The sequence below is a fragment of the Phoca vitulina genome, unplaced genomic scaffold (genome assembly GCF_004348235.1).
Source record: "Phoca vitulina isolate PV1807 unplaced genomic scaffold, GSC_HSeal_1.0 scaffold4, whole genome shotgun sequence".
NCBI lineage: Eukaryota > Metazoa > Chordata > Mammalia > Carnivora > Phocidae > Phoca > Phoca vitulina.
This window is the reverse complement of record NW_022589707.1, coordinates 10,532,580-10,676,758: the sequence shown is the minus strand read 5'-3', so window position 1 is coordinate 10,676,758 and position 144,179 is coordinate 10,532,580. Positions and strand designations below refer to the sequence as shown.

General features: G+C 39.9%; 2 protein-coding genes across 2 annotated transcripts; both read right to left on the bottom strand.

The window, feature by feature from the left end:
* Positions 1-54,033: 54,033 nt before the first annotated feature.
* Positions 54,034-54,757, bottom strand: LUZP6 (leucine zipper protein 6). Its single transcript, XM_032401504.1, is given in 2 exon segments — positions 54,034-54,579; positions 54,581-54,757. Coding segments are annotated over 2 exon segments (306 nt in total). The 5' UTR covers positions 54,743-54,757; the 3' UTR covers positions 54,034-54,435.
* Positions 54,038-110,607, bottom strand: MTPN (myotrophin). Its single transcript, XM_032401503.1, has 4 exons — positions 110,229-110,607; positions 77,013-77,126; positions 75,968-76,051; positions 54,038-57,219 (listed from the first exon to the last, which is right to left on the bottom strand). Exons 1-4 carry the CDS (start codon positions 110,298-110,300, stop codon positions 57,133-57,135), a joined length of 357 nt encoding a protein of 118 aa, XP_032257394.1. The 5' UTR covers positions 110,301-110,607; the 3' UTR covers positions 54,038-57,132.
* Between the last annotated feature and the right edge of the window lie 33,572 nt (positions 110,608-144,179).

Sequence of the window (144,179 nt, the reverse complement as noted above, 5' to 3'; positions counted from 1 at the left end):
GAAGAGGATATGAAAGACCAGTCCTAATGTGGTCAGCAATTACAGGTTTTGGGAACTGGTGGGAGGGAAGAATGAAGTTCTTTGGGCTTATTCAGACTCAGAATCCACAGGCTCAAAAGCCCTGAGAAAACTCTCTTGATTTTGTTTCAGAGGAGTGTGTTGATGTCCAGGATCGACAATGAAACTTTCTGATGTCTTACACACCTTTATCTCTGCTGAATGGTAAGGATGATTGGGACTGTAAGTTGATGTCATGTATGACCAAATGTGGAGCCACCGCTCCTTCAACTGTAGGAGATAAAATTATAAGAACTGAAATTATTATTTTGGTGGCAACTCAAGGCCGGGGAAGAGTGAAAAGAAATAGAAAACGAAGCTTAAGAAATCCTCTCAGGGATGCCTGGTGACTCAGTCGGTTAAGCGTCTGCCTTCAGCTCTGGTCATGGTCTCCGGGTCCTGGGATTGAGCCCCACGTCGGGCTACTTGCTCAACAGGGAGTCTGCTTCTCCCTCTACTCCTCCCCTCTGCTTGTGGTCTCTCTCTCTCACTCTCTTGCTCTCAAATAAATAAATAAAATCTTAAAAAAAATATGGCCAAATGAAGACCATTAGAAAATGACACAATGGTGTTCCTGTTGAGGCCATGCATAGACAAAGTTTACTTTTACCAGAAAGAGTAGGAATAGTTTGTCCCTGTTTTAAGCAGGCACTCCTGCTTGGCATTTCCTAAAAACAAAAAACAAAAAACAAAAAACAAAACCAAACAAACCCAGGGACAAACTACTATGCTTACATGACAAGCTGGTCTTGTTAACACTGGTTTTTAAAATGGCGCTTCAACTGAGGATGGTCACTTGAAATTGTCCCCAGTGATTTTTGCGAGGCTATGTTGGACTAGTTAGAGGGCCACTGGGAAGCCATTTGGAAGGTGTGTGAAAACAAAAATTAATTTCTAAAGAGAAATTTTGCTGTTTCTTCCGACCTCCCTGGCTTAAACTTGTCACACTGAAGAAACAGGTGGGATGGGTCCTTGGCATGGTGGCCCTGAATGTGTGTATGTGATCTGCACACAATTTTCTCTCAACGGAATCAAAATCTTCAGTCTGAACAAAGTGAAATGTGTCCTCATGATTTTTTTTTAAAAGCATCACCACCCACAAGGGCAATTCCTTACAGGTAGTGGAAATAAAGGAAGGACACAGATTTCCTCTATAAGGCTCAGAGCTTTTGATTGCAATCCAGTGAAAATCTCCAGTGCTAATTATTGCCTGGATTTATTCAGCCGCGAAGCTTCTGACGTCTGCTGGCTTGAGTGTGAGGTACTCCATTTTAATGTTGCAAAACCTCCTAAATACCCACAAAGGCAACTGTTTATCTCAATCTTCACTTAAAACACCTGCTTACTGATACTTGATTATGTGTTTTGAGGCTTGTGATTGAGCGGCTAACACCTGGCTGATTAGGCTGATTGATCATGTTTTGAAATGCAGTTTTACTATTTAGCGCGCACTTCCATGCTGGAAAACATTAAGTGGATTGGTTGTCCCAAAGCTCTTATTGTTGTTTTTAAAAAATAACCATTACAGAATAATAGCTTGTTTTCATTGAAAGGGAAATGAACTTGACAATTCTTACTCGATGATGCAGTATTGTTCGTTAAGACCGTGGGTTTCAAAGTGTGGTACAAGGAGAACCTCTCTCGCACTCCTACCCTAGACCCACTGAATCAGAGTCTCCGGGGGTGGGGCCTGTGGATTGACATTTTGAACTAAGAAATATTACTTTGAGAGAAGGCAACTTTCCTTTGGATCCTGAAGGACAATGGGTAGCTTTTCTGGGTAGAAACTTGCGGTTCCTGTCTGTGAAGGCAGTCTGCATGGAGAGTCCAGAGGTTTGGGTTATTCTGTGGGACAGCATGGGACATGAGTGAGTGCTCACATCATGCCTGTGCGTGGGGCTGAGAGGTCAGGGACGTGTGCAGCCAAGGCCACTGTGGGGGCCTGCTTTCCCCCTCATTTTACGAATGAGACCATTGAGACCCTGGAAGGTGACCGAAGGTCATGAAAGATTTGAAGCTAGGGGCACCTGGGTGGCTGAGTCGGTTAAGCGTCTGCCTTCTGCTCAGGTCATGATCAGGGTCCTGGGATTGGGCTGCGATGAGCTCCCTGCTCAGTGGGGAACCTGCTTCTCTCTCTCCCTCTGCCCCTCCCCCTGCTCTCTCTCTCTCTCTCAAATAAAATCTTAAACTAAATAAATCTTAAACTAAAACTAGAACCCATGTTTTAGTCCCTACTTGTCCTTGCTCCCAGGTCATCAAAGTAAGAACTCTTGGAGAAGCCAGGCCCCTCCAGGCCTCCTCCCCAGCCTCCCCCCTACACAGGGCCCAGGAGGCTGACCTGCTTGGACTGCAGCCTGCTTGGTTCCCTGCTCCCTGGTGTCTGGCTGGACTTGGCCATCGGGAAGCACTGGCCGGAGACAGGGAGAAGAAGCCCATTGGGCTGGACACCGTGGTCAGCTCACCTTAGGGACCACGTGGATGTGGGAGGGGAACAGCGTGACCAACCATTGTAGTTTCCCTGGACACGGACTTCCTAGGCCAGGACCAGGAGGGTCCAGGCAGACTGCAGGGGAGGCGTCCCTTTAGAATGTGACTGAAAAAAAAAAAACTCAAGGGAGCTCAGGACAGTGGTTAAGACCCATCGAAGTGTAGTTGCTATTGCTGTTTTAAAAATAGCCACACACTTTATTATTTATTTGATTAGAAAATTGAGAGGGTGGGGGAAGGGTGAAATAGGTGATGGGGATTAAGAGTACATTTATCACGATGAGCACCGAGTGATGTACAGAATTGTTGAATCACTATGTTGTACGTCTGTGGCTAATGCTATGTTAATTATATTGGAAGTAAAATTAAAAAATAATTTTAAAAAATGAGATCATCCATGATATAAAATTAAAACATGTTGTAGGGTAAGTCTTTCTCCACTCTTGGCCTCTCTCCATTCTCTTCTTCAGAGGCAAACTGTGCCCAGTTTCTTTGCGTATCCTTCCAAAGGTGTTTTATACTCATTTAAGTGTATAAATACATTATTTAAAGCATCCAAATGGTAGCATCCAGTGCTCCTCCCCTTTTTTTCAGTTAACGGCATATTTCTGATCATTCAACAGGTAATAAAAAGCTGCCCTATTCTTTTTAGTGGTTGTATAGTATTCCTATACCTGGATCTGTTGTTGTTTATACATTTAGCAAGCCACCTGTTAATAGACTTTGAGTTTGTTTCTAATCCAGTGTCATTATTCATTCAAACAGTGTTGCAATGCAAATCCTTGAGCATCTGGTCATAGAGAATGTGCCCTTAAAACCCTGGGAGTCACTGTCAAACACTTCCATACAGGCTGTGCGGATTTATGCTTCTATCAACAGGACTGAAAAGTGCCCGGGTCCCCACAGCACCGCCAAAAGCACACCCTCCATTTCAGCTACGGTCAAGGCGTGGTTAAGCAAATCCTAATTTTTGTCAAGGAGTGGTTAAGCAAATCCTAATTTTTGTTGGTAAAGCAGATCTCCCATTTTTCCTTCCTAAATGGTCTCTTCCCAGCGATCTCGGCAAAACTCTCCTCTAGCCAGAGCCATTTCCTGTCTTCTTCGCTGCTTTTGCTGGGTCAGCTTGTTAGCTTTAATTGTCTTCCAAATCATCTCCAGCTGTGTCATTCTTCTGGACCTGCCGAGTTACGGGAAATGCTGTCAAAACCAAGGGTGTGTCTGCAGGGATAGACCAAGGTCTGTGCAACCAGTAGCCAAAGTTGGCAACTGGAGAATAATCAGCATTTTTTTTTTTTTTTGGTGTGAAAATAGGTCAGATCCACAAAGGCATTGAGGCGCTGGAGGCGTCATGCCAGGGCAACCATACCAGAACTCAGACTCTACCCTTTTAACATCCAGAACTTCTTACGAACGCAAAGGACATCTATCTCTGTGAGCAGTTTGATTTCCTGATCCCAGTATTCCCCTTCCCTACCTCCCTTCTCCAGATATTTTGTATATGTGGAGACATAGATGTAGAAGTAGATCTCTTCAGGTCTCCTCCAGCGAGGGGTGTGTTGGAGTCCACTTGTACCAGTGTTTGAAGGCTGATTAGGTTCTTAGGAATTTAGGGAGCTGGTTGTTAACTATAACGATTATTGAGAATTATATAAATTTAAAAATCACATCTTTACTAAAAACAAAGGTAATAAATATTCAAAACACGTCACTGTCTAATTATTACAGTACATTTTATTTATGTCTTTGAGTTTTTTACATCAATCGTATCTGTATCGTGGAAATACTACGTAACGGTGAGCTACTGGCCATCTCTTCTCAACTCAGTGGTTCGTGACAGCGTTTGGTTGCTTGACGTTGATCGTGATGGGAGTATTTACACCAAGGAAATGGTCAAATGCTATAAATCCGTGCTTGATTTATTATATTCTAGACTTAAAGTAAAGGAGAAAATATTAATAATGCACATTAGACTTAAAAGTCTGTCATGACCAGAGCTGAAGGGGAGAGAGGAATTAGTTCAATGAACGTAATTTGTACAAAAGTGAGTGTATCGGTGGATCTCATCCTATTTAATAACAATACATTTATTGGGAAGAGACTTAGCAGACTGATATGCAATTCTATTTGTCAAATCATGGTGGAATTATGACCATAATTTGACCACGAATACAAGGGTTCAGCAAAAATTAACTGTGGAATCTTCAGTTGGGTCTTTTATTACAATCTAGAAATTGTGTATTGTAAATGCATGTTATATCAGCAAAATCTATAGTATCCTTATACATGCATTCACCCATTTGTCCTTTTTTTTCCTTTTGGAGAGTTGGTTGTTAAGTATTTACCTGTACACACCATCTCCAGCTTCAGAATTCTGTGATTATACTAGATTTTATGCTGTTATCTCAAAAGAAATCATGCCATTTTCCTTGGTCCACATTCTGTACAGAGAGCCTAAGAGATGATGAAGATGCCATTTGCCTCCTTTCTTGAGGAGTAAAGCTGGGGCCTGGGGAGTCTGTACGTACCTGGAGTTCCGTGTGTCAGTGATGACTAAGTTGAGGATTAGGCCTAGTGCTGAGGAGGTGGCTGGCCTGGAGCCAGGCCTCTTCTGCTGAACCTTCTTTCTGTGCAATGGCCATAAGATTTTGGTATTTTCCAGACTCAGGAATTGGCAACCCTCCTGAATTAGCAAGCCAAGTCCTCATTTATTCACTCTAAGGTAGGCGGTGCCAGGAATACATTCTAACTTCTGAAAGTTCTCTTAATCCAGGTTCTGGCCAAAGTCACTACAGAGAAGAATTCTTTTATTAAGATAAAACCCACTGAAACATAAGATCAAAAAATATGAAATTTCTTTAAACTTTTGACATGAACTAAATATTTGTGATTTTGTTCCTCATCTGAGGGAGGTTTTCATCTTGCCCTATGTGACTTGAGCAGTGGGGGCACATTCCTTGCACCAGTGCCCTGGGCTTCAGGGCCCCTGAGAAGCTGTGGGTTGCTGAGGGTGTTCCTAGCATGTGTCAGGGATTGGCGGGTGTTGGCCTGTGATACTTGTTTTACTTGGCGTACCACCCGGAACTCATCAAGGTAAACAAGAGATACTACTTCTGTTTATATAATAGTAAAGAGGTTTATTGACCAGAAATTAGATAGGCCAAAAATCCTTTAGGGAAGGTTCTAGAACTAGGTTTGGAAAGCAGGCATGAATAAGAGACAAGTCATCAACGAGGACCACAACCCCAATCACATTCCAGACTACAGCTGGGGAGAAGCTCCTATGGAGACACATTCACCCAAGATCCTGCTTTTGCCATCCCTGAGCACTGGGCATGTCCACTTATGTCACCTCTGCCGCTGGCCCAGGGCACTGGTCATTCCTGCCCCTGGAAGTGCCAAGCTGCTGTCATGGCCACTGCCACACTGCCGGAAGGATGCTCTGCCTCTTTTGCATGTTGTACTAAGGCAAGACTCAAAGTCCAGCCTTTTGCCTTTGCTGAGCTGCAAGGGAGCCTAGGAAAAAAACTATTTGGCTCTGCTTTCTACAGAGAAGCACAAGGGGGTATGCTATAAACAAGGGAGGATACTCATTGCTGAGTAACCAAAAAAGAAAAATGTTCACGACACTTGGGTGCGTGCTCTGCAGATGTATATGCTCTCACGTGTCACCTGGGATGTGCCTAGGTACATGGGAACTTTCTGGTCAGCTTTGGCTTCATGGGACCACTACTTATTGTACCTCCTCTACTCTAAGCGGGATGCTCTTGGACCCCTTTCTCTTCTGCAGGCTTCGGGATGAGTCTGGAAGAGATGCTGGATCCGTGTTGTTTCCGTTGCATGCTCTCTCGGCTGTCCTCAGGACAGCACCCCAGGCTCCTCCAGGGTGCTTTGGGTCATGATGCTTCTCCTGCCCCATGGCTCAGATCTCTCCCTACTCAGCCCGTAGTTGGTCTGCAGTCCCATGAAGCAAAAGGGTATAAGACACAAGGAGCTGGAGCCTTACTCACGCTTCCCGGGGTCTCCACTGCCCCAGCACGAGTCCTCCCAAAACTCTGGCCCATGTTGTCTGGTGTATCACAAGGGCTCGATCCCTTGTTTTGGGTTTCATTTGGAAAAGTGCTTAGTCATTGCTTTTGGTTAGATAACTATCAAAATAACCTATTATATTTGTTTGGCACTAGAGAGTTTTCAAACACTTCCACAATGAGGAACTCATTTTATTGTGTTGGCCTCCTCTGAAATAGCCCAGGCCATTTTTATCCCCACCATGGAGTCAAGCCACTGAGGCCCAAAGGGCCTGAGGTCACACAGCTGCTATGGGGCAGGGTTGGCCTTGGCCCTAGCTTCCCTTACCCTTCACCTGGTGCTCCATGGACTGTTGTGCAGCTTCTTGACATGTGTTGCTATGAAGAAGAATTCACCCAAGATCCAGCATCACTGTGGACAGTTGTGCCTCCTGTGGAGTTTGTAGAACCCTGTCTGAGCTCTGTCCCGGCCGCCAGGCCAGGCTGTGTGAGCCAGGCTCCCTCTAAGGATGGGAGGTGCTCTCACCCAGAACAGTCTTTGCTGGCAGCCTCACTCTGTGCTGCTCTCGTCTTTCCTAGCCCCTGCTCTCTCAGAGGCAAGGCAGAAGCAGCTGTGGTCACAGTCCCCTAAGAGGAGGCCAGTGGGTGGAATTCCCAACAATTCCAGCTCTGAGGTTTGGAAGACAAACGACTTGGGTTTCGGTCGAATGGGAGTGTCAAGTTATTCCAGCCTGATGAGATTACAGCTCAGAGGATCACGAGGAATCGATTCTTCCAGAAGAGGAAAACCAGCTGGCACAGGAGCTCCGCAGGGCCTTCTGCTAAAGGTAATGTGGGGTCACAGGCTGACAGGTTCCAGGTGATGACAGGATTAGGGCAAGAGGGAACTGGCGTGTGAATAAACCCAAATTATAGTCCGTGATGAGCCCAGGGAGCATCAGGAAGGTTGACAGACGAAAACATGACTTTGATGATCCAGAGGCACCAGCTTATGGGTCCCTTCTCTTTCTCCAGACACAACAGAGAGAGGCTGGAGTCTAAATGGAAATGCAGAAGTCTTGGATGTCAAGGGAAAGCAATGGAAAGATACGGGGCCCAGGGAGAGGCAGGGGAGGAGAGGGAGGCACTTTCCTGGGTCACAGAATTTAATGGGGGAGCCCCAGATCTCAGAAATCAAGGCAAGCAATGTTTCAAGGCAATATTTGCAAAAATCATAATTCAAAAATAATCTGTAGTGAACAGGATACCGACCTGGATACCGGCCATATGGAGCCATATTGGAGCCTCAGGCAAAAGGAAAAATCAGTAGTACTGATCCCATCTTTATTTAAAATGTTTGCATTTTGTTCATCATGAAGTTTTTTCCATTTTTTCCCATTTTTTATTGTGGTAAAGTATGTATAACACAAAAGTTATCATTTTAACTATTTTCAAGTGCACCGTTGAGAGGCATTAAGAGTGTTCACACTGACATCCATCACCACCACCCATTCCCAGAAGTCCTTTCCTCTTTCCCAACTGAAAGTCTGTCCCCAAGAAACACTAACTCTCCATCCACCCCTCCCCCAGCCCCTGGCAACTGTCATTCTACTGTGTGTTTCTATGAATTTGACTGCTCTCGGCATCTCCTGTAAGTGGAATCAATCAGACGGTATTTGTCTTTTTGCGACTGGCCTATTTCACTTAGCGGAATGTCCTTAAGATCCATCCATGTTTTTTTGCTTGTTTGTTTTGTTTCGTTTTTTAGAGAAAGAAAGAGAGAAAGTGTGTGAGTGGGGACAGGAGAGGAGCAGAGGTAGAGGGAGAGAGAGAATCTTATGCAGGCTCCACACTCAGCAAGCCTGACTTCAGGACTTGATCTCACAACACTGAGATCATGACCTGAGCCAAAACTAAGAGTTGGACGCTTAACCAACTGAGACACCGAGGTGCCCCTAGGTCCATCTATGTTGTAGCATGTGTCAGAATTTCCTTCTTTTTAAAGGCTGAATAATTTTCCATTGTAGGTATACAACACATCTTGCTTATTCATTCATCCATCGATGGATATTTGGGTTGTTTCCGCTTCCTGGCTAATGTGAATAAGGCTGTGATGGATGTGGGGATTCAAGTCTCTCTTTCAATTCTTTTTGGGTACATCCCCAGAAGTGGAATTGCTGGATCATGTGGTAATTCTATATTTAATTTTTTGAGGAAGCTTCCAACTGTTTTCTACAGCAGCTTTTGCATTAATTTTTTAAAAAATATTGCATTTGAATATTATTTACCTGAAGTCCTGAACTTTTCAGGACTTGTTGCAACCTCGTCCCAGCCCTGGAACACAATCCCTGATGCCCAGTGCTTCATACATGGCACCAAATGGAGCCACGGAGCTCTTTGCCAGAACCATGGAAGGTCCGCTTTGCTGGCCCGTTATTTATGTTTTGCCCTTATTTGGGAAGATGATACTTTGGGTTGTTTTTCCAGTGTGAGTCCAGGTAACACAGACCTACCTGTTGCCTTGTGTTACTGGTGTAGATCAGTGAAGGAGCCATCAGGATTGGGGTGCAATCTGTGACCAAGATACGGTTCTGATGGGATGCTCATGGTTCTGAGCAGGAAGTGTATCTGCTGGCACTCTTGATCCTAAATTTAATTAGCAGCACTTACTTCTACATCGTCCCCTTGGTTTTCTTACTTTTCAAGTGAGTTTTTCTTCCATCAAAGGAGCCAACAAGATTTTGATCACTTTCTGCCATCTTTATTTTTTGTTTTGTTTTTATACTTGGTAAAAAGAAGAGCAGCCTCTGCTCTGGAATCAAACAGGACCTGCATTTTGACACAACACCCTTGGGCAGTCTGAGCACATTCTGGAATTATAGAAACAGGCTCATCTGAGACACAAATCAGTTCTATTTGTTGTACCCGAGAGGAAAGCGCAAGTGTTCACTGATGCCCATGGTGGTCACCCTCTGGGAGCAGAAGGTGCCTTTGAAGACGGATGCATTTGGGAGACCCCAGACAGGTGCTCACCATTCACTTCTTGGGATTTCTCCCCAACAGGGCAATTCACTTTTTGGCTTTTTAGGTTATTTTTTAAAATTTTTTTTTTTTTAAGATTTTATTTATTTGCGAGAGAGAGAATGAGAGACAGAGAACATGAGAGGGAGGAGGGTCAGAGGGAGAAGCAGACTCCCTGCCGAGCAGGGAGCCCGATGTGGGACTCGATCCTGGGACTCCAGGATCATGACCTGAGCCGAAGGCAGTCGCTTAACCAACTGAGCCACCCAGGCGCCCCGGCTTTTTAGGTTAAATATGGGGTTCCTGAGTAGTGATTTCCACCCCCATTTTGGAAGGTTTCTTTTCTCACCTTGAAGCTCTATGTTCTGTGAAGGTTGGTGAATGGTCTCCTTTGTTCTAATGCTCATCCTCAGGCATGGGAGCTATCTCCTTGTCTCACACCCAGGGACTTTCTGTTCTTTTCTTACTTGGAGACTGAGTAGGGAATGGATATGGGAACGTAGAAAGACATTATACCATTGACTGATGGTGGATGAGCCACTTAATATCTTTGTGCCTCAGTTCAGTGGTTCAACATCAACATTAACATGTGACTTCTCGCCGCCTTTGTGTCTGTCGGGAAGAGACCTTTGATGTGAGGAGAGATGTTGATTAAACATAAGGGTGTGTTGCTGGTTGGCTACATGCATTAATTCTACAAATAATTATGGGAGTCCTGCTAAAGCACCTGGCACCATTCTAGGAACACAAAAGGTATAGGAGATTGCTAAAACATGGTTGGGGTACAGTTTGGGGCACAGACAAGTAAAAGGATTTGATAAGGGTATATGTTTAGTGTAGTGCCTAGTATAATAGCTCAACAAGTGGTAGTCCTTGTTTCTGTGGGCACTGTCCTGGGTCTTGGCAAACAAAGATGAAGAAGCTGTAATTCTTTCCCTTAACTGGATATTCTAGAGGGTGCTATAGACATGTGTGGGTTAGAAGCTAGGATGTTCATCTGCCTCAGTTACTCCTCACAAAATCCTTCCACAGGTTAGGAAACAAAGGCTTATGGCAGCCCTATGATATCTTTCAGACATGCAAATAGTAAAAGAAAAAAAAAGCCAAAATTCAAACCCAGGGAATGCTGATGCCAAAGCCTGAGCTGTTTTGTCTTGAGGAGATGTTGGTCAGTGTTTGTCAAATGAATATTCATTTGTGATATGTGCATGAAAATGCCCAGACAGGCAGTGCTGGAGACACAAGAGGGGCTGAAAAGATTTTAAAAGAATACCTGCATTTTTTTTCCTCCTGCAATGTGTACATATAAAGGAAAAAGGGAGGAAAGAGCAACCAAAGCCCATCCTCTGTGAATCAATAGCAGAAAAAGATGCAGACTCCATCAAAGACTCCAAATTTTGCAGAGCATGAAATTACCAGATGATGATCTCAGAATTGACAGCTGAAAACTGTTTCCTTCTGTTGGGATGATTTGGGTCTATTGTCCTTGCTTTTGCCCTATATCCTACAGGCTAATAACCTTTTCTTTTTTGTTCTCGAATCAGGGAACAGATTTGGGTGAGTGACAGGGAAGCAGAGGTGGGCAGACAGCTGAGAGGAAGATGGAGCTGGTGGTTACTTTGCTTTCTTAGGACTATTTGATGAAAGCTTTGTACCCTCTGGCTGTCAGGTCTGTCCAGAATCTCATCAAATATGCTAGCATATTCTGAAGTGAGTTTTTCTTTCCCAAACAGAAAATTGCATTTTTTAAAAAAATATAAAAGTAATACATATTCATTGAGGTACATCGAAAAGTATAGAAGGGATTGACCATCACTTGCTATCCCATTACCATCTGATACACACATATACACATACCCACACATCTTATATTAGAAAAAAGGGATCCTACTGGTGATAGACACATCTTGGGTACATGCAGGGTCATTTTTCTTACTCTGGGGCCATCTTAATAATCAGGGTTTCATTATTTGATAAACCAAAGCTGCTTGGCTTTGGTGTAGACATTGGATCCAACCTAGACTAATCTACACCAACTCAAAAAATGTTCTTTGGAATTTTTTTTTTTCTACTGAGATCCATGAAACTATGCTGGTTTCAGCCCTTTCCTCATTCTTAGTTGTTTTATTCTTTAATCCCATGAAATTTTCCAACATGTGAAGCCATGCCCTCCCTCCCTCCCTTTCTTTTTCTCCTTCTGTCTCTCCTAGTCCAGCCAGAAGCAATTCTTCTTTACATCCTGAAGAAACTTAGTAAATACAGTATTTGCTGCTTTCCAGCCTTGTCTACTTAATGATGTGTTTTGGGCATTTTCCCAGGTCAATAAATAGAGTCACAGATGCATGTATAATGGCTGCATAATATTCCAGTGAATGGACATACCACAATTTATATAACTAAAGGGAAACCGTTTTCAGCTGTCAATTCTGAATCTGGTGTCTGGTAATTAAAAGTTACTTTTTTTTTGGCTTTTATAGGGAATCCTGCAGCAAACATTACTATATGTATCTGTTTGTGTTTGTTGTATTTTCTTCTACTTCTTAAAATCTTATCCTGGCATTCTTTTTCTAGTTCCTTGAGTTGAATTTTTTCTTTTCAATCTTTTTCTTTATTTTTAATTTTGAAGACTTTGTTTAAAGCTCTAAATTGCTAACTACAATCTAAACTGCACCCAGAAATTTAAATACGCATCAGTTTCATTGTGGTTCAGGTCAAAATATTTTGCAGTTTCATTGATGATTATCTCTTTAATCTGAGCATGATTTAAGAGTACATTTTAAGTTTCAAACATATGAGCTGTTGTTTGTTAAATCTTTATCACAGGGCTTAAAAGAAATCTCAGCACATTTAAGAATATTGAGATCATAAAGAATGTGCTTTCTAATCCAGTGTAATTAAGCTAAAAATCACCACCACCACCAACAAAAGACTCAAAATCCTTTATATTTGGAAATTTAGTAATACTCTCATAAATAACTTATGCATCAAAAAAAAGTCACAATAAAAATGTTAAGATATTTTGAACTGAATCATAATGAAACTATGGCAGATGAAAACTTGTGGATGCAGTTTCAGTCTTGCTTAAGGGGAAACTTACAGCACATTTACATGCACATATTTAAAAAGAAGGCTGAAAATCAATAAGCTAAGTACCCATTTCAAGAAGGTAGAAGCAGCAGTGGTGGCAACAAATCAAATATAAATATTCACTAAAGATGCCAGTAGGGTCACCTTCAGTGGAGATTCATGTCTCTTTTCTCTGTCTTCGTATCTAGAGTTTTATGATTTTTGAAGATGCTTCCATTTGGCCTCTCAGGCTTTTAGTCCAGGATCAAGTTTCGTGATGGTATTTTGGGGTTCCTGCTCCATGGAAATGCTGGGAAGATACAGATCAGTATCTTAACTCCTGATCAGGACGCTCCTCTCAGGTCCACAGCCTACTTCTCAGCTGGTTTCCATGAGGCAAAAAATGCTCATCTTCCCTCTCCCCCTGTCGCCTCCCAATGGCGGCCTCCAATAGTCAATCTGAGGCTAATTCCCTTGTTATAGACTGAAAGTTGGTGCTCCTTTCCAAATTCCTGTGTTGAAGTTTAACCCCAACCATGGCTGTATTTGGAGATGGGGCCTCTAAGGAAGGAGGTTAAATGAGGTGGTGAGGGTGGGGCCCTTATATGAAGGGACAGGGGAGAACTCCCTCCCTCCTTACCTCCTTCTGTGTACGTATGTGCGTGCACACTTGTGCATAGAGGAAAGGCTATATGAGGACATCCTGAGAAGGTGAGCATCCATAAGTCAAGAAGAGACCTCTCTCCAGAAACTGAAGCCATTGGACCTTGATGTGGGACCTCCAGCATCTAGAACTGTAAGAAAATAAGTGTCTGTTGTTCAGGCCACCTGGTCTATGGTATTGTGTTATGGAAGCCCGAGGAGACTAACACACCTTCCTTCAGGGTGACCAAACCATTGTTGCCCCTGCCTGCTCTGGGGCTCAGTAGCCTGTATCCTGTCTCTAGTCCTGATCACTTTGCTTTGCAGCTGCTCCACAGGGATGTTTATTTTATTTTTGAGTCCAACTATGACTTTTAGCATTTCTTTCTTTTTTTTTTTTTTTAACATATTTTACCTACTGTGGGGTGAGCTAGGGAGTACATCAAATGTGTGCACACTGTTTAAGATCTTTTGTGATTTCTAGTAAGGAAGAATCACATGGAGACAGATGTGCTGTTTAATTTTGCCCTAGAAATTAGAGATTCAGTGGCCTTACTGAATTGCTTTTTTTTTTTTTTCTTGTGAGCAGAGCATTTGGAATCAACTGGCTACTACTTCATAGTTACTAATTATTCCAAGATCCACTATGAATCAGTACTTAAGCAGATCATCCTGGGGGAGGCCGTCAGCCACTCCTTTGCCTTTCTTCATCCCCCATCTACAGATCATGGCATCTCTTCAACCACAGTTCACTCCAGCTCCTAGTGTTTCTCTTTCCACATTACCACCAACTCCCAGCGTGACCCTCCCAGGCAGAAATGGCAAAGTTGCATCTTTTTTATGGACCTAAATGAGATTCAGGTTGGGAAACTAAGCTACAGTGATGTATTGTTGGTGAATGTGAATGTCTGTTGACGTAACATCACTGCTTTTGAAGTGAGAGATGATAGTACTGATGGCGCCCACATAAAGCAGATGTACCTGGACGCGATACGTACAGAACTGTGGGTCTCCTCCCTCTGCTCACCCACTGGTGGCTTCTTAGCAGAGGCAAACTGTTACAGCCTCCACAGCCATTTGTGATTCTGCCTCATGGGCTGAAATCAGAACTGGGGCCTCCTATGACCTCGAACTTCGTTCTTTCTCAGTGTTACAGGATCACATAGTTGTGTCTGTTTCCAGCATGTAGCATTCAAGTTCGACAACCAAGAATCAAGTGGGACACATGGTTTCAGATGCACTTCTCTTGAGTTCCAGGGGGCTGTGTAGGCAGGTAGAAATATGATGGACTTTGTGTGGCCCAGATCTTAGTCATCCATCCACGAGCCATGTGACCTTGGGCAAGGTCTGCGAGCTTAACCTCTGTGACTTCACCTGTAATGTGGACATTGTAATGCGTACTCCACAAGGTTGGCGTGGGTGTGTTAAATATAGGTGAAACCCCCACCCTGTGTCTGAAGGTATTCAAGAGATACTCCTTTCTTCCCTCCCTCCCTCCCTGACTCTGCAGTGATTGGTTGCCAGCTCTCTGCAGTCATCCCACCCCCCTGCACTCTGTTCCTAGGTGTTGGTATAAAATGGGAATCCAGCTTTTGATGACTCAGATGTTCTTTTATTTCCATAACACTCTGACCATGATATCACAGCTGTTCTTTGGGTGGTTTGTTGGGTTTGTCCCGTGACCCCCACCCCTGCCACAATCACTTCTTGGCTAAAGAGCCATGCGGTCATTTATGAATATATTGATTAGGAGAAAACTAGAGTTCATTATAAAAAGCCTTAAAAGGAAAGTGGGGTGGACTAGAACCTTCCAGAGGAGGGTGAAGAACTTGAAATTGCTGAGCACAGCGATGGGAATGATCCCTTCCCCATGTGAGAAGGCTGACTGACAGAATTTTTGTTCTTAGAGAATTCGCTGGAAGGAAAGGGGGAAGAGCAGGCTTGCTGTCTGGAAGGAAAGGGGGAAGAGCAGGCTTGCTGTTTTCGGCAATTCTAAACCCTGGAAAAACTATAAAACAGTTGGACTTGGTCCTTGACACAATCCCACCTCCTCTTTTTGCGTCCTCTCTCCCCTACCCTTCATTCAGCCGCTGTGACACCCCTCCGCCCCAGGCCTGGCTTCCTCAGTTCTCATAAATTTACCTCTTCTTCCCTCAAATTGAGTATTCTCTTGGTGCCTGATTGTCAGACTTCCCACAGAGGAAATAGATCTGAGGAATCAATTCATAATATGTTTCTCTCTACAGAGTTCTTTGCAAACTCTTCCCGAGATGTTTGCATTTTAGAAGCATTGCTTTTTAGGGGAATGATATATTTAGTTGGGCTATCCTATGCAAATTGTAAGAAAAAAATAAGGGTATGATGTGACTTCCCCAAGAAAGCTGGGTTAATGTGAACACAAAATGAAGCATGAGGATGCGTATATATTCCAATGTGACTCCATGGGCATCAGATTTCTCTTGGAGTTTTCACATATAGTTTTGGACTCCTAGCTTGAAGAAACACATGGACATAATGGGACACATTTGGATTAGTAAGGAGTAAAGAGGAGGTTCAGCAAGGCCTGGAGAGCTTTCCTCTACTCTCATGAGGGATGTCTTCTAGGAAGGGGGTAGATTTGTTCAACATCATATTGCCAAGGGTGAAACTAGGACCACTGGGTGAAACGTACATGGAGGTTTTGTTTTGTTTTGTTATAAAGTAAGCTCTACACCCAATGTAGGGCTTGAACTCATGACCCCAAGATCAAAAGTCACATGCTCTACCGACTGAGCCAGCCAGGCACCCCAAGATGGCTGTTCTTTGAATCAGAACTGCCCAAAGATGCAGTGGGCTGTCAGAAGGATGGCTGTCAAGGGGATTCCAGTCCAAATGATCAAGGCTATCCATAAGTGAAATCCCAGAGGGCAGCCTGTGGGTGGAGTAAATTTTTGGAGTAGGGACAGATACCTTCCCAGGGTTTTATATCATCTTCCCTAGGCAAGTGAAGGCTGAGCCTTAAAGATGGCTGGTGTTATCTAGATGAGAGGAAGGAAGGGACCACGGGACCAAGGCTTTTCTTTCTTGCATTCACATAACCACCCAGCTGCGGGAAATGGACATTTCGTTTATTTGCTGTTGTGGCAGGCTCCTGAATGCTTATGAGTATGAATCATTTTTATTTTATCGCTGTAGACTGAGTCCCCAGCAAGATAAGGAGGCATCTTGCCAGATCTAGATATGCTCTTTAGATGATAGAATAAATTTAAAAATCTTGAGGATCAAATTAATTTTACTTTTGACCCCAGACAATCTTTCTCTTCCAAAGAAAACTAATCTGAAAGATTTATATAAGATATTCAAGGTTCTTTGGATCTTATGCAAGCCTGACCCAATCTTACTCCGGTGAGTTTTTTGGTATAGTGGAGCTTTGAGAATTAAATTTTCTATGAACTAGCAAGAAATGAGAGAAAGCAGTACTTGACATGTGCTTGAGACTCTCATACAGTCCAGAAACTTAAAGACCAGTGCAGTTTTATGGGCAATAACTCATAAGCTCTGTGTATCCAATTGTGTTCTTTTCCTATTCCTCTCTTATCAGAATCCTTTCTTTCAAGGGTCAAAATTAGTATTTAATAAATCATTATTTACCAGAATGCTATACAAAGCTTTTAAAAATGCTTATGACTCAGACAATAGAGCAGTCAATCACATAAAATCAAATATGTGGATGCTAAGTCACAATTTAAAATTCCCATTTGACTTGTCTGCTCTCCTTAAACCCTGCAAATAATACTGACAATATTGAAAATTAAGTATCTTTTATGAGTAACAAATTCCTTCCTAATGAAAAATTTTTATGGTGGTTTACCAATGGAAATTGCAAATACATAAGGATAAAACAATAGATTCATGAAACCAATAACCATTAAAATAAAAACTCTAAGCAAACCAGGAATAGAAAGAAACTTCTTAAGCCTAACACAAACCTATAATCAACAAAAAACCTATAGCTAACATCATACTTATGAAAGACTGAATGCTTTCTCCTTAAGATAAGGAACCAGGCAAGAATACCTGCTGTCACCATTCCTATTCAACAATGTACTGGAGGTTCTAGGTGGTACAATAAGGCAAGTAAAAGAAATAAAAGGCATGCAGATTAGATGAAGTAAAACTGTCTTTATACCCAGACAACATGATCTTCTATGTAGGAAACCTGAAGCATCTACAAAATAAAGCTCCTAGAACTAATATCTTGTATTTGCAGGATACAAGACCAATGTATAAATTCTATTTCTATACACTAGCAGTTAGACATTGAAATGAAAATTACCACTGCCAATAGCCTCAAAAATATGAAATATTGAGGAGCAAATTTGACAAAACACATGAAAGGCCTGTACACTGAAAACTACAAAACGTAGCTGTGAGAAACTAAAGAACCCCTAAGTAAATGGAGAGAGAGGTCATGTTCATGAATTAGAAGAACTGATATGTTAAGATATCAGTTCTCCTGAAATTGATCTATAGATCAAAGCAAACCTAATTAAAATCCTAGCGGAACTTTTTGTGTATGTGTGTGTGTGTAGAAATTGACAAGCCAATTCAAAACTTACAAGGGTATTCAAAGAACATTGACTAGGCCAAACAACTTTTACAAAGAAGGACAAAGTGGGAGGACTTAAACTGCTTGACTTCAAGATTAAAAAGTATAATCATAAAGACAGTATGGTATTGGCATAAAAATAGACCTAAGCAACACAATCAGAAGTCCAGAAATAGACCTCCACGTATATATCAATTGCTCTTCAATAAAGGTGCCAGGGCAATTCAACTGGGAAAGGAGAATCTTTGCAACAAACAGTACTGGGAAAACTAGAGGGCCAGATGTAAAAAACCAAAACCAAACCATCAAAAAGCACCTTAACCCTTGCCTCACATAACCTACAAAAAGTAACTTGACATGCATCAGAAACCCACATAGGAGAAGTGAAACTATGAAGTTTCCAGCAGAAGACGTATGAGAAGATCTTAGCAACCTTAAATTTGACAAGGATTCTAAAATAGGACACAAATTAAAAAACGAATTAATTGGACATACTCAAGAAATATTTTTTAAAGCCATTGCTATGACAGTGAAAAGGCTGGGTCATATACAGGGAGATATTTGCAAAACATACAAACTTGCTGCTCTGTAGACATTTATCAAATCAATAAATTTAAAATGTGGCTCCAGCAGTTGCACTACTGGCTATTTACCCAAAGAATACAAAAACACTGGTTTGAAGGGGTATATGCACCCCTATGTTTAAACCAGCATTATTTACAATAGCTAAATTATGGAAGCAGCCCAAGTGTCCATCAACTGATGAATGGATAAAGTGATATACATACACACAATGGAATACTCAGCCATAAAAAAAGAATGAAATCTTGCCATTTGTGATGACGTGGACCGAACTAGAGAGTTTAATGCTAAGTGAAGTAAGTCAGTCAGAGAAAGACAAATACCATATGATTTCACTCATGTGGAATTTAAGGAACAAAACAAATGAGCAAAGCAGAAAAAAATAGGAAGACAAACCAAGAAACAGACTCTTAACTACAGAGAACAAACTGATGGTTACCAGAGGGGAGGTAGGTGGCGGATGGGTGAAACAGGTGATGGGGATTAAGGAGGGCACTTGCTGTGATGAGCACCCAGTGAGGTAGGGAAGTGTTGAATCACTATATTGGACACATGAAACTAATATTACACTGTATGTTAACTAACTGGAATTAAAATAAAAACTTCAAGAAGTAATTTAAAGGGTGGTACAGAGAATTTTAGTTATTTTTTTTATTATGTTATACAATGTGAAAGTATATTTCTAAAGCTTAAATAGAATCAAAATTGTTGGAAAAATTAAAAATAAATAATTTTTTAATTTTAAAATAAATAAAATAAAAAAATAAAATTTTTTTCTTAAAAAATGTGGCAGTTCCTACTTGTTGGAGCAAGACCTTTTCCCCAAGCTAATGAAGAGGCTTCTCCCAATCTCTGTGACTTCCTCTCTTGCTTAAGATCACATTTTGTGAGTCACATACTCCAGAAAGTTTTGGAATAAGGCTCAAAAATCCAGGCTGAGGCAAACTTGTCAATGGGAAAATCTGTCTTTAGCTTCTCCTCTTTTATTTTTTTCTGTTCTTTCCACAGAACTTTATTCATCTAATGCGAGAGTCAGCAAGTGTTTTTTTGTAAAGGTCCAGGTAGTAAATATTTTAGGCTTTCCGGGCAATCGGTTCCCTTTCGAAACTACTCACCTGGCTGTTGTAGTGTCAAAGCAGCCAGGGACACCATGGAAACACATGGGCATGGCTGTGTTCCAATAAAACTTTATTTACAGGAACAAGCATTGGGCTGAATTTGGCTTCCGGGCGATAGCTTGCGGACTCCTGCTCTAGGGTTGAATCTATTAGGCAGCATTCATTGAAGTTGAAGCTACACTTTAGCCTTTAGATAATGGCACTGATAATAAAAGCCATCTGGGTTTCTGAAGAAACTGCTTGAGCCATGTTTTGAATCATACATGAAAGTACACGATCCAGAAGGTTGGAAAGGCATGCCGGGACTGACCACACTGACGCTCATGACGTGTCTATGGCACCCCGAGGCTCACAACTCTTGTAGTGTTGTTTACTGGAGATGTGCACAGTAAGCCCTGTTTCTGTGAAGTGTTATAGGTAGAAACTGGATCGTATTTGGTGGCAGAGTAAGTGGGAGGGGAAAACAAAGTGGGTGGCAAGTATGGCCCATGCGTCAGGGGTCCCTAAGTTCTTCCATGTTCAGTAGTATGTTAGAAGCATTCCCAGACTTGGCGGGTAATTGTACTCATTGCTAAGATTTACTACACTAATGCAATAAGGGCGTACATCTAATCATAAGGGGAAAAGACACAGGCAGAGTCTGGAGGAATCTATATGCAGACTTCCTTATGCTCTATTCCTCCCATGAGGGGTTGCAAAATGCTCACTCCTTTCCATGTGTGATGTTTCTGCCTAGGGAATTCTATTTGAGACTCAGGGCTCAAGGTTTTTCTTGGGGGCTGGTCATGTAGGCACCGATTGCATGTAGCTAGGACCAAAATTTCAGGCTCCCAGAAGGAAAGCAGGTGTTTAGCATAAACCATGTTGTTTGTACGAGTGGTCCAGGCACTGTAAACCTCCCTTATCATTCAGGGAACCTTCTGAGTGTCTGGTTCCCAGATGCCAACCATGCAAGCAGACTTTTCTAAGGGTAGCAATCTCAGACCTGGTATGTTAACTCTTTTCTACACATACCCCTACTCTGAGACATCCAAACAAGGGAAAAGGCATGATAGGGCAGGACATAAAGGCAAGGGCGATTTTGGGTCTTGTATGAATATTAAGTCTTCATGATACTACAGTATATGGGCCCCTGTGGGATGATGTGATGTGCGCCACACTCTGCCTCCCTCACATCATGAGTCGTCTTGGTTCTTATTTACGTCTGTTCATGCTGGTGCAAAACAGCCTCCTCCCAGGCCTCCCTGCCTCCATCCCACTTGTGACAGTATGTTTATGCACAGGCTGCCAGTTCATGACCTTGGCTCCCATTTCTTTTTTTTTTTTATGCTGCTGCTTGTGTTAAAAAAAATCTAAACTGTCTTATCGCCTATTTTATTGAGAAAGTTGAGGCCATTCACTTAATCTCATGTACTTACCTTGCTCCACCTTTCCCTTCTTCTCTCTTGCCTCAGAGAATAAAGTAGCCCTCTCCCTGCTGAAGGCTGATGCCACAGCCTGTGTCCTGGATCCCATCTCCAGGGGCTTGCCCATCACTTCTCTCTCTCCTCCTGTGTTCAACCTCCCGCTTCTTACCCTTAGCACACAAACACATTGTCTCTCCCATCATTAAAAAATGTTCAACAGAACCTTCCTGTGACCTCCTAGCTGCTGCTCTTTCTCCTTCCATTCTCATTCAAACTTCTTGAAAGACTTACTTTTAATCATCTCCCCACCTCCCGTTCCTTCTTCATTATACTGCAATTTGACTTCCACCTACACAGTTCTATTGAATGGAAGGCGCCTATGAACACCTAATTGCAAATCCAGTGGGCACTTTCTTCTATTCATTATCTTCTCTGACCTGTCTGCTACATCTAACACCATTAATCACTCCTGCTTCCTGGGAAATTCCCCTTGGCTTTCATGACACAGAAAAATGCCCTGGTTCTCCTCATCTCTGTCCCACGTGGGCTCCTCTTTCTTCACCCACCATCTGACTGTTGGTGTACCCCAAGATTTTGCCTATTGTGTATTCATTGTCTTATTCTATGTGTTCTCTCTGAGCAGCACTATCTGGATACCAGTCACTCCACAGTTTCTATCTTCAGTGCGGACATCTGTCCCAAGCTCCAGACTCATATATTCATCTCCATCTGGATGTTCCGGAAGAACCTCCAGTTGATCACATCCATAACTGAATTCATCATTTTCTACTTCTGGGTTTCTCCATCTCATTGAGTTGCACTGCCAGTCACTAGATGTGGAAGATAGAAGTCTTCAAATCATCTTTATTTCTTCCTTCATTCACATGTTCCATCTCTCTTCAATCGCCAAGTCCTTTTGATTCTACTTCCTAAATATTCCTCAAGCTATTATCTCTCGAACTCTTTTACTAACACCTTAGTGAAGGCTTCCTTGATTCTTGCTGGATGACTCCAAAAGCTTCCTAATAGGTATCCCTGGCACCCATCTTACCTCCCACAAACCCATTCACTCAACACAATATTCAGAGAGCACCTACCATATGCACTGATCTGGGGGGTGGGGGAGATAGTGGTAAGGAGAATAGTCATGTCCTTTGCTGTCACTAAGCTTATACTATGGTAATACGTGAGTGTGTGTGTGTTTTAATCTACATTAAATAATTCCAGATACCAGTAAGTGCGCCATAGACAAGATAATAGGATTGAAGCTAACTGATGGAGTGGATTAAATTTGGATATTCAAAGTAGGCCTCTTTGAGTAGGTGACATTTGAGCAGAGACCTGATGAAGAAGAGCATCTGGGGTGGGGAGAACAGCATGTAGAAGGGCTCTGAGTGGGTGCATGTTTGGAGGATATCAGCTGAGGGAAGAATAGTCCGGGGTGAGGTAGGATTGTGTTAAGCCTTACAGGCCATGGGACGGGTTTGGGAATCTCGAGTCTGACAGGAAGCCATTGGAGGACTTTCACTGGCAGGTGACATGGTCTGGTGTACCTCCAGAGCAGAGTGCTCTGGTTGCTGCATGGAAAATAGGTTGCAGGAGGCACACCTGGAAGTAGTTAGGAGGTGATTGTATTATTCCAGATGAGAAAAGGTGATGTCTGGCCGAAGGGGGCAGCAGTGGAGATGGAAAGAAGCAGATGGAATTGGAATATCATCTGGATGTGGAATCCCTAAGACTTGAAAGAATCAGGATGTCTTCTTCATCCTCCATCAGTGGCTCCAGAGTGATTTTCTAAACACAGCTCAAGCCATATTGCTTCCACTGTTCAAGAACCCTCCGGGGTTCCTCACTGGTGATCAATTCTAAACAACTGTAGCCACAGATGCAAGGCCATCCCTGGCTTGTTTCTGTTTTTCTCACCAGAAGACTTCTCTACCTGTTAGATGCCTCTTGGTTCCGCCCCAGCATGTGGGCATGTGGTGTCTCTATCACAGTGCTATGATGTATTGAAATCGCCTGTGTATGTGGGCTCCTAAGATGCAAAGGCTTTGTCTTATTGATCATTCTATTTCCATTGTCTAGTTGCCATGCCAGTGGAAATTTGGGCCTTGGACCAGCAGCAGAAGCATCACCTGGGAGGTTGTTTGAATTTGCATTTTAACAGCAAGGTCCCCCCGGGGACTCCTATGCACCTGACAGTTTTGAGAAGCTGGCTTGGGTCCTGTGGACAGTAGGCTCTCATTGACTGTCGAACAGGACCAGCAACCTGGTCCAGACTCCTCGGAGCTCAACAGTGATCTCCTTTTGTCAAAATAGACCAAAGTCACAAAGTCAGCTTCATGGAGATGGATTAAACCCTACTGGATGTTATGGATGCACTGAACGTGTCTGTCCCTGTCTGGCTGGTGACATCTGCTTCCAGTAACACAGGACCAGTGGTTACATTTACTTCCAGCCTAGGAGCCAGGGTATCGGCAATTTCAGACTGAATTGATTCAGAAGCACTCTTCTTATAGAGTACTCTAATTTTTTGTAAAGTCACCCATATAACCTAACACCTAACTTTTTTCCTTTGAATAGGTAGTCCTCTAATTAAGTGTCGAGAACAAACTTCTAAGTACCAAAGGCAGATACTCTGTGTCCACACATGGACTGCTAGCAACGAATGCACAAGTGCTAATTAGCTCATTAACACTTCACTGTTCTCCTTTGAGATGCTCTCAGTTATTTTTCAGCCGAAATAAACCCATCAGGTCAGAAGTTCCCAGTTTTGCCTTGTCTTTTTATGAACGCCCACGAGTTCAGGGGCTGCGGCTCTCCTGCCCAAACCACAAAGTGGGAATAATGGCCCGTTCAACTTCCCGGCTTCTCAGGTCCTCAGGCTGATGAAGATCCGGGGCTCTCACAGGCAGGAATTCTGACATGCTGCCCAGGTGCTGACACTCTGGTCACTCTGCGTCCCAGGCATGGGTGGTCCTCAGCAGAGCTGGAGGGTGGCTGTGCCAGGGACAGGGACCGTGTCTCCTCAGCACCGCTAGGAGCTCACGGAATTCCGTGGTGCTTTGACCTCACGGGTGTCTCTTTGGTGGTAGCTCTTCAGACCCCAGCAACCTTAACTAGCCTTCCAAGAGACTGAATGTGTTGTGGCCAAATTCATATGTTGAAATCCTAACTCTCACTGTGGTGGTATTTGGAGGCAGGGCCTTTGGGAGCTGATGAGGCCATGAGGGTGCAGCCCTCGTGAATGAGATTGGTGCCCAGAGAGTTCTCTTGCCGCCTTTTCGCCGTGTGAAGAGACGATGGGAAGTCAGCAGTCTGCAACTTGGGGGAGAGTCTTCACCAGAACCCAAATGGGCTGGCCCCCTGATCTCAGATTTCCAACGTCCAGAACTTCAGGAAAGAAATGGTTGTTGTTTATAAGTCACTCAGTCCAGCAGCCCTACCGACTATGACCATCCCCTGGGGGCAGATACTTCACCTGCTCAGAATCACTCTCACCCCCTGCCTGAAATTGCAAGTGAAGCGGGAAGTGGCTCTTTTCCATAAAACGCTTGGGAAATGCTTGGCCCACCTGCTTCTCAGGTTGAGGAAGGTCATGGTGAAAATCATATGCTTCATTTCCAAGGTGTGAAAATTTGCTCCCAGAACGATGGGGTGAAAGCAAGTCTTGGTTTGCTCTTATTATAGCATCTGGGTGGGACTTTCCAAAGAACAGTGATGGGGACACAGGGATCTGGGTCTTGTCCTTTGTCTGGAACCTGGCAGCGTGACACTCTTGTCACTTGGCCACAGTATTTTCACCAGGTGACCTCTAGCATCCCTTCTCATGCCAACATTTTAGGACTCTCTGTCTCTATCTTTCCTGGTCTTTTCTGGGGAGAATAAAAAAAAATGAAATAGCTCAAGTTCTGACCCTTTCTGAATGTCTATAAAATCCCAGGGATTCAATAATGAGCAATGGTGTGCTGGTCAATGTTTAACAACTGGCACTGATTTGTAGTATTTGTTAATTTCTGTGGTATACATCATCTCATCAGGACTGATTTCCAGCCTTTGAGCGGTGTCCACCTGCTCACAAAATTCTTGAAAATGTAACAGTCAGCTCTCATGAGCTGCTATGAGCTGGCTCCGCACCCTTGTGAATAAGCCTCCTTGTCCATTATTCTGAGAGAAGCAGGACTTACACGGTCAGGGGCAGACATGCTCACTCATTTTCCTGGCTTCTTGCCTGGCTATTGGGAAAAGTCAGTGTGGACATGAGACAATTGTAGAAGATTGGCAGTGAAATGTGTGGTCAAACACCGAGAATAGGAATGCTTCCTGTTTATCAGGATGTCTGACAACTCTCCCAGGGCCTTCTGCCAGAAAGTCATCATCCTCTTATGCTTGTCGAAGGGCACACAATGACACGCAGAAATTGGATTGCCAATAAGAATTGTTCCAAGTAGAGAGATGGAGTCTTTTCCCATGTGCCAGGTGGAAGGAAGTTCGGGAGTGAGGTGGGGTTCTATAGGCTGATCAGTGGAGTCTCTCCAGTTTCGTCTTATGCTCATTAACTGAAATCAGCTTTTAATTCTGGGCTGGCATCTCTTTCCTACAGGTATGCATTCATCCCTTGTTGCTATTTCTGAGGGCTAGTACTCTAATTTTTCTGCCTTTGTTAAAAAAAAAGTCTTGTTCCCGGGATATGCTCCGAGAGGGACTCCTATTTTAGTCTTAGTTAACTCTAATAGAAAGAACAATGGAGGTCAAGTATTCCATTTTGTAGCAGCCGGTGAGTTATACTCAGAACAATCTTGCCCCCTGGCCATAGAGTGTGTGCTGTTTAACTGTAAGAACTTGAAGTACAAAGGGTGTTTTGTACATATTCTGCCTCCTCAAGGGGACATCGGTGTCAGGTAGGGTCCAGTCCTCAGTGAAGCACCAATAGACCCAGAGTTTAGCAGACCTGTAATGTCAAGAGGGAGCTGTTTTAGATGCCAAGCACTAACTGTTTTGGTGAAGACTGGGCAGAAAGTCTGGTATAATACATTGCCTGTAGTTCTTTGACCCTTTTGCAGAACAGCATGGAGCAGCCATTAAAGTTCATGGTCACTGGAAACTAAGCAGGTGAATTATAGGTCTATATCAAAGAGTCAAGAAACAGGAACACTTACCCAAATGTAAGAAAACCTTCACATAACCCTCAACCATCCATCTCATATCTGAGTGTTACTGGGCTCAAGGGAGATATGGCAAGACTAGGTAAACTGGCTCAGTGAGTCCCAACCTATTAATGGGCAGACATATACACTCCTCAAGTAGAAACAATCATTCTATCGTTTCTGGAGTATGGATGAGGACTCCAGGAATAATCTGTGCAGGAAAGACAGCACATTAATGACCCTTTGCACGAAAGAGGGGGATGAAAATTAGGTAGTGTGTGAAGAAGTGTTTTAATGAGAAGGGGAATCTACAAAATGGTGCCCATGTTAGGATTATAATTATTGGAAATATTTATAAGGATAAACTTTGGAAAGGGATACAGAGAAATGAAAATTAAGGTAGGCTGGAAGGATTACAACTGAATATTTTACAAATTTTCCTGACTTTTGTAATGTTTAAATATATTAAATGTTTTTAAAATTTATTTATTTATTTGAGAGAGAGAGAGAATGAGTGGGGGAAGGGGCAGAGGCAGAAGGAGAAGCAGACTCCTCACTGAGCAAGGAGCCTGCCGTGGGGCTCCATCCCAGGACCCCAAGATCATGACCTGAGCTAAAGGCAGATGCTTAACCAACCAAGCCACCCAGGTGCCCCATGTTGTTTGAATATATTTAAATCTTTTGTGCAAAGGGTTTTCCATCTTCAAAGAGAACCAAAGGAGCTGGAATTTCCCTGGAGAAATTGAAATCAGATATAAGGAAGAATTTCTTTGTGGGATGATCAGTCCCTGGGAGGTACTTAGAGCAGAGCTGAGAAATCACCTTCAAGAATGGTTCCCTGTTTAACCAGGTGGAGAGTGGTGGTGGCCCCTGGAGTTGGGGGACAAACTGGATTGCTTCTGCAGGCTTCTTCCACATAGAGATGGTGGACCTGAGACACAGCACTCACCGAGATGCAAATGTGACACAGTGAATTGTTGGCAGAGCTGTGAACAGGAAAATTTAGGAGGTAGGACAAGAGCAATTTTGATGACTGCTTCAGATCTCCTCAAGACGCACTCCCCCCATTCCTGTCACTGCCCTAGGTCCTACCAGCAGCTGTAGCAGTTAGGAAGCAAATAAATTAATTTCTTCCCAGGGGTCAGGCTAGCAGGAGAACTTTGCAGGGGCTCTTGCAGTCATAAACATCTTAACCTAAAGGAACACCTTCTGGGTGTGGAGAAGGACCATTAGGGAAGCTTCCTAGAGTGGAGAAAGGTTTTCTTGCCGCCATGTACCCCCCACCCTTCCTTGGGCCATTCTTCTGCTCCAAGTTCAGAGCTCTCCAATGGAAACTCCTTTTTTCCAGTTAGGTAAGTTGTTTTGTTGTTGTTGTTCTGGAACTTGGATAGTGCCGTGGGCATATCTGGTTAGAAAGATGTTACTTTCCTGAGATATAAAGTCCTTCTAGAGAGAAAGGGCTCTTCTCTTCCACAAGGCACATTTGTGTAGCAGGAAGTTCACACCGAGCTTAGGATATGGACAGGCTCTATTTGAAGCTGGACCTCATGACTTGCAAGCTCTCTGAGCCTTGTTTTCTCATTTGCAAAATGAGGATATCAATACCTATCTCATAGGTTATGGGGATGAAGGGCACCAATAAGGTGCCTGGCACTTGATAGGTCCCCATTAAACATAAGTTTCATTTAAAATTTTAGGAGTCAACAGAGATTAAATACATATCTGGTGCTCCTGCATTGCTTCCTGTACCCAATCATGACTCATGGCACTGTTGACCAACACACAGAAGGTGTCAAACAACAGACCTCACTAGCTCTGAAAAGCTGGACATGTTTTGCTGACTGGCACTCCTCACTGTGACACTTTGGTTTGGCCACAGATGTCACCAAAGATTATTTCAAGATAACTGGGGGCCTCCTACCCCAGAGCCACTGTGAAATCCTGTGAATATATCTGCTCCTGACTTCAGTCAGTCTCCACTGGGGCCTGCTGTTGGCTCTCAGTGCCAGCACACCCTTGGGATGAGATGGCTATTCTAGACTCTGATGGCTGTTCTAGACTCACTGGCCCTTGCTTGCTGGGGAATGAGGACTGGCAGCAGCAATGCTGCTCACCCAGCCTGGTGGTGGGGCAGAGCACGGAGGCTGCTGAGTAGGAAAGGCTACGTTACTGGAGTTGAAGCTCAGCTGGATCTTCTCCTTGTTGGGTGGGGAAGGTCAAAAGAGTCTATCAAAGCAGAATACCCAAGGGCAGCCCAGAGGGTTGGCTACCCTGGATTGATGTAAGACCCCAAAGACTCAGTTACATCTTTCAGGAATAGTGGTTAAGAGCATAGGCTTTGACACCAGATGGACTCCAGCTTAATGTGTGGCCATTTTGTCGATAGGTGACCTTGATCAAGCGACTCAACCTTCCTCTATAAGCCTGGTGCCTCCTGTGTAAAAGGGAATAATAAGAATAAGATTTGCTTCCCTAAGTGATTGGGGGGATTAGGAGGAAGTCAAGCATGCAGCCTAGTGTGTGGCACAGTGTAGCAAGCTCTCCATCAAGGTTTTTGGTTCCCATTAGAACCAGAGACCAAGCTGTTTGTGTCTATATCAATAATTGCTTGATATACTCCCATCTTCCTGACCAAATTGTGGCCACTGTCTACTTCAATGTTGAATTTAAAATGTCCATCTTCTAGAGAGTGGGTGCTCCTCAAACCTGGAAGAATGCATAGCTGTGGGGCCAACCACAGGGTGGCCCAGCCCTCCCTTGCCCCCCATGATTCTGCATGCAAACACAAGCTCACATTCACAGGGTGCAGGGAGCAGGAAAATTCACTCATTCAGCTAATGATTACAGAGTGCCTACTATGCGCCGGGCTCCATTCTACTTCTGGGGAGAAAAACAGATAAAAATCTCTATCTTCCTGGAGGTAACCACATTCTAATGTGAAAACAGATAATAAACAAATGAAATAAGAAAGATCTATAGCATATTTAACAGTGGCGAATGCTAGGGGGAAAGGAAGAAAGCACAGAAGGGGAATATGAATATGCAGTGTTGGAGGAGGGCACTGGGCATTGTAGATGGGGTAATGTATTAGTTTGCTCAGGCTGTTGTAATAAAGTACCACAGACTGGGAAGCTTAAATAGCAGAAATTTATTTCCTCACAATTCTGGAGGCTAGAAGTCTGAGGTCAGGGTGTTGGCAGAGGGGTTTTCTCTGAGGTCTCTCTCCTTGCTTGTAGATGGGGCCCTTCTCCCTGTGTCTTCTCATGGTCTTCCCTCTGGGCCAATCTCCTCCTCTTCTAGGCACACCAGTCCTATTGGAGTAGAGCCTACCCGAATGACCTCATTTAAACTTAATTACCTCTTTAAAGACCCTATCTCCAAATACAGTCACATTCTGAGCTCCTGGGGGTTAGTTAGGACTTCAGCATATGAATTTGTTGGGGTGAGGGTGGGGTGGTGGGGGCACAATTCAGCCCATAATAGGTGGCAAGGAAAAGCCTTACTGATGTGTCACTTTTGAATAAAGGCTTGAAGGAGGTGAAGGAGCCAGCATGTGACTATCTGGGGAAAGAGTGTTCCCGGCCAAGGGGACAGCAGGTGCAAAGGCCCTGAGGTAGAAACATACCTGGTTTATTTCACAAACAGTGAGGAAGCCAATGTGGCTGGAGCCAAGTGAAAAGGAGGAGGGGGGAGGAGAAGAAGTCATAGAGGTAAGAGGGCAGATTGTATGGGATTGTCATGGTGAAGATTTGTCTTCTCCTTCTAGGGGGATGGAAGCCACAGGAGTGATGTGGTCTGTCTTACAGGAGAACTCTGACCACTGCACTGAAATAGACTGGGGTTAGGGCAGGAGCAGAGGCCACTGCTATAACCACGGGGACCAGAGTGAGAGCAGTGTGGGTGGTAAGAAGTGGTCACACTCTGGACATATTTTGGAGGTAGAATTCACAAGATGGTGGAGAGAGTGTGAGAGCAAAAAAACCCTCAAAGCTAACTGCAGGGTTAGCAAATGGAACCAAGGGGTGGCCATTTATGGAGATGGGAAGACCGGAGGGGAGACGGTTCTTTGGGGGAACACGAGGAACTCAATTTGGGATATGCTGTGTTTGAGATGCCTATAAAAATTCTAAATGGAAGTATCGAGTAAGCATGGGAATATGCAAGTCTGGATGTCAGGTGAGAAGTTCTGGTATGCAGATATGAATGTGGGAGCCATCGGCATATAGATTTTATTTGAACCATGAGCCTGGACAATATGACAAGGGAGAGAGGGTAAATGGAAAAAGTGAGAGACTGTCTAAGGAGGAACTCTGGGCTTCTCCAACATTTACAGAAAAAAATCCAGATGAAAGGGGGCACTAGGGGTCACACTCCTCATGGGCCTGCAAAGTATCATCTTGAGCTGAGGTGGTTATTGTTATTAGTCAGGCCAGGAGTAATGTTTTGGTTTCTTGTTGACTTAATATAGCTACAACTGCTAGAACTTCTGCTTGGTCACTGACTACTCGACCTTGCTCCTACTTGTCTCATGGCTGGAATGGGTCATGGACAGTAGACCGTGCTGGCCACACAGAGTCTTGGAGTCTGAGACCTGGCTTGGCCTTGCCAGAGAGTGTGCTAAGCACACTTAGCCTACGTAGTTATGAAGCTGCCCATCTCAGTCAGGGACCAGCAAGTCTTTATGTCTCTGGAGACCAGCCTCAGTGGTTGTGTTAACACAGAGGAAAACCACAAACGTTGCCTGAGGCCTGGAGAAGACCATGAAGCTGCCATTCACACATAGCCCAACCCTGAGGGGGTGGGGTGGGCGGGGTGGGGGGAGACTGCCTGCAGAGGCCACTCTGTTGTGAAATGGCAAATTAAGATGATTTAAGTAAACTTGGAGATGCAGGTGGGGGGTTGGTTAAAGCAAGACCTGGTTTGAGCTCACAGATGAGACCTGCCCTTTTGCAGGAAGGCCCCCTTTGGTTTCTGAGCTTTGAAGAGCAGAGACAGACAGGTTTTTAAAACCAAAACAGGGTTTAGTCTTCTTGTCTGATCTTAGCCGTTGATCGTGATGGGGTCTCAAGGCCCTTCATGCTTTTCTCTACGGAGACACAGGCTACCTTCTCAGCTCTGAGACTTGCCAGCGAGTGGGACATGGCCTCTGTGTGTCCTTGCAGTGCAGTATTTCCAAGATGAGATGCTGGTGGAATGGTTGGGGGTGTGGGGGTGTAGGAGGTGCACCGAGGTAGCATTATAGAAGGTTGACTCATACGTTTCAAATCTCCTTCAATCCTTTTGATTACATCAAAAGACCTATCAGGCGGTGTAGGTCTTTAACAATCCTCTTACCCTTGCTAATCTTCCTTTCTCAAGCAGAGAAGGGCATGAGGCTGAGCCCTCGGAAACCAATGGGAACCAGTCAGAACTTGAAATCATTGCTTTGATTGAATTTATTTCCATATTTACTTTTTATTCATCACAAGTGATAGCCGGTTTTCCATAACAAATTCCATAAATTTTTAAGTAAAAAAAAAATGACACCATTTAAGAAAAAAAATAATAATAAAAAAATAGTAGAAGTCGTTGTGGTTAAGGCAAAAGTCATGAAGATAGTACGTGAATTTTTGAAGTTTGGGGAAAATGCTGCCACAGTGAAATCTCATGTCTGGGTGTGTGGACTACAAGTGCACTTAATGATAGAGATTTCTAGGTCAGAAATCTTTGTTCCTAAGCATTTTGAAGACATTACTCCATTGTCTTCTGGCTTCCCAAGTGCTGGAAAGAAGTCAGAAGTCACCTTGACTTTAGACCCTTTATGCATGATTTTGTTTTTCTCTCTCTGGAAGCTTCTAGGGTCTTCTGTTAGTCCTCAGAGCTCCGAAGTTCCATGATGATGTATGTTGGCATGGGCCAGTTTTCATCCTGTGTGCTGGACACATGGTGGGCCTTTTCTTATGTGTATTAGCTCTGGGATATTTCCTTCTTTTTTTTTTTTTTAATTGAGATATATTTGACATACCACATTGTGTAAGTTTAAGGTGTACAACAGATTGATTTGATACATTTATATTGCAGTATGATTGCCATTGTAATGTTAGTGAACATCTCTGTGATGTCACATAATGATCACTTCTTCCACTGGGAACAATTAAGATCTAATCTCATAGCAAATTCAGTGATTATAATACAGTTGTGTTGTCTATAATCACTGTACTGTGTACTAGGTCTCCAGGACTTAATTATTTATTAGTTGCTGGTTTGTACCCTTGAACATCGCTCCCATTCTCCCACCCCTCAGTCCCTGGGAACCACCATTTTACTCTGCTTTTACAATTGGTTTGTTTGGTTTTTTGTTTTTTAAAGATTCCACATATAAGTGATACCATGCAGTATTTGTCTTTCTCTAACTTACCTCACTTAGCATAATGTCCTCAAGGCTCATCCACGTTGTCCCACATGGCAGCATTTCCTTCTCTCAAGGCTGAGTAGTGTTCCACTGTGTATATGTACCACCTCTTCTTTAGCCAATCGTCCGTTGACAGACACATAGGTGGTTTCCATATCTTGGCTGCTGTGAATAGCGCTGTGGTGGGCATGGGAGCCCATATGTCTCTCGGTCCCCTGTTTTCATCTCCTTTGGAGATAGACCCAGCAGCAGGATTGCTGGACAGTATGGTAGTTCTAGTTTTGATTTTAGAGGAGATTCCATGCTTTTCTCCATAGTGGCTGAATCAGTTTTCAATCCCACCAATAGTGTGCAAGGACTTGGGGAACTCATTCCTGAGTATAATAATAATTTTGTTATTTTCTCTTATGTTATTATTATTTTATCATTATTTTTGCTTTACAATTTTATTATTTTCTGTTTTCTCTCTCATCTATAGAGCTTTTATTAGTTCAGGCGCTAGCTGTCCTCTTCAGGTGCCTCTCTATTCCTCCTCTTTGTCTTCATTTCTGTTTCCTGAGTGATTTCTGATTCCCTCAATTCTTTTTTTTTCCTCAACTCTTAACACATGTATTTATTGAGATTTTTATTTCTAGATCTCAGACATTTATTTACAAAGAACTTTTCTGGTTCTCTGAAAGTTTTATTTTTAAAGCATACTCTTCTTATTTTCTAGATGCTGTATCTCCTTTTCATCTTTCTTAGGATACACATTATTTTTTTGTTTTGTTTTGTTTTGCATTGTTTTCTTCTCTCTGTATAGTCTTTGTTTCCTCTAAGTTGAAAAACAAACATTTTTTTTCCTGTTCGTGTTCTGTCTTTCATCCTAAATGCTTGTCCTCTAATAGTTGGGGGATCCCTGGTTTGTCACTTTATGATGACAAGGAATTAAAAAGTGATGAGAATAGAGAATACCCAAAAGAATTGAGGAGAGGGACTCAGATACTTGCGCTGTCAGTATTCACAGCAGCATTATTCATAGTGGCCCAAAATGTGGAAACGACCTCAGTGTCTGTCAGCAGAAGTGTGGATAAACAAAATGACATCTAAACATACAAGGGAATATTAGCCAGCTATAAAAGGAGTGAAATTCTGATAACATGCTACCATGTGATTGAATCTTGAAAGTATTATACTAAGTGACATGAGCCAAACACAAAAGAACTAATATTGCATGATTCCACTTACCTGAAATATCTAGAGTAGGGCCAATTCATGGAGACAGAAAGTTGAATGGAGGTTACCAGGGGCTGGAGGGAGGTGGACTGGGAGTTATTGCTTAATGGGTACAGAGTTTCTGTTTGGGGTGATGAAAAGTTGTGGAACTAGATGGTGGTGGTGCTTGCACAACATGGTGAATGTACTTAATGCCACTGAACTGTGAAATTAAAAATGGTCGAGATGGCATGTTTTATGAGACACGTATTTTACCACAATAGGGAAAAAAGTGATTGGCAGCCTTGAGCCCATTGGTAGGGCTTATGGACTGTGAGCGTCCCTGTAAGGAGTCTGGCTGGGCCAGATCCTGGGGGACCCTGGATTTCAGAATCCTGAGATCCCGCAGTGAAGTCTCTCTGAAGGTCTTACCTGAAGCATACAAACCTGGCTGCCAGTTTGACAGTAAGTCAGGGAAGAAGGTTGGGAGGGGAGATTGTCGCTATTCAGGATAAGTTCCCACTGAGTCTGCTCTTTTTATTAGGATGGTTAAAAACTTCAGCCATGGGGCACCTGGATGCTCAGTGGGTTGGGCCTACGACTCTTGATCTTGGCTCAGGTCTTGACCTCAGGGTCGTGGATTTGAGTCTTGTGTTGGGCTCTGTGCTAGGTGTGCAGCCTACTTAAAACAAAACAAAACAAAACAAAACAAAACAAAACAAAACAAAACAACAAGATTCAGCCATGTCTGGTGTGCGCTGGACCAGAGACCCCTACCTTACTCTCCAGCAAATGCACAGAGGGGCTGTCATTGGGTTTTGCTGAGGGAAGGCACCCTGAGGTCTAAGTGCTTCCTACACTCATTTCCAGCCAGTCTTCCTATTTTCAGACCTTTCACCATCCTTGCTTCCAGAGCTTCCTGGTTCCTAAAATGGCCAAATCTTTTGGGAGTCCTGAAGGGAAAAAATAGGCTGCCTCTCAGTTTTCTTCACTACAGCTTAGAATTAGATTTTGTGGATTTATATCTTTTTTTTTTTAAAATCTGTTGTTTTAATGAGACTTAATTTCTTTAACCCATGGCTTATTTATGAGCACATTAATTTAAAACAAATTTCAAGTATCTTCTTTTTTTTTTTTAAAGATTTTATTTATTTATTTGTCGGCAGGGGGGAGCAGCAGACAGAGGGAGAAGCAGGCTCCCCGCTGAACTCAGAGTCGGATCTGGGGCTGGATCTCACGACGCTGAGATCATGACCTGAGCCAAAATCAAGAGTCAGATGCTTAACTGGCTGAGCCACCCATGTGCCCCAGAGCCCTAGATATTTTAGAGAACTTTTTTTTTAACTGAAGTATAATTAACATACAGTATTATATTATTTTCACGTGTATAGTATAATGATTGAACAATTATATACATTTCTCGGTGCTCATCACATTAAGTGTACTCTTGATCCCCTTTGTCTATTGTGATCTACTAGATATTCAACTTTTGTTGTGTTGACCCTTGTGTAATTGACTCTTTGAAGTAGGCAAGATGGGATTATTATCCCCATATTATCGGCAGGTAAGCAGGGGCCCAGGGAATTGTAAAGACTTGCCTGAAGTCCCGCAGTAAGGCTAGAGCAGAATTAAGGAATGGGAAGGGAAGTGGAGCCCGCTGGTTTAGAGCATGGACTCCAGTCCGGATGCTTGGCTTGTGTCTAAGCCTCTTCTTTAATAGCCATCTGCAAACTTGTACTAGCTCCTACCTACTAGGGTTGTTGTTGGGAGCTTTACATACATGGCATGTGGTAAACACCCGATGACAGCTGATCACTATTATTATTATTATTATTTCTATTTTTATCTTTTATCCAGGGTTCACAGTGCATCTTGTAGAGAGGAGTCAACTATGTTAAAGAGTACATCTTTAGAAACCTTTGTAGCTACACCTCGGCCCAGCAATTTATATTCTATTCTGGCCACTGTGCATAGGAGAGCTTATGGCCAGAAAGACCACAATCTAAGTATAGAAAAGCTTTCTGGATGTAATCCACAGGAGGCATCGAAGTCGATTCAGCAAACTCTTTCTGGTGAGCCTACTATGTGTTAGCACTCCATTCTTATCTAAGAGTTATGTTCTATCTTCTGGGCTTACTGATGTCTTAAACAAGGTAGGTACTCAGAAAAAAAAAAAAAAAAAGCCTTTGCAAAATGAATGAGAACAAAAATGCTTAGAACCACAAAGCTGAAAGATGGCCGGGAGAGTGGGAGGGGGGTGAGGGGTTGGCCATCCACTTTATTGTGGATAGTCCTAAATAAAAGGAATTATCTGGGTTGTGCAGGCTGTCAGGTGCTAATCCCTACAATAATCAGCCTCGGGGCTCTCAGAGCCACAGAATCAACTAGCTGGGAGGGTGAGCAGCCAGTGGTCGTCGTCCACTGGGCTGTTTGTGTGGAAACAGAGTCCTCTCTTTCTCTTTTGTGGACACACACAGCTGACAGTCTTAAAATAAAGGTTCATGATCGGTCTCTGAGCTGGACACCTGGAAGTAGGCCAGCCCCCATCTCTCTTATTGCAGATTCCATGTTCCACATCTGCCTCCATGAAACCGGCTTTTAAAAATCTGTCTTTCACTTTGGATCTTCCTGTTTCCTGCTCTCTGTCACTTCTGGGAGGGTGGTGGGGAAATTGTGCAGTTATCTGCGTTGTCTCCCCAACCCTTCCCCCCACAAAAAAGAGAAGACGCTCGAGGGTCTATTCTCTACTCCAACCACATTGCGAGGGGTGTGATTTGAAGGGACATTTAAAAAAAACTTTTTATTTTGAAATAATTTTAGAGTAAAGTTGTAAAAACAGCACAGAGCATTTCAGTGTACCCTTCACCCAGCTGCCGTAATGTTAACATTTTATATCACCATTGCACAATGATCAAAACCAAGAAATTAACGTTGATACAATAATAGTAACTAAACTGGAGACTTTATTCAGATTTAATCCATTTCCCCATTCATGTCCTTTTTCTGTCACAGGATTCAATCCCAGATCCCATGTTGCATTGAATTGTCATGTCTCTTAATATCCTTCAACCTATGAGAGTTCGTTCGTCTGTCTTTCATGACCTTGACACTTTTGAAGAGTACTTACAAGTGGATTCATGGATGATTTGGGTTTGTCTAATGTATTTTCATGATTAGATTGTGGTTCTCAAGGTTCTCAAGTGCTATGAATTGTTCTCCCTTCCTAATTCATATGCTGAAACCCTAAACCCCAATGTACTTGGAGATAGGGCCTTTAAAGAGGTAGTTAAGTTTAAATGAGGTCCTAGGTGTGGGGTCCTGATCTGATATCAGGGATACAGGATATCAGTAGTTCTTATTACTGGTGCTTTTTCCTCTGTCATTCAGTTAAGGTATGTCTGAAGGGATTAAATGTAAAGTTATTGTGTTTCCTTTTACAATTAATACATATCTTGGGAAAGGTGCTTTTAGATCATATATAAATACTCCACTTTTCCTCAAACTCTCGACCACTAATTTTAGCAGCCATTGGTGGATTGTTTTTCCCACAGGAATTGTTATTGTGGAGTTCTAATGGTGATTTTATATTTCCTTCTTTCCTTCTACGCTTATTAAATTTTATTTTTGTAAGGACGAGCTATGCCTTATTGCTAAGTGTACTTATTTGTTCAATTATTTTTAAATGTCAGAATAGACTCATGCATGTTTACTTTATTCTATGGATTGCAGTTAAATATTATTTTTTTTATTGCTCAACTTCTTCCAGCTTTGGTCATTGGGAACTCTTTGGTTGGCTTCTATGCTCCTTCAGGAAGCCCTCATCCTTTGTGAGTACTTCCTTACTTTCTGGCATCACAAGATGCCCCAGGATCACCTAGTGTTTTTCTTGCCCAGACCTGGAATCAACTACTTCTTCAAGGAGCCCTGTTTCCTTTTGTTGGAGAATGGTATTTAGAAACCAAGATCTGGGTGGTGGGTGTGCTTGTTACTACTGGGGTGCCAATAATAAAGGGACATTTTTCCTTCCATAGTTTTCTCTGCTCCCATTTGCCATAGTGCCTGGAGTTTTGAGACTTCTAGAAAACTGCATGATTGAAAATAAGTCATCCTGCTACACTTCAGCTACCTTAGAGAGAGACAGTTGGGCCTGGAAGGTTGTTCAGTGCTCAGTTAAAATGCAAACATTTCTGGATTGTAAGACGATTTGATGATGTAACATGAACCTTGATCAAAGCAGACTCCTTGTGAAGGAGGCCCAGGACTAGCCCATGGCTGAGGACAGCCATGACACCTCTGACAGGGAGGGAAATTGAAGAGAAGGTGGGTGTTCACCTACAGCTGTTACAGCTCACTCCGACACATCCCCAAGTCCAGATCTATCCTGCATTTCACATTTTTACATTTCCTAGACAGGGAGTGGGACTCCTTCACTCTGTTTTAGGAATGTACACAGTATTTTGAGTATTTGGGGTCACAAAGTTGCTGAGAACTGGCAAAAATACCTACGGAATAAGTTCAATAACTCATTTCAAGCCACCATAAGCCTAGATATCCACTTTCTAAATGTGTTCCCTCGCAAAATTCTGTCCCTTATTTGCCCTCCTCATATAATTCTGATTCTTTAATTGATCTTGTCTCCTTTCTTCACTCAAAAGTACATTTGATCAATGATAAGCTTTTCTGATAATCTACACTTCCTTTGTTCTTAGTGTTAGCATGGTATAGTTTTCTCCATCCATTTATTTTTAATCTATGTGGGTCTTTATAGTTAAAGTGGATTTCATGAAGACAACATATAGTTGGATCTTGTTTTTTGATCTACTCGGACAATCTCTGCCCTTTAATCAATGCATTTGGACTACTGACATTCAAAGTGATCACTGATATATCTGGGTTAATACCTAACATATTCATTACGGTTTTCTGTTCTTTGTTATTATTTTTGTCTTCCACTCTTTTCTGCTTTGTGTAGTTTTAAATGAGCATTTTATATGACCCCAGTTTCTCTCCTTTCTTAGCATATCAGTTATACTTTCTCTTTTTGAACTTTTTAGTGGTTGCCCTAGAGTTTATAATATACATTTACAACTAATCCAAATCCACTTTCAAATAGCACTATGCCAATTCATGGGTAGTATGAGCAACTTATGATAACAAAATAACCCTAATTGTTTCCTCCTATCATTGCTATCATACATAAGCATACACAAATAAATACAAGATACATACATAAGTATAAAAAGACATACGCATATAAGATATACATAACTTACATACATAAGTATACCTAATTGAATATATTGTTGCTATTATTATGAACAAACTTATCTGTTGGATCAATTAAGAATAAAACAGTGAAAGTTATTATTTTGCCTTCACTTATTCCTTCTTTAATGCTCTTTTCCTTATGTAGATCCAAGTTTCCGACCTATATTATTTTCCTTCTTCCTAAAGAATTTCTTTCAACATTTCTTGCAAGGCAGATCTACTGGCAACAAATTCCCTCAATTTTTTTTTTTTTTAAGATTTTATTTATTTATTTGAGAGAGAGAGAGAGAACGAGCAATGGGGAGGGGCAGAGGGAGAGGGAGAGGGAAGCAGACTCCCTGCTGAGCAGGATACCTGACACGGGGCTTGATCCCAAGACCCAGAGATCATGACCTGAGCCAAGGCAGACGCTTAATCGACTGAACCACCCAGGCGCCCCAACAAATTCCCTCAATTTTTGTTTGTTTGAGAGATTCTATTTCTCCTTCAGTTTTGAAGGATAATTTCTTGGGGTACAGAATTCTAGTTTGGTGTTTTTTTTTTTCTCTCTCAATATTTTAAATATCTCACTTCACTCTCTTCTTGCTTGCATGGTTTCTGAGAAGAAATCAGATGTTATTCTTATCTTTGTTCCTTTGTAGGTAAGGTGTTTCTTTTCCTCTGGCCTTTTTCCAAAATTTTTCTTTATGGTTCATTTCCTGTAATTTAAAAATGATATGCCCAGCTGTACTTTTTTGGTGGCATTTATCCCATGTGATCTCTGAGTTTCCTGGATCTGCGGCTTGGTATTTAATATTAATTTGGGAAAATAGTCATTGTTTCAAATATTTCTTCTCTTCCTCTTTTTCTTCTTCTGATATCCATATTATGCATATATTATACCTTTTGCAGTTGTTCCGTAGACTTGGATATTCTGCTTCCCCCACCCGCCCTGGTCTTTGTTCTGCTTTTTATGGTCTTTGAGGATTATACTGATATATCCTCTAGATCAGAGATTCTTTCCTCAGCCACATCCAATCTGCTAATGAACCCATCAAAGCCATTCTTCATTTCTGTTACAGTGTTTTTTAAGCTAGCATTTTTTTTTTTCCGTTCTTAGGATATTCATCTCTCTATTTACATTGCCCATTGATTCCTGCATGCTGTCTACTTTATCCCTTAGAGCCCTTAGCATATATTTTTAAAAAGATTTATTTATTTATTAGAGAGCACGTGCCTGTGTGCGAGTGGGGCGGGGCGCAGAGGTAGAGAGAGAGAGAGAGAGAGAAGCAGACTCCCTGCTGAGCATGAAGCCTGACTTGGGGCTCAATCCTACAACCCTGAGATCATGACCTGAGCTGAAATTAAGAGTCGGATGCTTAACCGACTGAGCCACCCAGGTGCCCCTAGAGCCCTTAGCATATTAGTCATAGTTGTTTAAATTCTCAACTGATAATTCCAACATCCCTGTCTGGTTCTGGTTCTGATGTTGGCTCTCTTTAAATTGTGTTTTTACCTTTTGGTGTGCCTTGTAATTTTCTCTTGATAGCTGGACATAATGTATCAGGTAAGAGGGACTGCTATAAATAGGTCTTTGGTAATGTGTTGGTGAGGTGTGGGGAGGGGGGTGTGTTGTATAGTTTCAGGCTTTTAGTGAGTCTGCCTTGCCACTGTGAGCTTCACAGGTGTTTTAGTTTTTTCTCTTCCCTTAGGTGGGACGAGATGGCTAGAGCCAGCTGGAGTTGGGTATTTCCCTACCCCAGGTCAATTAGGCTCTGAAATTCCCCACCAGCTTAGCCTCTGGTTAACTGGTTTCAGCTGAGGGCAGGCCTTGTTGAGAACAGCATGCTCTGGTGTATTGAAAAATGATTCCTCCCCCCTACCCTTGTTGGAAGCTCGAGGGAGTTTTTCCTCACTTACTTACTGTGGGAATCTGGTCGAGCTCCTAGAGGTAAATCTCCCAGTATTTGGGGGGTTTCCCATGATTGGATTCCTCCTGGAGTTTTTAACTCTCAGATTTGTCCACACTGAGCCCCCAGCAGTTTGTCCATTACCGTTCAGGGTTTCCTGCCCCACACGGGTTCCCACGGAGGTTCCTGCTCTGGTAAGTCATGACTCTCTGTGTCCGTCTGTCTTCTCCAGGCTCGGCGGCAGTGGTTTGCCCCGTGTCCTCATGTCTCTAACCAATCCGAGAATTGTTGGTTTTTTAGTCTGTTCAGCTTTTTCCTTGTTGCCGGGACAGAGTGGGGACTCCCAAGCTCCTTTCATGTGGAACTGGAAACTGAACGCCCCCTTCTTTCTTTGGCTTCTAATTACCTTCCGAGTTTGGACCCTACCCCTTCCACCCCCCCACCACTATGACTCTCATCCCCATCCAGACCTTTTAAACATCCAGCGGATGGCCAGGGGCTTTGTATTTTGAGGGACAACATCTAGGCCACGGGAATAACTATCAGAGAGGTTAATTCAAATGTTTTGGGAAATGTGGGTAGAAGAGGTGAGGTGGGGGGTGGAAAGGGGCAATGACAGGCGGTGTCAGAACAACAGTAACCTTCCTCTGGGCTCGGCCCTGGCCAGAATCACCCGCTGGCCCCTGCAGGCTCTCTGGGTCTGGTGTTTTGGGGATCTGAGCTGACGGCTTCTCCATTGCCAAGCCTTGGGCTCTTTGAAAAGCCCGGAGCACGGCTCTGTGACCTGCAGACTTATGACAGCATTAGTCTGTCTCTGTCGGAAGGAGTTGGCACCTTGGATTATCAGGTATCTCTGTAAATAGGAGAAGACAGGAGCACTAGGCATTTGTGGCAAATCACGTCTTGGAAAACTGTCAGGATTCTCAGCATTGACAACATCCTGGGGAAAGGAGACCAGCCAGCGATCATTTATTTATGCTTTCAAAGGGCTCTGGAAACATAGGTAACAATGGGCTGGGAGAAGAAGCCCTGTCATGTATTAATAAATAGTAAGCCTGATAATTGGGAGGAAGGCTGCCCTCCCTGATGGGTCATGGGGACTAATAAGGCTTCCTGGGGCTCCAGGCTGGGGCTCTTTTAATGACCTATTAGTGAGGTTACCAGAGAGAGAGAGAGAATGGCATTTCCTTCCCTCTCCAGCCACTTTTGTCTGAAGAACTTCAAGGTATTTCATTAGTGAGTCCTTTAAAAGAAGGCGGATGCTGTTCTACCTGGGATGGACCCGGAATAGATCTACCTGAGGCTTGATCTTTAAAATGGATTAAGTAAAAAAAATTCTTGAAAGTCTATGAAATGTCAGACACTGGGCTAGGCACTGGGGACACAAAAAGCAAAACAGTGGTCCCTGGCTTGTAGCTTACGGCCTGCCCAATATCCCAGGTCAAGGATAAAGCATGTGCCAAGGTGACTAGATCAGTTAATCTACCAGTCCTTCTAGAGTATTTGTGTGCTCAGGGGAGATTCAAAAGAAAATAAGTCCTTGCCCATTTCTCAAGGGGCTATGGACTGGTAGGGAAGGCAGAAATAAACACACTTGGTGGAGGGAAAGGATATTTTAGTGGAAACAGGGGTAGCAAGACTTTGAAGATGGGAGTGGTCGGCATAGGTTGTAGTTCAGAGAAGTCAGGAAGAAATGGTGGGAGGTACATTTTTAAAGGGAGGATGGGCTGGGCAGGTGCAGGCCTCAGGAGCCTGGCCAAAGAACAGAACTAGAAATAATGAGGGAACAGGAAGCCATGAAGGGAAGGTTTTTAGAAGGGAAGGAGGGTTGTGTTCGTTTCCCAGGGCTAACAGAGTACCACACACTAGATCCCTTAATGGACATTTATTGTCTCAGGGGTCTGGAGATAGAGGTCAGAAATCAAGGTATCTGTGGGGCCACGAGCTCTCTGAGACTCTCGGTAGAACCCTCCTTGCCTCTTCTGAGCTTCAGGTGGTGGCCATCTGTCCTTGGCGCTCTGTGGCTTGGTGCTGTGTCACTCCAATCTCTGTCCTCACAGTCTCTAAGGACACCAGCTGTATTACATCAAGGGCCCATTTTTACTCCAGTATGACCTCATCTGAACTAATTGCATCTGCAATCCTATTTCCAAAGAAAGTCACAATCTGAGGTACTGGGGGTTAGGACTTCAAGATCTCTTTTCTGGGACATGATTCAACTCGTAACAGGGGGCAGTAGTGTGAATGGAGGGTCCAGCTTGGCCACGGAGGGTTTTTCAATAGAAGAAATGACAGTAGGAGAGGATGAAACCGTGTGTAATCCAGCCAGTTGGGTTTCAAATCTCCATGATTAAAAGAATGATGTTGTGGCATATGTTCAGTTAATTGATTATAATACACTTTATATTTGGAAGGAAAGAAATGTTTTCTTTGTGGATGTGGGTGGGCAGTGAAGCTGGTGAGTTTAGTTTTGGATGCAGAAGGTAGTTGGAGAGAAGGACCCAGAGTTCGAATGAAGTTTCAGGACAGGTGTGGATTTGGCAGTCATTCCCCGGGGCTGGGTGGTGGGGGTCCTGGTGCCCTGGGCTTAACTGCCTGTACCCCTGACCTGGCTTTTGTTCTTGTTTTGATGTTGAGCATCTGTGTTAGAAACTCTTCTGGTTGTATGCAACTCCTTTGGTAACAAATGAACCCCAGGTGCCTTGTGTTGATGGTGTGGTGGGCTTTTTGGAATGATTCCTCAAATAGGAGATAAATGTGGCTTAGGAGTCAGGATGCAGAAGGACTATATCAGGTTGGGCTAAAACTCTTATTTCCACGGTATTCTTGTTCATGCTTCCATACTCCTGGAAGCCTCACTGTTGGGACTGGAAACAGGATGTTTTCAGATCTCCTAAAACCCGGCACAACTGCTTTCTCAGAATATTGTCTTTAAACACCTTGAATCATTTCATGACCCTTTTGTATTGCAAAATTGGTGTTGTATCTGTGCTCTCCATGCTTTTCTTCTTGCCTGATCACCCATCGATGTTTTTGACTTCATTGGTCATTGGTTTAAATCTGGCTCACCATGCTGCTACATTAGTTGGGGGAGGCTTGGGTGGTCTTAACTGAATCTTATTAGACCGATTAAGCATTGGGGGAGGAAGCAGAGTGAGCAATGAGGACCTTTTAATTCAATTTTCATTGGACGGATTTACTTATGGATACAAGGGACTAGGTGATTGGTGTCAGAAGTGTTTCTGGATCCTGGGAAACAATTTCAGCTCAGCCAAATGTGAGCACAAGAAACCTGGACAAGTTCATGTAGAGTACAAGTTTATCTGAAGGCTCAGGACTGCTGTCTTTCACTGAGTGCAGGCAAGAACATAACGCAATGCGAAAGAAGGAAGTGCTACTCTGCAGTGGTCAGGTTGGGTTCAACCTCATGCAGCCCATCAACCTATATTTGGAACCTGCTTCCCCACCTTCCCCTTTGACATAATTAGCCCACAGGCTTATGAAAGCATCTATTTCTTCTTAGCAAAGAGAGGACAACTTCAAAGAGAGGGACGCCAAAAGTAGAGATGCAAGTTTTGGCAGAAAAGATTGTCAAGTTGATTCATGACATGACACAACTCTAACATAATTCTTTCTTAACATATGTCAGGAAGCACAAGGCAATCTTTAACCCAAATAAATAATGGTGGCAAGAGAAAAAAAAAATAGATCCTTTCCCTTTGTTCAACACTCCATAATTTAGCAAGCATATTAAATCATGTATTTGACACTCAGGAGTGAGTATCTCAAGAAGTGGGATTTACTCAAATGAAAGTTCTGGGCTAGAGGTATTAGATTTAATCAGGAAGATGCCCTTTAAAGACTTATCCTTTGCATAGTCTGAAATGAGCGAGTTTAAACGTTTAAAAGATAATCCACCGGGTCACACAACCAAAACATTTGTGTTGGGTCTGGTTATCCTCAGAGAAGGATTCCTGTATTTCCCTCTGCACCATGAAACCACAGTGATACCTCTGAGCGAACGGTTCATTTGCTTGGGGCAACTGGGTGCCTGATGTCCAGGTTTCAATTGGGGTTTTTATTATTATCATTATGAAAAGAATTGCTAATAACGAAACGGAACAAGATTTAAACTCCTAACTACTGAATGGAGATGATCTATAGGATTATGTAATGGCATACTCAGGAAAAAAAGAGGGAGTAAGAAAAAGATGAAAAGCAAATCTCCAGTGCTTCTCTGCTTAGTGTGAGGAGTAGATATTAGAAACCCATCCTCCTTGGGGTGATAAAGCCTAGGGACCATGTTCCTATTTTGGGGGAAGCATTAGCTCCCTACAGAGAAAGCTGGGCTTCTGTCTCCTGTGTGGTCCCATTAGGATGATCTAGAGCGCTCTGGGGAGGCGGGGGGGAGTTGCTGCTGGCTCTAGTTTAGTGAATGTTCCTAGTGCAGAGATGGCATTGGAGCATCGCTCCCCCGTCCCTGCAGGGTCATTAGCGGGGACCAGGCGAGTCCCCTGGAGCGCCTGCTCAGCACCTACTCTGGTCTCCATGGTGCTGGTCCCCGCTTCCGCCCCCGTGTCTTAGCCTGCCTCAGCGTCACACAAGACCATAGAGTGAAAAGTGGAAAAAGTCTAACCACGTGGAGCTTTGCTGACCTGAAGCTAAAACACTTCATTCAAATGCACCAACACCGGGAGGGGCACAGACCTGAGCAAGACACAGGTGCTTGTCCCCCAGGAGCAAGGAGGCCCCCCCCCCCCTCCCCCCCCCCCCCCCCCCATGGGCTCTCAGCCAGCTTGCTTCTTTCCTTCCAGCACACATCAGGACATGTCATGATTTTATTAGGGGTAGACCTTGTGTTCTTGTTACTGTTGTTTTGTTTTTCTACCCCCCCCCCCCCAGCCCCGGGCTGTAAGCCATAGCTGGGCAGGAGTCCTGTCCGTAGGGTTCACGGCTGCGTCTGCAGGGCCCACAATGGTGCCGGGCACCTTTAGGCTGGAAATACGTGTTGACGGAATGAATGAGCTCACAGTTTGGAGAACTATCCTTACTACCTCCCTTCCTAAAATGCATTCTGAGCTGAAATGGCCCCACGTCTGTAGTGGACGTTTTTGGTCTCCTTTGTTAGTTACGTCCCACGTGACCTTGTCCCTCCTGCTCCTGACCTGCAGCTTTCTCCTCCCTTCTTGTGTCTGCATCAGAGGCATTTTTAGCTTCTAGAGTTCTCAGAGGCAGTGCATGGAGGCTGGCATGGGTCTCAAGAGGGCTGCTTTGACAGGATTCCCCAGGTCTGGGTTGAGAGCGTGCTTGCAAGAAGTGAAAGTCTGAAGTGTGAGAGGCTCCTGCCCCGGGTGCAGGCGTCAGCAGCCCCCTCTGCCCCCCCCCTCTGGCCGGCAATGAGGGCCCTCCTGGCTTTCAGCTGGGGCAGCAAGCCGGCGCCGGCTCACCCTGCAGTTTGCGTGGGAATCTCCGGTGAGGGTCTTAGCCCCTGTGGCTCCCCTTTGTTCTGCACTGCCCTGTTTTTCCAGCTCCCCCCTCCCCCCGCACACGGCTTGAACCACAGCTTGCTTTGCCTTGCAGCCCCTGATTTGGCACAGGTATCTGGCTCCTACCATAAATGCCCCCGCTAGCCTTCGACTCCTCCCGGAGGCACAAAGAAACCCCTGCAGGGCTGTGAGAGATTCCTCTTCTGTCTAGGAAGACAGAAGGGGATAAGGGTTCTGTAGAAACAGGGGAGTTTATTATTTACAGCACCTAACCTTTCCTAACCAGAAAGGCCAAGATTTTTGCCTTTTAATCTATTCTCCTTCCTTTCAAGGGGTTGAAAGAAAAGGCAATCCTGGGTCCTTAATGGTATTTGGTATTTCCTGCGTGTGGTAGGTGTATGATCACTTTCCCTTTGATATTCAGACATATTTTCTCATCCCCAGGTGAGGCCACTGGTCCTGATGCCCTTCAGCTAGGGTGTCGTGGCCGGTATCTGTTCTGCATAAAAAAAAAAAACAGCACCCAGAACCTAGTGGCTTAAAACCACCACTGTTCACAGTTTTGCAGTTTGGACTGGGTTTAGCTGGTGGTGTTTTGCTGGTCTCACCTGGTGTCACTCATATGCCTGGAAGTGGGCAGCCCAAGATGGCCTCCGTCACATGTGTGGCGGTTAGCTGGAGCTGTAGGGTGGGATACATCTGTTCTCCACGTGGCCCCTCCTGAAGAGTAATCTTTCTCATGCTGAGATCCAAACCCCAATGAGGAGGTACCTGTTTAAGCTTCTGTTGTTTCACATTTGTCCCATTCGGCCCCAGCAAGTCACATGGCCAAGCTCAAGAGTTCGTGTGTAGAGGGGTTACACTAGGGCACCCATACTGGGAGGCGTGAGTCACTGGGGATGGTTACTGTAACAGTCTCCCCACAGCTGTAAAGAGGTGCATTACTTATGGGCTTGACTTTTCAGTTGCTTCAACGAACACATTACATTCTCTCATGACTCTGTTAATCACGCTATAACTAGGTCCTGGCCAAACCTGGAGGGTGTTTCTCAATCTAGCTCGTCTAAACCTCTATAACAGGAGTTGGCGGACATTTTCAGCGAAGGACCATAGAGTAAATATTTTAGGCTTTGTCAGCTGTATACGCTCTACAACTGCTTGTTCTGCCAACGGAGTGTGGGAGCAGCCATATATGTAAGTGAGTAGGTATGGCTGCGTTCCAATAAAACTTTATTTACAAAAACAGGTGGTGGGCCAGGTTTGGCCTACGGACTGTAGGTTGCTGATTCTTGTTCTGTATCCTAATCTTTTAAACTGCCAAAAAAAAAAAAAAAAAAGTGTATGTTACACTCAAATATTGCTGCTTCTCAAACTTGAAAATTAAATGTCATCTTTGTAGAATTTGATTTCACCATGAAAAGTCATTGATCAGTGCATGTTACATAATATTTTCTACCTGATTGTTTAAAATCCTAAATCCATAAAATGTTTTCTAAGTATCTTTTTAAGAACTTGGTAAAAGCTGTGTTAATAGACTAAAATATCATGAATTGGTTCAGTGAAAGTTGGAGAGGCAAAATAATAAGGTATAGAGAGCAAACTTCAGTCAGGCTGCCTGAGTTGAAGCCCCGGTTCTAACAGTCACTGGCTGTGTGACCATAGTCAAGTTACTTAACTTCTCTGAGCTTTAGTTTTCTCTTCTGAAAATAGGGATAATGATAGTCCTACTTCATAGGGTTATTATGAAGATTAAACATAGCAGTCCACAAAAATACCTAGAATTGTGCCCAGATCATAGTAAATGCTCAGTTAAAATGGTAAAACATCAAAATATCCTGAAACCCTAACTCCCTTAAATGGTAATTTTTTGATAAGCATAGGTATAGGACAGTTTCCAGGTTCATAGTGTTGTGGTATGGTTAAAAGAACTTGTTAGACCTAAAACTCAGTAAGTCCCTGGATACAAAAATCAGTTGCATTTCTATACACTTGTTAACAACTCTCCAAAGAGAAAATTAAAACAAATCCATTTACAATAGTATCCAAAGGAATATGATACTTAACCAAGGAGGTGACAGAGTTGTCTACTGAAAATTATAAAAAATTGACAGAAGAAATAACACAAATGGAAGGACCTCTCATGTTCATGGATTAGAAGAATTGATATTGGTAAAACGGGGACCATGCTTCCCAAAGCAGTACATAGACTCAATGCAATCCTTAACAAAATCCCAATGATCTTTTTGTAGAAATAGGAAAACACTGCTAAAATTGACTTGGAGCCACCAAAGACCCTGGACAGCCAAACAGTTTTGAGTAAGAAAAAGCGGGAGGTATCACACTCCCTGATTTTAAGAGAGATTGCAAAGCTATAGCAATCAGCAATACGGTATTGGCATAATATTATATAGACCAATGGAGCAGAATAGAGAGCCAGTGTATTAAACCCTCACATACACAGTCAATTAATATTTGACAAAGGAGCCAAGAACACTCAATGGGAAAAAGTCTCTTTGTTAAAGGGTATTGGGAAAGTGGGATATCCACATGAAAAATAATGAAATTGGACCCTTATTGAAAAATCAATTCAAAATGGATTAAAGACTTAAATGTAAATCCTGAAACAATAAAACTCCTAGACAAAAACAGGGAAAAGCTTCTGATATTGGGCTGGACAATGATTTCATTGATATGACACCAAAAGCCCAGGCAACATAAGCAAAAATGAAGCGGGATTACATCAAACTAAAGAGCTTCTGCGCAGCAAGGGAAGTTGTCAACAAAATGAAAAGGCAACATATGGAATGGGAGAAAATATGTGCAGACCATTTATCTGATAAGGAGTTATTATAACAAACTCCTATAACTCAATAGAAATCAAACCAAGTAACTCAATTTAAAAAATGAGACCTTTTCTTTCCAAAAGACCTTGCTTTCCAAGAAGACCTACAAATGGCCAACAGGAATATGAAACTGTTCCATATCACTAATCCTCCGGGAAATGCAAATCTGAACCACAATGAATTATTGCCTCCTATATGTTAGGTTGGCTATTATCAAAAAAACAATGGACAGGTGTTGGCAAGGAAGTGGAAAAAAAGGGAGCTTTTGTTGTCCAAATTGTTGGTGGGCATGTAAATGAGTGTGGCTACTATGGAAAACAATGTGGAGGTTTCTCAAAATACTAAAACTAGAATTAACATCTAATCAAGCCGTAGAGAGCAAGATGGAGTCACTCATGTCAAGCAGTGATTCATGTCAAGCAGTGACGTAAGCAGCCAAGGGCGTAGCAGCCAAGACCAGTTATCACCGAAACCTGCACAGGCTGATGACACTCAGAGCTGGTAAAAGCATCCAAGCCAAGAGAGCCTAGAAGAACCGAGAGCTGGTAATCAGGAGAACCAGAAGAGTCCTGCGAAGGCCCAAGACTGATTAAACTCCTTTAAGAAAGGATGACTTTTGCAGCAAATATAACATATTGTCAAACTCTCGACGTGGACTCTTCCACGACTGACCGCACTGAAAAGGCAGCTGCCAAGTTAAGGCTCTGCCCAATAGATCTTGACCATGATAAAGATCCTCCACTGCTTAGACAGAATTAGCAGTCAGCGCTGAGAGTTGACCTGGACTGGACCGAGTCCCCATCTCAGCTGCCTGCTCACAGATGGACTTTGAGTTTGCTGTGTTAACTTCTTAGGCCTCCCTGTATCTTCTTTGTTGTTGACTTTGTATTGTACTTTGTGTGACAGGTATGAAGCCAAGTTATAGGTCATTGAGTTTGGAATCCTGAACCTGTTTGACAATTATAGTTAACCTTGCTTTATGATTGAATAAAGCTGACATTGTGGAAAGACACCACTGATGTACGCCTTTATGGTGTGCTTGAGACACCGGCAATCCTATTTCTGGGTGTATATCCAAAGGAGTTGAAATCTAGATCTTAAAGAGATCTGATCTGCATTCCCATGTTCCCTGCAGCGTTATTCACAGGAGCCGAGATAGGAAACATCCTAAATGTCGATACACAAACGGATAAAGAACCTGTGGTTATAGACCTATGAGGTCCTATTATTCAGCCTTGGAAAAGGAAATTGTGCCATTTGCAACATCAATAGACCTTGAGAGCATCATGCTAAGTGAACTAAGCCAGACAAAGGTCAAATACTGCATGGTCCCACTTATATGTGGAATCTAAAATAGACTGCCAAGTAGAGAGCAGAAGGATGGCAGGTGCCCAGGGCCAGGGGGAGGGGACAACAATTCGGTCATGTGAAGTACGTTCTGGAGACCTACTGTTGAGAAAGACCGCACGAGCGCCACCCAGTCTCCTCCGCAGATCAGGGCAGTGTTCTGTGGTTGGTTTTGGATATCTGGGGGAAAACACCTTTTATTTTCACTTACTTTGAAGGAGCTTGGGCACTCAGATCAGAACTAAATTTTACCGTTCGGGACCTATTGACTGTGAGCAAGTTCTTTAACATTTCTTAGTCTCCCTTTTTAAAAACAATGATTGTGAAGATTGGATAAGGTCATGTGGTTAAAAAGTCCTCTGCACAATGCCTAGCTCCTAACTTGCATGCAGTAAATGTTAATTAAAAAATTTAGTGGTAAAAGTAGCATAGATCTGGGGCGCCTGGGTGGCTCAGTCGGTTAAGTGTCTGCTTTCGGCTCAGGTCATGGTCCCAGGACTCCTGGGATCGAGCCCTGCATCGGGCTCCCTGCTCTGCGGGAAGCCTGCTTCTCCCTCACCCACTCCCCCTGCTTGTGTTCCTTCTCTATGTGTCTCTCTCTGCCAAATAAATAAATAAAATCTTAAAAAAAAAAAAAAGTGGCATAGATCTGAGTACTTGCAAGCCTATTGAAAGTATTCAGATCTGACTAGCAAATCCCATGCAGTGGCCACAGAGACACTTGGTAGCCAGCCACGGGGGATGTGCATGAACACACGGAACAGTATTAGAGGCCAGGCAGGGACCTACAGATAACGTTTAATACATTGTCAGATTTGTTACTAAAAGCTTAGGAAAGTATCGCTGCTTTTACAAAAAAGATTCTAGTTATCTAGTATTATCCTCAAAACCAGCACCCAGGGATCAGGAATTGTCTATGCGTTCTTTTCCTTTGTGTAATAAGATGCTGTGACTGTGGATGTTGCCAGACGTGTGACCCATCATTCTATCCAAACTGTAAATAAGACTATCCTTGCTGCGGCAGCTGCTGAATGCATAGAAGTTGCTAGGGTGGCCAGACAGTCCTTTGTTTGGCTATTGATAGCTGTGCTTTGGTATATGCCACAGTGGCTCAGTGACCTGCATTTGACCCCATGGTCAGCATTCCTCAGTGCATCGTTGTGGTTGTGACTGTGATCTTTGTCTTTACTTCACTGACTGGGGTTTGTGGTCCCACTAGTACTTAAAACGCTACGGGGCCAACATTTGGGTACCGTGACACTTAGGTGTAGCCCCACGGTCCTAACAGCGATTCTTCAGTCACGATTTACTGAAAACAAAGCTTATCTCCTATTTGACTGTGTAATGATTTGATGTGAGTAGTTCAGAACGAATACAGTGAATGTCTACCAAGTGGCAGGTGCTATAAAAGCTGCTGATAAATTTTATTCTCAATCAGTTAATTATTATTTCAGTGAAATAGCCTTGAAGAAAAATGTCCTATGGCTGATGAGTGATGATGGGGCTAGTATTTGGGCAGGGTAGTTGACCCTACACAGACCATGGTAGGTGACAGGCAGGTGGCTGTTTCCGATCTAGTGGTGCCCGCACCACAGAGAAGGATCCATATTCACAGCAGTAACGACAGCACAGGGCACTGGGGTTGAGAAAGCAGAACTGGCCTCCGAGTGTGGCTGTCTCCTGCTGTAGGATTGCGCGGCAGAAACCAGCAGGGACCCGGCTAAGTGACTGGAGCAATTGCAGTGATCTGCAATGTGCCAAGCACAAGACAAGGAGACTCATGACCTATCTTCCCAAATTCCTTGCATGCCTCCTCACCCCTCTGGGGGATTCAAGGAAAGGACTTGGGGAGGGCTCAAGCAATTCGCCCATGGGGACTCTAACCCTGGGCTCCTGTGGAAATACTACCCACAGCAGTTGACAGGACGTCCTGCAGGGGAAAAAACCCTAGTAACAAAGGGTCCTTCTCATCAGCGTTTTATCTTTGGAGCCGTTGTGACATCTTACCTTCGCTTCTTTTGCCCAGAGTATAACTTTGAGGCTCATCTTAAGATTTTCTTGGGCGTCCATTTTTGCTGTGTCTGCTGTGTTAAAGGCTTCCATTTACTTCATCTCTAGGAAGCCACCCTCGATGACTTCCCATTTACAGGTTTTTAGACTCTTTGTCTTTATGGTTGCTCACAGTGGTCCTCAAACTCAAGTGTGTATCAGAATGCCCTGGAGGGTTTGTTACGACATGGACTGATGGGCTCAGCCCATGCTTGGATTTGGTTGGCCCGGACTGGGCACCTCAATCAAGTCCCCAGGTGGTGGTGATGTGGCTAGGCCAGGGACATTTTGAGAATCCCTGGTCTCATAGAAGGAAAAAAAAAAAATGCAGTAACAATCTGATCTACTGTGTTGCGTCAGGGTCCTGTGATAGCTGGTGTCTAATCGCAAAATTTTCACAGTAACTCTAAGTGCTTTTCGTCCAGATGTGTGCCTTCCGTTGACTAATAACTGGTTTGTTCAATGATTATAGAAGATGCTCTGTTCCCTTTAACATATATTTAACTAGATTTAAACACTTAGATGGACCCCACTTCTTTTTTTTAAGATTTTAGAGTGTGTGCGAGCAGAGGCAGGGGGCAGAGGGAGAGAATCTCAAGCCGACTACACACTGAGTGCAGAGCTGGATACGGGCTCCATCCCAGGACCCTGAGATCATGACCTGAGCTGAAATCAAGAGTCAGACACTTAAGCAACTGAGCCACCCAGGAACCCCCGATAAGACCCCAATTCTTAAAATGAAAGTTTCACTGATCAAAAAATCTCCTGTGAAGACTCACATCCACCCCTACATGCTACCCCATGCTTAAACCTTGGTTGGCAACATGAAGGTCCTGAAAGATAGCTTTTGCTCTCTTTTACTGTGCATCTGCACATATTATTCATAGGCCATTTCAAAAGAAAAATACACAGTTGTCTTAGGTTGTTGACAAGATTACAACAGAATCAAGCTGAATATAATCTGGTTCAGATTTTGAGGTTCAAAGTGATTTAATGTTCAATCAGAACATTTGTTCTGAAAACTACACTCTAAAAGAGCGCTCACGGTCGAGTACGTTGGGCAAACGTGAACCTCGGGATGTGCAGCAGCCTCAGTTGACACAGGAAAGGCCTGAGCGGCTGCCCACGATCCTGACCCGGATGCTCCAGGATACGCCGGGTAGCCCTGCGTTCAGGAAGCCAGGATTACTGAACGTTCGTAAGTGACCCAGTCTGTTATCAGGAGACCGACACAAAAGCAACACTTCCAGATGAGGAGTAGTACAGTTTATTTCAAATAAATCTTTCCTGTCTTATTTTCTTTCCACTTATTTTCTCCTAGAATTGGGTTACGAAGGGAAATTTGGATGAACCCAAAGCTGGAGTCCACCAGAGGCTGGGTCAAGCTGTGAGAAAAGGGTCTGGAAAGGAAGGCCGCAGGAGCTGAGGGAGGAAAAGCTGCCGACACGTTCCTTGTAGCACAATTCAAGTTTATTCCATTTGTTCTTGCAACACAAAACTGAAACACGGTATTATTTAGCATTCGGATGTACATGAACTAGGATCATATGAGAAACCCAATTGTGTCAAAAGTATTACATGATGGAAAAAATGAACTCAAATATATCAAAATGCACAAAGCACTAGTCTTCCTCCATTACTGCTTAGAAAGATATGATTGTTTCTCCATTTACAAAATAGAATCAGGATGATTTAAATTCTTAAAATTTTGCATGCAAAACACTGCAATTGCTTATATAGGAGGGCACTCTCACCAGCTTCTTCTATACACAATCGAGTACACAATATTGCATGGAAGTAAAGAGCAGCTCCGTTGAAGTTTTAGGAAAAAAAAGTCGGTACATCTAGATTTAAGATCCATTATTGGGGGGGGGGGGGGAAGAAATCAATGAGTAAAGGGCCTTACTTGCAGCTTGTACACACTGTACCCACCCGCCTCTCCTCTGTGCCCCGCTGGGTGTAGAAGGTGAGCTATGCCTAGAAGAACTACTTGGGTATTCTTGGGTGCTGTGTCTGAACTCTAAGTATACAGATGCCAGTCTGAAGCTGCAAGGGGGCGGAATTTGTTAGGATACTAATGTAAACAGGTAAACCGCCTGTTTTTACTTGATAGAGTGCATACAAAATGACTGACTTAATACAAAAACTACAGAACATGCAAGATTTTTTCTGAGATGTTAAATATTCAGTGGAGAACAAAACTTACTTAACCCTTCACTAATGCATGTAGTACCAAAAAGCAGACATGTTTTTAGCTTCCTTTACTCAAAAAATGAACATTAAGTGTTGTGAATTTCTCTGCCAAGTGGTTCGGAAATACATTATAAATAACCTAGTTAAAAAAAAAACAGAAATTGTAAACCATCTCGGCCAGTCTATTCTATGTTTACGTTATTTTCTCAAGCAATCGCCCCATAATTCTGGGGCTTACAAAATGGCTGAGAAAGAGGGAAGGCGAAGTAGCCTCTACTGCAAGACAAGGAACAGCGGGATGAACTGTACAAAGAGTCACGCGGCTTCTCCACCAGGTGACTGGAAAGCAGACCAAGTTCAGGAATGATAGGACAGTGCACTCTCTGCAATAGCCAACTGCAACACAACAGTTTGAAAGGAAAGGTAAAAATCCAAGCCAAGAGGTGAAAACGAAAATACAGAAACACCTTGTTGCTACCAACATACAGACTGATAAAGTGCCCTCCGTCTTCAATGAGGATAGCTCTGTTTCCATTCAGTGATGTAATAAAGTACTGTTTACTGACTTCTAATCCAACTCTAATCTGCACTAAGACAGCAGAATTAGCCAAATATATCAAAGTATTTAAACCACCATTTTGTTTGTGATTGTTTTCTCGGATGCAGGAAAATTACAGGGTTAGGCTAGTTGTAAGCAAAAAGCCACAGGATTAAAAAAAAAAAAAAGATTCATGGGGAAAAATACACACACACACACACTCGCGCACGCACACACACGCATAAACCCACACCATAACAAACCGATCAGTAAGATTTGTTATTAGCTGGCTACTCTTGATACTAGTTTAACCCTGTTTTAGAATGCTACATTGCCTTAAAAAATCATAATTCTTTGTTATCCACAATCTGAATACAAGCCCCTAACCCAACCCCCCTTTAAAAATTTGAGGTACATTCAATTATTGCATGATTTGGCTAAGGAAAAACCCTAATATTTTTAGCAAGCTTTTATGGATGGCAAGTCAAAGGAGTCATATTTTAAATGTGAAATAGCAAATTTAAGGGTGTATGTTTTAATTCGTTGTACTGCTCATGAAATAAACATTTGAACATGTGTCTAAATATTTCCTGCAGGTCAGAACACCCCTTGTAGGGCACTGTATTTTAAGAAGACAGAATACATTTTGAAGGGGTCACACTTAATGTGATGCATGGTTTAGTAAAGAAACAAAAATAGGTTATGCAGATGGGTTGGCATATGTTCAGCAGAAGCCTATCGACAAGTTGGGGAAACCTGGTAACGAGCAAACTTTTGAAGGGACAGGGCTCAATTTGTCCAGACCGTAAATCTCACCCCAGTGATAGCTTTGGTGCAGTAAGTAATCAGCATCCAAGGTGGGTCTGAGAGAGGATTTCCAAAGAATGTTCCTTGATTCTCCAAACATAACCGAGGCCAATCCATTCAAAGAGCAAATGAAGAAAATCCATAGGTACTAAGACAACTGTTCTCTAGAGGATACTAACAGGCTATGGCTATGATTCTATGTTTAAATCCCCTTTTACTACCAGCAGGAGTCTGAAAGTGTTTCAATGTTATATAAACGTCTGAATCTAGAGGAGAAAAAAATACGCACACTGGAATGATTTCTCCTGTAGGCTTCCAAAATTTAAGGTTTTATAAATAAAACTAGTCAGTTTTATCTAAAGATACATGAAATCCATGTGAAAGGGGAGAGGAAATCCAAAGTTGAGTCATCCAGCAATTTAGGAGTGTGCCCCCTCACCTTAACTGAGCTCTCACGTAAAGCTGAAAGTCGCTGAGGGAAGATTTGGTCGCCGACCACGGGCAGCGCTCTTAACTATGCCAGGAGGCCCCCAGGAGAGTGCGTCTTAAGGCAGAAGGCTAGAGCTGATTGCTTATCTCAGCACCCGGAGTTAGGTCCCAGCAGCCGCCGCTGCTCAGTTACGGCTACCACACTCGGAGAGTTGGCCTCGGTAGGATCAGGCCCTCGACTTGATCTCATGAATAAACTAGCTAGGGAGCTGAAAGGGTCAAATGGTACTGGTACGGTTTGTCTTTGCTCTCCCTTGGGCATAAGCTGTGTATTTTGTTGGAAATGGAAAAGAGGCAGACTTGATCAGGAGTCCCAGTAAAAGCCTGATCACGGTTTTTTCCTCTCTTCCCAAACATGGTTTTTTTCTGGTGGTCTGACTGGTTATGAATTTCTCTCTCCCCTCACCCCTGTTAAAGTATTTAGCTGAAGAAGCTGGCAGCTAGAGAGTGACAGACAGACAGGCAGCAGTGTGAGGCCACGGGAGAGCCCTTCTTCCAGAGCTGGCAGCCCATCCGTCCATCACTGAAGAAGGGCTTTGATTGCCTGGTTGTCAGTGGCCTCAAAGGCAGTTAGTCCATCTGGACCTTTCACGGTCTTATCAGCACCCTGAAAAGAGAGGAAATAGCCATTAATACTGAAGGAGTCTGCCATCACGCGCAGAGGCGTCTAATGTGTGTGTCGAGAATCAAGACTAATGGGCTCCCTTCAACTGAAAAGAAACCCCAAACATCTGGCAAGGTTGTAGACGAAGTCGTAAAAAATGCCAGACTGTTTTTCAGGCACTAGAAACTGTAAGCTACAAACGCAACTTGCCAATAATAGAGGCAATGACTGCCTTTCATTTATACTATCATGCATTCAATTAAGCTTTAGAAAAGATTATCCCTATGTGTAATATGAAATGGGGAAAATCACTTTGGCTAAAGAAGAAAGTATTACTGTGACCGTTATTTCTTTGCAACACCTTGTGGAGAGTGCATAAATACTACAAACGTATTTCTACAGGTCAGAGCTTACAAACCGCTTACTTGAGACAAGTTCCTAAAGAAGGCTGTGTAATACTGGTCACTGTACATACAAAAACTGAGCAGTTAATGCTTGCCACGGGGGCTGTAAAAGGAGGTTCCCTTCTGTACGCGCGAGAGCCTCTCCGGCCTACTCCAAAGCTTTACCTGGACAGTGTGATTCCGGAAGATTTTACTTGCAACGTGGCGTTTCAGTTTTGCGAATGTGTACATACAGCTTTGTGTCTATCTGTTGTCTTTATCTGTCTTTACTAGAACGAAGCTCCGGGGGAACATCTCTGTATTACTTACTACTGCATTCCCAGTCCCTAGAAAGTGCCTAGCGTCTGGGAGCTGAATTTGCTCCCACCTGAGGGTTCTCTCTTTGCCTAGTTCCAGCCCCAACCAGTGTTTAGCCATCCAACAGCCTCTAGTGTCCTGCCCTCCTCCCCTGGCCAAATCTCCACTGTTCTCAGGCCTAAAGAATTCTCTAAACTTGATATAAATAGCCTTTTATTTTATTATTTTTTTTTTTTAAAGATTTTATTTATTTATTTGAGAGAGAGAATGAGAGAGCGAGAGAGAGCACATGAGAGGGGGGAGGGTCAGAGGGAGAAGCAGACTCCCCGCTGAGCAGGGAGCCCGATGCGGGACTCGATCCGGAGACTCCAGGATCACGACCTGAGCCGAAGGCAGCCGCCCAACCAACTGAGCCACCCAGGCGCCCTATAAATAGCCTTTTAAAGACCAATTCTAGTCAAACTCACCAGTCTCTTCTCCCATTAACCTCTCTCTGCTCTAATCCTACGGAACTTCTCATCACGCTCACATCCCATGTGCCATGTCTTTATACACGCTGGGTTCTAGACAGAATGTTCGCCTTACTCCTTTGCTCCGGCAGACTCATTCAATCATTCAGCAAGTGTTTAGTGAATGTGTAGACACTGTGTAAGGAGCTGGAGAATCAAAGAAAAACAAGATAGTCTGCCAGTCTGGCTAGTGTGGGAGACAGACAAATGATCCAATATGACAGAGGTGGATGAGAATAATAGTGTCATGCACATGGATGAGAGGTCTCTTAGCCAGAATGGGACGCAATAGGAGGATGTAAGGGAGAAAGGCTTCTGAATGAGGCAGTGCTTGAGCTGAGTCTTGAGGAGTAAGCACAAGTTGATTAGGTAAACCAAGAAGATGACATCCTAGGAAGTGCTACATTATTACAAAGTCTTCTATATGATTATAAAGATCTCTATTTCTTCATTTTCTAATTGAATTTAACTGCTTCATGGAACACAGGCAACTCATAGTCAAGTGGGAGAGAAATCTGTGAGGGAGAACTTCAGTGTGGTAAGTCCTCTATGGGATGTGGGACAATAACTGGGATCATTGTATTCAAAACCATTTCTTATTTGATCACTGCTTTTATGACTAGCATTATAAACTGTAATTCTGCACTAACAAAAAGTTGAATATTTTAGTGAACATTGCTTGCTTTTTAGCTGTCAGAATTCATTTCCCTTCTTTTGATAATAGCATCCTAATTTCATTTTGGGGGTTCTTTGGTCCCCACTGTGTGGAGTCCTGGGACTATGTAACTGGAAGTGCCATGTATTTTCCTCATCAAGTGTCAGAGATTTATTTGACTCAGGCAGGACTCTCACTTCTGGATTTTGAATCTTGATAGAGAACAAAAAGAGTTCATTTCTTCCTGTGGCATGAACTAGACGAGACGGCTGAGGAGGTTCTGCTACCTCGAGGCCTGTAGCTTCCAGAGCTCCTCCCTCTTCTGAGCCTGGTCCTCCAGCTGCCCTACTGGTTCTATGACTAGTCCCAATATCTTGAAAAATTCCTTTTTCTACCTGTTAGAGTCAATTGCTGCCATCTGTAGCAACAACAACAAAAATCTAGCTGATTTACATTAAGTCACTTTTCCCCCCTAATTTTAATAGATGTATCACAGAACTCAAGATACACAAAAACCCCACAAAACTCATAATTCTATATAGGTCAGATACTTTTATTAACATTTTAGTGTTTGTCTACTCTTTTGTTCTAAATATGCATATATACGTATTTCTTTTAAAAATAAATGAGTAACCCTAGGAGAACTAGGGTGACTATCAGACAACAGAAAAGATAAACCAGTATTACCAACAAGAGGGGCATTTCATAAGGTAAAAAGTTCAATGGTCGAATTTCAAAAATGAAACTGAGGAAACAGTTCCATTTATAATAGCATTAAAAAGAATAAAATATGTAGAAATAAATCTAACAAAGTCAAACCAATTCTGAAAACGATGAACCAGTTTTATTAATACGGATAAGAATATTAAAATCATTTTTTAGTACTAGATGCAGTTACTAACAAGTTTATATAAGTCAGTATATTTGGCTTCACCCCTTCCTTGAGGAAACCATCTTTAATCACTTGTTTTTAATTCTAGTGATTATTTTCATAGCTCTAAATAATATACTCATGTTACTATGTGCATTATTAAGTTTAGATATTACCTTCTTACTTCCTGCTATATGGATGAGGCTTTAGCTCATTACCACCTTCTTCCCCAGACTGTCCCATTTCTTATATTTAAAATACCAGTTTGTTTCTCTATAAATTTAAATGATCGTTATTTAAACCTGTATTTCTTGTTCCATCAGTTCTGACAGTACCTCATCCCTCTACTTTATAAGATACTTTCTCTACCCTCCCATCACTTCCTGTACTTCTTAACTTGCCAGCTTTTCTATTTTGTCAAGATCAACTTTTATATTCTGTTCTGTAAGAACATTTCTGTTTCTTTTTTATCCCTCACAGTCACCACGGTATTACATCCCCAGGACTCTCTTTATCTTTCAACTGTTAAGTGTGTATCTTTTGACCACCTTCACTCATTTTGTCCATTCCCCAACACCCCCCACCTCTGACAACCACCAATCTGTTCACTGTATCTATGAGTTCAGAGTGTGTGTGTGTGTGTGTATGTGTGTGTCTTTAAAGATTCCGCATATAAGCGACATTATATAGTGTTGGTCTCTCTCTCATTTCACTTAGCATAATGCCCTGAAGACCCATCTATGTTGTTGCAAATGGCAGAATTACCTTTTTTTAATGCCTGAATAATATTCCTGTGTGTGCGCACACGTGCATGTGTATTATACACATTTTCTTTATCCATCTGTTGATGGACACTCAGGTTGTTTGCATGTCTTGGCTACTGCTGATAATGCTGCAATGAACATGGGGCTGCAGACGTCTTCTCAAGACAGTGATCTCATTTCCTTCAGATAAATACCCGGAAGTGGAATTGCTGGGTCATATGGAAGTTCTATTTTTAATTCTTTTTCAGGGAACTCCATACTGTTTTCCATGGTGGTTACATCAATTTAGATTCTCACCAACAGGGCTCCCTTTTCTTCATATCCTCACCCACATTGGTTATGTCTTGTCTTTCTGATGACAGCCATTCTAACAGGTGAGAGGTGATATCTCATTGTGGTTTTGATTTGCATTTCCCTGATGATTAGGGAAGCACCTTTACCCAGCTGGCCATCTGTACATGGTCTTTGGAAAAATGTTCAGGTCCTCTACCTGTATTTTAATAATCAGATTGTGTTTGTTCCTCTACTGAGTTGTAGTTCTTTATATATTATGGATATTAACCCCTTATATACTAGATTTGCAAACCTTTCTCTCATTCCTTGGTTGTCTTTTAATTTTGTTAATTTCCTTTGTTGTACAGAGGCTTTTTGTTTGATGTAGTCCCACCTACTTATTTTTGCTTTTCTTGTCTTTGCTTTTGGTGTCAAATCCAAAAAGACATCGCCAACACAGATGTTAAGGAGCTTAACCCCTATGTTTTCTTCTAGGAATATAACTGTTTTCAGGTCGTATGTTCAAGTCTTTAATCCATTTTTAGTTGATTTTTATGTAAGGTGTAAGATAGTTGTCCAGTTTCATTCTTTTACATGTGGCTGTCCAGTTTTCCCAACACCATTTATTGAAGAGGCTGTCATTTTCCCACTGTACATTCTTGGTTCCTGTGTTATAAATGATGGGGGTTTATTTCTGGGTGCTCTGTTCTGTCCCACTCATCTGTGTGTGTGTGTGTTTTTATGCTAACACATTACTGTTTTAATTACTATAAGCTTTGTAATAGGTTTTGAAATCATGAAGTGTGATGCATCCAGCTTTGTTTTTCTTTCTCAAGACTGCTCTGGCTATTTGGAATCTTCTGTGGTTCCACATATAAAGCTGGGAATTGTTTCTTCTGTATCTGTGAAAATGCCATTGGAATTTTGATAGGGACTGCACTGACTTAGCTGATTATTTTGGGTATTATGTACGTTTTAACAATATAAATTACTCTCTCAAACAGTAGTGCTAAGAGTATTAAGGTTGGTAGGGTGGTTTTATCCTATAAGGTCATTTAAGGATCTAGGTCCTTTTCCCAGGTTATTGTCCCCATCGTCTGGCTCAAGCTGGCTATCTTCTACATTTGCTTCCACCATAATCTTTTCCTACAGACTTGTTCCTTTTTCAGTATTTTCTATTATGGTAAACACCACCACCATCTTCCAGGAAATGTGCAGACACCACGCAGTTTTTCTTGTTTACTTCCCACATTATCAGTCACCAAGTCTTTAGACCAGACTATTCTTAACATTTCTCAGCTGTCCTTGCTACCATTACTTTCTTAGCTCAGGATTTTTACATAGAGATCCTAATTCATTAATTTCCTATCTTTTCTCACTTTTTTAAAAAAGATTTTATTTATGGGGGGGTGAGAGAGAGAGCACAAGTGGGGGGGGGGCAGAGGGAGAAGCAGACTCCCTGCTGAGTGGGGAGCCCGACGTGGGGCTTGATCCCAGGATTCTGGGGTCATGACCTGAGCCAAAGGCAGGCGTTTGACTGAGCCACCCAGGCACACCTCTTTTTTCACTTCTTACACCATTTCAATTCAGATTTCATACGTCTATTTGGGTGATGTTTGTTAAAATCCAAGTCTGATCATACTACCCACCTACCAAAAAACCTTAATGGCATCCTAACAGAAGAGAATGAAGATAAACAGTATGACAAATGCATAATCTGCTCACTATTTACCTGTCTAGTCATAGTTCTTGCTAAATCCTTTCTAGTGTATGTTGTAGCTGTGAATAGTTTTTTTTTTTTATCTTACCCTAATGCATCATGGTTTCTCTTTGTCCGTGTGACTTTTCTAACATTGTTGCTTCTGTTTAGAATGGTCTCCCAATTCTCTATGGGATTCCTGGACACAAGTTTCTAAGATTCAGCTCAGGTGTCAATTGCTTTATGAATTACATTACAACTGCTTTATGAATTGCACTGCCTGAAGTTGTAATGGCATCCTTATTTATAACATCATCCCCTTGACCTCCAGGACCACACTTGACCTCTTCTTCCTTCAAATCCCTACTGTCTCACATATAAACTCGTGCCACAGCAATCATAACACTTTAATGTACTGGTTTTATGTACTTGTCTCCCTCTACTAGACTTTGCTTCCTCTGCTTCAGGGGTTGAAAAGAAACAGAATCCCCAGACTCCTGTAGAGCTACAGATGGCCATCTGACACAAATTTGGCCTCTCCCACGGAGGGCTTTCCTTCTTCAATAAAGCCCCAGGAGGGTAGAGTCCTTAGCTCTTTCCTTTTGTTCCTACACAAACACAGACGCAATGCCAGGAGGTTCAGCAGTCATCTTGTGACCATGAGGCCTGGGGAAGAGAAGGGCGTGTGGGATGTTGACGACACAGCACAGCCAGCTGCCCAGCCTTGGACTGCACACCTCAGACATCTTGTTCTGAGTCACTTTCTTGTTTAAATCACTGTAGGAGGAGTTTTTGTTACAGCTGAACTCTACTTCTCTTAAGGCAGTTACCATAGTCTGTAATTACATTACAACACCTGTCTCCCCCAAATTAGGCTGGGCTCCACGAGGGCAAGGCTCTTGTTATGTTCATCTCTGTACTTTTAACACGTAGGATGATACCTGGTATAGAGCAGATGCTCAACGAAATTTTATACGCGGGTCACAGTGCAAATGAGTATTATTAACATCAATCTTACCCTTGGGGATCATACACAGCCACCACATTAAAAGAAAAAACTACCTTTTCTACCATCTTGTGTATACACATACCAAATCACTGTTAGAAAGAATACTGCAAAATATTTATTTTGAATCCCTATGCATTTTAGAACAGTCGAGAAACTGCTCATTAAGAACTCCATTATCTCATGATTTGGGGCATCTGTTTACAGTTCCATGGTAGTATGATAAAGTGTTCCGAACCTGGGAACTTTCAATTGTTTGAGTATACATTTAAAATACTACCATTACCATAAAAGTTATACAATTCAGTTTTGGAATCTACTGAAAACAGTAACACTAAAAAAATTATTCAAATACCTACATTTACATATGTTGTGTAATGTTATTTACTGGTACAGGATTTAACAGCACATTTAATTTACATATTGATACAAGAGATAAAGAATATTTCTGGGTACCCCAAAGAATCTAATGCAATAGTCAACACAGTGAATATGTTTCTTAAATTTTATAGCAGTTTTTAGTTTTTAACCTAATACTATAGATATATCATCTCGTTTTATTCTCACAGCTGCCCTGTAAAGTAGGCACTGTTTTTTTTTTTTTTTTTAAAGATTTTATTTTTGAGAGAGAAAGAGCAGGAGTGGGGGAGAGGGGCAGAGGGAGAAGCACTCCCCATGGAGCACGGAGCCCGATGAGGGGCTCGATCCCAGGACCCCGGGATCATGACCTGAGCTGAAGGCAGACGCCCAACCAACCGAGCCACCCAGGTGCCCCTGTTCTCTGTTTTAATAGAGATTTAACTTAAGCTCAGAAATTTGCCCAAAGTCAGTCAGCAAGTTAAAGAAACTAGAGCTTTCTGACTCTACATCTTGTGTTCCATGCTGTCTTGAGTTAAAACTGACCTATGGCTTTTCCCCTAAAAATGTTAGGGTGAGACTCAGATTCTAGAATTTATTAACTTAGGTATACTCAACATTTTTGTGCCTCCTACAGGAAAATGAAGAACCTTATACAATTATGTATACAATGTGTCATCTGTTGAACACTTTCAAGCTAAAAACATTGTTACAGATAACCAATTCCTAAGAGTATTCAACATTTATAAAGTTTCTATTAAGTGCTAGACATAGTTTTGATTGTTTTACTAGAACACAGTCATTTTTTTTTTTTTTTTACATATTGTTTATGGCTGCTTTTCTGCTACAACAGCAGAGGTGAGCAGTTGTAACAGAGACCATGTGACCTGCAAGGCCTAAAATATTTATTATTTGGTCCTTTACAGAAATTGTCTGTCAACTCCTATTCTGGGGAATTAAAGAGAACAAGAGGCTGGTTCTCTGCATATTTTCACAACCTAGAGAGGACAAAGGAAAGGATCACGTATGCAAACATAATTCAGTGTGGTAAGTACAGGCATACCTCCTTTTAATGTGCTTCGCTTTACTGCACTTCGCAGATACATATTTTAACAAATGGAAGGTTTGTGGGAACCCGGGATCAAACAAACCTATCAGTGCCATTTTTCCAATAGCATTTGCTCATTTCATGTCTCTGTGTCACATTTTGGTAATTCTTGCAATATTTCAAACTTTCTTCATTTTACATCTTGGTGATCTGTGATCTTTGATGTTCCCGCTGTAATTGTTTTGGGGCACCACGAACTGTACCCATATAAGATGGCGAACTTAATCGATACATGACATGCGTATCCTGACTGTTCCACTGACTGGCCAGTTCCCTCTCTCCCTCTCCTCCAGCCTCCCTATTCCCTGAGACACAGTATGAAATTGGGCCAATTAATAACCCTACAGTGGCCTCTAAGTGTTCAAGGGAAATGAAGAGTGAGTTGCAGGTTTCTCATTTGAAATGTGGTGGTATGAGATGATAAAACGCTGACACGATGAGGTGCAGTGGGGTGAATGATGTAGGCATGGCCACATAGCATTAGGCTACTATTGACCTTCTGAGGATAGTCAGGAGGAGGATCATCTGAATCTGGACTGTGGCTGACCAAGGGTAACTGACACCGTGAAATGCACAACTCTGGATGAGGGGGGACTACTGTGCTGGCTTGTTGCTGCAGAAGAGAAAACTTCCTAGGCTTACATGGTAAGGAACTTGCTCAAAACCACAGAGCTATTAAGAGGCAGAACCGACAACTAAACTTGGGGGGGGGGGGTTGGTGTGGCACCACAGCCCTCCGTATATGTCACTGACAACTATTTAATAAGGATTGCAGACTAAAAGATCTAAATGGGTAAAAACAAGGAGCTTACAATGGGCTTATCTGTGTCTGAGATTTGGGAAACATTTAAAGAGTGTAACAACTGGCTTCATTACTGAGGTGGTAAGATTTGTGGCTGTATTAATTCTGACAGTGCAGTTCCTCCTTAAAGCAATTCAGAAAGACACTGCTGAGTTCTTTGAGAGTCACCTGTCCTAAAACATTTTTAAAACCAGACTTGCCTATTTTAAATGGAACAGAACTTTGGGGTTCTGAGCAATCATAAAATCTGTGCTTGAGAGTATGGAAAGCTGTCTAGGTTTTATTGGGGTGGGGCAGGGAGTAATTAGAGTGAAAAATGGTTCTACCTGCAAGCATGTACTTGTTTATGCTGAGAAGGGTGACTTCCCAATCTCTGGATCTTATCCACTGGATTCTCCATTCAAGCAGCAAAATCTGTACCACAGACACTTTCAGAATTTGACGATGCTGCTATTTGAGAAGGGTATTTGGTTTTTATCATTAACTGGCTGCTTGATTTTTTAAATATAACACAAATATGTTTAGCAAAGGGCGCCTGGGTGGCTCAGTCGTTAAGCGTCTGCCTTCGGCTCAGGTCATGATCCCAGGGTCCTGGGATCGAGCCCCGCATTGGGCTCCCTGCTCAGCGGGAAGCCTGCTTCTCCCTCTCCCTCTCCCACTCCCCCTGCTTGTGTTCCCTCTCTCGCTGTCTCTCTGTCAAATAAATAAATAAAATCTTTAAAATATATATATATTTAGCAAAAACATCAATGTTATAAGATGGTCTTCTAAATTTTCTTAAACTGTTTAGTATTTTTTACTCTTGAGAGCAATTGTACATAAAACATTAGTAGTTTCACTTCCTTTTTATAAAAGGAAGGTATCTCACATTATCCTACTCAAACAGGAGCAGGCAACGTAGAGTTGTCTGAAACAGCTAGGAGTCACCATAATTACTGCTGCACAATCAGCGGTCCCCTATTTGTCACACGGTTATAGTAGACTTGCTAAGGAGGGAACTTCTTTGACACAGTGAAGCAGAGAAACAATGGAAAACAAAAAAAGCCCAAGTTTCTTTGGATTTCTTCGTCTCAGATACAGCCTAATGTGCTAAACACCACTAATAACAAATGACCATGTATAATAACAATTGAAGTATGCTGGAGGTTCGTTAATCTAGGAAAACAGTAATTAGCATGTTTTAAAACTTGGATTAAATTTTCAATTCACAAGATTTTAATTCTCACATGCTAGAGTACCAACTTTTTCTATTTATTTAAAAGAATTCTCATTCTCACAGGAAGTTGAGTGGTCATTTTTAATAGCAGTATGTACTTATATAGGGACAGAATATGAACACACACCAGAGTGGATGACACAGTTTTACCTTGTCTACATTCTAAATTATAGCAAACGTAACATCTTTAAAAGAGGAGTAGAAGTAAACATTTAAATATTTCCCTTTTTCCCACACTGGTTTATTTAGAAGTGGTTTTTCTTAGGATTAGGAAACAAGGATACTTCAATTATATAAATTATAAGGCATTACATAAATTATAAGGAATTTTAGTATTCATATAGAAATATGATAATATTTCATGGCCAAGAGGCACATGAAAGGATGCTCAACATTACTAATCATTAGAGAAAGTAAATCAAAGCCACAATGAGATAAGAATACCTTATACCAGTCAGAATGGCTAGTATCAAAAAGATAAGGAATAACAAGGGTTGGGCGCCTGGGTGGCTCAGTTGGTTAAGCAACTGCCTTCGGCTCAGGTCATGATCCTGGAGTCCCGGGATCGAGTCCCGCATCGGGCTCCCTGCTCGGCAGGGAGTCTGCTTCTCCCTCTGACCCTCCCCCCTCTCATGTGCTCTCTCTCTCTCATTCTCTCTGTCTCAAATAAATAAATAAATAAATAAATAAATAAATAAATAAATAAGGAATAACAAGTGTTGTCAAGGACATGGAAAAAAATAACTGTTGCGCACTGTTGGTGGGAATGTAAATCGATAGAGTTAGATATACATATCCTAACAATATAGGAAATGTCTAACATGATAGTGTATTAATGCTACAGGCAAACTTTCAAAGAACTGTATCTTCAACAGACAAACTAGATTTAAAACAAATTATACGTATACCAAAATACATGTAGCTGTGAAAAAGAAATGAAATTTGGACTTATGAGAGTCCACTGGCTAATAATATAATTCAAGAGTATCATTTCGTGATTAACTCTCTTCTAAGTAATGTGTTCATGAAACGATGCTATTATTCAGGCAGATGAGATTTTAGGGATCAGTTCAGTAATAAACAATGAAAATTCCAGATCACTGTCCTATAAGCTCTTGTTTGGCTGCATTAATTGACAATAAAACTTTTCAACAAGCAAGCATTAGCACAGGTGAATAAAAGCATCCAGAATGATAAGATACATTCTCAACTTGCATCACTTAGGAAAGATCATTTTCCCACTGAGGGTTAGAGTTTTAAGATGATGTGTGCTATAAATTTCAAACTATTCATGAGCTAGAAGAGGAATCTGCAAACTATGACCCAGATGCTTGTTTCTGTAAGTAAAGTTTTACTGGAATGCAGCCATGCTTGTCATTTCTGTACGTCTATGGCAGCTTTTTAAAATTATAGTTGACACACAATGTTCCATGAGTTTCAGGTACACAACAGTTATCGGACAACTCTATACGTCATGGTTTGCTCACTGCAAGTGTAGCTACCATCTGTCACCATACAACCCTATCACAATGCCACTGACTATATTCCTTTGCTGTACCTTTCATCCCCATGACGTATACGTTCCTAACTGGAAGCCTGTACTCCGATTCCCCTTCACCCATTTTGCCCATCCTCCTACCCCGTCCCCTCTGACAACCACCAGTTTGTTCTGTGTAATTATGGGTCTGTTTATGCTTTTTGTTTTGCTTCTTAGATTCCACGTAAGTGGAATCATATGGTATTTGTCTTTCTCTGATTTCACTTACCATTATACCCTCTAGATCTGTCCATGTTGTTGCAAATGGCAAGATTTCTTTCCTTTTTATGGCTGAGTAATATTCCATAGTGCACACACGTGTGTGTGTGTATTTCATCTATCTATGGACACTAGACTGCTTCCATATCTTGGCTATTCTAAGTAATGCTGCAGTAAACATGGAAGTGCACATACCTTTCCGTATTAGTGTTTTACTCTTCTCTGGGTAAATACCCAGTAGTGGAATTATTGGATTGTATGGTATTTCTGTTTTTAATTTTTCTAAGAAACCTCCATACTGTTTTCTACAATGCCTGTATCGATTTACATTCCCACCAACAGTGCGCAACAGTTATTTTTTTCCATGTCCTTGACAACACTTGTTATTCCTTATCTTTTTGATACTAGCCATTCTGACTGGTATAAGGTATTCTTATCTCATTGTGGCTTTGATTTACTTTCTCTAATGATTAGTAATGTTGAGCATCCTTTCATGTGCCTCTTGGCCATCTATATGTGTTCTTTGGGAAAATGTCTATTTGATTATTTGGGTGTTTTTGGTGTTGAGTTGTAGGAGTTTATTTTTTGCACTTGATGTAAAAGTGGTCCAGGTAATTGTGCAGTTTTCTTGTCATCATTTATTAAAGACTTTCTTTTCCTCATTGTATATTCTTGCCTCCTTGGTCATAGATTTACTGACCATACTAAGCATGGGTTTGTTTCTGGGCTCTATTCCATTGCACTGAACAGAATGTATGTATTTCTGACATACTGTTTCATTATAGCTTTGTAGTATATATCTTGAAATCAGGAGTTGTGATGCCTCCAGTTTTGTTCTTTCTCAAGACTGCCTTGGCTATTCAGGTTTTCTGTGATTCCATACAGATTTCAGTACTTGTTCTAGTTTGTCCATGGCAGCGTTAGAGCTCCAGTGAAAGTCATACATGACCCTGTAAGAAAATGTGTGCCAACCTCTGGACGGGAGGATATTTTGTATCACCTTTTAAATATCCCTTTTATTCCTGAAATTTCCTGGTTGAGATTTTTTAGGGCAAAAAACCAACCAAACAGAAAACCTTATTCAACTGAGAAAATTACAATTCAAGACGATATGTACTTAAATGGTCTGTTTTGCTTTGATTAAAACAGGCTGACATCGATTTTATTGACTGCTGTGCTGTTTGGTTGCCACTTCTCTATCACAGAAGTCGGTTTCACACTCTTGCTTGGGCTTCTTCCTCTGCTGCTGCTACATTTCCCAGGATGCTTCTTGAGCCTGCATTTTAACCTGTTTCACGTGTGTCCTTTCCCTTGTCTCTTCTCCCCAGTTTTACATAATGTTTTTCATGTACTTCTTTTCATCTTATAGGTTGTTATTTAACAATTCTATAGTAGTTTATTTTTTTTTACTTTAGTGTTTGTTTTGTATTTTAATATTCATTTAGATTTATTCACATACTCATTTCTTGATTATGATCCTTCTTGCATCTCAGTTTTTCTCTTTGGGTTTAATTTGTTTCTTCCTGAAGTGCATCCAAATCTTCACTTGTTACTCAGGGTGCTGACCACTTCTGGGCTTGGAGCAGCCTTGGATCAGCTCCTACCTTTTCTAACAAAACTCTTTTGCTCATTTTGGGGAATGTTTTCTTCTTCAACCCCATCCCCTCTGCTTTCTGTGTCTCAGGATTCATTATAATTTCTTCTCTAATGAACTGCTTCTTATATTTCAGAGCAAGTATTGATTCATTCATTTTAAAAACCACTTTTCTGTCATAGGAGGGCAGAAAGGGGATACCATGGCATGTGTTCATACCTCAATCTTGAAGTGGAAGTTCCACATGTATTCATCTTTTTAAAAAAATTACTAGCTCAAAAATAAAAAAATCAGGCCAAATAACTTTTACCTACAGAAATAAACGTGTTTCATTTCTCATAACTGTCCCTGACTATAATTCTGCTAGGGAAAGAACATGGACTTATGAGTCATAATTTCATTATATTTTCTTTGACGTTTGGTAGATACTTAACCTCCCTGAGCCAAATGGTTTCCTTATCCATAATATGAAGATGATTATACCTATGTATTTGGGTTGACAGAAATTAAAGGAGATAATATAAACAAAGTGCTTAGTACATATTATGTTCTCCACAGATGAAATAATGTTTTTAATTCCCACTTGTGTCATAAACTTCATCTTCCATTGCATGAAATTGGAAACAAAAACAAAAACTTGGCCAGTAAGTGATCTAGCGTATCACATAGTTTGATTCTGAATATTCTAGTTACCCTCTTTCTTTTGTTTTTGTGGTTTTTCTTTTTACCCCCATTAGTTGTAATCATACTGAGTTTTTAACTTTGTTTACTTTGGCTTTTTTCCTATACTAATGCTATACCAGCTGGATAATATATTAAAAATGTCAATTTGGTAAATAAATTCATAATAATCCATAAGGATTCAAACTTTTGATAAAAGGCAGAACCAGATTTCATAATACAGACATTGATTGTAACAAAGTGCTCTGGAACAGCCTTATTTTAGCAACTAAGGATTTTTGAAAGAGCACAATCAATTTCCAAAAAAAATATTTGGCTAACAAAACTATAGGGTATCCATTAAAGAAGCTTATGCAATAATAAAAAATCAAAGTAATTTTGAAAAAAACAGAACTAAATTTTACTATGCCACTTTCAAAAAGGTTAAAAAAACCCTTTCATCTAAAATAACAGCTCTGCATGGGTACAATTGATCTGCCATTAACAGAGCCATCTCTGAATGTCACTTAGCTTCCAAAATCAAGGCTCAGACACAAATAAAAGAAAAAATAAGCTAGTTAAAAGTCAAACAACTCAACTTACAATCAATAATGTAGCAACAGTGTATATAATTACAGAGACCCATCTAAGAAAATCTATTAGGACCTAATGTACATGCAGATCAAGGCAGAAGATTCTTTAACAATGGAATCTTACAGTCATGTCTCAATGACCTGGAGCATCATGCTTTGGAAATAAGGAATACCAACGATGATTTGGGACTTCTCTAGCGTAACAATAATTGCTTTGTCCTGTGAGGAAAAAGAGGCTTATCAGAAAGAAATACAGAGCCTTGAGATATGGCTAAAAAGAAAGAGCATGCTTAGGAGCATCTCATTTAATGATCAGAGCCTAAGCTAAAAAGGATCCCTTTTTAGCTTTTTTAATTAGGTTTTTATTAGGTTTTTATTTTCAGAGACCAAAACAGATGGGTAGAATAATATCAGGGAAAGAGAGACAAAGTGGGAGGAACAAATCTTGTTTTATCTTTTATTCTGACTTATTGACATAAAATTTGTATTAGTTTATGATTTGATACATGCATATATTGCAAAATGATTACCACAATAAAGTTAACATCTATCGCCTCCTCACAGTTTTTTTGTTGTGATGAGAACTTTTAAGATTTACTCAGTAATTTTCAAATATATAAGACGGTATTATTACTGTTTCTTTTACTATATACTTAGCAGACAGGTTGAGGCCAGGGGAATTAAGTCCATGCTGAGGAAGAGAGCTGAGTAGCGAAGAGAAATCAGATCCTGGTAATGTGGCTTAAGCACAGGGTCAGGCGGTGTGCCTCAACTGTAGTTATGTGAGTCAACAAGATCTTTTTACTGTTTAAGCCTATCTGAGCTGGGTTTAGTTACATGCAATATAAAGAATTCTAACTAATAAAATACTGGAATTACATAAATCTTTAACAAACTGTAAATCAATACTTGTAGCCTGTCACAACCAGTTTTTAATATGGTAAGCAAAAATATTCTCCCAGGGATGAAATGATCCAGTAGTTTTCGAAGGTACTTTTTTTTTTTGAGGAGAAAAAAAGGCTTTTTTATTCTGAGCTTCCCATAGCAAGGGAGGCAGCCACCAAGACTTGCATTTTGGCAGACTCAAAGGCAGGTGGGGCAAGTGGAAACACACAGTAGTGATAAAAGGAAGACTTCCGGAAGCTGTCAGCTTTAAAAAAAATCTTTTCATGGGTGTGGGGGAGGAGTAAGACAGAGTGACTAGAAATCTTTGTGAGCACATCCTACCACAGATTCTGGGTCCACTACAGTGGCCAAGAATAATATTTTCATTTGTTTTGGCTTTGGAAGAACCACATCATTCATATCAGTATAATGTATAGTATCTAAAAATTACTGTTGATTTATACCCCCTCTCCCAAAATAAAAACCCAACCCCAAACCAGTGACAACCATACACTTAAAGAAATTCAGTAATGGTGTTTAACATGCAGCTATGGGGAAAAAACCCAGTTTTTGAGAACCTGAACTAACTGCTTTCAGAACAGTTTCAATCTTTAAAAAAATTATCAATAAAGAGTTAAGAAACAAACGTGCCAACCTTCTTTCCTAATTTTTTCTAAATCCAAGAAGCATTAAATCCTCTTCAGTCTTAGTTAAAATAAGAGCTATTTATTGATCATTTATGTGTCAGGTACTGTGGCAAAATGCTTTATATACATTTACTCATTTAATTTCTGTATCTTTCTTCCTTTGGCAGGACTTATTTTAAAATCCCAAGTGAAATGCTATAAACAGCATTTTCTAGAGTATGCCGTGAAATGATAAGCTTGGGATTAATATTGGTGCCTTGTTTTATAAAGATTTCTTGTCTTCCATCATTTGCAGGTTCCATCTAATACAGCTAGAATGATTGCAACTGACTGGTTTGTTGAGACTGGAATTTGAACTCCATCTAAGAGTTAACACTAGGCAATTCCAAACTTACCAGGACCCCAAGCATATCAAGACACCAGATGACTTGGAGGGCCCTTATTTACAGCAAACAGCCCCTAATAATCTCACTCGGTATGTACTACAGAAAATGAAGCTTACACATTTCATACTAGGGCTACTCAAAGTATGGTCTGTGAACCTGGCACCATTAGTAGTCCAGGACATTATCTACGTCACTAAGTATAGTGCTTAGTTCAGCTAACTTTTTTCATAGCAAGATATTCTTGATGAAGGAGACTTGACTGATTTAGATTCTAGCCCAAGCTCCTTACCCATCATGAACTGGTAACAGTTTGTGGACCAGCTATTTGGAATAACACTTGGTCTAGACCTCAATTTTAAATATTGCCTCTAGTTTTCTGTCCCTGATGCCACACACAATTTAACTGACCAACCAAATACTTAGCTTAAACAATGGAAAAAACAATAAAAATTAGCAATTTGAGTATCAAAAAAATAATAGGACACCTAGGAATAAATCTAACAGAAGAGGTGAAAGACCTGTACTCTGAAAGCTATAAAACTGATGAAAGAAACCTAAGATGACACAAAGAAATGGCAAAACATCCCATGCTCATGGATTGGAAGGACAGATATTGTTGAAATGTCTATACTACCCAAAGCAATCTACCCATTCAATGCAATCCCTATCAAAGTACCAACAGCATTATTCACAGAGCTATAACAAAGAATCCTAAAAATTGTATGGAACCACGAAAGACCCCAATTAGCCAAAGAAACACTGAAAAAGAAAAACAAAGCTGGAGGCATCCACAATTTCAGACTTCAAGTTATATTACAAAGCTGTAATAACCAAAACAGTATGGTACTGGCCCAAAAATAGACACACAGATTGATGGAACAGAACAGAAAACCCAGAAATGAACCCACAACTATATGGTCAATTAATCTTCAACAAAGCAAGAGAGAATATCCAATGGGAAAAAGACAGTGTCTTCAACAAACGGTGTTGGGAAAACTGGACAGTAACATGCAAAAGAAACTGGACCACTTTATTATACCATACACACAAATCAATTCAAAAGGGATGAAAGACCTAAATGTGAGACCTGAAACCATAAAAATCCTAAAAGAGAACACAGGCAGTAATTTCTTTGACATTGGCCATAGCAACTTTCTAGATATGTCTCCTGACACAAGGGAAACAAAAGCAAAAATAAACTATTGGGACTACATAAAAATAAAAAGCTTCTGCACAGCAAAGGAAACCATCAACAAAACTAAAAGGCAGCCTACAGAATGGGAGAAGATATCTGCAAATGACTTAACTGATAAATATCAGTCAGTATCCAAAATATATAAAGAACTTATAAAACTTAAAACCCCAAAAACGAATAATCTGACTAAAAATGGGAAGAGACCATGAGCTGACATTTTTCCAAAGACGACATCCAGATGGCCAACAGACACATGATGGGTGATGTTAAACATCTTTTCATCAGGGAAATGCAAATCAAAATTATAATGATATCACCTCACACCTGTCAGAATGGCTAAAAAAAACAACACAAGGAACAACAGGTGTTGGCGAGGATGTGGAGAAATGGGAATCCTTGCACACTGTTAGTGGGAATGCAAACTGGTATAGCCACTCTAGAAAACCATATGGAGGTTCCTCAAAAGTTAAAAATACAACTACCCTATGATTCAGCAATTGCACTACTAGGTACCTACCCAAAGAATACAAAAATACTTAATTCAAAGTGATACACCCCGATGTTTACAGTGGCATTATCTGTAATAGCCGAATTATGGAAATAGCCCAAGTGTCCATCAACTGAAGAATGGATAAGGAAGACACACACACACACACAGGAATATTACTCAGCCATAAAAAGAATTAAATCTTGCCATTTGCAACAATATAGATGGTGTTAGAGAGTATTATGCTAAGTGCAATGAGTCAGAGAAAGACAAATACCATATGATTTCACTCATTTGTGGAATTTAAGAAACAAAACTAAAACGAGCAAAGGGGGGAAAAAAGAGGCAAACCAAGAAACAGACAATCTTAACTACAGAGAACAAACTGATGGGTTACTAGAAGGGAGGAGAGTGGGGGGGATGGGGGAAATAGTGATGGGGATGAAGGAGCGCACTTGTGGCAATGAGCACTGGGTACTGTATGCAAGTGTTGAATTGCTATATTGTACACTTGAAGCTAATATTACACTGTGTATCAACTAAGTGGAATTTTAAATAAAAACTTAAAAATTAGCAGTTGACCTCACCTTTGACAGAAGCAATTTCACACAGGAAACATGCCCTTCATAGACAGCAGACAGAAGAGGGGTAATATGATGTTTATCTGGAGCCTATGAAATAATGAGATAAAAAACCACTTTATTTTTCATTTCTCCCTTCTTTCTAGATTTATTTACAGAATTATCAATGTTTCCCTACTCAAGTTTCCTGCCATTTAGAGAGCTGCCAAGACCCAAATCCATAAGCCGTATCTCCTTGGGTATCAGTGCAGTGAAGTAGAGGGCGCAGGGCTTTGACCTCAGCTCAGACCTTGACTCCGCCACTTACTGTACTATTTAACCTCTTTGAGCCCCAAGTTCCTCACTATTGTAGGAATGCCAGTGAGGTCCAGGAAGGGAAGAGGTGGGTACAAATTAGCCGCTGAAGAGGTAAAAGACTGCCACAATGGGGCCAGGTGACATGGTGTCCCCTGAAATGTGTAAAGTGGATCGCATTTGCTGTCATGGTTACTTAAACATTTGTCCAAAACTCTGAAAAGCTATAAAAGGCAAGAGGCAGGAGATGACTGCTCCTGTCTGACCTTCTGCCTATTGACCTTTCTCCAAAACTGCAGTTTGCATTTATCCTATCACTGCAGAGTCCTATCCTCCACTGCACGACAGCAATTTGTTACCTATAGTTAGTTTTAAAAAGTCTGTTGGGGTGCCTGGGTGGCTCAGTCGTTAAGTATCTGCCTTCGGCTCAGGTCATGATCCCAGTGTCCTGGGATCGAGCCCTGCATCAGGCTCCCTGCTCTACCGGAAGCCTGCTTCTCCCTCTCCACTCCCCCTGCTTGCGTTCCCTCTCTCGCTGTGTCTCTGTCAAAAAACTAAATAAAAATCTTAAAAAAAAAAAAAAAAAAAAAAGTCTGTGCTGCTTATTTAAAAAAAAAAAAATCCAGTTATATATTTCTAAGTTACAGGAAATTTGGTATAATTTCAGACTATATTCTTATTTTACAAGTCTGTAGAAAATAATTACCCAAGGCATACAACAGGATTTTTTTCTAAAATGAGACTGTTCTTTACATACATTAATATCTGCTCCTTTCAGCAGCAGAAATTCCAGGATTTCAAGCTGCCCACAGTCTGCTGCATAATGAAGAGGCTTCCTTCCACCTTCTAGTGTCCGGTTGACATCTTCCCCCTTATAAGAGAAGCCAAATGAAAATGATATTTAGATGGATGGTAGACTGAAGATGGGACATGAAATACCCAGTATTTTCCCCTTCTTAAGGCGTAAGAGTTTCATGAAACAATTACATTTTCTGCGAAGTGAAATAAGTAAACAAGAAGTTGAAATTAAATTCTGCACAGTAGCACACACATTGTACGAAGGTAATTCAATCATGACTAGTCAAACTAAAGACAAAAGACAATAATGCTAACTGTCATGAAATACGTTACTGTGCTCTATTTCTAAGGAGTTCAGTCAGCATAAAGTCAAGATGTGGCCACAGAAGACTGTAAGTTCACATACTGAGAGTTTATGCTGATCACAGGACATGTATTGAAATTCAAGGAAAAGCATCATGACTTCGAAGGAAGCAGACATCATTATACTAAGAATCATTTCCTTCACTTAACATTTACTAAAGCCCTGCTATATGGCAGGCACTGTGCACACAGACAAAGGTGAACAAAATCAGACGTGGCTTCTGATTGCAGGGAGCTAACCATCTTGTGTGGGGAGGCAGATATTAATCAAATAATCACATAATTAAACAATGTCAAAATATAACTGCTATAAAGGAAAGGAACTCAATGCTGTACAAATACTTATCAGAAGAACAGGACTTAATCTTGGTGATGGATGGGGAGTGGGTCATGTTAGAGAATGAACTCAAGGCCTCAAAAAAAGTTTTCATTCATTGAGAAGATTCTAACAATAACCAATACAACCAGCCACTATGGGTTTGGTACTGTGCTAGACACATAAGCTCTCATCTTTAAGCCAACTAAAAGGAGAAAATCTCCATTTAATAAATGAAAAGTCTGAAGCTAAAAGAAGTTAACTAACTTTTTACTGTGGCTTAGTAACAAGTGAGATCTAAACTCATACTGCCTCCAATTCAGTATTTGCCCATCTTTCTTAAGCAAAGTTCAGATTTTTAGAGTAACAACATGTCTGAAGGAACTTATTTTCTTAACTACTATTCACTTATCTTAGTTTGGTCAACTCATCAAGCCATATTCTGAATCAAGATGCTCAAAACCCTATCATTCCATGGCCATTATATGGATATAGAAGAAAGGTGTACAACATGCTTAAAGTCACTGGAGATGAGGTTGAAGCTCCAACTATACTACTAATTTGTGGGACCTTCGACTGGTTACTTTCCAAATCTGTTTCCTTATCTGCAAAATGTGAATAAAAACGCTTAGACCTCACAGGTTTTAGTGCATCATTAAGCTACTCCATGCAAAGTACTTAACATAGTTTCTGATACTAGCACTAAAAGACTATCCAAAATTGAGTTAAGGCAGGTTTCTGCATAATGGTTGAAATTCAAAGGTATGATTTAATGTAATATACTTGCTATTCAGAAACAAATGTATAGTAAGGGCAACGTGGTGTGCCAACGTAGCCTTTATTCACAACTGCACAAGTGAGAGGCTTTGAGGCAAACGGAGATACTGCTTCAGCGATTCTCAAATGTAACTAGTTTTCCTTACATTATTAATATTTCCTTTCCATTATTAATATTAACTAGAGAGCATTAACTGGATAGGTGCTTTTTTCACTGAAAAGAAAGTATTGCTTGTAGTAAGTAATCAGTAAGACGACTTTGTCAAAAAGCTATATTCTGGAACCAAAATAAGTGGCATCTTCCTTCCCCACTTAGTATAAGTATGGAAAATGCATATGAAATGGAGTTGTGAGTTTAAACTTTATCCTTTATCCCTGCAGACATATCTTTACAGTTCTTATTTTAGCAGACAGAAAAAATGACAATGTCAGAAAGGCTTTGTATGACTGACAGGAAAGAAAGGATCCTCTTCCGTGGAGCCTTAGCAAAAGCTGTATTTACAGAGAAATTTATAGTACTAAAAGACCTGTACTGGAAAAGTAGAAAGGCCTCAAAATAATGATTTTTGTACTTTCACCTTAAGAAACTAGAGTATTACACACACACACACACACACACACACACACACAAAACCAACCTAGAGAGTATTATGCTAAGTGAAATAAATTAGCTGGAGAAAGACAAATACCATATGATTTCACTCATATGTGGAATTTAAGAAACAAGCAAAAAAACCAAAAACCAAGCGTAGGTTAAAAAAAAGGGGGGGGGCAAACCAAGAAACTGACCCTTAACTACAGAGAACAAACTGATGGTCACTAGAGTGGAGGTGGGTGGGGGAATGAGTGAAATAGGTGATGGGGATTAAGGACCACACTTGGGATGAGCACAGGGTGATGTATGGAAGTGTTGAATCACTATACTGTACGCCTGAAACTAATATTACACTGTATGTTAACTGGAATTTAAATAAAAACTTAAAACTAGGGAGAAGAAAAAAGGTTTATGGAAATCCCTATACCTTCTGCTCAATTTTGCTGTGAACCTAGGTGCTCCAAAAAATAAATTTTTAAAACACAAAATTAAATTCAAAGTAAGCCAGAAGGAAGAATAAAAGAGCAGGAACTAATGAAACAGAAAACAAAAAAGTAACAGAAATCAAAAGCTGATTCTCCGAGATCAATACAATTGATAAATATCTAACCAGGGTGATCAGAAAAATAGTGAATACACAAAGTGCTAATATCAGACTTTACTGATTACCTTCCCACAAAGAAACTCCCAGGCCCTAGAGGGCTACACTGGTAAATTTGACCAGACTTTTAAAAAAAAAAGAGTAATACCAATTCTTCCAGAAGATGGGAAGCATTTTCACTCATTTTATGAGGTCAGCATTACTCTTCAAAATACGACAATGATGATACAGAAGAACACAACAAAAAAACAAAAGAACGCTACAGGCGTTCATCCCTCATGAACACAAGTTCTAAACAAAATTTTAGTAAACTGAACTCAAAAAATTTAAAAATACAAAAATTAAAAATAAAAATTTATATACATATAAAAAGAATATAACCATGACCAAAAGGAGTTTATCCCAGGAGTACAAAGTTGGTTAAATATTTGAAGTCTGTCAACATAATTCACCATTTCAACAAAACAGAAAAGAAAAACCATATGATCATCTCAGTAAATGAAGAAATATCTGACAAAACCCTACATCCCTTCCTGATAAAAACTCAGCAGGGGCGCCTGGGTGGCTCAGTCCTTAAGCGTCTGCCTTCGGCTCAGGTCATGATCCCAGAGCCCTGGGATCAAGCCCCGCATCTGGCCCCCCGCTTCTCCCTCTCCCACTCCCCCTACTCGTGTTCCCTCTCTCTCTGTCAAAAAATAAATGAAATCTTAAAAAAAAAAAAAAAAGCTCAGCAAACTAGGAAAAGAAGAAAACTTCCTTGCCCTAAGAAGGGGCTTCCATAAAAAAAATTAACTACAACTATCATACTTCATTGGTGACATATTGAATGCTTTGCCCCTAAAAATCAGGAACAAGACAAGACGTCTCTGTTCTTATCAATTCTACTCAACACAGTACTGGAAGTTCTAACCAGTACAATTAGGCAAGGAAAAAAAAAACCCCAACATCCATTTTGAAAAGAAAAAAAAAAAAGAAGTAAAACTGTCTATATTTGTAGGTGACATGATCATCTATGTAGAAAATTCTGTGGAATCTACCAAAAGGCTACTAGAACTAGTAAGTAACTTTAGCAATTTTTCAGTACAAAATAATATATAAAATCAACTGCATTTTTATATACTAGCAATGAGTAACTGCAAATCAAAACTAAAATCAGTATTATTTACAAGAACATCCAAAGATATGAAATAGTGATAAATTAACAAAAATGTGAAATACCTAACACCAAAAACTACTAAAAAGTGCTGAAATTAGGAGAGGACCTAAAGAAATGGAGAGATATACCACATTTGTGGGTTGGAAGACTCAGGACTGTAAAGATGTCGATTCTCCCCAAATTGATGTGTAGATTCAATGCAATACCAGTCAAAACCACAGCAGGCTTTTTTTTTTTTTTAAAGAAACTGACAAACAGATCCTAAATTTGATCTGAAAATGTAGAGAATCTAGACTAGCCAAAACCACTTTTTTTTTTTTTTTTTTTTTTTTTAGCCAAAACCACTTTAAAGAACAAGCTGGAAGGCAAGTACTACCTGATTTCAAGAATTATTAGAAACTGAGGTAATCAAGAAAGTATAGCATTGCCATAAAATTAAAAAATATGCAAACTTTTATCACTATAGTGAAAGAAAGCAGATCAGTGGTTGCCTGAAGGAAGGGGAGGGGAGGGACAATAGGAGGGAGGGATTACAAAAGAGCGGTGAGGGTAATGGATGTGTTATCTTCATTGTGGTGATGATTTCACCGGGTATATACATGTCAAAACTTATCAAATTGTACACTTTAAATATCTGTAGTTTGTTGTATTTCAATTATACCTCAATAACAGATTTTCCTGAAATCAAATCTCTGTGGCTCTATTCTTACAAAATGGGCTGCTAACAAAGCAGTATTTGAGACAGGATGAGAGCAGGGGTAACTAACAATCTTCATGGGAGACTTAAAGAGCAAAAGCTAGTTGAGGTCAAGTTCCTTCACTGTTAGTGCTGAAGGAAAAAAACCTCTTGCCTTCTATATCCTATACCTCAACTAACTACATGGAACCAGAAGTTTTAAAGTGGGATGAGAAAGGATCAATGTGACCCCTACCAGTTGGGTGGGCTTCAGAGATCAAAACAATTGTCTGAATTGGTGGAAAAAACATCCTTATCAATATCCCAACTTCTAGCATATTCTGTCCATTCTTTACTCTGCAACTACAGGGAACTTGCTAAACACAAAATGTGATCACATCATTCCCTTTCAAAAAGTCCTCTGATGGCTATTCACTGCTTCTAGAGAATACTGTCTAAACAACACAGTTTAGAAGATCTATCTGGTGACTACCCTTCGAACTTCCATTCTCACAGCAATCCTCCCTCAGCACCCCACTCCTTCCCCCCCCCCCCGCTTTGTTAACTCCTACTAATCCTTTAGAAGCAGGCTTTAATACAACTTTCTGTGGAATGTCTTCTCTAACCACCTCAGCTCTGAGTAATGTGAACCTCACAGGTATGCCCAAAGCACCTTGCACTTCCTTTTCGTCAACACTTATCACATTGTACTCAAACTGCCTATTATCTGTATCCTCTATGGACAAAGGCCGGGTACCAGGCTCTATTGTTTACTTTTGCATCTCCAATGCCTAGTATAGTTTCTGACAGATAGTAAATGATATGATAAAGCTCTGGTTGAAGAAATGATGAGGTTGCTCAAGTAATAGATTTGGAAGCAGGTCATACACGACACCCTCCATTTCAAGCAAACATGGATAATGTGTTAGTTATCTAGTAACAGCAGCAGTAACTTGAGATCAATAGCGTGTTTACCGAAGTAGGAGGTCTGAATGAATTTCACCAGGTTTTCAGCGGTCTTGATAGGTGTAACTGCAGCAGTGGTGATAAAATAGGGAAGGAAGATGTGCTCTATCTAGTTCCTTTCTCCCTACCCTCTGCCAATACTCTAGGCATTAGTGACATCACCAGAGAGGAAGTTAGACACCTGTTCTGTAATCTTGATTCTAACTTAATGAAACATTACCGGCTACCAAGAAAAATCTAACCCTAATTTTGCCTCCCAGATTCTGGGATTAAAGAAAAATGTACTATCTCAAGGGGTCCCTTACCATTACATGACAATCTTACCATGTTTTCCTTTTTCTCTTGCTTTTCCACTTTCCAGAGAGACTATTTTAAGTTTCTTCCACTTTTTTACAGACCTTAGACTTCTCTATCTCCTCGTTCCCTTTCATTCTCAGCAGATAACCTCATCATACCCTCTTTACACAGAAGACTGCCTTCAGACAGCCACTCCCTCAGGAACTTCCCTCCACCATACCTTCCTACAACGACGACAAATCTCTCCTTGGGTCTGAAGCCCAACTCTCACCTGTGTTTTGGATATCATCCTTTCTTGTTTTCTTAGAGAATTTCTTGCCTGTGTTTTCAACCTCTACTGCTCTACTGGCCCCTTTCATCAGTCTGTGCCATGCACAACTCTTCCGCTAAACAAGCAAAATACAACACAATAACCTCTCTCCTTAGATCCATCCTTAGACCTTTCAGTTACTGTTCTCCCTCCTTCCTCTCATGGCTAAATTTTCCAAGAACACTGTCTCATTGCTATCTCCAATTTCTCACCTTCTGTTCTAATCTGACTTCCACCCTCAACACTAAACCATAACCATTTTTGCTGAGGTCAATGACTTCCATGTTGCAAAATGCAAAGGTTATCCCAGGCTTCACCTTAACTGACCTCACAGAAGTGACAAAGTCGGTCATTTCTTCCTTTTTTAAACACACTCTCTTCTCCTGGCTTCAGCTACACCACATTATTGACCACTGCTTCTCTGTTACCTCTCCTGACTTATCCACATCTACCAGGTGTTTAAAACAAATTTTGGGGATCTTGGTTATGATTTCAGATTTTCATCATATATAATTGAAACAGCTGATAAGTTCAGTCAACCTTGTACAGTCCTGTAATAACATCTATATCAAAATACTTTGACTATAACATTTTTTTTGAATAACAAATGCTTCCTTAGGGATAAAGTTTACGTATGTTTTTAAGGACTGCACCATGCAGGTCACAAATAATAACTCTGCACACAGCTTTTATTTACCATATACAGTTGAAGTAATGCAAACTGACAAACCTAATTTGTCGTCACATCAAGGCTTGCCTAGCTTTACCTTTCCCTTTTAACAAGAATAATCTATCCAGTTTCATTTTACTCTTTCTTTTATTGCAACATGAAGCCTGTTGGTTGTTAAATACACAACATAGATTTTTATTCTATTAAAATTATATTTTGCCATATATTTCTTCTAAGTTGTTTTTAAGCTATTTTTATTTTCTCTAAATATGGCATATTCCAGATATGTAATATGGCAGATATAATAAACTTCACAATATTTTCTGGTGAGCAGTTTAAATACATTTAAACTTTTTAAAATACATTTAAAAAAAAATACATTTAAATACATTCTCTCCAGAACCACTGTAGTGACTATGAAATGCTTTAGGATAGGTTGACTCCTGGTGCCTCTCAAATAAGGGGGTTTAGATTATGGTGGGAGGAGAAAGTCTATGTGATATTCTAAATTGAATGGAACCCAAGAAGAGTTCTAAGATTCTTCCATATTCTAACAACTGCAGACTACCTTCTCTGATTCTTCCCTGGTCCTAATCAAAATTGTTCAAAGAATTAAAAGAAAAAAAAAAAAAGATATGATAATGCATGACTAGTTTATATCAATTAAGTCAGTGAGTTCTATGTTAAGAGGAGAACCAAATGAATTGTAAGCAATATTATTTATTCCAATGTTGAAGCATGACATTTTAGGGCTGGACAGTGGACAGGTTTTCCAACTTTTTAAAAATTAAATGACATTACTGGCATTTGTGAAGGCTAATCATGCTTCATTTCTCAAGTACCACTGTTTTGAATAACCAAGAGCCTCAACTATATTGATAAATTCTTATCTGACTAGAAAATTATTGGTGTAATGGTCTAGTTCTAATTTAAAATCAATAAATCAACTAGCATTTATTAAGCAGCCATGTTGTGCTGGGCATGCTCACGGTACAAAAAAGTAGAATTGTGGGTCTGTGTCTACCTTAGGAGTCAGAGACTACATCTTATACTTCTTTTATTTCTACCACAGTGCCTAATATGGTACTTTTAAACCTCAATAATAATTTGGGATTGCTGATTATGATAGCATGTTATAAAATGCTATATTAAGATGTAACAGTATTCACTAAGGTGATTTGGAGAGTATGGGTGAACGCAGCACATGTGTACATAAGAGAATATACCTGGAGAAATTAATTATTATTTTTATTTTTTTTTATTTTTTTATTTTTTAAAGATTTTATTTATTTATTTGAGACAGAGAGAATGAGAGAGAGAGAGCACATGAGAGGGGAGAGGGTCAGAGGGAGAAGCAGGCTCCTTGCTGAGCAGGGAGCCCGATGTGGGACTCGATCCAGGGACTCCAGGATCATGACCTGAGCCGAAGGCAGTCGCTTAACCAACTGAGCCACCCAGGCGCCCCGAAGAAATTAATTATTATGGTGTATGGATTTCTCATAGGAATTTCCTCCTGGAAATCCAGAAGTGTTAATTTGGAAAGTACCTACCATACGGCATAGTTGTGAGGCTTCACTGAAATAATGTTAAGGTGCCTGGCATATAGTGAGCGCTCAATAATGCCATCCGCTTTTATTAACAGAGCCCTCAATGGTTCTCATTTAAATAGCTTTCTACGCAATTTCTCCAAATTCAACAATTCAACAAATGTCAATCAAGTACATCGATGTTCCTAAAAGGTAAGACTGATCATGCTACTCCTTCACTCAAAAAAATTTCAACTGCTCCCTTTGGTCGAACAGAAAATCCTCATCATGACACTCAAGTCCTCTTCACTTCAATACCAACCTGCCATTCTGGCCGCTTTACCTCATACTACACTGTTCCCAAAACATCAGTGCTTTCCTGCTTCCAGGAAACTTCATGTTGTTGCCTTTCTTTGTCATGGTTACCCCACTTCCTTTCATGTCCTAATCTGCTGAAATTCCACTTACTCTTTGAGACCTATTTTCTCTCATAAAATTTTTACCTGATACTCTCTTTTCCCCCTTGATACTCTTGATATATAATTCCCTCCTTTTAATCCTCACAGTTCTTAGTTTACGTCTCTTACTACACTTTACCTTTTTTCAATCAGGTATTTGTTATTTATGTACTTCAATAAAAACTCCATTAAAAAAAGGAGAGTAACTTACTTATAAATACTGCCCATGATGTCTATAGGTGACTTGTGCCAATAGTCCAATTTAATGAATTAGTGCAGTCATTTATAGCATCTTTGTCACACTATGGAACCTGCTGCTTACCATAACAACTATCACTCCACAAAGAGGTAATTTAAAAATATCATTAGTGTGTCTGAGGGGCGCCTGGGTGGCTCAGTTGGTTAAGCGACTGCCTTCGGCTCAGGTCATGATCCTGGAGTCCCGGGATCGAGTCCCACATCGGGCTCCCTGCTCAGCAGGGAGTCTGCTTCTCCCTCTGCCCTCTTCCCTCTCGTGCTCTCTGTCTCTCATTCTCTCTCTCTCAAATAAATAAATTAAAAAAAAAAAAATATCATTAGTGTGTCTGAAAGTCAGTCTCAGTGTTAGAAAGGACTCTGAATGTCATCCAACCCATCCCCTTACTCTCTGAATCCTTGCTCTCAACCTACAACTGAACCTCTCTAATGAAAGGCAACTCAAGATCTTACTGATCAGCTCATTCTACTTTACAGTTCTGGTTCTACCCATTGGGGACACATGGAACAAGCAGTCCCTATTTTCATGTTAGATTACCAATTATGTTTAGCAGCCACATCACATTATAACTAAAATGAAATCTTTTTGTATGATTTCCTGTTACCCTGAACTTCAGTTACTCATTTTCTGAGTATAAACGCAGGGCCATTACATTAATTGCTGTTAAATTTCAACTTATAATGGTCATTTTATTTTCCTAGGCTGCCAAGTTCCTTCCAGATTCTTATTAAAAGGAATTTGTTAGTTCTGATCCCCAACCTCCCTCTAGTTGTACCTCACCTATCTTCATTATGGTGACCTAAGACATTTCTTAGAAAATGAGAAAAGATGAGGAATGAGCTCCACCAGTATCCAGGAAACTTCCTTTAGCTCACTACATAAAGAAATAGGTAGAGTATTTGGGTACTACCATTCAAACGGTCTTGAATCTAGTTCATTACATTCTTATCCCACCATCCTTTACCATCGTTCCCCGAAGCATACCATTAAAACATAAAAATTTCAGTGAAATGACTGAGATTTCCTTTATCTAATAGTAGTCTAGGAACTGCAAAAAAAAGGAAATTAGCATAGCAGGATTTATTTCTAATTGATCCCTTCATAAGTGTTACAAACAACCCCATGGCCACCACAAATACATTTAAAAAGTAACACATTCATTAAATAAGATTTGGAAAAGAAGAGATCTTTCTTCTAGTGAGTCCTGCCATCTAAAACACAACCATTATTACTACCCTGCTGTCCTTCTGTTTAATTTTTTTCTATGAAAGTAAATCACACTAATTATTTAACATTGAGGTAAATTATTTTGGTACCATTCTTGAAAGCTACATAATATTCTGTCAAGTAGATGGGCCATAATTTACCTAAATATTCTAATTTTGGACATGTAGATTAATACCAAATACTCTGTACCATTAAAGTTCTTATTTTTTTTTTTTAAGATTTTATTTTGAGAGAGAAAGACACAGTGAGAGAGGGAACACAAGCAGGGGGAGTGGGAGAGAGAGAAGCAGGCTCTCTACGGAGCAGGGAGCCCGATGCAGGGCTTGATCCCAGGACCCTGGGATCATGACTTGAGCCGAAGGCAGAAGGCAGACGCTTAACAACTGAGCCACCCAGGCGCCCCTAAAGTTCTTATTTTATGGAACATAACCATATCATGTATTTCATCGATTCCAAAGTACGCATTTTCCTGTATTTTAACAGCTCTGAAATTGGGTCACAAATAGAAAAAAAAAAAAAGTTGGAGAACATAAAATGGCAAAATTCACTGAAAGTTAAGACCTGCTCATATTATTCTCATGGAAAATGGGTGAGTATGCCATCAATTCTAGTTCAGAAACTAAATAGAGTATTTCATATTTTAACAATGTAATAAAGATATTAAATAAATTAAAACCAGCAGGAACACATTAGATCCTATTGCTAATACTAAATGTTCAGAAGTTCTCACTTCATCTAAATTGTGTCCACAAACTAAAACGGAAAGCAAACTGTCCTCCAGTATAAGTGATACATTCTCAGGGACACATTCCTGATATGCCTGCCTCAACTTCTGTGAAAACAAACAGAAAAAGACAACTCAAAAAAGCTCAGAATGGGGGCGCCTGGGTGGCTCAGTTGGTTAAGCATCTGACTCCTGATTTTGGTGCAGGTCATGATCTCAGGGTTGTGAGATCAAGCCCCATGTCAGGCTCCACTCTGGTTATGTTTGCATACCCTCAATCTGGACAGCTTTCCCCTTTAAAGGGTAAGTCACAGAAGAAAAACAATATGGGGTGTATGAAAACTACAAGAAAACTAACAAAGGAAAAGAAAAATCATACTGAAAACTCAAGAAACTTAATTTTAGAAAGCATTCACAGAGTGATCAAGATGGAATCCAAAAGACATGGTTTCTATGAAAAAAGTATCTTAAGAGGAAAACAAGCAAATATGCAAAGCAAACAAACTGAGATCCAGGCTGATGGGAATAGGAAACTGGGTGAGAAAGTGAAATACGGCAGGAGAATTAAAACTGCAATTGCAAGATTAAAATCTGCACCAAAGTCAGCAGAGCTGGGTAACACTACCAACTCTAAATTAGGAAAACTTAATTAAATAAAGAATTGTCAATAAGCTTAAGAAATTCTCCCAGAATACTGAAGTGATAAATAAAAATGATATAATGACAGTAAAGCTAAAATCTATAAATAATACATTGTCAAAACAAGGGGAACTGAAAGTTATAAAAGTACACTTTTTGAGTTCAAAAAAGACGTGAACCTGCAGATCGTAAAACTCATTTACAAAATTCAATTGAACCGCCCCCCCCACCGCCACCCATTAGTATAGTTTTGCAATTTCTGTTTTACAAGGATAAAAATAAAAACAAATTAAGTAAAAAATATGTTACTCTAAAGAAAAATTAGCTTGGTCTCTTTCTACAACACTGAATTCCAGAGGACAAGAGAAAGAGACTATCTATAGTAATGCTATCTGGAGAGGACTTGGGGAATCAGGTATAAGCCTCTGAGGAGAGTTACTGACACTGACACTAATGGGAGCTGTATGAGGTGTCCTTTAAATACGCTGGAGGTAGGCAGAAGGTCTACAGAATCTCCAGCTGAGAGAGAATAAATTATGACTCATCCATTCCACACAAGCAAATCAACATTCACGTGTAAAGGCAAAGGCACTCTTGGGTACCAGCAAATCAGAAAATACACCAGTGATGTTCCCATGAGGGAAGGAGGAGGAGGTGAGCAGTACCTTAGGACTTCTAGTGCAGTAAATTCTCCGACATTTAGTCTCAGCATCCCAAAGTGATTTTTGTTTATAATGGTTGGGTATTTATCAAAGCAGAAAACCTTTTAAATATTTATTAATTCATTTAGAAATAACAAAAAGAAACACATTGCATGTTAACATAAATGAGATTTTTAAAAATAAAAAATAACTATAGTCCTCTTCCCCTCTCCCCCAAAAGGTGAAGGGTGACATTGCATTACATTTTTTTTTTTTTGGCAATTCTTCTTAATGTCTGCTTTAACAGAGGACAGCTGACTTCTCATATCTGCTGTCACATTCAATTTGTTTTGACATATCGTTTTGGCCAAAATATATGAAGAAAATTTGGCCTCCCACAGATATGTAGTTGAACAAGTAAAAAATTTAACTTTTTTAAAAAAGATTTTATTTATTTGAGGAAGAGAGAGAAAGAAAATGAGCAGGGAGAGGGACGAGAGAGGGAGAGGCAGGCTCCCCGCTGAGCAAGGAGCCCAAGAGAGGGCCTCAATCCCAGGACCCTGAGATCGTGAACTGAGCTGAAGGAGCTGAAGGCAGAAGTTAACCATCTGAGCCACCCAGGCGCCCAAAATTTAACATGTTTTTAAGAGCCTTTTCAGTTAATTATGGATTTTCTTTGACACTACACTAAAACTCAACAAGTGGTAGTTTGTTAAAGATTACTTACAATGTGGAATCTGTCACTGTATCAATGACTTCATACTCTGTTACATTAAAACCCATCAGTCTATTTACACTTTGAATGGCTCTTTTATAAATATGCATGATTTTGTAATGCATTGGTCATTTAGAAAGTACTGGTTTATTGAGTTACATAGATCTTCCAAATGTTGACTCACTTCTTTTTCAGTATCAAAACAATCACATTCATTGATAACACTTCCAATCTCGTCAGCAAAGCCCTTAAGTACTGGGAAGCTGTCAGGCTCAAAATGGCAGATATAAATGTTCCAAAATTTGACTTTTTTCTTCAAGCTATTTTCCTTGAACTGACAGGCTCACGAACTTCATTTTCAAGAAATTATCTGCCAAATAGCCAAGACTGAATAACCAAATTTATAATTTGCAGGGTTTGCTCCCTCAAAAAGGCAGCTAGTTCAGGTTGCAGCTCCAACTGTGAAAGTGCTTTATGAATACTTTCCACTTCTTCACAAAGAATACGAAAGAAGTGTACACCATAATCAAGGTTTAATGAAAGTGAATGTTTAGCGTTTCATCAAGGGCACTCTGAAGGGAAACTGGCATATATTTAATTGTGCGTGTGTGGGGTAAGGTTCACAATGACGAGCAGCCATATAGTTTGGCTCTGCTGCCTTGATTGACACAGTGGCTTTACTGAACTCTGCTTATGCGCCATCAGTAGAAGTGTCATCATAGTGAAGAGAGCAAAGAAAGTCTTAATATTATTATGAAAATAGTTCTGACCTCATGGATATCTTGAAGAGGTCCCTGGGGCCCCCAGACATCTATGAGATCTACAGTACTTTGAGAACTATTGCTTTAGTGAAATAGAAGAAATGAATTCAAAATTACAACACAAGAATGGGGAGTTTGGGCATCATAAAGTCTTTACTTAAACAAATATGGTTAAAAACTAGATAATACAGATGTCAAAAAGAAGTCTTGAGAGAGAAGACATAGATTTTTAACAAGCACATACAATCACACATTTACAGAAAACAGAAAGTAGGTGAGAAAATAAAAATTGACTAGGTTCTATCTTATTTGGACCTTATTAAGGGACACAATCCCAACTAAATACTGTACATAGGAGACTTTAAAATAAATGATGGCATATCCTCCATGAAATACTATGCAGAATCATTTAAGATGAAAATAACATAGTTCCTCAATGCTTACCATGTGGCCAGGCACTGTTACAAGTACCTTCCAGGTATTAATTCACTTAATTATCACAAAAGCGTTAGGTAATTGAATTAGTACTACTATTCCCTTACAAGGAAACTGAGGCACAATGAAGATGACTTGCCCTAATTCTGTACTGCTGACATGGGGAGATGACCATGCTGTTGAGTGAATAAAGCAGGAATGATCGCACTTACTTCAAAACTTACAAGACTATATATTTATCTATAATCATATAAAATTTCAAGGAATATATACAATAAATTGATTAGTTGTCGTCTTTAGAGACCAGGACTATGAAAATACTCTCACTTTCTGATTTTCAATAACATTATATTTTTTAAAAATGAAAAATCCATTAAAAATTAAAAAATCCATTACTTTTATAATCAAAGCAACACACACATTTTTGTTTTGAAAAACTAAAACAAACTAAAGGCTACTGCTTAGCAAAATTTAGACTCAAACACTTTTTTTCTGATGAAATTTAAGTTCTGGTAGAACTAAAAAAATGAATACCTTTCAAGTCATGGAAGGAAAGGAAGCCGATAAAATAAATGCCTATGGCTAAAAAAAAAAAAAAAGACAAAATGAAAGTAAGTTTAAACAAAATAAATTCAAAGTCTAAAAAGAAAATTTAAATTGATCAGTTATGTCAACAAATGTGAGTAGGTTTAACTATCAAATTTAAAGATAAAGAATGAATTTTGGATTTTGTTAAATTACACTGGCAAAAAGAAAAGCAAATAAAAATCCAATGAGAGACACACCTAAAAATAAAATAATGTGAGAAAATGTGAAAAAATATAAACGAATGGGCAAAAATATATCAGGTACATATATCTAAAGAAATTAATGAGTAACATTAATATACGACAAAGTTGAACTCAAGGCAAAGAAAAGTGTATGTGAAAAAGATGTTCATTTTACATTGAAAAGATGTGTATGTTAGTCATGAATCTACCAAAGAATATCAAGAAAACAACTGACAAAATAGCACCGTAGTGAGAGACTATCATAATAATCTCAGTCTTTGGCAGGTAAGAATACAGCAGGCATGATTAATAATCAAAAAGATTGAATATATATCAAATTTTGTACCTTATGGAAACTACACCTTTAACTTCCATGATTAACAAAACTTGATTGTAACAGACCAAAGAAAACCTCAATACAGCCTGAAGTTGAAAACCTTATAGAACCTATTCTCTAACCTCACTGCAATAAAACTAAAAATTAATACCAAAAGCTTTCATATAAACACAAACCAGGACAAAAAAAAACACCAAAGGAGGAAACAACAAAAATAACACAAAAAACACCCAAATTTACACACACAAACACACACACACAATGAAACCAATAGTGAATGTCCTAAATTACTGATGAAGCAAAGAAGAGCTCAACACTGGAAAATTAATATTTTGAAAATAAAGGTAAAAATACTAAATTATTATATTAAAGGTAAGAATATTACTTATGGATGGACCCAAAACTGTGGAAAACCACAGCTTTTGTGAGAGTGTTAATATAAAGTTACATGGCTTTTTAAAATCTGTCCATTATTTTATTTCACATTAGACTTTGAAAACATTTATTATTTTGCCTAGATCTTGCAACAACAAAAATTTTAAGTATACTAATTCTGGTAACTTTCCATATTAGCTAAAAGGTAATGACAATTTTTACAAATTTAAAAATTCATTAAAAAAACTGTAGAGAAACATCATCCAATCCATCTTGCTTTCAAAGATAATTAACCTCAGAATGTCTGACTTCAAATTCAAAGATCTATTTTTCTAGTTTTGTAAAAATCAATAATAAGAGTTCATTTAAGAGTTTTCAATGTTTGAGAAAAGAACCCCAGTGTTTATAATATATGTATACACACACAAACACACACACATATACACACACACACACACACAGAGTCCACTATTTCCTTTAGAATAATTATTCACAAGCCTGTTCAAAGTATATCCTTATAAAAATGAGTATTCGGAATGAAAACAAGAATTAACAGCATATAGCACTTTTAGGACTAACTGCAGAAAATCTCCAAGCCTTATTTTAAAAAATAAGTCTTAATATTTTGAGTCAAAGTCTAGGAGCAAAAGTAGGTGCTGAATTCGCCTTTCATTTTAAGCAAAACCAGCAAACGAATACCTGGCTTTGGTGGTATTGTTTAATAATATCATTGTTGCCTCTTGAATAACAAATTAGAAAAGAAATAATGAGCAATGTTCTCTATCAAAGGTAAAGAAGTCTTATAATGATTTAAATAAATAATTTTTTATATGACTAACTCAAAGTGGCCTGGCATCTGTTTTTTTTTTTTTTTTTTTTGATCTCCTTATCTTTTGTATTACACCTTAGAAACTTGTTAAAAGCACCGAAGAACCCTAATGCACTGGGTGACAAGAGTTAAATCCCAAGACAATATTATAGCTCCCCCTTACGCTGATTCAGACCCCTTTTCTGCCACTTTGCTAATGCCAACGTGAAGGGGAACTGGTTCACCTGGTTTCTGTCTCTGTTAACATTTTATTTCCTGTTCAGATTTTGGATGCTCTTCTTTTCCTGCCATTTAGACTCAAATCTTGCCAGTGACTTTCAGCTCAAGCTGATACTCCTTAATCAGATCTTGATTTCATCTTCTGGATAGAGAATACAAGCTCTTTCTATATAAACTCTTACCATCGTATGTACAGCTCTAGATCTTTTATAAGACCTTCAAGCTTTAGAGATTTTTTTCATTCACTAGTCATTTATCTGGTCATTTATTCAACAAATATTTATAAGCTCCCACTAAGAGCTAGACATTATTCTACATGGTAGAAACGTACAGAAGTGAACAAAAAGACACAAGTTCATCAGGTCAAGTGACAGCTGTAATTCGCATAGCATGAGCTGGACTACGGTCACTGTGGTTCTAGAAGTTTCTCTTTTGACAACAGGTTTGTGTTAAGTCGTAAAAAAAAAAAAAAAAAATTGAAACTCATTTCTCTACCCCCTCAGTCTTTCAGAAAAATACTCCCGTTCATGTAATGGAATGAGAGTAGTTTATGGAATCAAACATCTAGAGACAAATCTTGGCTCTGCCATTTACTGGCTTGGTTAACTTGGGCACATTACTTAAATTTCTTCAATTCTCAGTAACCTTACCTGTAAAAACAATCTTTCACGGTGTCTTTTTTACACCAAATGTTTATGAGAATTAAATGAGAAAATGTAGACAAAGCATTCCGCAAATAACCTAATATTACATGGTGGCTATTAGAATATCATTATGTTTATTTGTAACACAGGACAAGTATTAGGTCTTTGGTTTGCTTTACCTATATTCTAAGGATATTGTCATTTTAATCACTTACACGGTCCAGAGAGTAATTTTTCTTCTGGTGGGCTGCTAGTACTACTGCACTGTTAAGTATAGCTTCTGGAAGTTTAAGGCAAATAAGGGACAAACGGTAGGTACCATGGTGAACAACAAAAAAAAATCATTTCAAGGGGCTTTGTGTTATGAAGTGTTCTATCTCCATCATCCACAGTCCAAATAGAGAGTAGGTCAGTTTACCTAGTCTAGTTTACTTTGTATTTCTATTTTTCTACATCTTCCTTTCACCAGATTTCCCCAGCTTTTTTCAATATTTGCCTTATCTACTCTCCTAAATGGTTTTAATATGGAATAAAACCATATTTACAAATACGTATACACTTTCAATAGTTTCAGATTTCCTGTCCTTTTAATGGCAAAATCTTTTTTTTTAAAAAGATTTTATTTATTTATTTGGGAGAGCGAGTGAGCGAGCACAAGCGGGGGGCAGGGGGGTACAGGGACAGAGGGAGAGGGAGAAGCAGACTTCCTGCTGAGCAGGGAGCCCAAAAGTGGGGCTTGATCCCGGAACCCCGGGATCATGTCCTGAGCTGAAGGCAGATGCTTAACTGACTGAGCCACCTAGGCACCCCAAAAGCAAAACCTTTTATATGCATCTCAAAACTGTGGTTTTGGGGGGGATATTTACTAGATCCAGTACTTCCTGCAGGTCTCTACTACACATTAGGTTCATCTGAATAATAAACATTCAGACTGGGATAGCATTCTTTATAATATTTCCAAATGAAATGGTCATTTGACTCTTGCAGAGAACTCTTTTTTAGGACTTTTTTCAGGTGAAAATACACAAGTAATTTGCTTCCTTTGATCTCCAAGATACCTACATGTTGCTGCAACTGAGTTCTACTGTACTGTCACAAGAAACCAGTGTCCTCAAAAGCTACTTAACAAAGAGTAGACTAAATTAGCATACGTGTGACCATTTTGTAGCACAGCATGTAAGTTAATACTGGACACCTGACTGACAGCAGAATGCAGTAAAACTATTAAATTTAACAAATTCTATATAGTTGAGTCAATGTGCCCAGTAATTCAGTTACAGCTAAGTATTACCTTTCCCCACTCAGAGTTCAGAATTTCCTTAAGACTGTGGAATGTAGTATTTTGATAATGACAGAACCTTTTGAGAACTGGATAAATGCTATGGCCTCTCCTTTCCTACAACTGTCCCTCTGTCCTCTCTCCCCTGCCCCTCGAGGTTACAAGTCCTTGCCTTAGGATACAATTTTGCCAAGAATTACATAATACTGCACTAGTGATATTAGTGGATAAAAAGTACCAGAGTTATAAATTACATAGCAGTGGATTCAAATGTATAATTTGCCACTGAGGAGCAAAGAAAACAAAAAAGATGATAATACAGGTAGATGGCACAAGAAAAAGGTAGAAAGTCTGAGAAATATTTCATCAACTTGCTCTTAATTCTACATATTTTCTACGAAGTTATCAGGAAAGGTCTGTCACACCAAATGCATCAAACTTTCAATATTATAAAAATGAACTCATTTCAAAGTAATGAACAGGAATAATACCCATAAGCATTCCTTTAATGAGCACCTACTTAGTTAATCAATAACAATGCATCCACAGAAAACATTTTAAATTGTTTTGAAGAATAATTTCTTATTACTAGTTAAAATCCTTCCTACACTGATCCTGACCAAAGTAATCACCTTCTACAATCTACCAGGGTCAGTCACCCCAGACACGTTCCCAACTGTGAGTTATTTTCACTGACAAAAATTACTACAAATGGTAGTAATTTTAACATATTTCAATGGTTAATGATGCCTGAGAATCTGGCAAAAAAATTTTTTTGAAAAAAGAAATTGTTCACAGTAAAAAAACATATGCCTTGTTTAAAAATGAGAACTACAAGATAAAACAAAGTTCTGTGTTTTTAACATAGTTATGCAAATAACTATGCTTTTCTGTCTCCAGGATTCTAAACTTAGGACTACTCAAGGTTCTGGAAGTATATATTCAAATTATAGTTCATTTTCATTAATTTACTTACCAGTATCACACAGAACTAATGAAAATCAAAACGTGAACTAGAAAAAATTTTAAGTGCAAACATAATGCTTAACTGTTTATAAGTATTTTTAACTAATAAAAGTGTTAAGCATCTACCTTTTTTACTAACAAAAAAGTTTTTAAATGAAAGCCCATGAAAGTTAAGAGCTCAAATCTTACGGTATATTCCCTCATCTACACACTACACAGAACTTTTAACCTAAGTTTTTTTTTTTTCAAGATGACTACTTCTGTACTTAAATGAATTTTATATAGCTGATTTACTTATTAAAAGCTCACTTTATTTTTCTTCTTTGGAAGGTTTTAAAGCAATCAGTCACACTTAGAAATTTTGAGATGGAAATAGTGAAGTATTAGAATTTTTACTGGTGGTATAAAATTAAAATTTTAATTTAACAGAATGCATGCATTCATATGAAGAAAGACTATCAAAATTAAAAAAATCCATTCAAAACATTATGGTAGTATCTCAATTTGGAAAACTTCATATGATCAAAAATTAGCTTCATTTTCAAGAAACTAATTCATGGCTCCACAGCTGGAATTTATTCCTAAAATCTTATGTAGCCTGGGAAATGTCTTGTGTCTGGATCCAAAGGTTTACATTCCTAAAGTTTGTATCTGTAAATAAACCCATGACAGGAGGGGAGAGGGAAAAGGGAAGGAAAGGAGGGGGCAAGAGAGAAGACAGACAGAAGGGAAAGAGTAATTCAATTCCTATAATTTTAAAGATTTTATTTGACAGAGAGAGACGGAACACAAGCAGGGTGAGTGGGAGAGGGAGAAGCAGGCTTCCCACTGAGCAGGGAGCCTGATGCGGGGCTCGATCCCAGGACTCTGGGATCATGACCTAAGCCGAAGGCAGACGCTTAACGAATGAGCCACTCAGGTGCCCCAATTCCTACAATTTTAAATGTGATCTCTGCAGAAATCTATTCAGTGGGGAAGGGGGTGTATATATTAAGATTGTTTTTCTATCACCATCATAAAATAGTGACAACTTGAATATATTATATGCTTTATTCCTGACAGACCTGCTTGTTTCACTATTATCCAGTACTATCACAGAAAATAATCTAAAGGTAAGACGATTTAACCTCTTAAAATTCATGTTATTATTTTGCCTATAAGCATACAGACTAAAAAAAAAAAAATCTTCATAATCATTTTAGTCAGGATGTGTTATGCTCCTCATTTACGTTTCCTGATTTTGAATAAAATGTGGGGACCCTCTATTTCCAATTTTGTGAAAACTTGTATTTCTATTTATCAGTTCAAACTTGTATGTTCTTCCCTATCTTTTGCTGGTTTAATCTCAATGCTTTACATATCATAATAATCTTCAGTTTTTTCCATGTATGTATTTCATTTGTAGCTCTGAAAAATTTCAGTGCAAATGATGGAAAAGAATACTCTTTTGGAATGAGTCAGATCAAATCTTATCCTTCCACTTACTAGCTGTAGGATTTCAGGCAAGTTACTTAATTTTCATCTCTACCTAAAAAATGGAGATAAAGCCTACCTGGGTAGACATAGATTAAATTATATGCATATCTACATGCATATTAACTTATTCTGTAGGACCATACCTAACATAGAGTAAGCCCTCAAAGAGAAGGCATTCTGTTCCCATTATCTTCCATTTTGAATTTGATGTTCTATAGCGCTGATTCTTCTCTATACTGTAACCAAATATAACTTTTTCTTAGCTCTTATAGCAGTCTATTATTTCTACAGAAATTATATGATTCCTTAACATATTTGTATGTTTGCTTTCTAAGTTTTATTCATGTCATGTTTTAAATAAGAAAATAATTTATCCAGAACCCATGCAACTATCTTATTTATTGTTTGTCCTGTACACCCTTTTAACTGAACCTACTAAAAAAAATGGATCGTCAGAAATACTCATTATCGTATTCCTATGCTTACTGAATACAGCGGCTGGTATTATAGGCGCTCAAATGATATCTGCTGAATGAATCACGAATGAACCAATGAAAACTGTAATAACTAGCCTTCTCTTTCACTTCCACAGTTTGGAAATCAAACAAGGTCTTAGGACTGGCATTGGAGCTGGAGAGAGAATTCTGGGAGCGTTTTTGGTGAAGGATGACCTTCGACAGCCATAAAGATTTTTTAGAATTCCCTTTCAGTTTAATGATCTAAATTAGTTCTTGTTTTCATGTATACAAGTAATGATTCCTAATTTTCAGAATAATTCTAGGCCTCTTGCCTAAGGAGCAAATTTACTATAGAGACTCTTTTTTTTTAAGATTTTATTTACCTATTTGACAGAGAGAGAGAGAGAGAGAAGCAGGCTCCTTGCTGAGCAGGGAGCCGATGTAGGGCTCAATCCCAGGACCCTGGGATCATTGAGCCAAAGGCAGACGCTAAAACGACTGTGCCACCCAGGCACCCCAAGACTCTGCTTTTCTTTTAAAGAATTTCATTCAACCTCTTTCTTTCTCATCCCCTTATCTACACGTAGCTTTTCCAGGTCTGAAGACTTCAATATCTTTAAACCAGAAAAACTTCTGAATCATATTTTTGGAAATGTTGAGCCCCAAAAGAAGTCTTATATTTGATCATACATGTTCATTATTTTAGATCTCAAAATCTCAAGGAGAAAGAAATAAAATTTAGTTTATCAGACAAGCCAGTTTTTGTAACTTCAGTGTTATACAGGGATGAGCAAACTCTGACCCATGGGCCAAATCCAGCTTTCTGCCTATTTTTGTAAATAAAGTTTTATTGGAACACAGACATGCTTATTTGCTTATATATCATCTATGGCTGTTTTTCCGTAACTGCAGAGATGAAGAGCTATGATAGAGACTGTATGGCTCACAAAGCCTAAGAGAGCCCTGGCCTCTCTAAGACTCCTCTTAGGAATGGATCCACATAAAAACAACAACACAAATAGCAAACATTCACTATGCAGTTACAATGTGTTGGGTACTGTTTTGTTGAATTTTACATTCACTGTCTCTTTTAAAAATTAGATAAAATATCTGAATTGGTTATTATCACAATCCCTCTTTACAGATGAGAAAGCTGAGGCTGATGAAATTAAATAACTTGGTCAAGATTAGTAAGTAGTAGGACTGGGATCAAACCCTGGTCTGTTGGAATCCAAAGTAAAATACTCTTGAGGGCTTTAAAATAACAAATAATAAAGGTGTTTTCCAAGGACTTAGTTTGCAGCTAGACAGCTTTCAATTTTATTGGTTTGATGGTCCATGCGCTTTTATATTGTTTTATGTGGTATTAAGTATGGATGTGAATATTTGTTCATTAATGCCAATGAAAAAGCAATGATGATTCATTCTTATTCTTCACAAGAAAACAAGCATAAAAACTACCTTTACTTTTATTGAGACTATATGGTTTTAAAAATTCTCTACTGAACTTCTAAAGTGATGGCCACCTTTACAAGTAAAAGCTGGTATTATATCTAAACAACTGTTGTCATTATTATTGTATTCCACAACTACTGTTAATAGTGTGAAAAAGCTGGACAAAGTTTACTGAGTTTAAAAGAAAGACCTTGAAAACTTAAGAGCTATTTTCAAGAGAGGAAATATGAAGGAACATCATTTACACTAAGAACATCTGTTACAAAGAGGAATATAGCAAAACAACTTTGGAAACAACAAAGGAAGGGCTAGTTCCTGGAATACCAATTCAACCCAAACTATAAAGCAGGTAAGAGACAATGTGATAAATGCTGGAAATACAAAGATAATTTCTATCTTCAAAAAGCTCACAGTACAAGAAGGGAGGATAAGCAAGTAAAAATTAATATGGGGTTCTTAATTACAAGCAGCAGAAACCAATTCATAATGAGGAACAGAAATTAAACAGATATTCAAAGTATCTCTCAGAATTACTGGGAAGCTTGAAGAACCAAGCTCAGTAAATGTGCAGGCATGAAGGAGGCTTCAAAATAAAGAAAGAAAACCAAAATCCGTCACAAGAAGCACCTGGGCACAGAAGACGCCACAACGGGCACACCGCTACTTCTCGTTCTGGAAACTGCGCATTTTATTGCTGCAGCCATATCCTTTACAGCGCCTGCGTCTTTTTATCAGCTCCAGAAAAAAGCATCCAATTAGGGTTATGAATTTTGGGCCCATTTCCTAAATGCAGACAGGAAAAAGCAATTTATTTGTCCTTTTTGGCTTTTGTTGTGGTAGGCGTTGCATTTCACCAAGATTCACACTATATAAGAGGGAACTCCTCAAACACAGGAAGGGCCTTCAAATTCTGGGAAGCCCCACCCTCCAAGAGATAAAAGCCCCACTATAAACACTGTATCTTAAATCAAGATGTGAAATATTTGGGGGGAGGTAATCTCTGAGTTCTCAAGTTTGAGAGGTACTATTCAAATATCTAAATGGTAACAAATGATCCACTCCTACACAGGCACCTTTGTTTTTTTTCAACCAGTCATTAACACAAAACTCTTTTTGAATATTCAAAACTTAAAGACAAAAGCAAGACTTCCATAGAACAAGATTTGAGTTTCTTAAACCACTGTTTTTCTAATTCAAGTCCAGGGACTTGTCGGTTAAATCAGGAGCCCATAGCTCTCCAGTTAAAGAAACTGCACTACAGCATAAACATAGTGAAAAAGTTCTACGTTAGATACCACATTGGCATAAATGAGGAGTTAACTGCACAAACAGGGAATGCTATGCAGAACAAGAACTTTAAAAATAAGCAGAAATTTACTATGCAGATAGGGCGGGGCAAAAAAGAATATTCCAACAGAGGTAGTAACTAGTATAAAGTACAAAGTACTTTATTATAAAATACCATAGTTTGGTGGGTGGGGGGGCGGAAAAAAAGTACCTGTTCTGGTTCCAGAAAACTGCATTAAAGTCCTAATCCTTATTAGCAGTATGATCTGGGTCAAGCCCATTAACAACTAATTTTTCCTCAACTACAAAATAAGGCAGGTGGACTGGGTGATAAATTTAAGTAGTTTTGCTTCTAAAAAAATTTATGGTTATTATTATGAGTAACAATGGCTAACATTTCTTGGCTAACACTCGCCACATGCCAGGGAAAATGGTACAGAGTTGAGATACATCAAGTAGGTATTATTAATAGCCTGATTTTCCCCCAATTGAGGAAACCCAGGTTCTGAATGGGGAACTAATTTGCTCAACGCAATCCAATTAGTTAGAGAGCCAGAGCAAGAGGGTTTAAATCCAAAGCCATTAACCCTATGGCTAACCCAGCAATGAAATTCCAAATTCCCTAAGGAGACTGTTACGGCTTCTATTATACTATGGGCAAAGTGCTTATTATCTGCAACCCCCTTTCTTTGATATCTAAATTTTTCAGAAGGTCAAGAATTTAGACTTAAGTGTCAAAATGTTTATTATTTTATATAGTCAAATGGAAATCTTTCCAAAATATATCCTACACATCTCTGGCTTTTTAAATAAGAGAAAAGTAGACTAAATCTAAACTTTTCTTGAAGCTCAAGGTTACTTTCATACATATTAATTATTGTATGGGCCTCTAGAACTTTAAGATAACATAACTCTTTGCCCCTTCATTTTCTAAGGTAAGCTTATGTTTGTTTCTTCACTGCTTTCAATAATCACACCTCCTCTCCACCCTTAGAGCACTGTTCTGTGGACCAAAAAAAAAAAATCAAGCTATCAGAACTATTAATACCATAAAGATACAGCTGCAAAAAAATTAATTCCTGTCTTACTTCTCATTACAAGGTGGCCTTTATTATAGTACCTAGAGTAACTCTTTTAAAATGATCAATTCAGCTGTGATTTGATTACCTAAACACAACTTCACTGTTTCAAATACTTTGATATAGAATATTCCCACACTGCACTATATTCTCTGATCCTAAGATACTTCATAAAGAATTAAAACCTAAAGCATTATGTTCTTCAGATTACATGATGCCAACATGCTAGAAAAAAATGTTATAATGCTTATGGAGACATTAGGGTTAAATGTGAGGTAGTTCAAAAAATGCTCATATTTTCCCTGAGACAACAGAAAAAAGGGAAAAATCTTAAAGGAAACCTCCTGCAAAAATTCTAAAGAGAATATAAGAGAAAAATGGTTCTATGTCATGCTAAAATATATTATGAAGCTACAGTATTTAAAACAATTTAGTATGGATAGAAACAGAGCAAGAAATCCAAACACAAAATTCTGCTTATGATGAAGATAATAGCTCAGATTAGTAAGAAGAATTACACAATAAATGGTATGGAAACAAACTGTTTAAAAAAAAAACCAAACAACTTCAAAGTAAATAAAAGAAGGATCAAATGCCTAAAATACCAAAAAAAGAAAAAGTTTTAGAAGACCAAATGTATCTATAATCTTACAGAGAAGAAATATGTCTCTGTAAATAGGAGACAATATCCAAGTCACAAAAGGGGAACAAGTGCTATATTTACCACATAAAAAGTAAAGACTGTTATAGAGCAACAACAAAATAGATGGAAGTCAAGAGACAAACCGGAAAAAAATCTACAAAAACTATGATAAAAAACGAACTTCCTTAATTTATAAAGGGCTCATGCAAATCAGTAAAAAACAGACCAACTACCTAATAGAAAAATGAACAAAAGATATGAATAAGAAATCTGGAGGGAAGAACACAAATGCTAATAAAGTTCTGATGTTTGATTTCCTCATTAAAAAATGGAATCTGAAGCAACGTATCATTTTTCACCTGAATTATTCAAATGGCAAAAACTAAGAAGTGTGATGATGCCCAGTGCTGCTGATGTTGTGAGGAAATAATCAGTCCAATGTGCTTACTGATGTGTGCCTAAGTTTACAAAACTTCATCAGGAGGGTAATACAGATACAACCTCAAAAGCTGTCAAGGTATATATACAAAGGTAATCATGACAGCACTGTTTAATTACAAAATTAAGCTGGAAAAAATATTTATCATAGAACACTAGTTAAATAAATTATGGTATATTCATAAAATAGAATACTATGCCCCATTGGAAAAAAAGGGAGGGGAGGAATGAATAAACTTCACTGTGGAACCTAAGATAAATTATTAAGGAATTTAAAAAAGCAAAGTGTAGAAGTATGTACAGATTGTTTTTAAGTGGGAAAATAGACAAGTAAGTGAATTTCCAGTGTTTCTTTGAAATTATGTGAAACTGTTAAGAATGGTTCACTTTGTTCACAGAGACCAGGGAAGGGAGCCATAGCTGCTGCATTTTTTAATCTGTTCCTGAATTAATTTCACTTTTTAAAGTTAACAGGAATTATCTAGATAATAGAATTATGGGGAAATTTTTGTTTTTTTTAATGCTTTTCTGTCTTAAAAATACGTAATACAACCTATATTTTAAAGAAACCACCTGGGCAGGGGGGAATGGGCAATGGGACACTTAGTTTCAATTTATTTTATTCAATGCAGTGTTACCTTTTAAATAGTAAAAGCTTACATTATTTTTATAATCAAATCAGTTTTAATATATTACACTTTTAACTATCTGCACTAGTGTAAGGATAATGTTTACGATTTCAAACCAAACACTATATATAGCCTATGGACATCAGAGTGAACACTAGCCTTCCAATATAAAAAAAGATCTTCTTTTACATTCAAAAAGAAGACTAACAGACTAACAGACAGAAAAGTGTATCTATACTAAACTTTCTATATCTTCTGAGGGCACCTATATTTATTTATACAAGCTGAGATATCTGCTTTCTGACTGAGTCACCAGCACTGACGCAGAAAGGGCAGAATACAGTGACAAATCTTTATAAGAAAGAAACTGGTAATTTAAAAAAGGAATGGAAAAAAGGGAAACTGCCTAAAATGAATAAATGCAAGACAGATTAAATTAGGACTGCTTTTAAATTGCCTATTTTATTAGGAAAATGAAAAGCGATCCCAATAAGTCTTGCAATTTCTAAAGATTAGCGCTGATACTTTTCTCAGGTTCAAGAGATCCTATCCTTTCAAAGCGTGCACAGTTGTGCTTTTCAAACCTATCAGAGTGTCAAAGGCAGATGTAATTAGAATGGGGGCTGGAGAGGGAAAGGAAACCACAGAGAAAGGGAAGTTAGAGACCTGATGTATAGTATTTCACAGCAAGTGAAACAGAAGCACACGTAAACAAGAGAGTACATACATCAGACCTGCTGGAGATTATAATGGACTATTTATGAATACAACTCACAAACATTCACCTCTAGGAGAGTTGGATCCTCAAAATCTACCAAAAAGTTCACCTCTAAGTAGTCTCAATGGATAATTACCATCCTGATTATTTTTAAGACTTGCATAAAACAGTACCCCCTGAATTACATAGCATTCATGAGAAATGAAGGTCAATGGTATGCTGAAGTATACAGCAATGAGCTATGAAGTCAAGAGTTCAAATCTCAGCTTCACTACTCAAGAGTTTTATGACCTTAGGCAAGCTATTTAATCTTTGCTTCAGTGTCTTAATCTCTAAAATGGTGGTTTAACAACATTAACTATGCTCATGGATTGATGTGATAAGTAAATCAAATTATATTTACACATGGCATCACAGTGCTCAAATAAAATTTTAAGAACGTACTTTTTGAAAAAAAAAAAAAAGTGCTATTTGTTTAATTGAAACTACTCTGAATAGAAATCTCAATACTTTAGTTTACTTTTGTTTCTTAAGGCAAACAGACACAATTTAACTTTTTCTGCACTGCATAAGGTCTTCAAATATATAAATTATAAGACTGTGTGACTAGAGGGGCACCTGGCTGGCTCAGTCGGTCGAGCATGCAACTCTTTGAATCAGGGTTGTGGGTTCAAGCCCCACATTTTTGGGTGTAGAGATTACTTAAAAAAAAAAAAATCTTAAAAAAAAAAAAAGACTGTGTGACTATAAATACAAAAGTTTCCACAAGCTATCAAATAATCAGTCTCTACAGAGTACCTTGAGCAAAGAGAGCCTCTCTGAAGAGATTTAAAGTTTATAAGAGATGTTGTCTCTATGCTATTTCTATATTGTTACAGTTAAAAACTTTTAAAATTATAGCCATTTTCCTAAGTCTTTATTCATAATCAGAGATAACTTGTTGTGCCTCCTTCTTGCAAGCCCCTTTCTTTTTCTTAAGGTGCTGATGCTAAACTACTCTGAGCTAAGAAACCAGATAACCATTTCGAGGCAGACTGATATAGTGAAAAAAATATGGGCTGTAGATTCAGACAGCTCTATGTTTAAATCCCAGTTGTGCTACTTACTCTGTGACCTTGTTAAGTTGCTTAACTTCTCTAAGTTTCAATTTCCTCAACCTTAAAAATGGGAATACTGTTAGCTATATTGAAATGCTGGGGTAAAAAGCAAATGAAAACTTAGGTAAAGATCTTGCAGAGTGTCTTCTAGTACCTGGCAATATAAATCACTCTGTTAATGGTAATCTTTATTACACAGCCAGTGAAGTATACTGAAACTGTAGCTAAGTCAAGAATAAAAAGAATTTCTTGGAACATGTGCTTTTAATGTGTGAAATTCCTTGGCACTGTACTGGATACAAAGATGAAAAAGAATATAGTATCTAAGCTCCAGAGGCTCAGAGCCTAATTAAAGACAGACATGTAAACAAAGTCACAGCAATTTGATAAGTGAAACAGTAAAAGAAGCAGTGCACCATCTGAAGTCAAGTGTTTTTTCTGGAAGGAGTGGTATTTAAGCTCAGAGGATAAATAGGAGCTCACCAGGTTGGGGGTTAGTGATTGAGGTGAGCCAGACTTGGTCCAGGAGGATAAAAAGAGCACATGTAAAGATATACAAGTAAGAAACAGCCTGGCACAGCCTGGAGCAGAGCGTTTGTAAGAGAGGAGAGTTTAGAAAGGCAGGCATGGGCCAGATCATAGTGGCCTAGTCTTCCAAACCAAGGAGTAGTTGGCCCTTTTAAAAATTAATAATGGGGAAAAATTAATAATGGGGAATCACAAAATATTTTAAGGGCAGTGTAGGAGGTTGGCTGAAAAAGATAACATGCTCAGAATTCACAATACAGAGAGATATGCAAGTTGACTAGGAAAGAGAGGAATACCATAGTCAAGGAAAATACAGTTCAGGCGGGAAAGACGCAGCAATTAATTGAAAGCAGTAGTGATAAGAATGGAGAGTAAAGAATGGCTGAGAGAGAAGAGGGTAGTCTTGACAACACTCAGAAGTTGGGGAAATCCCCCAATTTCCCATTTGGGCAAATAGGTGGGTCAAGAGGTCATTAGTCAAAATGGAGACAACAAAAATGAAAAAGTTTCTGAGAAGACAGTCTGGGCTCAATCTGGATTTTATGTGAGCAAAGCCGTCTATTAGGAAGACTGGAGCCCAGGTGAAAGCAGAATTAACTCCAATGGAAGAAATGAACATAAAGGTAGAAATGGAAGACGAGGCAAAGATAATGTCACCCAGAAGAAGTACATAGATTGAAGATGGGGTTACGAGTATCTATTATTGCTGCTCATGAAGATCTCGCTCTCTGGCTTTCACTGGTTTTCCAATTGGACTAGCTGAATTTTATGTGAGATGTTACAGTTTTCATACTTCTTTAAAAGCATGAAAATTTTCCCATACAAGTCTACTAAATGTAGATGCTTAAGTTTCCTGAGCATTGTGTCCAACTTCTTCACTATCGGGCTAGGCCTAGCAGAGTGCTTGGGACCTGAAAGGTGCGCAATAAAAATGAATGAACTAACCAAGTGTGGTCTTTAGGTCAGTCAAGAAGCCAAACTGTTTCAGATATTGTTTTAATGTTACAGATGAATATTTAATATGGATTAACCTAAAATTTTCTTTATATGCTGTTTTTCCATTTAGAAACATACACTTTTCAATGACTTGGGGACTCTGAACTTATTTTTCAGAGTTAAGAACTCACCTAAAACCAGTAATTTATGCCTATCCTTATTTCAGATTTCTGTATAGAAGTCAAAAGCAGGTAGAAAAGTAAGATTATTGATTTTTTTTTTTTTTTTTTTAAGATTTTATTTGACAGAGAGAAAGCACAAGCAGGGGGAGTGGGAGAGGCAGAAGCAGGCTCCGGGAGCCTGATGCAGGGCTTGATCTCAGGACCCTGATATCATGACCTGAGCCAAAGGCAGATGCTTAACCGACTGAGCCACCCAGGTGTCCCAGATTATTTATTTTTTAAAATGTTAGTTTTAAAAAGGGAAAATACTAAAATACTTCACCTACAGGTCCATTCTTATATATTAACAATGTGCGAGATCTTCATAGGAGTACTGAGGAGAGTATTTTAAAGACTCACTGCTTAGAAGGAAAATTAGATGAGTCCAAACGTTCCTTTATGTACTTTGTTTACATACTTTTACTTAGATAAATGCACATTACACAAACTCAGTATCATAATGAGTGTTCATAAATTGGTGGATGAAAAAGATGAGTCAATGAGTAAGCAGGGAAGATGGCTGCTGAGCAGAAGAAACTATGTTATAAGCACTTGAGAGTGTGAATAGCACTATAAGGGAACTTAGTAAACCCTTAGAGTGCTGGTTTTTGGTGGTTTTGGGTTTTTTGCGTATTTCTCACTAACAAAACAAAAGATACTTTAAGAGATTCAAGTTACTCAATAAAACTAAGGAAAAAGCTCATTGTTCATAGGATTACATTACAGTCAAACTTTTCAGATAAACCAGTTCTTAATACTTCCTTCTGCTTTTCTTTGAATGTCTAGCCTCCCTCTCATGCATGTCTCTTTTGATGAGAATAGGCAGTAGGGTAGTAATAGGGAAAGAACAAAATCAAACTGAACATAACAACCTGATTTTAAAACTTAAAAAAAAAAAAAAATTGGGGAATGTCCTACTAGAATCTTGATATCATATGCTTTCACAATTACAGTTTATATTGGGAGAGACTGAATGGAGCAGTTAAAGAGCCTGAGTTTTGGAGTCAGCAGTTCAGTTCTGGCTTCATTATTTGTTCTCTCTGTAACTCTGGATTTTTGTTTTAAGTACCCTCCATCTCAGTACTCCTATCTGTAAAATGGGACGAATAAAAGGACTTCACAAGACTCACAAGGATGATATAAAATAATGTACCAGGAAGACACCACATAAATGGGTGTTGTTTTTGTAGCTGTAAGCTCCATCAGTACTTACCAACTTTTCATATTTCACGTATATCAAATAACCTAGGTCTGCCATAACAGAAACACAAAAGCCCACTCACTTCCAGAGTACTGCAGTGTCCCACCACTGGGAAGTGTACCATGGACTGAAGTGTCCCAGTAATTTCTTCCTTTCAATCTTAGATCGAAACATCCAATAAGTCAGGTTTCAGACTGCCACTAGCTGAGAAGGCAGCGAATGGTGTCCCACGAATCCATTGCAAATAACAACAAAACACATATTCTGCATGCAAAAAGTCTAAATTGTAATGGGATTACACAATCCTGCAAGTTTTAAGAAACTCTGCTTCTGCTTAGTTGCTTCCTAACATAGATCGCTGAAGCAAAAACAGCATACCAGCGGTCATATCCTCTGAAGAACTAAAATTTAGATCCAGTTCTCACACTTTTAGAAGGTGAGCAAGATGCCCTCCATGGTTATGTCATAAAGTTATATTTTTTAGAAGCAAGATGCCCTCCATGGTTATGTCATAAGGTTATACTTTTGTTTTGGAAGATTTGTTTTCACATTACCATCATATTATAATCGCAGGTCAGTTCTCTCATAATTACAAAAGGCACAGTTTTAGGGTCGGGAGGCAGGTCAGCTTGGGATTTTAAGCTTACCATTCCACCACAATGAAGATTCAACTTTATATTTTGAGTTTAGGTTTGAGATTAGCTTTCTTCATCACAATTTTACCCCTAAGCATATTGTGACTACACTGCATACTATTTATGACTCGTTTGAGTATTTCAGATGGGATCAAGGATAAACATGGAGTAACTAAAGTCACCATGCTTGTTTGAAAGCTACTGATATCTTAAACACTGCCAGGTGCGGACTGACCACCTTACCACTTGAAGCAAATACGATTTGTTGTAGTGTGGGAGAGGAAAAAGGCCACACCCAAAGTTAAGACTTCACAGTGAAGTGATACCGAGTTTCACAATTTTAACCATTGCTATTTTCGGTACTCTTTTTCACGGTCAATGAATACTTTAAATTCTCAAGAGGCTCAAAGTTCAAGAAAACGTTCCTCTGATTCTAATCACTTAGGTACTTCATTCAGCAACCGGCAGGTCTAAGATGGAGAATTATCCCATTCAAAGAAAGATTTAAGTTACTCCGGCACAGAAGAGGGCCAAACTCAAATGACCAGGGCTCAGAAGTGACTCCAAAAGACGGTTACCACTCCTCCCCTCCCCCAGGGAGCAGGCAGACAAGAAGAGCCTGACTGTATCACACCACCCAGTTACCTGACAGAACGCGGCCGTGTTATCCGCACCCCTCCTTCAGTTCAGACGCTCCCAGACCCCCTTCTCTCCTTGGTGCCACCTCCATCCAGGCTGTCTCTCCTCCCCACCCCCCACCCCCGCCAGCCCAGCTCCCAGCAGCTTCCTCAGCCTCATCTGCAACCCACCTCCGTGCTCTCGCGCACTCCACTCGTCGCCGCTTACCTTGGCCACATAGTCTTTCACCTCATCCAAGTCTCCGTTTTTCAGGGCCCACATGAACTCCTTGTCGCACATCACTGCAGCGGGGCGGGCCGCTTGGCCGGGCAGAAGACGAGGAGGCGGTGGTAGCAGCAAGCGGATACCGCGGGGCGAGAGGGAGACAGGGCCGCGCGGAGCTGGAGAGGGGAAGAGAAGGCGGTGGAAGGCTGCCAGGCGGGCGAGGCAGTTGGCCGCGGCGACCGTTGGGGCGGGAGAAAGAAAGTTCTTTTGCGGCCACCGGGCCCAGCAGAGCAGGTTCCGCCTGGCCGACGAGAAGCAGGAGCGTTTGCACTTCCGGTTCACTCCCAGCTAGGATCCTCCCCCAACTTCCTCTTCCTCTTCCCCTGGGCGGAACGCCCTGCTCAGGACCCCGCCCTGACGGCCCGCGGCGGAGCGCTCCACGTGCGCAGGCGCAGTGGCGAGGCAGGCTGGAGAACGGGGTCCACGGGGAGTGGGCAGGACCGAGAGGCCAGTGAAGCGAGTCCGCGGGCCGCAAGCGCCGGGGGTGGAGGCCCAGTTAGGCTATTTCGGATAGAACCAGGATGTTTTTGCGCGGCACACACGTGGGAAAAACTTTTAAAAACACAACCTTGGAGGGCATCTTGCTCACCTTCTAAGTGTCCAGTAGGAATGGTCGATTTGAATTCCTTTCTCTTTTCGTTCCCTCCTTTCCTCTTTCTTTTACCTTTTTCCATCCCTCCCTCCCTCCCTCTTTCCTCCCTTTTTTGCTCCTTCTTTTTCTTCTTCTCTTGGGCTCCTACTCCATGCTAGACTCTGCTGGCCACTGAGGATATAGTTAAAAAGATGGAATGAAATAATGCCTGCCGTCAAAGACCTCTTCGATACTTTAGATAACCATGTGAATTCAGTGTAATAACTACGTATAGTGTTGTTTGGAGGGAAAAATTTCAGTGTGTGGTGGGGGAAAATTTTTACTCATCTCCCAGACTAGCAAATTATGTCCAGGACTAGAAATTCAGCTTGATGCCATAGGGTAGAGCAAACCCAACTGTCCCGTACATTTTGCATGGTTTTTTTTTGTTTGTTTTTTGTTTTGTTTTGTTTTTTAATTTTCTGTTTGTTCGTTTGTTTCCAATGGGTTGAAGCTTCGGAGCCATTCTTGTGAAACCAGTTCTACTCTGCCTAGAGTTTGGGTGTAATATACCTCGGGGCAAAGCCTCCAGGTGAATTGTGCCCCAACCCTAATGACCCAGACATGCACACATGAACATAGATCCAATAAAAACTTACTGGAACTATTTTTTTTTTTAAGATTTTATTTATTCATTTGAGAGAGAGAATGAGAGAGAGCACATGAGAGCGGGGAGGGTCAGAGGGAGAAGCAGACTCCCCGCCGAGCGGGGAGCCCAATGCAGGACTCGATCCAGGGACTCCACGATCATGACCTGAGCCGAAGGCAGTCGCTTAACCAGCTGAGCCACCCAGGCGCCCTTACTGGAACTATTAAATGTATATAAAAGTCTATTATTTATGACCCACTAAATAAATAAGCCATGCTACTAAATATGCTTGCCACATAGTATAGGGGTTCAGATCATAGCTTTTGGAAACAGATTGTTTAGTTTTGAATACAGGATCCAACCCTTACTAATTTTGTAAGGCAAAAGTTATTTAACCCTTCTCTCTTCAGTTTGCCACATATGTTAAATGTGAACAATAATGTCCACTAAATGTAATTTTTTTTTTTTGCTACGATTTAGAAATCGTAAATGGAGATAGGTTTCAAATCAAAAGAAAAATCAAATATTTAACCTTGATTGATGTTCTGTTAATTCGACTTTCTGACAAAAAAGACCCATCTACCTAATGATGATACATTTCTGGAAACAAATCTCAAGGAATAATTTGTAAGGCAAATCCTAGAGTCCCTATGTCTTCTTGATCTCCCACTCCCACCTGTGTGATCTTTGAGTTACATCATGATGACAGCTCTTGATTTATATTTATATCTCTAGCTCAGACTTCTACTATGATTCATTCTTATATTTAACTTCTTAGCCGTTCAAATGTTTCATACTTAACGTGGGATTTGGTCTCCTCTAGATTTTAAACCTAGTTGTCACTTCCCCTTCTCTATGAATGACATCACCAACCACATGTCACTAGAATCAGAAACATGTAACAAAGATTCTCTCCTTGACCAAACTGTAGCTAGGCTCCTCTGAGCCCTGTTCTCGACTAGGCCTCAACCTTGACATATAAAAACTTGAACAAACACTACTGCAGTTCCTAACAGATCAAGGCCACATCCTAAGATGAACCCAGACCCCTTAAAGTGCCTGCCTGAGAAAACTCAAGGCTGTTTTTTTTTTTTTTTTTCTTTTCGTTTCAGCTAATACCTGAGGTTAGGGCTTCTGTCTCCCAGTCTCTGTTGGAAGGTAGAATCCTAACTTCAGTGATTGCCAGCTAGCATACACAGCTGGCCTACTTGCATTTACTCTGTTGAGCTCCACTTGCTTCCCCTTTATTCCCTCTTTCTCCCTTTAAAACACCCATTCATCTCCGTACATATCAAAGTTGAGTTCATTTCAGATTGGATTCGTTTCCCTATAGTAATAGTTTGTCAAAAATTTAGACATAACAGAAGTAAAACGAATGAATCACTGGAAGTAGTAATTAGTCAAAGTTTACTGTGCACATACCAAAAAGACAGTTTGCAAACCAGGAGCACTCAAACCAAAACATGTAATGAGGCTCAGGGGTATATTGCTATAAAGCAGCTTATGTAGTGGGAAAGCAGACTATTTATTCTTCACAGTGACTGGTTATAATATTAGAATTCTCTTAAATGATAGGGCACAGCTCATACCAACCTTGGGAAACAGTTTAAGTTTTGCTTGTGATTTTCAGAGGCATGATAAGAAATTACCCAGGTCAAGTTAGTCTTGCAAAATAAGTTAAATTAATCTTTGTTTGTATGACTAAACTGGTATTGTCTGCTCAGGGATTTTTCAAAGCTGGTCCCTGTTTTTGATTGTAATAAGTTATTACCGATAAAAATCTGTCCTTACCACTTTAACTAGTATCCGGCTTTGTTTATCTTTGACAACGGAAGTCATACATAACTCCTATCATTCCCGATCTTTCCCTCTTACTTTATACATCAGTAAGGCTTTCAAAATTTATCTTAAATTGTTCACCACTTACCATCTTCACTACTGATCACCTTCTGCAGCCCTTCCCAGCCCCACCATCTCTGTCTGCACTGCTCCAGTACCCTCCCAGCTTGTTTCCCATTTTCATTCTCTTTTCCTAGTAATTCCTCACATAGCCAGAGTTACCTTTTTCAGACATAAATCCAACAGGAACTTTTCACCCTAAGACCTTTCAATGGCTGCCCATTGCATTTAGGATAAAATCCTAATTATTTGCTATGGCCTTCAGGGTCTTCTTTGATCTGACTCTGATGTCTCTCCCATCTTATGACACTCCCCTCCTGCCCCCATTGCTTCTTGGGTTTCCTCCAAAATCTTGTCTTCTGTCAGTTTTAGGAAAAAACAAGCTCATTCCACCCAAGGGCTGATGTTTCCTGTCTGGAATGCTCTTTTCATCCTTGCTCACTCCTTCTGAACTTCAAGGTCTCAATGCAAATGTTACATCATCAGAGAGACCTCCCAGACCACCCACTTTAAATAGGTCCCTCAATGACTTCTACCATATAGCCCAGTTTTTTCCCCTTTGACCTCACTTATCACAGATTTTTCATTATTTTTGTTGTTTGTTTACCTACTTTGCTAGGTATTCATGGTGCTCAACAAATATTTCCTTTCGTCTACAACTCTGAGCACAAGAGAGAGTTGCTCTTCCTGGCTTCCTTGTGGTTGAGTAATGTCATGTAACTAATTTTGGCCTATTAGTTATGAACAGACGTCATATGAGTCATTTCAAGGCTTGCCAATGCAAGACCCTTCAGAGCTCTTGATTCCCTCTGCCACAGCCACCAGCAACATTCAAGACAGCGGCCAGCATCAGCCTGCGTTCCCGAGTGACTCTATTGAGCAGAGCTCCCCTACCATCCCACAATGGATATGTAGTAAACTTTTCAGACACTGAGATTTTGGTGTTTATTACTGCAGCAACACCGAGCCAATCTTGACTGATACAGAAATTATTGTCAGAAGGGATCTGTTACTAGAACAAAAGTCTTAAATAGATGGCATTGGCTTACGGTCTAAATGGTACACAACAAAGGAAGTGATATTAGAAGCCGTAAGGATGATGATTCATAGTCACAGGAGTGAAACATTTGGCAAAACAATCTCCCCTGGTAGCGTAGTGAAGTCTGGAAGGCAGATAATGTACCCTGTACATGTGTAGCTCCAGTGGAAGAGGCTGGATGCTGATGGCATGTGTTGGTAACTATTTTTTGGGGGGGGGCTATTTTTACTTATTTTTCCCTGCTTTACTGAGATATAATTGACATATTACACTGTGTAAGTTTAAGGTATCCAGTGTGATGATATGATACATGCATATATTGCAAAATGATTACCTCAGTAAGGATGGTAAACACATCCATCACCTGATAGTTACCCTGTGTGTGTGTGTGTGTGTGTGTGTGGTGAGAACTTTTAAGATCTACTCTCTTAGCACCTTTCAGGTATACAATACAATATTAACTATAGTCACTGTGCAAAACACTAGATCCTCAGAACTTATTCACCTCATAACTGGAATTTTGTGCCCTTTGGCCACTTTCACCCATTTCTCCCACCCCGTAGCCTCTGGCCACCACCAATATACTCTCTTTTTCTGTTTGGTGTTTGGTATTCCACATATAAGTAAGATCAAGATCATAGAGTATTTGTCTTCCTCTGTCTGACTTCTTTCAGTTAGCATAATATCTTCAAAATTCATCCATGTTGTTTCAAATGGCTGGATTTCCTTCCTATTTATGCCTGAATAATAGTCCATTGTGTGTATATACCACATTTTCTTTAGCCATTCATGTCAGTAGACACTTAGCTGTTTTCCATCTCTTGGCTATTGTAAATAATGCTGCAGTGAACATGGGAGTGCAGATGTCAGTTTGGGATAGTGATTTTGTTTCCTTTGCATATATACCCAGAATTGGAACTGCTGCATCATGGGGTTGTTCTATTTTTAATTTTTTGAGGAACCTCCATACTGTTTTCCAAGTGGCTGCACCAATTCACATTCCCACCAATAGTGCACAAGGGCTCCCTTTTCTCCACATCCTCACCAACACTTACTATCTCTTTGTCTTTTTCATAATAGCCATTCTGACAGTGTGAGGAGATATCTCACTGTGGTTTTGACTAGCATTTCCCAGATAATTACTTATGTAATTCATGTAACTGTTGGCCATTTGCATATTTTCTTTGGAAAAATGCTTATTCAAGTCTTTTGCCCATTTTTAAATTGGATACTTTGTTATTTTGCTATGGAGCTGTATGAATTCCATATATATTTTGGATATTAACCCCTTACCAGATATATAATTTGCAAATATTTTCTCCAATTCTGTAGATTATCGTTTCATTTTGTTATTTCTTTTTTGTGTGCAGAAGCTTTTTAGTTTCATATATTCCCACTTGTTTATTTTTACTTTTATTCCCTGGGTTTTGGGCATCATATCCAAAAACTCATCACCAAGACAAATGTCAAGAAGCATTTTCTCTCTGTTTTCTTCTAGGAGTTTTACGGTTTCAAGTCTTACATTTAAGTCTTCAATCCATTCCAAGTTAACTCTTATGTGGTCTAAGATATTGGTCTAATTTCATTCTTTTGCATGTGGCTGTCCAGTTTTCCCAGCACCGTTTATTGAAAAGACTATTTTTCCCCACGGAATCTACTTGGCTCCCTCTTCAAATGTTAGTTGATTGTACATGAGTGGGTTGGTTTCTGGGCTCTCTATTGTGTTCCATTGGTCTATGTGTCTGTTTTTATGCCAGTATGATTTGTTTTGATTACTATGGCTTTGTAATATGTTTTGAAATCATGAAGTGTGATGCCTCTGGCATTGTTCTTCTTTCTCAGGATTGCTTTGACTATTTGAGGTCTTTTGTGGTTTCATACTAATTTTAGGATTTTTTCTATTTCTGTAAAAAATGCTGCTGGAATTTTTATAGGGGTTGCATGAAATCTATAGATTGCTTTGGGTAGTATAGATATTTTGACAATATTAATTATTCCAATCCATGAACATGGGACGTCATTGCATTTGTTTGTATCCTTTTCAATTTCTTTCACCAATAGCATACAGTTTTCAGTGTACAGATCTTTCACCTTCTTGGTTAAATTTATTCTGAATTTATATTATTTTTGATGTTATTGTGAATGGGATTGTTTTATTTCTTTTTCAGGTAGTTCATTGTTAAGTGTATAGAAATGCAACTGATTTTTATATGTTGATTTTGTATCCTGCAACTTTACTGAATTCATTGATTAGTTTTAACAGTTTTTTGTTAGAGCCTTTAGGGTTTTCTATATGTAAGATCATGTCATCTGCAAACAGACAATTTTACTTCTTCCTTTCAAATTTGGATGTCTTTTTTTTTTTTTTCTTGTCTGTTCTGGCTAGGACTTCCAGTACTATGTTGAATGAGTGGTGAGAGTGGACATCCTTGTTTTGTTCCTGATCTTAAAGGAAACATTTTCAATGTTTCATCCTTGACTATGATATTAGCTGTGGGCTTGCCATATACAGCTTTTATTATGTTGAGGTACATCTTTCAATACCCAATTGTTGAGAGTTTTGCCATGAAAGGATGTTGAATTTTGTCAGATGCTTCACCTTCACCTGCATCTATTGATATGATCATGATCTTTGTCTTTCATTCTCTTAATGTGATGTTTCCCATTTATTGATTTGTGTATATTGAGCCATCCTTGTATCCCAGGGATAAATACATTTGATCATGGTGTATGAACCTTTTAACGTTCTGTTGAATCAATTTGCTAATACTTTGCTAAGAATTTTTGCATCTAGACTTGTCAGTACAGAAAACTTATTAGTTTTCTTTTCTAAAAGTGTCCTTATTTGGCTTTGGCATCCAGATAAGTCTGGCCTTGTAAGATGAGTTTGGGAATATTCCCTCCTCTTCAATGTTTTAAAAAAGTTTGAGGATTGTTATTAATCTTTTGAGTGTTTCAGTAGAAACCAAATTCCTGGACTTTGTTGGGAGGTTTTTGATTACTGATTCAATCTCTTACTTTCTTACTCATTATTGGTCTGTTTAGATTTTCTATTTCTTCATGATTCAGTCTTGGTAGGTTGTATGTTTCTAGGAATTCATCCATTCTTCTATGTTATCCTAGAACAACCTAAACATATAATTGTTCATAGTAGTCTCTTATGACCCTTTGTATTTGTGTGGTACTTATTGTAACATTTCCTCTCCATTTCTATTTTATTTATTTGTGTCCTCTTTTTTTTTTTTCCTTGGATTATTGGGCTAAGGTTTGTCAAGATTTTTTATCTTTTCAAAGAGCCAACTCTTATTTTGTTAATCTTTTCTATTGTTTTCTTGTTCTCTATTTATGCTCTAGTTTTTATTAGTTCCTTCCTTCTAACGTTGGGCTTAGTTTATTCTTCTTTTCTATTTCCTTGAGGTGTAATGTTAGGTTTATTTGAGATCTTTCTTTCTTCTTAATGTATGCATTTATAGCAATAAATTTTCCTGTTAGAACTGCTTTTGCTGCATCTCATAAGTTTTGGTGTGTTGTGTCTCCATTTTCATCTGTCTCAAGATTTTTTTTTAAATTTCCCTTTTGATTTATCCTTTGATCGATTGGTTGTTCAAGAGTGCATTGTTTAATTTGCACATATTTGTGGATTTTCCAGCTTTCCTTTTGTTTCAGTTTCATACAATTATGGTTGGAAAAGATACTTCATATAATTTATGTCTTCCTAAATTTGTTGAAACATATGATCTATCCTAAAAAATGTTTCATGTACACTTGATAAGAATGCATATTCTGCTGCTGTCAGATGGGATGTTCTGTATGTGTCTGTTATGTCCATTTGGGTGTTGGTAACTACTGATTACATAAGATACTACAGGGAGAGATGAAATAAATAATTGTCCAGCTTGCAATTACACCTGAAAGAGATCATAGAGTCCAGAGATTTGGAGACTTGTATTGTTGGAAGATACAAATGATTCTCAGCCATAACTGAGCAAAAAGGCTGATTAGAACTCAGCCTTGTGTCAAGGATCAAATCAAGGATATGACAGTCACACTCATGACTAAAATCTCTGAGTAGATTGAAGTGGTGCCCAGTAAATCCTTTCAGTTGAATAAAATGGTACAGGGCTTCCCACTGACAAAGCCTGATGGGCTCAAGCTACCCACAAGAGAAATAAAAGAAAAATGTGTGTCTCAGAAAGCACAGTGGCTGTGACTATGGCACATGGAACAGACTTGACTCAAATGTAGAAGAAGTTGACTTCATTTTTTAGGATAGTGCCAAAATATCTAGCAGTGAGTGCTAAAGGAAACTATAAATGAGACTTAAAATGACCGTTGGGCCTCAACTTTCTGTGAGCAGGATGAGCAGGAAGTAGTCTGAGAAAGCTGTTCAAAAACTGAGAAGGACATATTCTCCAATGCTCACTTAATCCAAGGACATGGAGGATAATGGAAAAGAACTCTTCTAGAAGGTAGAAGTTAGAGCTAAGGATCACAGAAAACAATGTGATGGGAGAGGAGAGCCAACCATGGATCTCAATTGTTGCTTAACCAAGGAACATTCCCCACCCTAGTGTCTAAGACCCTCAATGTCTGCCTGGCAGGATTCCACAGTGGCCACAGACCAACAATGGCTACTATTCTTCTCCCTTTTAAATGGGAGTATTTATGATAGTTATCCTGTTCCTATTCTACCATTATATATCGGGAGTGGGGTGGAGAGGTAGGGAGGATAGTGCAGATATTTTGTTTATTTAGTTCATATGTCTCCAGATCAAGAGAAGGTACATCTAGGCCTAAATATTGTGAGATCTTGGACTTTGAGCTTGACACTGTGATAGAACTTTTGGGGTTATTTCCCTGGAGAGGGTATGCATATATTTTGTACATGGGAAGAAAGATAAACCTAATATCTAATGATCAGAAAGGCAGATTGTTGTCACTAGTCTCATCTGCTCATGCTTCCCACTTCAGAGCACTTTCTGGCCCCCTAGCAGTTAGGTGGGTCCATGTGAGTAGTTCTGGCAAATGACTTATGAACATAAATGATATTAAATCACTTCTAGGTCAGAACATTTAAACATTTAAATGCTATTTTGACCTCCTCCAATGTACTTTTTCCAATAGGCAACCCTCAACCTGGGTTCCGAAGTATCTATTAGAAGCCAATTCCCCTGCCAACCTGTGATAGGCATGTGGCATCAGTGAGAAAGAAACCTTTTGTTTTAAGCTACTAAGATTTGGGGGGAATTGTATATCATTGCAGAATAATCTAATCTATTCTAAATAAAATATCAATTTATTGTCTGCCTCTTGCATTAGAAGGTAGGACTAATGAGGACAAGAATCTTGTCTATCTTGCTGTAAGTTATATACTGAATATTTAACACTACGCTGGCTCATAGCAGGTGCTCAAAAATATTTATTGAATTATTGAATGGGTTAATCTCTTAGTATAATTAAGAACCTTAATTACCAAGATTCATGTCTGAATAGACAATCATCTCACCTTTACATGGTGGTGAGCCAAAACAATGCATGCAAACAGGGTCTAAATAGTTTTTAAAAAGAATTTTGAGACCTGTTTCAAAATACACACACAAAATCATGATCTTAAATAGGGCCATGACAATTTTGACTGAGACCATGTCCTTTTATTTTAATATTACAAAAGTAATACATGAATGCATGCTTATTTTTAAAATTTTAAGAAAATATCATTGTATGCAGAGTAAAATGTGAAAATACCCTTTATTGCAGTCCCTGATCTTTCCCTTCCATCACACCATTGCTTTCCCACAGGTTAGCACTGACAGTGTTCAGCAGAACTGGTGAACTGTAATATGCCCTTTTAATTTGAGATAGTAAAATTGGATCTGTGAGAGCATTATTCTGATATTGTGACTTATAAGAAATGCATATTTTGTTTTTGTCCTGTGTTTCTGGCACAGAGTTCCTAAAACCCTTGGAATTTCCTAAGTGATGAGAGCTATAAAGGTGTCTTTTGTTACATTAACAAGGTGACTTTTGGGCCCCACCTAGGGATGGGGCTTGTTGCCAAGACAACCAACCACCTTCTGACCTCTGGGGAGAGAAGATGGGCTGAAGGTTGAATCAATCGCCAATGGCCAATGACTTATTCATGCTTGTGTAATGAAGCCTCCATAAAAACCTAAAAGAATGGGGTTTGTAGAGCTTCTGGGTTGGTTGGTGAACATACGGAGTTGCTGGGAGGGTTATGCACCTGGAGAAGGCATGGAAGCTCTACGTCCTTTCCCCATCCTGTTCCCTGCATCTCTTCCATCTGGCTGTTCTGGAGCTTTATTATTTTATAATGAACTAGTAATCTAGTAAATAAAATGTTTCTCTGAGTTCTGTAAGCCACTCTAGCAAATTAATTGGACCAAAGGAGAGGGTCGTGGGAACCTCTAGGCTAGAGCCAGTCAGAAGCACAGGTGACAACCTGGGCTTACATTGGAGTCTGAAGTTGTGTGTGTGTGTGTTGAGGGGACAGTCTTGTAGGACTGAACCCTTAACCGGTGGAATCTGATGCCATCCCTGGGTAGATAGTGTCAGAATTGAGCTGAGTTGTAGGACACCCAGCTGGTATCTAAAAATTTCTACAAAAATACACTAAAAGGAATCGAATGTTAATCATGCCAGTCTGAGTTGTATGAGTATGGTTGATTTCTTGCTTTCTTCCCTATACTTTTTATTATTTTCTAAGTTTTCTATCAACAAATAGAAATTCAAGAATCAGAAAGATGAAATTATTTTATTAAGTTGTGTATCTAGGTAGAGCAGAACTTATGTCCAATTAAATTGAAGGAGTTTGAGTTATTGCAGTAAAAAGTTTATAAAAGTGAGGTGACAAGATATGTAATGAAGTGGCCATAACTCTACCAGATATTCAAACAAAATGTGAATTTACAATAAATAATCAATTCAATAAATATTTATTCAGTGCTGGACACTATTTTAGGAATCCAAAAGGAAGTGGTAACTAAGACAGATAAGATCCCTATTTTCATGAAGATAATATTCTAGTGGGGGAGAAAGAAAATAAACAAATAAATTAATGAGATGATTTAGGTAGTATTTAGTGCTATGAAGAAACTAAAGGAGGGTGTTATAATAGTGAGTATTGTTGGAGGGAGGCCATGTTAGCTAGAAGCCTCCTTGAGAGCAGAGTATTTGAGCTGGGATTGGGATGAGGAGTGAGCCACTCAACCTTCTGCAGGGAGAGCATTCCAAGTGGAAGGAGCAGCAATTGCAAAGGCCAAAGCAGGTATTAGCTTGATAGAATCAGGGATTGGGTGGGGCTCAGATAGCAGGAATGTGTTAAGTGAAAAGTCAGAGCTAGTCCTGACAATAATGTGGATTTGCTGAATGTGTTGTAGGGATTTTCTTGGGGGGGGGGGGGCAGAGGGAAGAAAGTATGGCCTATAGAATATTTCTGACAAACTTTTCAAACGTGAAAATGCAGTGCTGAAGAACATGCAGTACTAAAATGGCATTAACATCACATAGAACATCTACTTGAGCATAAAATTCAGTTTCCCATGTCTCTTGCTTCTCTCAAGCTCTCATTTAGGTCATGTGCCTCATGCAGACTCAGTGTCATGCACAGTTAAGACACTTACAGTTCAACAATTTCAAGATGAAGATTCAAGGAACCCTGTACTTCATCATGACCTGATTAAGCCTTCTAAAATAAATGCATGGTATCAGCACTGATGCCAAGCAGCAGGTGCTGGTGAATCAGTGAGACATGGTCCAAGACCAGAGTTGGGCCAGAGGACCAGCATACAGGCCATGTTGTGTGTGTGGCCATGGATCTGGGATCTGCGCACACAACCAGAGTGATTGAGTGTGGTGCGAGACAGAGCTGCCTACGTGTTTCTCCTTCAAAGCATCTAGACTCATTTTTAGAATGAGAGTAAATTAAGCTTAAACAGCTTCAATATGGAAGGTGAAGAACATCAGGGGCCAGGAAATATATAGCTCTGATTCCTCAGAAACTTCCTTCCAAGGACTGGGTCATGGTGGCAACAGCAGACTCAGACTTTGGCTGGCTTAGCTGAGACGAGAGGAGCCATTTTGGGAAGATGGTGGTTAAGTTGACCAAAGAGAGACATTTAGTTCAGATAAGGGGAGATCTGGACTTACTGTAGACTCTCATTTGTAAGAACTTAACTCTTCTAAGATGTCTGAATTTCTTCTTTGTTCTGAATTATGTGTCAGTTTTTATATTTAATTCTTACAGGATAACTTACTGTTATTGCCTTGGTTATGGAAAAATTGTATTGTTTGGACAAAACACAATCAGTACAAAAGTATGCTGTTTTTCATTTTATTAATCCCTACCTATGGGCTCCTGTGCCAGACACCACTACTCATCTTCGGCAGCACCTGAATTTTTGGCACATCCCTGGGTTGAAACGAATAGTCTCTGCAGTGTTAACTTTGCAATCCTGAGCCTATAATAGGAAAGGCAAATTGTCATATTGGCACAAGGGACAGCAATTGCTGAAACAGACCCTTAGGGAACTTTCCTAGACCGGATGGATTAAGAGACAGAGATTTAGCTTGCGAAGTCTGCCACACTGAGTTGAGGTCGTGACACGACTCAAGACTTCTTGAAGGAAGAGTTAAAATCTCATTGGACTATAACAACGACCATCTGCCTACAAGAGCAGGCACCAGTAAATTGCCAGTGCTGATTATGATAACGTCATGGAGACTGTACAAAGTCTGATCACATGCATCAGAAGTAACTTCCAAAAACATGCTTGTAGCTGGAGGGAAATGGATTTTTGATTCGAGACACACACATCAGAATGTCTGCATTTATAACATGCCTGACTATCATAATTCTGAAATGTTTATCTTTGTATATACTTACTAAAGGATACATATGGGGTGAAAGAATCATATTTTATAAAACTGAAAGGTTACTAGGGAAGATAGACAAATAGATACTAGTCACTGGGTAACTAACACCTACAATTCACTTTGTTGTGAATAGACTCACTCATTCCACAGTCTCTGAAGTAGTATTTCATGCTGCTGACTCTGGGCAGTAACCCAGGGGAGCAGTATGAGGAAGAGAGATGAGTGTGTCTCCATGGCCTGACCCTCAAAAAGCTCTGTGCTTCAATAGGGAACTCATTAATATCTTGCAATGCTCACAGCCAATGGACTATGACTGTCCTTTTTGTCACTTATTTCTTTATAGCTTTCCTTGTGTGGTTTGTTTTCCCATCCAATGCTGGAAGATAGAAGCAAGTGAACTAAAGTTCTTTGGGAAAGATTCAAATGCTTAGATCTTGCAGTTTCTCTGAATAATGATCTCAGTGTGGCAGGACTCTCCAAGGTAGATGGAAAGAGGCTGATTATTCCCGCTAAGTTTAGGGAGATTTACTAAGAGAGAAAGAAGACAACGATTCAAACTTCCACAAGCTGTGTTTTCATAAAACAAACTATCCAAGTCATCCATAAAAAGTCTTATAAATGTTAAGGCTAACAAAAATATTATGTATCAAAATGTGCATTTATGTTTGTTTTCTATGGCTTAGAGTATATTTCTTTTTCAAAGATTATAGAAGTTTATTTGTTGTTTGTTCTTTCTTTGCTTTATTTGACGCCATGTTTTCAACCACAAATCATAAGATCGTTCTTATGAAGAAATAAGCTATTTTATGATGTTTCATTTATTTTCTATTCCCAGGCACCATATGGTAAAAATCACGACCCATCTGTAATTTTTTTCTGCTAAATTGGGGGAGGGTCTAATTGCAGTGTGATGCTGTCTCTATTCTTCAAAACGTGACTATTTAATTCACTGTCTTTATGGGTAGGGGCAAACGTAATACAAATGCATGTTAATTTTACTGGTTTTGTTGCTGAAACTAAATGCTTGACTGGTACATTATGTGATATCCTTACCAGAGAGCCCTACACATATTAACCATAGGGGAAGAGGGTAGAGAAAGGAGGCGGGGAGAAAAAAAATACTAACAGTAAAAGCAAACTTTCTATTGTCTTATAGATCATTAAACGCTTTTATATTATTTCATTTGATCAAACTACCCTGTGAAGTTAGTTTTATTAAATCATTTTGCAGATGTGGACATAAAGTGGCAAGAGCTTACATGACAAGGCTGCATAGACTATAGGTGGAGAAAGTGGATGCCCATCAGGGCTTTAGGACTACAATTTTTAGAAAAACTAAGGGTGGACATGCGCAGTGTGATAAGAACAGGAGTTGATTTTGTTAAAGTTCCAGATTCAAATACACATAATTGAGTAGAAGTGTTTCAGAAAAGGCTCAAAACCAAGGAGTATTTACCAAGGTAAATTTGCTCACAGAATTTTCAGAATGGGATATCAGGGCATAGCTTCGTCCTCCACAGTTCAGGCTTGAGGATGAGATCTGGAATGACCTCTCAGGAAGAATCTTGCTTTTTTAAAGACCTAAGAGTCAGAAGAGGTGTCTCTATGCCAGGAAGGGACAGAACTATGGATTGAGGAAAGAAAACTGAAAATGCCTATCAAAGTCATTGTGTTCACATTAGGGTTTCTCAACCTTGGCAAATGACATCTCGGGTGGCATAATTTTTTGTTGTAGAGAATGGTCCCTGGCCTCTACCCAACAGATGTCAGTAGCATCACTCCTTCCTATCCCCACCTATGACTACCAAAATATCTCCAGACATTGCCAATGTCCCCTAAAGGGCCAAGCTGCCCCTGGTTGAGAACCATTATCTAAAATCAATCAAACTGAATTAGGTAGCCAAGATTTAAACTTCAAGTTTACCAACCTGCACATGGATTGCATCTCAATGTTTGTTTCCCCCCCACACACACTGTTATAAAGTATTTTTAAAGCAATATGATCAAATTGCCAAATGTATGCTTACTGGGGAAATTGTGGAAAATTTGTGGAAAATCAGGGAAAAATAAAAGGGGAAATTGTGGCCTTAAGGTAAAAGACTAGAGAAAAATTCTAGATTCTTGAGATGATGGAAGTAGAATATTAGCCAAAGCAGAAATTTCCTAAGTCTCTTTCTTTTGTATCAACTTTAAGCTGTTGGTAGGCATGTAAAATGGTACAATCTTTTTGGAGGACCATCTGGCATTGACCTTGGTGTCAGAGGCTCCTTCTCTGATGTGTGGAGGAGTGAATCACAAGGGCTCAAAGCCATCTATTCTGAAGTTTCTGATGAAAGAAACTCTCATGACTGTCTCCTAGAAAAATAAAATTAAAATACCACAAGCAATAAGAATTTGAACTTCTTCCAAGGAGGTCATGAATAGAGACATCTTACATTTTATAGGGCAAGAGGCTGTAATATCACGGCATCTGAGTGCTGAAAGGGTACAAGTCTTGGTGGAGAATATAATATGCAATTAATGATTTTCTGGAAAAGGGAAATCTATTGGTGAAAAAATAAAGCACAAATAAATCAGTCAAATAATTAATATTTTGACCAATCTTTCACTTTAGCTCCAAGACTATAATTTCAACTTAGAAAGGAATTTAATGAGAGATGTAAATCCTTGAGAGAACTTCCCTGCAGGAAATTACTGAATTTTTAATGCATGGATTAAAAAATCATGCTCATCACAGAGAAATCGTTAATGAACACTTTAGTGGACATTTGCCTTTAAAAGTTATTTTGGCTGTCCAGCTTTGGAACGCTCATCTTCTGTTTTGGGAATTCCCCTTCTAATGAATCTTGGAAAGAGGCAGGCCTATTTACAATCATAGAGGAAGAAAATGCCAAATCCTTGCTTGTCTGGCCTCTGTCTGAGACCTAGCCTCCATCAGTCACATGCTGCCCACTGAAAGCCCAGAGCCAGTGATGTGGGGGCTATGAGACTCCAGCTCTGCGGTGGTGAAAGCCGAAGGAGACTCAGTTCCTTAGGGCAGATGGTCTTCTGCAGCATCTGGGACTGGGGGTGTTGGTGATGCGGCCATCACATATGAGGTTCAGAGGTGACAATGCAGTAGTGGGGACTGCAGGGGCAGGGGTCTCACCAGACAGGCTCTGCCTCATGATCCTGGGTGGTGTTATTGGCTGCAGCCCCATGCCAGTTCTTTAGTTCTTCCAGTGATTCTGGGAGCCACTCCTTATGTTTTTAATAATGCCATTTTCTGCATATGTCAGCTGGAGTTGGTTTTGGTTGCCTGCAACTAAGAACCGTGAGTGATCCAATCATTAACTTATAAGAACCACATTAAGAGCAATAAAAGAAGAAAATGTGTTTTCAACACAAAATTTGGTAGTAGTAGCAGTAATAATAACAATAATAGTTAACATTTCTTGAGTGTTTATTCCCTGCCAAGCACTGTTCTAAGATTGCCACATCTATTAAATCCTGACATCACTCCGAGATGCAAACTGAGGCACAGGGAAGTTACCCATACAACTGGGAAAATGCTGTGTTGGGGTTCGAATCTGAGAGGTATGATCCAGGGCCCATGCTTTTAATAGTTATCAAGTAAAGATCTGCCCAATTTGCTAAGGAGCTTCCTTTTTCGTTGCTCTTTTAACTTTTCATATTTCTTCTGGGAAAGAGCCTCTGTTTTTTTCTTGATAATTTCTAATGCAAGAGGCTTTACCTTCCACAGTGAGGAATAAAAGTGCTGCAAAGTGGCACAGCTACTCGGCCAGAATAGAGTCTTCATTTTTCCACTCATCCGTCCATTTAGCTAACAGCTAATAACCACTTGTGGCAGGCGGACCCCTAAAATGGCCCGGCATGATCTCTGCCTCCTGGTTTTCAGGCACTTGAGTAATCCTCTCCCTTCAAGGGTAGGTTGGTCTAGAGAATTGCTTCCAAACAAAAGAATGCAGCAAAGGTGATGAGCTATCATTTCCATGATTACTTTACAGAAGATTGAAACGTCTGTCTTGGTAGCAAAATCTCTCTGTTTCCTTGATAAAGTGAGCTGGCATGGAATATGCTGCCATGTTGTTCCTACATGGCCAGGAACTGAGGGCAGCTTCCAGTCAACAGCCAGCCAGGAACAGACCCTCATTCTAGTGGCCCTCAGAGAACTGAACTCTGCCAACAACCACACGAGCTTGGAAGCAGATCCCTCCCCAGTCAGCTTTTGGATGAGACCCCAGCCCTGCCAACATCTTGACTGCAGACATGTGAGACACAATGAAGCAAAGCTCCCAGCTAAACCATGCCCAGGATTCCTGACTCCCAGAAACTGTGATGTAATAAATGTGTGTGTTTTTTTAAGCTGCTGAATTTGTGATAACCAATACAAGACCTTTTGTGTGTCCAGTACTTTTTTCTTTAGGTAGACCAGAACCCTGGCCCTCATGGAACTAGAAAAGAAATGAACATGATGACTTCAGGTAGTTATGAGTGCACTGAGAAAAATAAAATATGGTGATGTCATAGAGCTGTTCTGTCCAACAGGATAGCCCTTGTCTGCACATGGGACTAATTATATTAAAATAAATTAAAATGAAATAAAATGAAAATTTCAGTTCCTTAGCTGCAGTAGTTGCATTTCAAGTGCTCAATAGCCACATGTGGCTTGGCTCATGGCTACTGTGTTGAACAACACCGATTGTAGAACATTTCCAACATTTCCATCACAGAAGTTCTGTTGGGCAGAGCTGTTGCAGAGAATGAGTAGGGGAATGAGGAGCTTCTTTAAAACTAGAAGCTAGGGAAGGCTTCTCTGAGAGAGAAGTACTTGAGACATGAGCTGGAGGACAGGCAAAAGCGAGACCTGCAAAGGTCAGGGGGCAGGGCACCAGGCAGAGGGAACAAGACACATGAAGCCCTTTGGGTCGAAACTGCTGGGATATGTTTGAAGACAGTGTGGCAGGAGCTTAGTGACACAGGAGGAGAGGAATAGTAAGTGAGGTAGGAGAGGGACGCTAAGGGGCCAGATGGTTTAGGGTCTCACGGTCTAGGGTCAAGGGTCTGAATTGAATACTAAGTGCAGTGGGAAGCACAGCAGGTTTTAAGCAGGAGAGTGACATGATGTGATTTACATTCATGTCCTCAACAGATCACTATGGCGGGTGTGTGGAGACTTGATTGTTGGGATAACAAACAACTGACTGTGGGAAAGCAGTAGGCCATCTGGGAGACTGTTCTGGTAGCTCAGATAGCCCAGGTGACTACAGAATGACCCTAGGAGAGGGATGGCTGTTGAGACAGAGAAATAGATAAGGGATCTGCTGTGGATGTCCAGCTGACAGGCTTCCATGGATTGGATGGAGGAGGGCAGGAGAAATGGAAGAGTCAAGGATTTTATCTGCAATTTTGATTTGAATGAAAGGTTGGATGGTGATAGGGATGGGGAAGTCTGGGGAAAGAACATGCTTGGAGGGCAAAAATGTATGGCTCTCTTCTGACCATCTTAAATTTGGACACTCAAGTAGTGAGGTAAAGTGGGCTTTTAGAGATGCATCTGGAGCTCTGCAAAATCAGAGCTGGAGATATAACCCGGAGTTATGGGCATACAAATGCTACATAAAGCCATGAGACTGAAGAAGATCATGAGGGAAAGCACAAAATAGGACTGAGCCCCCAGGGTGCACCAACATTTGAAGAGAGGAAGAAAACAGAAGAATATGATGTATATCATACCGTCCATCTCAATCTTTCTTTTCTTTATTCCATAAAGAGCTGGATCAGTAGTAACATGATGAATTCCTAAGATGGGAATCAACTAAACTTTCGTGTAGCAGTACCTATCTTTTCCTTAAAAAAACAAAACTGGGGGCTAGAGATGGTAGTGGGAGGAGGAAGAATTAAATTATAGGAAAGATCCAAGCCATTTACTAGGTTCACCTCTCCAATCTCATCTTGTGCCACTCCACCCTGGCTTACCAAGCTCTAGCCACTGTGGTCCTATAGGCCCTCAATCTTGCTAATCTTTCTCACCTCAGGACCTTTGCACATGCTCTTTTATCTGTCTGTCTCTTCCCCCCACCCCCTTTTTGACCACTATCGATAGTAAATCTCCCTTGTTTTTCTATCTCAGCAATGTTTTTGTTTCCTATACAGTACTTATAATTTACATTATTATATGGGGCGCTTGGGTGGCTCAGTTGGTTGAACATTTGACTCTTGATCTCAGCTTGGGTGTTGGTCTTAGGGTCACGAGTTAGGACCCTGCACTGTGCTCCATGCTGGGCATGAGGCTTACTTAAAACAAAAAACAAAAAACCCAAACAACAACAACAACAACAATTTGCATTATTTTACTTTCTAGCTGCCTCTCCTGATAGAATATAATCTTCACAAATGAAGAAACCAATTTACGTCTTTTTTTACCCATGTATCTTCAGTGCTTGGGGTAAGTACTTGTTGGATAATGTGCCCAGTGTCTAGGGGTAAATATCTGTTGTATGAATGAATTTATTTACCGAGTGTTAGACACTAAAAGTTGCTTAAGAGGTCTTATCTTATTTAAGCCACTCAAGTCTACGGCATAGATATTTTTATTCTTATTTTACAGATGAAACTACAAGGGCCAAGGAGGGTTGAGAAACTTAGTAGAACTCACAGAGTTACAAGTATAAAGGCAGCATTTGACACCAGATCCAGGTATTCTAAAGTGTGTGTAGAAGGTAGCAGGAGTATGGGCAACCTGGGGAAGCAGAAACTGGGGCAATGCACCTAATAATCCAACTCAGCCGCCAGCCAAGTGGCAGAGTCTGGGAGGACCGCTGATTTAAATAGAATCAGGGCCTGGGCTGAGTTTCAAAGGGGCAGCTCTGCTCTGGTGGAGGAATGAGATATGGATGGCTGAGTAGAGCTGTTCAAAACTAAGCAGTGGAAGAGTGGGAACCAGGCCTTTCCCCAGAAACAGGGCACAAAGGAAGCAGACAAGCAAATCCGTACTAGTTCACAGACTGTGGGAGCAAGCAGACTCCTTCCTGTCCCTTGGAAAAAACTAGAGGAACTGCAGATGCTAGGAAATCTGGTAGACAGGCCCATGATTTTTTTTTTTTTTAAGGATTTTATTTATTTATTTGAGAGAGAGAGGGAGAGCACAGAGGGAGAGTGAGAGGGAGAAGCAGACTTGCAGCTGAGCAGGGAGCCCAATGTGGGGCTCGATCCCAGGACCCTGGGATCATGACCTGAGCTGAAGGCAAGACAGACACTTAACCAACTGAGCCATCCAGGTGGCCTAGGCCCATGATTTTTAGGGGCAGAGTCATACCTCATGTATTTTATTTATATCATGTTTCCTACTACATATTTATGAGTTTACTTGATTTGTGTGTGTCGCTATAGATGTTATGAGGGCTGTTAGTTGTTTGCTCTGCTCCGGTTTGTATTCCAATGCCTGGTGTAACAGCACTAGCAGAGACCAATAAATATTAAATGAGTGACTAAAACAAAAAATGGTAGTAACACTAACAGGAAAGACATCAGGCATATCCAATGCACCAGACATTGTTTAAATATTGTACACATATGAACTCAAAGACTTCTTGCAAGAACTCTGAGATAGGTACAATTATATTCCATATTTTATAGATGAAGAAACTGAGACAGGGAAGGGTTAAGGAAGTCACCCAAGATCACACAGCTAAGAAGCGGCAGAGTTGGGAATGCAATCCCGTTTTAGGGATGATGCTCTTAGCACTTTGTTACATCACCTCTAAACGAATGAACTTGTGCACAAATAATTATTCGAAGGACCACCCAGCATCTCTGCTTTTGGACAGGGAATATTCTAGGACTATTGTCAAAGCCAGCTTTTTCTTTTGAGGATGAGGATTGCTGATATCCTGTCTACTGGCCTTTCATTACTCCCATGAAGGGAGCAGTTTGCCTGCAGATGATTGGATACACAAAGCAAACAGCTGGATGCAGCTAGAAGAGGATAAAAATCTGGCAGGAGGGGCACTGCACAAATACTAGCAGGCTTTGACTCAGGAACTTTTTGGAATATAGCTCAGGAGCAGGGTAAAGGCAGAGGAAAAGCACATGGCGCAACACGTGGGTCAGACACTAGAAGTGGGAGGGACTCTGAAGGTATAAATTGAACCACATTTCCTAAACATGATTTTTTTTTTTTTCAGACATAAAGATAAGAAGATACAGGACAAAAGAAATTCAATTGTAAGTTAGCATCGAGATGAACACATATCCATTGTATTTCTTCGTTAATAGGAAAGAAAATCTTGGATTACAAAAATCTACATTTAAAAATGTTACAACACCAGAGTATGTCTAACTATATATAGAAATAGTATAAAATGTGATTGCTAATCTTACTTCATTAACAGATTGTTGTGGTCTTCATTATGGTTTATGAATACTGAGAGAGTTTAAGGTCTAATGCCTTTGAAAATTCATTCTCCTTTTCCCATGACTATGCTCCCATTTTGTAATCTATTAGTGATACTCAGAGTTTTACCTGACAAAAGTCCATTTAAATAAAATAATTTAGTCCTCCACATTACTCTGAAGTGTAAACCGAAAACAAGTATTTCTTAAAAAGCAATTACGTATTTCTGTGCTTATTACTCACTTCACATGTATTATAAAAGTTGAGTGCTTTATGTTAGAGAGGTAATGGGGAATCATTGTTAGCTAGGTTCATTGTTCTCTGTACTTGTTAGAACAAGTAAAATGAAGTGGTAAGGAAATCTGAGCTTCAGCATTTTCATTGTATGCTTGACAAACTGAAAATTAACATTTGAAAATTCCTTCACTCTGTTGACATCTTGTGGAAATATGAAAATATTCCAGATGGCTACATCTACGAAGAAAGTGGAAATCATATCAACAAATGCAAAGCAAAATAGTAATTAGAATGTTTGTAAAGGATTATGAGAAATATTTTGTACATATATTCTTATTTAATAATTATCAGCAACTCTAGGAAACTGATGACATTACTATTTGCATTCTAGGGTTGAGAGAATAGATGTCAGGGAATAACTTACCCACAATAGTAGATGGTGAGGTTGGAATTAGAACCCCGTTTTCTGACTTCCAACTCTGTGCAATTTTCATTACATGAAGCTGTCTTCCTAAGGGGGGAAAAAGAGCTGATGGATTTGGATCTCACCAGCGGGTTGAGGGTGATTTTAGGATTTTCAAAAATAAGTGTTTAGAAAGTAGGTGTAGATATTTGATGTTTAAGAAAATTGTCAAAAGTGAAATGAGTCCTTCCCAGTGCAGATATTTTTTATGCTTCCCAGGTAGAAGATACAGAGCCATAATCTAGATCCTCCCTTCCTCAGTGAGAAGCAGTCTCTGTGAAGCGTGGTACTTTGCATAAACTCTGGAGACAGACCTGGGCTCCAGCTCAGTTCTGTCGTCTCCTACCTAAGACACTTTGGACAAGTGAATTCACTCTTCTAAAACCCTGTTTCCTCCTCCGCAGAATGTGGATGAGTAAAATACATGTGTGCAAAGATTATTTACGAAGGCAAAATAGTTTTTGCAAGAAACCCAACAAATTGCAGTAGGAACATTATAAAATATTATCTTAATGTCCCATGTTCGAGGGCTGAGATGTCTCCAAAAAGAGTAAATGGAGGGCATGTGAAATATTTTAATAGCTTACACATTAGAACATGATCTCAGTAAAACTGAACATGGCCCAAGTACAAATGGGAAGAGGTATTGGTACTGTGACTTCTAAACTTTCTGAAGATATGAATTAAAATATTTTGTTCCATGGCTCGCATAAGTGAACTTATTTTTGACCCAGTGAATATGGTGACTGTAAGCCTCTGAAAGTCTCCCCTGACCTGCTGACAGTAAGGTGAAGCATGTGGCTGGTTTCTGGCTGAAAAGACGTAGAGGACAATTCATGTAAGGTGTGGGAGGTTCCTATGAAATTCTGGGCATTTGCCAATATGGATTTCTTGGCATCAATCTGGGACCGTTTTGAGTGACTGCCAAGCTGCTGAAAGTATCATAAAGAGTTTCAGCAAGATTGAGGGCAATCGATTAGTTTCCACCATGGTTAATTAGCTGAAACTAGTTTTAGGAAATGGACATTATCTCGAAATTGTTGCAATGGGTATTTTGTACTCACTGATTTGCATAAACATCTATATGTTATCTATTAACAGAAGAAATTGCATTGTTGATTCCCTGGTAGGGTTCTTGGTGTGCTTATTATTTGAACCCAAAGACCCCTTATAGTTCTATCTCTAGATATTGGAGAATATGTGCTTCATGACAACGTAGTATGTCTGAGACGGCACTGACCTTTAGGCATTCATTGATCCATTTAAACCCAGTTAACCCTGAGCCTGGGCCCTGGGACTTGGGTGGAGGGAGTAGTGTTTGGAATTTCTGGGTTGATTTGTATTGCTATCATATGCATGAAACGTTTTGATTTTTGCTTCTCCAAATAAACTCGTTCTTTAGCCTGGAGACCTGGCTCAACTGAAAAAGCCTTCCATAGGTTGAAATGGCACAAAAGGCAACTTTTAGTTGCTCAGAGTGAGTCCTCTTTATTCTCCCCATAGGTAAAATACGTTTTCTGGGAAATGGACATACTTTGCTTCATTCTCATTGTTTGCCAGATTCAGCTGAAAAGCATCACATTTGGCATCACATGTTAGGATCTGGTTGGGATTTGAGGATGTCAGGAGAAACTAGAGCATCTGGAAAATGGCTGAAAAGTTGGTATAGAAAATGTGTAGTTTGGACGAGAGAACTGGGGTTATGATCACTGTCCTTAAGCAATTGCAGTACAATTCTTTATATAGATGCAGACCACAAAACTAGAAACAAGACAAGAAATGATCTTTGGGCTCCATGGACGACTTTTATACAATGAGAAAACTCAGGAATGAGTGGACCCTTTGAGAGCTAGAACACAGTTAGCGATCTGTCACTTTTTGGATGATGTCGTTTTAGGGGTCCTATCAAAGTGGTTTTCCCTTGGGGCAGAAGGTTGGATTGATTGACTTCCTAAGATTCATCTTAACTCTAAGATGCTATGATTTCACAATCTTTAAAAACAATTTCTCAAAAAAGATGCCCTGAGAGCTCACCGTGTGGCATGGATAAGTCCTGCCTCCTCTCTGGGCTCTAGATCCCTAATCTGCAAAATGAGAGGGTTGGACGCTACATCAGGAAGGTACCTGCTTTGGCCCTTGTGCGGCATGCAGCCCCAAATGTGAAGAAGAAAGATCAGAAGCTGCCATGATGTTTTCCCTCTTGACTATGTTCAGTGGTTAATGTTCTAGTGGTCCATAACACAACACCAATCTTCTCTTTTACATTGACAACATTCATTCAAGTGGATAATCCAAGTTGTAAGAATGAATCTCCCATAAGATGCAACGATGTCATTTTTATTTGGCAGGAAAACAACAATGAAATCTGAAAAATCTTAATTTTTTTTTAATTGGTCCTTGGACAAAACCAGTTGACTACCACTGCACTAGGTGATGTTTATGAGGTCTGCATCCTAATTCCCTCATCATTCTTAGAATAATAGATTCTAAGACCATAAATTTGAAATTGTTGGCATGGAAAGCTTGTCCCACTAGATTAGCCATTTTTTCCCCCTCAGAATAGAGCAGTGGCTGGATCCCAGGAAAGGCTATGGGAGAAACAGAGGCAATTTCTTTTCTAGTTGCGGGAGGGAATACATTTCTCAGAGCACAGAGGAGAGCAAATCAAATTTAATGTGTACTCAAACTCCTTTCCGAAGTACTTACTTTCTCAGCAAGCAAAATCACCTCCTCTCCAAGTGGCTGACCTGGTAATAACAGCTTTTACTCAGGAGGCAATGATTGTTTCTAGTAGAGGTAGCTAAAGATTAGACACTAGATTCTAAGTTCCAGGAGAATGAAGTCCTCCCTACTAAATCCCTGGGAAGTAATAGAATTTGGCAGTGGGCAGGAACTCAATGATAGCTTGGTGAGTAAATGAATTGAATGAACAACTGAGTAGATAATTTTTTAATCTTTTCTGATCTATACTTCTAATGGTGAGAGAGCCCCCTGCTGGAAGGATGGATATTACATACGCTCTATAGCTACGCACCATGTACTGAAAATATTTCAGTTAATCACTCCTGTTTTTAGACCAAGTCACAGAAAAAGGGTGGCACCTTGTTGGACAGAATATTGTAAAAATCTCTGTGAAGAATCACTGGATAGAACAGGACTCCGTTTTCAGTAATTGGATATGTTAGAGATCAAACAGTGGACTTCACAACAGCTTCATATACCGAAATTTCTGATATGATCTTACAAACCTATAACTTGTCACATGAGTGATACAAGCAGCAGTAAGCATCATTGTGAAGTGAGATCCATAAATTTGTCTGATATATATACACATATATTCATGTAGCACAAAATTATATATATATAAATATATATATTTATGTATATATATTTATGTGTATATATATGCTTAAATCTACATGCTGCATAATAATTATAGAAATGATAACCAACTCGTGAAAATTACTAGGTATTACTTTCTATGGGATCAGGAGAAAATGTTACAGTTTTCCTTTTCATTAGTTATTCACAATGCAAACCATGAATACTTTTTACACATGCAGCTTAACACACATACATGCTTGCACACTCTCAGTCTGCAACTCACCTCTCCATTCTTACAGTTCCTTGTGTGCCTGCCTTCCTCCTGTGTTCCATTCCACGAGCCCACTTTCGCCCAGGGGTCTATAATCCACATCGAGTGTTTCTTCTGCTGCTCGGCTCTGGGATCCCTGGATGCTCGAACGCTAAAAGCACTGCCTCCAGGCTTTGGGAGGAGGATGGGGCAGAAGAGACTCAGGCAGCACCTTCTACCATGAGGTGGGTGGGAACACAGTGAGACAGGGTACGGGCCCTGGCAGCTTGGAGACTCGGGTCTGAGTGAGGAGAGAGGCATCTGGAGAGTGGCAGCAGGGTGGTTTTCACCAGGGAATGGAGGAAATAGTCACAGCGTGGAAAAGTATCTGGAAGTCGGGGCTGACAACCAGGAAAGCTCCGGGTTCCTTCACTCCTTAGGAAAACTTCCTCTTTCATCAAGAACCCGCAGGAAGAGGCCTTCGCCAACCATTGGGATTCACCTGAGGAACATTAAAAAATCCTGATGCTTTCTAACCTCAAGAACAGAAGGAGGGGTGCCTGGCTGGCTCAGTCCGTAGAGCCTGTGACTCTTGATCTCAGGGTTGTAAGTTCTAGCCCCATGTTGGGTGCAGAGATTACTTAAAAATAAAATCTTAAAAAAAAAAAAAAAAAGCAGAAGGGAAGGAAACATGAAGGGCAGGGAGTAAGTGAAGGAATAAAACAAGGGAAGCAAGGGAACCCCAGACAGACTCCCATGGCTCCATGGTTAATTCTCGACTCTCTTCAGTTGGATGCCAATCATCAGAAGGATTCCTCCAAGCCTAGCTGCACATGCACAGAGTTTAGCAGAAATATTAGTTTGTACATCAGAATCACACTCTTATTCAACATTTCATTTTTCTTTGGTCTGCTTGTTTCACTAAATAAGAGATTATGTCAATAAAATTTTTTCTGCACTTGATGGGCTGGGGAAGTGAATATACGTGTTGGAAGGGAGTTTAGATTTGCTGCAAAGGGCAAGAATTGCTAACATATAATACTAGCTAAAAATCAGTACGTGATAACAGTTTGGGTGAAATAAAGGACTCCTTTAAAATGTAATTTCTTTACATTGAAAAAAAACTGTATATAAACACCAGAATCGAGAGAAAATCATGATATGGAAATTAAAAGTTAATCAGATCCCTCTCTCTCTCCCCCCCCTTTAAAAAATATATATTTAAATACAATAGCCATCTGAAGATGTTTTGGTGTAATGAGTCACATAATCTTTGATCTCTCTCTCCGAAATTTTTATTGAAATAATTATAGAGTCACATACAGTTGTAATAAATAATAGAGAGAGATTATTTGCATACTTTACCCAGTTTCCTCCAAAGGTAACATTTCAAAAGCCAACAGTATAATATCACAACTAGGCTACTGACATTGATACAATCCATCGATCTTAATCAGATTTCCCCATCTTTACTTATATTTGTGTGCATGTGTGTTTCTATTTATTTTTAAATGAAAGGTGCAGGTTGGCTCTTTTAATTTAGGATTATGTAGATAGACCCAATGAGATTACATGGGCAAGGGTTTAGATAGACAAATTCTGAGTCATCTCCAATATGTAGACATCAGATTAAAGCGGCGTAGACAGTAAAGGACAGAAGTGAAGGAAAGGCAGGAGTGGATGGCAGCATTAGAAGCCACAAGAGAAAAGTGGAAAGAGAGATAAGCTGCGTTGACTCCTTTTCTGAAGTTCAGCACAATGAGAATATAGAAGTGTTGAGCTGATTTCATCTAACTAAGACATTACAGTATGCGTGTGTTGTATCAGCCAATTCCCGCGTAACTCCTCATGGTGAAAAGTATTTCAAGTAAAAGTAAAAAATGAGACAATGATGAAAACCCATCACTGTTGTTTAATTTTGTTCTGAAAGAATTAGCCAATAAAATTGTACAAAAGGAAAAAAATTGTAATTTCACAAGGTTAAAACCTATCTAGTATTTTTATTTGGATCTTACTAAATTTATAGACTAAACTAAATGGAATTGGCTTCTTTACAAGTTTAAGGTTTTTATCCAAGAAAAGGGTATGTGATTTACCGGTCCTCTTTTGTGGACCTCAGTAGAGATAAAACACTTTCTTCAGGAAGCTTCTGCTCATTTCTAATTAAATTTATTCCTTAATATTTTAAAAATATTTCTGTTGCTACTGTTAACACATTTATATTTATATCCATATCTATATAGGTCATCTTTAAAATATGTAATAAATATTTAAATGATTATGCACAGAAAGATCAAACTAGAAATGAGCAGAATCTTCCTGAAGAAAGCACGCACTCTCTCTTTCTTCATATGCATATACATGGATGTATGGTATATTGATCTATGTACATGTTTATCGATATATCGATTATAGTATATGTCCATATACATTCATATCCGTATATAGGTGTGTGTTGTGTGTGTGTGTGTATACATAGTGCATATGTGTGTGTGTGTTTATCCCCTCTGGGCAATATTTTAAATCTACCTCTGGGTGAGTTGGTTTTTTCTGTCTGGTACCAGAACCTTTGTCTTTTTCCCTTCCCTAACTGTAACACATTGTATCTTAATTTCCTTCATGCAGCTCCTTGGGCACATAGAAATAAAATCCTCAGAAACACACTGGATGTTCCTTGACATGCCCACACTCTTACAGAAGGTGTGAAGACAGAGTCTTCTCCCATGAGCCCCTCCAGATGGAGAGTGTGAGCAGGGAGGGAGGCTTGTCATGGGTCGCTGTGGGGAGAACAGTGTGGTCATCAGAAGGCTGGCACCTTATTTTCAGTCATGACTTCAGGCTTCCCATGAACTGTGACATTACATTGTATCTTAATTTTAATTCAAAGTTCCTTTTAAATTCCATTTCTTTGGTACCATCTTATTTTTTTCCTCTCTTTAAGGAAACATCATTTCCAGAACAGCTAACCTGCTATAGTTCTTCAAATGATTTCCTTCAAATACCTTATGGGAATTTTTTTTTAAATAAACACTAAATAGTATAGTTCTATTTTTTTAAGCACTTACCTCGGGTGTCTGAACAGTTCCTATGAGCTTTCTACTCACCGGTTAGTCTAATTCAATACAAAACAGGAAATCAATTATACAAACTCTTTCCTAAAAGAATACAAAACAGATGATGTTTGATTTAAAATACATATAAACATTAACATATTTGATACTATCTGGATATTTTAATAAAACATTTATAATCAGTATATTAAAAAAGCATTTGACATATGATACATTTTGATAATGTTATATGTTGATATTACAGCTGGGTGCTTCATCTCTGTACAAAACCAATTGCTGCATTTGTTTCAAGTTACAAGCAATAGTGGGGTTAAATATCCTCTCCTGGGAATGAAGGGGGGGGAATCGGAGGACCATGAGAGACGATGGACTCTGAAAAACAAACTGAGGGTTCTAGAGGGGAGGGGGGTGGGAGGATGGGTTAGCCTGGTGATGGGTATTGAGGAGGGCACATTCTGCATGGAGCACTGGGTGTTATGCACAAACAATGAATCATGGAACACTACATCTAAAACTAATGATGTAATGCATGGGGATTAACATAACAATAAAAAATTAAAATAAATAAATAAATAAATAAATATCCTCTCCTGGAACTTTGACTTCATAAGTTAATTCCCTGGAAGAATGAATATATAGGTAGGTGTATGTCAAGTATGCCAAGAGAGAATCAATAGTGATATTTGACATATTCAGAATATTGCTATAAGCCAATTCATTAAAGTTTAGAATTAAAGTTATATTGAGAACCCCAATAGCAAATGAATTTGTGAATTATGCTTGTTGGGAAACTCAAAAATTTAAATGGTTTGTGGAAAAACAAATGAGAGAAGAACCCAATTTAACTGGACTAGAGATGCAGTCATTGTGGCTTAATTCCCAAGTGGTCACATCTTTGTCAAGAGGTCCCTAAAGACCAGGGTAGAAGTGCAAATGGGATTTAGGATTCTAGATTTGATAAACAAACTCCAGTGTATCCAGAGATTTTATCCTTCACCTTTGTACTACTTGATTTGGTTTTGGTGTCTGATAAAACTCCCACTGTTCTAAGTTTCCTAGACAAACTCAATGTTAGTGTCACAGAGTAAGACTGGGACTGCTTGATTCCGTATGGAGACTCGAGGGAATATTTTCAGTCTTCCAGTAAGGATATAGTGTCTTAGCATGTCTGCTCCCTTCCCAAACTCCAGGTGAGTCTTTAATTTTGATAAGGTCAGAGATCGCCTGAGTAGTTTAGGGCTAAGAAAAGTTCTATATCAAGGGGTTCTCCCATCAAGCTCTAGGAGTACCAAATGAACATGTTTGATTCAGTACAACTTGTGACTGGGGAGGGAAATTTAGCCCAAAGTATATTTTCTAATACTGAGGTGTGAGTAACATCTTTCTCATTCAGCCTTCCTCATATCCAAATGTTTAGAATGCTACTCAGGTAATAGCCACTGTGGTACAATAGAAAGCTATTTTTAGCCAGGTGTACCCTCTTAGGTAGTTCTCATGGGAAAACAAAAATGTGCTTGCTGAAGTCTTGGGGTTATTCACCTGGGCTTGAGCAAAGCCCAGAATTCACAAACATAACAGTATCTTCCAACCACAAGTATTGATTTAAATTATTTTGTTAAAATACTGATTAAATGTGAATATAGAACCAGATATAAACACTTTATGCTTATAGCTCTTATATAACTACAATCCAAATCAAATTTACAAGCTAATTATATATAACCTATAAAACCAGTAGAATCCAATCTACAACATTTATTTAATGCTGGTTTGTTAAAAATGAAATCACCTTTCATTATAGGAAGATGGTACTTGTGCAGGGTAAGTCTCTGAGGCTACCACTTGTTATTCAAGATGGGTCTTTTCATGATCACTATCTGTCTTGCAGTAGGGCTCAAAAATAATTTCACAATGCCAGCCAGAATGAATAGTAAATAGACTTTATTGGGGGAAACTTACAAGGTCAGGGTCAGCAAGAAGAAAGATATATGGTTGCCTCTGGAGGGAGATGGGTTGGAGCTAGCAAGCTTTGCTGGACATGCTGTAAATGTATGTTTGAGTGAAGGTACTTTGCCCCCTATTGCTTTACCTTTTTATAGTATAAACACAACAAAGTGGTCATGTTAAATGTGAGACAAATAGACTACTCAAACTCTTGGGATATCTGGATTTGGAATCCATTGTTAAAAGAGTTGTCTATCTGGGAAACTCAGTTACCTGGGGGTATTGAGGACCCCTGTGGAATTGGGTTTGGGTGCAGACTTTCCTTTCGGGGGAGGGTAGCCACCAAACTGGGTTTGATGCATTGCCAACTGGCTTGTAATCCAGGCAAGCTATATTGTGTTAATTGTCCAATTATTTTTTTTTTAAGGGGAAGTTTCTTGTGCATTCTTTCTATCCTTGGGCATGTTCCCAGTTTCTATCTCATTTAGCTTTCAAGGTAACTGGTAAGGAAGTCTTCCTGCCATTTTGTAGGAAACATGGCTCACAGAACCTTCATGAAGCTATGCCTGGGCCTAAGAACTCACTCTGGATTGCCTGGATTGCCCTTATTCTCTTCCTCTACTCAGGTGTGGTTAGGAGTTGTACACAAGCTAGTGGTATTACCAGCAACTTAAAGCTTTTTAGGAAGATTATGTCATAGGTGATGAGGGCACTGTTATGGACTGCATGTTTATATCCTCCTCCCAAATTCATATATTTTAGCCCTAATCCCCAAAGTCGTGGCATTTGGAGGTGGGCCTTTGGGAGATAATAATGCTTAGATAAGTTCGTGAGGGTGGGGTCCTCGCAACAAAATTAACGCTGTATAAGGAGAGACCAGAGATCTTGCACCCTCTCTCTCTGCCATGTCAGGACATGGCAAGAAGGTAGCCATCTGTAAGCCAACAAGAGAGCTCTTAGCAGAACCTGGCCATGCTGGCACTTGACCTTGGACTTCCCTATATATGTTGTTTCAGCCATCAAGTCTATGGTATTTTGTTATAGCAGCCCAAGCAGACTAAGACAGGCCTTTACATTGTGATGTTTAGGATAAGCTATGTTATTGGGTATTTAGTAGTGTGGGAGAGAGTAAAGTAGTAGGCTGGTTGCCCCAGAAAACCTGACTGATGAAATTAGGGGATTTTTTTTCTGGGTCAAGTCTGCTAAGGTTTTCCCACCTTGATAGTGAGGTGTCAATGTCAAAGTTACACATGCCTTTAAAAGTCTGCTTTAAAACTGGTCACGACTGATTTTATGATGTGAAGACAAATGTTGAAGATCCAAAAGAAAAATACAACCTGATAACATGATGTTGGGGGAACTTGCAAGATCTTCTAATGACTTGGCCCATCCTGATGGAATACATCTATGTCAGAGAATAGATGTTGAACTAGATGGGCTTGATACTTGCTAGAATGGAGGCCTATTTTTGTGCTTATAATTGAGAATTGGATCTTTGCTGGTAATTTTGTTAGTGATATATGAGTCACAGGAGAACACAATTCTCTTCTAAAGCTGTATTAACGATAGAGTGCTGACACTGGGGGAAAAAGACTTTGTCAGTAGATAAATACAATGCAGACACAAAGAATTGATGTATATGGTAATAATTGTACTCTATTATAACAGTAACTCTCTGTCCTACTGATGCTTAGAAAAATAGACTACTAAAGAGCACCTTGAAATGGATGAATTAGTTGAGATATTGCTTCTCAAAATTTAGACTCACCTGCTCCCTATAGAAGATGCCCAGGTGCTTAGGACCGAGTATCTAACTAATGAAAAACAAAGGCAATTTCATGTGTGCATCAGTCAACAATTGCAGATGCTGTTTTTATAGTCTATTCTATTTGTGAATTTGTTTGCAAAATATTTGTAGTAATTCTTCAAATTGGGGTAATGGGAAGAGCATATGGAGTTGAAGGTCCTTCTTACGTATCAGTTTTTCTAAGATTTGATTTTTTAATCTTCAAAATAGGAGGATTCATAACACTTACATCTCAGGAGTGCCTGGGTGGCTCAGTCGGTTAAGCATCTGCCTTCAGCTTGGGTAGTGATTCCAGGGTCCTGGGATCAAGCCCTGTCTGGGGCTCTCTGCTCACAGGGAACCTCCTTCTCCCTCTCCCTCTGCCTCTCCCCCCAACCCAACTTGTGCTCTCCCTCTCTCTCACTAATCTTAAAAAAAGCACCTACATCTCAGGGTTTTTGTAATAGTTAAATGATATATGTGTAATATAGCCTAAAAAATACTACACAGACACTATATACCCATAAAAATCTTTTCCTTCCAAATTGGAAAATTCAACACAAAAGAAATAAAAAAGAAAGAGGTTTGGTCACCAATAATAAATGAAGAAATGGGTGGCTAATTAGCAATGGAAATGTGAGCAGAAGGAAAATAATCCAGGGACAAAGCCAGAAGGAAGCTGGTTTAAGAGGTCTTGTCATCCAGAGTCAGGCAGAAAAGGTTAATCAGTAGAGAAATTAGTTGCCTTCCTGGAAGCCAGTTTGGAAAGAGAGCTAGAGACCCTGAACAGGGATTTGGGAAGTAGTGGAGTCTTCTCTGCACCTGGTTCATATGTGAGGGTACCTAGAACACAGCAGTGCATGGAGAAGTCTTGTGGTAGCCAAGACCATTGAGGTCTCAGTGGAAGTGGTGTTCTCTGCCAGGGGAGCTGGCCAGTGCAGGTGGGCGGGGGCATAACTTCCATCAGCGCTCCCACTCGCCCCCCCCATACATAAATTCTTAGTAAAAAAGCTAGTTTGCTCTGCAAATAAAGCCTAAGGCAAGTCTCCATTCCATCCAGATTGACTAAGTCCTTCCCATTTAGAAGTTCTTGAGTTCATTATAGAAGAAGAAAAATAGCACAGTGCCTGGCACATAATAGGTAGTCACTAGATAAAGACTGAATACATAACAGATTGCAAAGAAGACAAAGACACAAGTAAGAAAGGTGTGCGGCATTGGAGAAATAACACTTACTGACTACCTCTTTTGCATGGCTTTACTTATAATCATGTGTTTGAGCTTTTGAACCTATCTGGAAGAGAGATGTGAATGTCCCATTTAGTAAATGAAGAAACCGAGACTTGGGCAACTTACCAAACTTGTTTCTGCTCT

Bases quoted from the DNA above. Each gene is read 5' to 3' on its own strand.
- MTPN (XM_032401503.1), bottom strand. From the start codon at position 110,300: ATGTGCGACAAGGAGTTCATGTGGGCCCTGAAAAACGGAGACTTGGAT. The intron at 77,127-110,228 runs GTAAGCGGCGAC...TTCTCTTATAAG, and splicing joins TGAAAGACTATGTGGCCAAG to GGGGAAGATGTCAACCGGAC. The intron at 57,220-75,967 runs GTGAGGTCAACT...CTCTCTTTTCAG, and splicing joins TGAAATTGCTTCTGTCAAAG to GGTGCTGATAAGACCGTGAA.